The 143,186-nt window shown below is 35.7% G+C and overlaps 4 protein-coding genes and 6 long non-coding RNA genes across 17 annotated transcripts in view; 4 read left to right on the top strand and 6 right to left on the bottom strand.

The window, feature by feature from the left end:
* Positions 1–10,636: 10,636 nt before the first annotated feature.
* Positions 10,637–12,112, bottom strand: LOC127509373 (uncharacterized). The gene is made up of 3 exons (XR_007929213.1): positions 11,406–12,112; positions 11,107–11,313; positions 10,637–10,991 (listed from the first exon to the last, which is right to left on the bottom strand). It is a non-coding gene; the product is annotated as an uncharacterized LOC127509373 (long non-coding RNA).
* Positions 12,113–16,012: 3,900 nt separating this feature from the next.
* Positions 16,013–21,729, top strand: LOC127510110 (uncharacterized). Its single transcript, XR_007929493.1, has 3 exons — positions 16,013–16,146; positions 21,164–21,238; positions 21,392–21,729. It is a non-coding gene; the product is annotated as an uncharacterized LOC127510110 (long non-coding RNA).
* A 5,629-nt stretch (positions 21,730–27,358) lies between these two features.
* LOC127510109 (uncharacterized) lies at positions 27,359–36,500 on the top strand. The gene is made up of 4 exons (XR_007929492.1): positions 27,359–27,639; positions 34,847–34,921; positions 35,075–35,185; positions 35,285–36,500. It is a non-coding gene; the product is annotated as an uncharacterized LOC127510109 (long non-coding RNA).
* A 1,214-nt stretch (positions 36,501–37,714) lies between these two features.
* Positions 37,715–49,313, top strand: LOC127509511 (uncharacterized). Of its 2 annotated transcripts, none has more exons than XR_007929263.1 (4): positions 37,715–38,007; positions 39,335–39,415; positions 40,771–40,863; positions 46,616–49,313. It is a non-coding gene; the product is annotated as an uncharacterized LOC127509511 (long non-coding RNA). The 2 variants fall into 2 exon arrangements; XR_007929264.1 differs by lacking the exon at positions 37,715–38,007 and adding an exon at positions 38,248–38,943.
* Positions 49,314–49,757: 444 nt separating this feature from the next.
* On the bottom strand, positions 49,758–55,437 carry LOC127509509 (uncharacterized). Its single transcript, XR_007929261.1, has 3 exons — positions 55,150–55,437; positions 50,899–50,929; positions 49,758–50,194 (listed from the first exon to the last, which is right to left on the bottom strand). It is a non-coding gene; the product is annotated as an uncharacterized LOC127509509 (long non-coding RNA).
* Positions 55,438–56,787: 1,350 nt separating this feature from the next.
* LOC127509510 (uncharacterized) lies at positions 56,788–66,567 on the top strand. Its single transcript, XR_007929262.1, has 4 exons — positions 56,788–57,167; positions 57,570–57,650; positions 59,627–59,719; positions 63,749–66,567. It is a non-coding gene; the product is annotated as an uncharacterized LOC127509510 (long non-coding RNA).
* A 2,484-nt stretch (positions 66,568–69,051) lies between these two features.
* On the bottom strand, positions 69,052–84,048 carry tom1 (target of myb1 membrane trafficking protein). 2 transcript variants are annotated; one of them, XM_051887947.1, is made up of 17 exons: positions 84,030–84,048; positions 83,442–83,548; positions 81,542–81,626; positions 80,873–80,951; positions 80,595–80,744; positions 77,774–77,908; positions 77,481–77,585; positions 76,108–76,224; positions 75,817–75,950; positions 74,903–74,942; positions 74,687–74,810; positions 74,552–74,603; positions 73,025–73,091; positions 72,761–72,829; positions 71,150–71,209; positions 70,281–70,311; positions 69,052–69,739 (listed from the first exon to the last, which is right to left on the bottom strand). In XM_051887947.1, exons 2-17 carry the CDS (start codon positions 83,491–83,493, stop codon positions 69,645–69,647), a joined length of 1,395 nt encoding a protein of 464 aa, XP_051743907.1. In that variant the 5' UTR covers positions 83,494–83,548; positions 84,030–84,048; the 3' UTR covers positions 69,052–69,644. The 2 variants fall into 2 exon arrangements, with proteins under 2 accessions (XP_051743907.1, XP_051743908.1); XM_051887948.1 differs by lacking the exon at positions 72,761–72,829.
* A 3,769-nt stretch (positions 84,049–87,817) lies between these two features.
* On the bottom strand, positions 87,818–119,682 carry zgc:171844 (uncharacterized protein LOC100151763 homolog). Its single transcript, XM_051887949.1, has 6 exons — positions 119,431–119,682; positions 106,186–106,309; positions 105,034–105,107; positions 102,978–103,092; positions 100,108–100,178; positions 87,818–99,058 (listed from the first exon to the last, which is right to left on the bottom strand). Exons 1-6 carry the CDS (start codon positions 119,507–119,509, stop codon positions 98,940–98,942), a joined length of 582 nt encoding a protein of 193 aa, XP_051743909.1. The 5' UTR covers positions 119,510–119,682; the 3' UTR covers positions 87,818–98,939.
* Positions 119,683–122,799: 3,117 nt separating this feature from the next.
* On the bottom strand, positions 122,800–127,020 carry mfsd6l (major facilitator superfamily domain containing 6-like). Its single transcript, XM_051888648.1, has 2 exons — positions 126,843–127,020; positions 122,800–125,904 (listed from the first exon to the last, which is right to left on the bottom strand). The coding sequence occupies exon 2, from the start codon at positions 125,879–125,881 to the stop codon at positions 124,247–124,249; it is 1,635 nt and encodes a 544-aa protein (XP_051744608.1). The 5' UTR covers positions 125,882–125,904; positions 126,843–127,020; the 3' UTR covers positions 122,800–124,246.
* Positions 127,021–128,186: 1,166 nt separating this feature from the next.
* Positions 128,187–143,186, bottom strand: part of pik3r6b (phosphoinositide-3-kinase, regulatory subunit 6b) — a 19,440-nt gene continuing 4,440 nt past the window's right edge. For 4 of the 6 annotated variants that reach the window (XM_051888483.1, XM_051888484.1, XM_051888485.1 and 1 more), the window contains 19 exons: positions 143,129–143,186; positions 142,412–142,516; positions 141,385–141,476; positions 141,177–141,245; positions 140,828–140,960; positions 139,464–139,533; positions 138,872–139,055; positions 137,663–137,804; positions 137,486–137,572; positions 135,393–135,780; positions 135,211–135,304; positions 135,010–135,123; positions 132,741–132,851; positions 132,481–132,595; positions 132,299–132,369; positions 131,563–131,653; positions 129,546–129,601; positions 129,327–129,430; positions 128,187–129,199 (listed from right to left, as the gene is read on the bottom strand). The exon at positions 143,129–143,186 is cut by the window's right edge and continues 22 nt beyond it. In XM_051888483.1, coding sequence (XP_051744443.1) covers positions 129,046–129,199; positions 129,327–129,430; positions 129,546–129,601; positions 131,563–131,653; positions 132,299–132,369; positions 132,481–132,595; positions 132,741–132,851; positions 135,010–135,123; positions 135,211–135,304; positions 135,393–135,780; positions 137,486–137,572; positions 137,663–137,804; positions 138,872–139,055; positions 139,464–139,533; positions 140,828–140,960; positions 141,177–141,245; positions 141,385–141,476; positions 142,412–142,516; positions 143,129–143,141 — 2,193 coding nt within the window. In that variant the 5' untranslated portion in view covers positions 143,142–143,186 and the 3' untranslated portion in view covers positions 128,187–129,045. Of the gene's footprint in view, positions 129,200–129,326; positions 129,431–129,545; positions 129,602–131,562; positions 131,654–132,298; positions 132,370–132,480; positions 132,596–132,740; positions 132,852–135,009; positions 135,124–135,210; positions 135,305–135,392; positions 135,781–137,485; positions 137,573–137,662; positions 137,805–138,871; positions 139,056–139,463; positions 139,534–140,827; positions 140,961–141,176; positions 141,246–141,384; positions 141,477–142,411; positions 142,517–143,128 lie in introns of those variants that run through there. The other 2 variants (XM_051888486.1, XM_051888487.1) reach the window with 2 other exon arrangements.

The raw sequence follows: 143,186 nt of genomic DNA on the forward strand, positions 1-143,186 counted from the left end.
AAAACCCCTGTAAAAACAAAAGACCATCACAAATGGGCTGGGAGACCTTAGTTTTCATTGTCAAGACCTCATGTTTATGTTGTCATGTTGCACTCTAATGTCATCTTGTCACCATATTCTTAATACTCTATTATGTATTTTGTTGTTTTGCACACACATTTGAATAAACAGGTGCTTGAAAGTGAAAGTTTAAACTTTTGATAGTGTATGGCAATTCTTTTTAATAAAATGTTTGCTAATGTGCAGATCATACGTATTTAAATGTCTCCATTCACAAATCAGTCTTAAAGGGTTAGTTCACCCCCAAATGAAATTTCTGTCATTAATTACTCTCCCTCATGTCGTTCCACACCTGTAAGACCTTCATTCTTCTTCAGAACACAAATTAATACATTTTTGATCAAATCTGATGGCTCAGTGAGGCCTGTATCGCCAGCAGTAACACTCCCTTTTTCAATGCCCAGAAGAAAGCTACTAAAGACATATTTAAAACAGTTAATATGACTACAGTTCAACCTTAATATTACAAAGCAACTAGAATACTTTTTGTGCACCAAAAAACAAAACAAAATAAAGACTTTATTCAACAATATCTAGTGATGGGCAATTTCCAAACACTGCTTCATGAAGCTTCACAAATCTTTTGTTTTGAATCAGTGAATAACAAGGAACTGGCCCTGATTTAGAGTAATCTGTTATCAGAGGTGACTGTGTCCAAATTGTAATTTCAGAATGTACATACAAATCACGCAGTTAGCTAACAATCACTAACAATCACTGCTTTAAGGTGTAAATGGGTCATATTTACACCTTAAGGAACTAATATGTACAATTTTGGGGAAAATAAGGTACACATTTGTTTTCTATAGAATGGACTGTCAAAGGGTCCATGTTTGTATCATTTAATCAAACAAAGGTACAATAACTAATGCGTCTCTTTGAAGATCTGCCCCTTTAGGTGTGGATTACAGCCTCCAATTGACCCAAAATATGCAAAAATTGTCACAATTGGATCGGAGAACTACACTAATAATTTACAACACTGTCAAAAGTTACATTTCAGAGAAATAACTATTTTATTACTTACTTTTCCGATGTTCCTTCTGTCCTGTGCTTCTTCATCATAAATGATAACCAAAGGTTTCCAAAAACGAAGCCCATTGTGTAATTTCTGCTCTAATAACATCCACAATCTTAAATAGGCAAACCATATGGTTTTATTTATAAAGTCACGTATTTTTTGGTGGGAGGACACGACAAAGTTTAACAAGAATGACATACCTCTTAATTTCTGTGATTCTTCATCTTCGGTGAACTATATCCCAGCTTCTCATCTTTAGGAGAAGCTCTTCCGTCGTCAGTGTCTGATCTGAGAAACCACCGTCGTCTGTGCTGCTCGCGCGGGCTACATTTGAATTTGAGAGGCTGACTGACTGCATGTAATATTTTTAAAAAATCGCCCACGTTGTGTCTTGCTTAAAAAGTTGAGAATATATCATTTGTCTAGCTTGAAATGATGCTCAGGTGCACGAATTTAACGCACTTGTGTTGTACCCCTTGAAAAGGGGTAAAATATATAATAATAAATGAAGAGACACGGACTCGTGCTGCTGTCTGCATGCTGAGCTGTATTGGCTGTGACGCACAGCATAGTTCGTGTCAGCTACTCCCGGCAGCCTTTGAGTTCCCCCTCTGGACACTCCTTGAATTACATCTATTTTTATTTATTTATTTATTTTTTTTAAGTTAACCAACAGAATTAGAACAATAATAAACAACACCTTATGAATTAATCATTTTGACTTAGCACTCTTTATGTTGCAGTTAACTTAAACTGATAATAGTTATCAACTGTAATAGTTAGCCTAATCATATGGATCTTTTTTTTTTTTTTTTTTTTTAAACCACTACACTTGCATGGTTTGGCAGTCTTGAACCACCCCATCCCCTGTCAACCTTTCAGTCACACATATTGGTAACACTGCGATGTACAGAATCAAAAATTATTTGTTTCAGTTCATTTTCCTGGTCATTTTAGAAACTTTTAGGGAAAATCCAATAGCCTACATTTTTCTTTATTGTTCCGAAATTAATATCACATTAATTGCGGTTCAGAGAACGAAAAGTACATTAACCATTATCTTTCAGATTTCCACTGATTTTTAATGCCGTTCCTTTATTTAGAAATAAATAAATAAATTACCAAGCAATTTTGAAAACTAATGCCTAGTCTAAAAAAGTAACTAATAAAAAAAAAAAAAAGGTGTACAATAGCACACGTTTCTTGGGCCTGTTTCTAATGTAACTAATAAAAAGTAATAGGCTACGTCAAATGAAGTCACCGCATCGGAGTTTACAAGAGTTTATGAGCGCTGCACTTTACATTTAGACCATATGACGCTTTTCAAAGTAAAAGCACAAAGAACGTTATGTTTTAAGGAAAGAGGCCTGAAGATATCCTAAATGTACTCATGTGTGTGTGTGTGTGTGTGTGTGTATATATATATATATATATAGGCCTACATACAGTTAGAATTATTGGCACCCTTGATAAATGTGATCAAAGATGACCGTAAAAATAAATCTGCATTGTTTATCCTTTTGATGTTTAATTTATAAAATTAGCAAAAATCTAACCTTTCATTGAAGGAAAAGAATTGAAAGTGGGGGGAAATCACATTATGAAATAAATGTTTTTCTCCAAAACACGTTGGCCACAATTATTGGCACCCTTTTATTCAATACTTTTTGCAACCTCCTTTTGCCAAGATAACAGCTCTGAGTCGTCTTCTGTAATGCCTGATGAGTTTGGAGAACACCTGACAAGAGATCAGAGACCATTCCTTCATGCAGAATCTCTCCAGATCCTTCAGATTCCAGCTCCATGTTGGTGCTTCTTCTCTTCAGTTCACTCCACTCATTTTCTTTAGGGTTCAGGTCAGGGAACTGGGACGACCATGGCAGAAGCATCATTTTGTGCTCAGTGACACATTTTTGTGTTGGTTTTGATGTTTGTTTTGGATCATTGTCCAGATGGAAGATCCAACCACGGCCCATTATTGTATTTCTAGCAGAAGCGGTCAGGTTTTGATTTTTATCTGTTGGTATTTGATAGAATCCATGATACCATGTATCCAGAGGCGGAATGGGGCAAAAAAGTGGCCCTGGACTTTCTGGCACAAAGCGGCCCATCACACGGTCCGCAACACACCTCACCATAAAACCCACCAATTTTTTTTTACACCACTTACTAACATAAAAATATAAATGCTATAAATGCTTTTTTTTATTATTATTATTGAAATGCTTATCATTAACATTAATGAATGACTGGCATACTTCTTTACGTTATAATTTGTCTTTACTGGTGCACATGGCAAATAGTAAATAATTTTGAAAAAATTTAAAATCTCTTTTCCACACAGGGAAGTTTAATATCACTAAAGTTCAATACCTACCATTAAATCAGTCCATATAACAATGCTGTGGTATGGTCTTTAAGCTAGAATGTAGTGCGGAATGTGGACTGTTTTATGGTGCCTTTAGTATTTGTCCTTTCAGGAGCTTGACAACTGTCATTTTATGGAATAGAGGTCCAGTTGTGGAAAAGAGTGTAAAAATTCTTATGTTTATGAAAAATACAGCATATTAGAATGAAGGATCACATGACTGAGGACTGGAGTAATGATGCTGAAAATTCAGCTTTGAACACAGGAATAAATTACATTTTACAATAAATTCACACAGAAAACATCCATTTGAAAATGTTTTTTTTTTTCACTGTATTTTTTATCAAATAAATTCAGCTTTCCTCCTTCAAAAACATTAAGTCTTAATTCAAACTTTTGATCGCCAGTGTGTAAAATAATGCATGTGAACTAATTATCAAATTATATTTTTCTTTTAGACACTTTCCTAACACGGGACATAGGCTACTTGAATATGAAAGTTGCCGGTTTTGCATGTTTTAGTGTAAGTTTGAGAATGATATTGTGAGTTTTATGAATCATTTTCAAATGACTGTGAAATTACTGAAATCCTGACAACAGATAGGATACAAACATTCATATATCTGATATGCTGAAAACTGCTACGTTAATGTTTCTTTGTGCATTGTGTGACGAATAACGTAAAACACATTAAAACATGAAAAAATCAAAAAGGCCAGAAGTAGTTTGCATCCCTGAAAATTAATGTCCGTCGTTTAACAGTTTTTTATTTTGTTTTGTTTTTTTGTTTTTTGTTTTTTATCGTAAACAGTCGGCAAATATTGCTTTAGGCCTATGTTGTCTCGTCATGTTCAGCTGCTTATCTTATCTTGGCTCGCATTCTTCAAGCATTAAAAAGTGCTGCGCTGCTCGGTTTCTTTGGACAGTAAATCCCACCACTTTCGATTTAATTGGATATCTCAAACATTTTGACATTGACAAGCACATTTAGACAGACTGAGCACACTAAACGGATTAGAGTTTTTGCCTCAAGTGGGCCGCGCCCGCGCGAGCAATTCGTCTGGGCCGACGGAAGGATATAGACTACGTAAATTTACTATAATCCATTCTTCATCAATATTTACTTTGCAACGGGCTGGCCCACATTATCCAGCGGCACACCGGGAAAACTCCTGGTACTCCCAATGGCCAGTCCACCCCTGCATGTATCTGACCAAGATGTCCAGGACCTCCAGCAGAAAAATAGGCCCACAACATTAAAGATCCAGCAGTATATTTAACCGTGGGCATGGGGTACTTTTTATCCATGTGTGCACCAAACCCATCTGGTGGGTTTGCTGCCAAAAAGCTCTTTTTTTAGTTTCATCTGACCATAGAAGTTGGTCCCGTTTGAAGTTCCAGTCTTGTCTGACAACTGAATATGCTGGATATTGTTTCTAGATGAGAGCAGAGGATTTTTCTTGTAATCCTCCCGAACAACTTGTGGGGATGTAGGTGCTGTTTGATCATTTTTTTAGGCTTTCTGACACTTAAGACTCAACTAATCTCTGCAATTCTCCAGCTGTGATCCTTGGAGAGTCTTTGGCCACTCAAACTTTCCTCCTCACCATGCATAAGGACGATTTAGACACACGTCCTCTTCCAGGCAGATTTGTAGCATCTTTAGTTGAATGGAACGTCTTAATTATTGCCCTGATTGTGGAAATAAGGATTTTCAATGCTTTAGCTATTTTCTTCCATCTACTTTCTATTTTGTGAAGCTCAACAATCTTTTGCTGCACATCAGAACTATATTCTTTGGTTTTACTCATTGTGAAAAATGATTAAGGGAATTTGGCCTTTGTGTTTCCTCATGTTTATACTCATGTGGAACAGGAAGTCATGGCTGAACAATTTCATGTTCATGATCACCCCGGTGTGCTAAAAAAAAAAAAAATGTAAATATGAATATACTTCAGAGATATTTTACTCATAAAAAATTCTAGGGGTGCCAATAATTGTGGCCAACGTGTTTTGGAGAAAAACATTTATTTCATAATGTGATTTTCCCCCCACTTTAAATTATTTTCCTTCAATGAAAGGTTAGATTTTTGCTAATTTTATGAATTAAAGATCAAAAGGATAAACAATGCAGATTTATTTTTATAGTCATCTTTGATCATATTTACCAAGGGTGCCAATAATTCTGACCACAACTTTATGTATGTATATAGCCTATACATTTAAAAGTATGGATGACAAAACATGACAAAAATAGGCTACTGTAAGTTAAATTAATGTCTACAGAAAACAAGAAAAGTAAATGTAAAATATTGAACCACTATTTGTATTGTACCTTTTTTATTATTTTTTATTAATTGTAATTGTTGTTATTGTTACTTTATTTGGTTTGAGTTATTTTAATTATTTTATTGATGAATGTGGCTTTGTCAACTATTTGAAATTAAAAAAGTCAGCCTATTTATAATTTATTTTAATTTAGGTAACGTCTCTAGGCTATATGTAAAGTAACCAAAATGTGTTTTCAATTTTAGTTTGTTTAATTTGCAGTAGCCTATAATAACCCTTCTGCTATGTATTCGTCCCGAACCGTCACGGTTTGGTTCATGAAGTTACACGACGAAAACAGTCAGTTACAGGCGATCCACACTCTAATCCAGAAGGGGGCGCGCACAGTAACGCTTTTTAACCTAACCTATTTTAACCAGCATTAACCACCAATTTTCCTTGTTACTTTCGATAAGAAGAGTGCTGCCATCTTTCAAATTCTGTCCATTTTATCACGAAATTCAAACAATAAATGCTGTTTTGACGCTGATGTGGCGTGACAGATCGCTGGATAGGCGCCTTACTTCAAACTGCAGCGCGGAGCGCGAGAGAACGCGATCATCCCTTCCTCTTCACTACTACAGAATGAACATTAATGAACATGAAGGTATGTTGAAAGATACAGTACAACTTGTTGAAACGTATCATATCTTGTTTAATCGCTTAATAAGTGTTTCAACCCCGGAAAGATGTCAGTAAAACAGTTTGTAAACAATGTCACGTATAGTATTACATTTACCTCAGAAAAGCCATTCAATGTCAACAGCTTGTTAGTTCGCTAGAGAAATGAAAGAGAAAGAGAAATCTAGAGAAAAAGCTAGAGAAATCCGTCATGAAAATAAGTTATGACAGCCACTGTGTAAATGATTATATTTCAACAACGAATTGGAGAAACAGAAGTTAATGCAAAAACTGCCTTATGTGTAATTTACATGTTTACATGACATACATTTTTATTATTATTTGAGTGTTGATGATTATATCTAAAAATAAATAGCAACTGAATTTAGTTATTTGAGCTCTGTTGTTAATTGTAACCTTTATTATAGTAATGTGCAAGTAAGGGCTCCCTATTAGTTTACAGCATTGTTCAGTAAAACATTGTTTAAAAAAAAGAGAAATTTTTTGCTGTACCGAACCCGCATCGAACCGTGACTTCAAAACCGAGGTATGTACCGAACCGTCAATACAACATTTATCAGTTGTATTTAAAGTACTGTGACAATATGACCATACTATCCAGCTACCTTTTTCTTTTGTAGAAATGTCTTCAGACTATCTGGTGGCCTTCACGGTTGGACTGTCACATATCCTCTACAGTGGAAGCAGCAAGACTCTGTTAATTGTGGCATTTTCGTGTGCCCTGAGTTGCTTTTAAGCTGCTTCGCTTCCTCTTTAGTGCAAGTATGGTCAGTGGGTTCATCAAAGTCTATTATTTTGTTTCCAAATAGGCAGCTGAAAATTAAGTGTTAAATTGTCAAAAAAGTTGTCAGTTTGTCACATTAATATGAATACTGTATATTTCATAGGTTCTGATTTATTGGTTGCAAACCAATGTCAATATGTGCCGACATTTGGCTGAATCTGTACTTCTGAAGTGCACATCTTTCGAAGGAAAGAAAAGGTGCAGGATATTTTTTCATTGTGGGTGTTCATACTTACTCTTTGTACAACATCAATAAATACGTTCTTCCTGTCATGACATTAGTGGATTTCTATGTCAAGGTGATGCCATTGTAATTAGGTACCGATTCTTTTTTTCCCAGCGTTGCAGAGATCAGAACAGGTGATGACACAGAAAGCACCGAAGAGGTAAGACATTTTCAACAACAGCCTCCCACCCCCAAAAGATTAACCTCAGAAAACTTAATGTGATGTGTTAAACAAGTTTATGTATTGGATCCAAAGAGACATGACACATGCTGGTACATAGTTTTGCTAAGCTGTTGCTCTTTCAAGCACACTTGATTTATTCAATGGCAAAACCTAAATGGGGGAAGCCTATAACCCATTCACAAACATCAAAAAGGAATTAATCTTAAATAATGATCCTTGAGACTATGCTTTGTATGTTTTTGCTGATTATTTTACATGCATTTTACATAATTTTCATGTGTCATAAAAAGAATAAAAATGGAGAATAATATAAACATGGTACATGAATGAAGTAACATTTTTGTAATATAAAATATCTGGCAAATATATGTGGGATTCCTGATAAATGATACATAACAGTTAAATGAATTAATTCTGAAGGAATTTGTTTTGACATTAAGGTCTCAAATGACGCAAGAACTGACAGACAGCATTCATTATAAAAAAAATCATATATTTCACATATACACCATACAATTTCATACTGTCCTTTCAATGGAAAAGGAGCAACAAATTGCATCCCATTGCAAATTGCAGAGCTGGATGGGTGAATACGACAAAAGTTCTCCAGCCGAACTGTTCACATTTGTATTTGAGAAAAAAACATATTATGAGGTGTTTCACACAGAAATGGTTGATAAAATGAAGTACAGAATCTTCGCCAGAATTGAGTAAGAATGAGTCACTGATAACAATACATAAAAAAATCAATAAAAACTTAAGTGTTTCAATAAAAGTGTCTCATGATTATATTAAAGGGGGGTATCACACACAGTTTCTGCCAATCTCGTGTTAATTCTGAGTACATATAGAGTAATATTGCATCCTTCTAAGTCTTTAGTTTTATCATATTTATAAAAGATAGATACACTGTACCGAGTCTTTCCGAAAAAAGCTGAGCTCCTGGAAGCATGCCTGCCGTCAGTGCCATGGGCAGAGCTAAACGCAGTCACGAGCACGCGCAGCTTTTGCGTAGAGATCGTCTGCTAGCTGCGATATCATTATAAATAAAAAGAGAAACAAAACCGTTCGTGGTGTTTGCATTTTATGCACTTGCGTGCCGATTGCCAACAAAACACAGACATCTGATGCAGCTTTACTCACCACCCGCGATCTGCAAATCCAGCGCTGAACTGGGACTTGTTTACAAAGTATTCATCACCGAAATCCCGGGAACAAACAAACATACGTGCACAACTCCGCTGCTGCCCCGGAAAAACAAACTTCATCCACTGTTCCCTTAACGCTGGGTTCTTTGGGAAGCTGAAAGAGGTAATCTTTCCCTCACAAACAAAAATACACTCCTTCGTTGACAGGATCTGCGTCTCATTTCGGAGGCTGTGTCCTCCGGAGGTCGCATTTGAAGGCTGCATACGTCATCAAGGATGCCATATTTAAGAAAAGTAACTGTAATAAAATTGACTGATTTTCATTGTGAGGTGTAAAATACTGTAATTTCTTTCTTATGTTGCAATCTAACGGTTATTTTTCTTAAATGAGACTGCCTCGATAATGTATGCAGCCTTTAAAGGGTGCAGACCCTGAATTGGGACACAGCCATTGTTGAAAAATCTCTCGGCTTCCGTATCTCAAATGAAGCGGAGGGAGAAGTGCCTATACAAGAATTCCACCCTTTTATTACGTGATAAAGAATATACTCGAAAAAAATCCGGCGAAACATGTCCACAACCGGAAGTTGTATATTTAGCACAGAAATACTCTGTCATACGTCCAACTTGTGTTTTGAAACTTTGGCCATGTTTAGCATGAGAATGCTTAACTATAGAATCATGCTAAAGTATATATATACAGTTGCAAGAAAAAGTATGTGAACCACTTGCGGAATCTGTAAAAATGTTAATAATTTTAACAAAATAAGAGAGATCATACAAAATGCATGTTATTTTTATGTGGCCAAGTGGTATAAATATACAATGGCTGCGTCCGAAACCGCCTACTCAATGAGTAGGTACTTAATTTCAGTAAGTACTTACTTAACGAGCGCTAAAAGAGTAGGTACTTAATAGCCAAATCTCGTTGAGTATGAATGCGATCCGAAAATAATCCGCCATGTTGACGTTATCATGTGACCTACGACGTTATCACAAGCGCAACAACTTAAAAGATATGAGTGACAGGTTTAATTCATTTATCTGTAAATATCTTGATATTGATCAAACTTGCTTATTTTGTGGTCTTGTTGAAGAAACAGCTGCCAGTAATTTTGTAATTGTAGTACAACTAATATATTTTGGGTTAATTTAAAGTTCTTATATTTTTATAATGTGAGTTTATTTTTTGTTGAATACGTTGTTAATTTCTTTATTTTATATGCAAAAATGTTCATCCACAAGCAAAAGTGGCATACATTTAATTTGTTTTCCTTTTTTTCTTGTTGAATTAGCTCTAGTTTCATCCCTCAGGCTTATAAATAATAGATACTTTTATGCATTATGATGTATTCAAAATATTTAACCTTATCATCATGCTTTATGTCTGTGTATATAATCTCAAACTATGATGTATACAAACACATGTTTGTTTTTTGTCATTATTATTGTTTATTGTTACCTAGTTCTGTTTTCTTCAGTGTTAGCAATGTCTGAAGCCAAAGAAGATATCAGCAGCTGCTCGAAGATCTCGCCTTTGGAGAAGACTGATTTTATACTCAAAAAAAATGTAAGTATAACTACTAAAAATTAAGATTACCCCAAAATGAACTGCTTTGCTAGCCCACCCCAACACTTACACACAATGATATTGATAAATGCTGACCAGTACTTCATTATATTACTTTTCATTTTACTTCTTTAATAAAACAAGCAAAACGTAATGTTTTGTCATATGACATAGCTATGCCTGAATACACACTAGACAAACACAGCTGATGTGAATACGTCTCAATTTACAGTCAATTCATGCATTAATTCATTGCTTAATAAAATATATAAATTTACTGGTAATAGCATAATTAATAAAAAAAAAAGTAAAAGAATTAATGTAATAATGACAATAAATAAACGCATATACAAGTCAACAACACATGAAACAAAGCTTTATTCAAATGTATTGATCTAACAATCACGTATTTACAATCCTACTGCCATCTCACACAGCTGTGCCCATTCTGCAGCTTTATTCTGATGAAGCAGCTGATGAACACCTTCATCCATCATGTCCCTCACTGCTGCTCTTCTCAGTGGGGACATCGTTGATCCAGAGGATGAGGAAGATGATGATGATGGACCCCTGAACCCCACAACATTGAAGCAAGAGTGGGAGAAGATGTGCAGGACAATCTGGCTGCTGCAAAGATTCATGTTCTCTCCATTAGCATGACTAAATAAACAGATTAAAACATTTTACAATTCATTAATGTCAGCATTCTGTTTCTTGCCATATTTCATTTAATATTTTTACAATTACTTGCTAATCTTTGTCGTAGCTTCATTACTTTTGTGGTGTGGTGGGCTAAACCACTGAGCTGGTCAGCAGAAGGTTGCTGGTTCAACCTCTCCAGCATCACCTCCAGTGTGTCCTTGATCAAGTCACTTGGAAGGAGGAGTGATGGAGCGTCTCGTCCATGGCTCTACACCATTTCCAGGACCTGCTATGGCTCTCCATCCTCAGTGCTCACACCAGTCTGAGGACATTTCACATCCTACAACAATGCACAAATATAATACAAAAGCAGTCATCTTAACAGCACAGTGTCATTTGATTTCTGTATTAGAAGTAACAAAACGATCTTACTTTATATTTTTGTTTCAGGTTTTTCTTTTTTGCTGCAGTCACCTTGTCTTGTAGGTCCTGCTTCACCACAAAGCTCTGCAGCAAATGCACAGAAATCAAGATTCAGAAAAGTGCTGTAATAACTCTGTTTAAATTACAATAATTAAAATAAACTAGACTTTAGATTTAAATAGACTTATTCATTTCTGTAGTATCCTCATTCAGAGCCTTTGATGGCAGCATTCCTTCATCACCGGATAAACACACGTGTGATCATCTGTCCCTGTAACATCCAGACAAGATTCAAGTTTCCTCTGAGATTTATGTGCCTAAATCTACATTTACATGTTTATGATGTGTTAACTCTCTTTTTATCCAATACAAATGTTCCTTAATTTACCAACAGTACTAATGGACAAATAAAATAGATTAAACTTATGTTTATTTTATGTAGATTTATTTATTTACGTTATTTTCATTCATGTAATGTAAGCAGTGTTGACAACAGTGAATTCTACATAATAGCACACATACCTCACTCATACATAATCCATCACTCATAAGCCATAATACTTAAAGAAGATGTTCCTGTCAGATGTTAAATAAACATTTAATAAGCACCTTTAAGATGTGGTTTAGAATATGTAAATCCACTTTGGAGAATTAAGTTATGTGTGTTTACTAGAGCTCCCCTGTTATCATAATAAATCATGTTTTTTACTGTAAAATCACAACTATAGTGTCTAGCATCTTTACACATTCAGCGGTTTACTCTACAGTAGTTCAACAAATGCTATTTTATTACAAGGAACCGTGTTTTTAGTTTTCAATACTCACATTTGAAAGCATCTTTTCGCTTTTCACCCTTGATTTAATTATGACGTATCCTCTCCCGTGGCCTCCTGGGATAGAAAAGTATCGATCGAGGAACACTTCAGAATCTGGGCGGAAGCAGTAGGCCATCCGGGAACTTCTCGATTTATGATTACTGAGGTTTCTGACATACTTAATTGCTCGCCTACTGCTTTTTCCCTATTATATAGTAGAGAAGTAGGCGGTTTCGGACGCACTTTAAGTAGACGCATGTCCGCATCTCGCAAGAATTAGTACGTCACCCAGGTAATTTTCGCCTACTCTTTTTGCTTCGGACATACTTATTCGCTCGCCTACTGCTTTTCCCCTACTAAATAGTAGAGAAGTAGGCGGTTTCGGACGCAGCCAATGTTTCTATTTTGTATTAAAAATGTTGTGGCCCCTTTAAGAAATCTCCTCTCTCTTCTCGCGATACTATTTTGCGCGTTTTGGATGCGCGTGCGCGACCAGAGGAGCCATTCTCACTGTACAGGAGAGCTCCATGTGCTAGTGCTAAATATTACTCCAAAGTGTTTAATATGTACAAATATGTGTTGAAACGGAGTCCGAAAGTGTATTTGATGTTTACATTTCAGTCGATGCTTTTGGATCGAGTGTGTGACGAGTGAAACTCGTGGCAAATAGTAAAGGATTATTAACATTTGTTTTTGTTTTTTTTCAAGTAATTCGTTTATTTCCGGTTGACTCCAGTGCGTTTTTTTTTTTTTTGTTAGTCTTTTACCTTGCATTTTACTGTACTTCAGGGGTTGCATGTCGTCATCTGAATTACATCGTCAATTGGAAGTGACACTAATTATTGTCTTAAACTTATCTTTGCAAATTGATTGTAATTTCTCAGATTTTGATTGCTTAAACTGTGGATAAGAGTTTTTTTTTTTCTGTTTGTATAGTGTAATTAGTGAAATCTTCAACTATCCAAAATCTGCTTCTGTAAGCTTGCTTATTCAAGTTTTGCTCCCATCGACCGCTGTCATTTTTTGAACAGCAGTCAGATTAAACAAACCCCAATTTTGAAAAGCATAATTTTGCTTCTAGTGTGTGTGTCTTTTCTTCCACCTGGTTACATTTATTTAGTACTGTCCTAAGTAAGATATTTTACATAAAAGATGTTTATATAGTCGACAAGAAAAATAAATTGCTGAATTTATTAGAATGGCCCCATTCAAAAGTATGTGAACCCTTGATTCTTAATACTGTGTGTGGTTACCTGGATGATCCATGAATGTTTTTTTGTTTTGTGATGGTTGTTCATGAGTCCCTTATTTGTCCTGAACAGTTAAACTGTCCAATGTTCTTCAGAAAAATGCCCCAGGTCTTGCAAATTCTTCAGTTTTCAAGCATTTTTTGCAGGAAACATGTACATGCACATCTTCTGTTGCTTCCGAAGGGCAGTACAAAATGAAAAAAAAAAATTATATTTAAACAAAATAAGAAAAAATGGGAGATCTTCATCCTGTTCAAAAGTTTTCACCCCCTGGCTCTTTATGCATTGTGTTTCCTTCAGGAGCATCAGTGAATGTTTGAACCTTTTTTAATAGTTGTGTTTGAGTCCCTTAATTGTACTTGGTGTAAAAAGATGGATCACAAAATCATTCAGTCACTGTTGGAAAGGGTTCAAATATGCAAAAAATGCTTGAAAACTGAAGAATGCAGGACCTGAAGGATTTTTCAGACAAACAAGGGATTCATGAACAACCATCACAAAACAAAAAAACATTCATGGATCATCCAGGTAACCACACACAGTATTAAGAATCAGTGGTTCACATACATTTGAACGGGGTCATTTTAATAAATTCAGCAATTTTTGTTTTCTTGTCGACTATATATAAAAAATTTTAGCCTATGTAAAATATCTTACTCAGGACAGTATTCTAAGCAAAAAATAACATGCATTTTGTATGATCTCTCTTATTTTGTTAAAATTATTCACATTTTCACAGATTCTGCAAGTGGTTCACATACTTTTTCTTGCAACTGTATATATTATATACCAGCAAGCAGATGCGACCACAATATGAACCCAATAAGCTAAACTGCATAAGCATTTTCCCATAAAAGAACACACATAAGGACAGTGGCGCCTGCAGCCGTACGCACTGCGCGTACCATGAGAGGGCGCTAATTAATGCCGTTTTTATTTTTTACATAATTTTTAAATTGATTATTAAAATCTATCTGCGTACACTCATGACATATTAAGAGAGGAAGAGAGAATGAGAATAAAGGTTTGCGTTTGTGTGTTGTAAAGTCAAATGTGTGTATGTGCGTCCGTGGGTAGGCGTGGGAGATTTGGGTGAAAAGAAATCTGATTGGCTAGTTTAGTTTCATCGTTTTTTCCACACATGAAAAATTACGTTACAGATCATGTTTAAAAACAGGCTCAGAATGAGTAAACGCTCTCTAAAACAGCTAAATTCGATTGAAACATTGCAAAAAGGCCTACAATTATTGAGTAGGGATGGAGAAATGAAGCGTCTTAAATCTTTGAAGCTTTTCTGTAAATGTTTCGTGAAAGGTTTCAAAGCATCAAGAGTGTCGAAAACAGCGCCGTCTTGTGGCAGGAAAAATTTACAGCAGCCATAAACCTGAGTGCGCAATTCCGTTGTTTTATCCAGTATGCACAAAAAGCCTGACGACGCTAAATGTGTTTATTTCAATAATATAATTCACATATTAAAGTTTGGCAATAAATGAAATGGATCAACAAAAACAATAATTATAATAATACTATACTGAGTTGTTTGAGGCAAGTTTTGTGCTGTTATTTTACTGTAAATACTGTTTATATGACAGAGCATATGATGATGTAATATAGGCTACAGGCTTATATATTTAAAATGTAGTAAATGGACTTGAACTTCCATATAGTAGGCTAATGGTCTGGGTCCAAACATTCTGACACGCAAAGTGAAGCATTCAGGTGACTGGAAACAATGCGAGGCTTCGTTTTTCGTTAATCACATGTTTCTCTGAAAATAATTCGCACATTTCTGGACAAAGCTGCTTAGAGATAACGTAAAAAAAAAAAAAAAAATCACGAAGCATCAAGCACATCAGAGTGCAGTTACGTGCATCAGATTTTCTAAGTGGGGAACAGGAAAGAGACAGAAAGGGGGGGTTCTTTTATGGAAAAGCGCTTATGCAATTTAGCTTATTGGGTTCATATTGTGGTCGCATCTGCTTGCTGGTATATAATATGCCATATATTATATGCTATAATATCACCAATTTTTTTTATTAAAAAAACAAAACAAAAACAAAAAACTGTGTAGTTTACAGCCAGAAACGGCGACAGACGATCGTGACTGCTGGCACAAACTCCGGAAGCTGATACATAAAAATGTATAATAATAATCATAATAATACAATTAAAGACCATGGCAGCTGTCACGAACTCTGGCAGCTGCCGTGGCATCTGGGGATACCATCGGAAGTGGCGCAGCGACTTGCCGCTGCCAGAGAGAGCGCCAGCGCCTGCAGTTACGTAACGTGAAAAACAGGGAATCTCAAGCAGATCTCAAGTCTGCGTTCGCAGCTATATCTCCATGGTTCACTGATAGATAGTGAAAAAACACTGCGGTTAGAGAACGCGACGAAAAGAGTGAACCCCTACTGCCGGGAGTTCCCCTCTATGTCCAAAAGTACGTTCCCCTTGTCAACTGCAAGTCTTCATTGTTTCACATCAGCCTCACACCACTGACATATTTCATTCAGAACTAGCAGAACACGCCAGCTCCCCTTTTTCTGTGCAACTGTAATCAAGCTGCACACTTTAATTCTGCATGGCACTATACCGCGGGAAATTCGCCGCAGCTTGTCCCATTTAAAATTCGCAGGAATTACTTTAATCAAAGACCAGTGACTGACATGAAACTCAATAACGGAGGTGAGAATTTTGTACTTTTAACTGCAGCATCTTTTTAAACTCTTGTCATATGGGCACGATGGCATAATGGCACTTGATATTTTCTGTCATGCTTTTCATTCCCTATAACTTTATAAATATAGGCTAACTATTTTGGAGTTAATGCAAATACCAAATAGGCCTAGACATAGAAATAGACAATACCGGTGTAGTGACAAATTGGGTCCCCCTCGAAATCGGGTCTCCATTAGGACCCCAAGCGATCCCATTGGTTCAAATTCTACTCTCTTTAGCACCTGATTACAATTCCTACAAAACCATGCTGTTTGAACTACGTTATAATTACCATTTATGTCTGTATTAGTTCGCTTATACTAGCATAGTATACCCGATTAGCCTGATAGCTTAGTTTATACACGCATTTGCACTTATACCCTACATGTATTTACAATCATCTTTAATGTAATTGTGTTAAATTAAGTGTTAAATGTCCAAATATTTCAGTTAATAAAACAAATGAATTCAATTATTCACTTAAAGTGCTATTATTATTATTATTAATATTAATTAACAGTTAACCAAGTGTAAGAAATGTTCAATTGGTTTTATTATGCACTTTTTTAACGTATTACACAGTAAGCTATGCGTATTTTAAATTACTATCAATACCGACTGTAAAATACTTAGAAAAATCATTAACTGACAGTTTGTGGAGACCTGATTTCGAGGGAGGACCCGATTTGTCATGACACCGGTAACCGATTTGCGTTAATGTTTTCGAGATGGTTTTTTGATTAGAGCTAGTTTGCTTGATAAAAAAAAAATTGTAGCCTAAGTGTACTTTTTTAAGCTACAGTAGGCTATGCTACTTGTGAGGGCTGAATGTCCTCACTAATATAGGCTATATAAGACAGGTGAGGACATTTTACGTGTCCTCACTAGATAGAAAGTCTCATAAATTGCCTAAATCATGTTTCTATTTAAATCTAGTGACTTGCACAGGTTTCTGTGAGGGTTCGGTTTAGAGTAGGGGTCGGACTGGTTAGGAGATACTAGGAGATCCCTATACTGATTTACCTTTTATTGGAGCATGCTCGGTCTCCTCTGTCTGTCTCCGCACACACGCACAGACATTCACGTGCATAAAACTTGTCAGCGCTGCCCTGCTGTGAAAGAGTTAAACGACTGAAAATCTATGACATTTCTCATTTGTCTCGCTGTTTTACAAATCGTAAAAGGTACAGCTTTTGACGCTGCAGCCGAACATCGTTGAGAGCCGCATACACGCAGGCTAACTAAAATAGAATAAATAGTAATAATATAGAAATAACAACAAAAATCTCAGACTTCTCTTAGTCTATAAAACAGCATTAATTTCGTAATTTCCAAAAACTGTCTCCATAATGAATGTTTAATGATAAACACGTTGAAGAATAGCGGACAGGCTGTTTGATCACAAAGTTGCACTTAATAATCAGCTTAATTCAGGGGAGTAGGCTAAAGCGCTAAACTCCATCATATAATTAACAACACACGAAAAAACTCACAAGGCTGCCGACAGTTTATTTTCCACACATCATTGTATTATGTCCATGTAGGCCTATGTGGTTACAGTCAATCATCTAAACCACAACCACAGCAGCCGTCACTGAAGCTGGGTGTCAAACTCATTTTAGGCTGAGGGCCGGATTGAAAAAAAATGTAATGTGTGGGCCGAATTATTTTTAAACCTTGGTGCACTGTCCTTACATTAAATTAATTTTCAAGAAAACTAGAAAAAACACACTGCTCTTTTAAAATTGCATTTGTTTTTACAGCGAAAAGACTTTATTAGATTTTTTTTTTTTTTTTTTTTTTTTTTTTTAATATTTTATTTAGCTAATTTTTTTAATTAGTGCTGAACCGATTTTGATTTTTCATGGCCAATTCCATTTTATTTTACAAGCAAATCGGCCGATTCTATTACCGGTTGTCGTTTTTTTTTTTTTTTTTTTTTGTAGTTGTTTAAGCAAATTTATTTGTTGTTTGTTTGTACCGACTGTAAAAAAAAAAAAAAAAAAAAAAAAAAAAAAAAAAAGATGGATGACGCACCTTCACTTTCTTCCATTGTAGTAACTGAAGCCGCCAGTGTGGCAATATGGCGCTGACATCTTGAGTCTCGAGTCTGCGCATAGTGAACTTGGAGGGCTCAACCCTATGCCCTAATCCCTTCAAAGGGTTTACCCTCCGGAGTAAAAGCTTCGAAGAGATGAATGCTGTATAGGGTAAAAACTGTTTTTTTTTTTGGAACGCACTTCAGCGTCATCTTAACGAGACAATCAATGAGGCGCCTTAATTCCGAAGGGCCCTTTGAAGTGGCCAGTTTTGAGCACTTAGGTTTGGAACGACCCTTCAATATGGCGGCCATGATTGTTTTCACTCCGAAGTGCCCTTCGCAGGGCGATATATCCCGTTTGGAACGTACCGATAGTCTGTGCAGTAGTGAGCACTAAGTGGAGCCGCGATATCAAGGTCCCGCCCAAACTCAGAACAACTCATTATGTGGTGTGAAATAAACAGTTATGGAAATGTAGAAATTAAAGTTAAATCTCAGATCACCTTGCAAAGATCCAGAAAAAAGTCAGTTGGCACAAAAAATATATTTGAAGTGTAATTTCATTGTTTAGTTTGTGTCATGTCCCAATACATTTCATGGAGAGGGCGGGGTTTATGACCTATACTGCTTCCAGCCACCTGGGGGCGATCGAGACACTTTGGCTTCACTTTTCATGACTCATGTGGCATGCTTGATTTGTACTATAACAGGCTAAAATATGTGTAGTCATTTGATATTGGAGGCAACCACTTTTTTTTCCACAATCCAAACAAAGATGATACACACATGAGCAGTTGTACACTATTGATTTAAATTAGATTGTATAATTTCAAGATTTACAGCAAAAACTGCATGGTCTGACTTTAGCTTTGTGAAATTATGCTACATTAGACACCTGCACAAAACAAAAACACCAGATGGATTGAATTAAAAAGCAAATTCACTCTCTGCCAGTTGGTGGCGGTTATGGACCAGCAGCAATAAAGCGTTTCCTTGGTTACCGCTGTAAAAAAAAGCTGCACTGCACTTATAAATAGGCTACTACTTCATAGGGAGGTAATATGGAGCCCCGCACATGACATGCAAGAAAAAAAAAAATTAAATCGTGCGCACGATTTACTAATTCATTTCCTCGATTTACTAAAACGTGCTTACGATTTAAATCGAGGGAACGAATTAATAAATCGTACGCATGATTTAGCCTACTATTTTTTTTTCCTGCATGTCATGCCCGGGGCTCTGTAGAAATAAGAGGAAAAGAAAATGCCTTCGAAACTTTTCTGAAGACAGTCAGTTCCCTTCAAAGATACATTCATATAAACAGGGTTTGAAATTAACTTTTTTACTCACCAGCCAATTTGGCCAGGCCTACTAAATTTTTAAGTTACCGGCCATTCAAAACTTCTAGCCAAAACAGATATTGTATATAATGTAAACAGGATTATCATTTTATGATATAAACCATATAAAATATAAAACCCCAATTCAATATTTATATTTTTCTTCCTATAGACGATTTCACGAACAGTGAGCTTTTGCCTGGTTCAGTACTTTCAGTACTTTCAAAGCAGTTTGTTTGCAAGTCCGGAATGGAGATCGGCCAAAATAAAACTCGGATTTCGGATTTATGGCTAGTGGACCAGTGCATCTCTATTTTTTATTATTGCTCAAATCATCCCCCGGGCCGGATTGGACACCTTTGTGGGCTGTATGTTTGACACCCCTGCTGTAGCCTGTCTCACAATTTGCTGAGCAAAATAAAAAGTCTGTTGGATTCTGTGATTCCCATCCAAACACTTTATTAAAAAAATAAAAAATAAATAAAAAACATAGGAGATCACAGCAGAAATCACAGATTAACACAAATGCTATACCATAAACGAGAACTGACAGAGAACTGAAACCAGGGGTATAAATAGACAGGAGGTAACAAGAGAACTCAATTAGACACAGCTAGGTGATGATAACTAAGGGAACATACCATTATTTTTGTCACTGTCATTTAAAGTAGGGTAGGCAATTTCGGAGAGACTTGCAATAGCAAACTAGCTTTGAAAGCATGAGACCCCACCCTCCCTTCAGACTGCCCTCCAAAATACTGCCTCCTCCAAAACACATGAATGTGCGAAGCCCCAGCAGAGTCTGCAAAGCATTATGACAGATGGCATTAAATTACCTAATTTCTCACAGCACATAACATTACAATAATAATGAACGTAAACAACTTACAGAGCTCTGACTCGTACCACCTGACTGCTGCAGATTCATTTCAGCGTTGACAGTGTTGACAGAATTGCAAAAATTGGAGTCTGAGGATGTGAACAGCTCCGGGAATGTCACGGGTTGCCATCTTGTAATTATGGTTACGACATGGCATGAACACAGCATAAGCTCATTGTTTTGGTTCAGGAGGAATTGTAAAAGGCGGCTGCTGTTTGTTTGTGGCGCTCGGTGACTGTCTGTCCACAACTCTGTATATAACCTTATTGAACATGCTGATGACGTGTGATGTCTGCTCGAGCAGGGTGTGCAGCGGAGGTATGGGAATATATGTTGACAGGCCGGTAGGTCATCATATAGTATATACAAATATTTTTTTGGTCCTGAGACTTCCACAGAAGATATATGTGCAATTTTTATATTTAGACTACTTCTAATAATGCTTGCTATCAGAATGTGAAGAGAGTTTCAACCAGTATAACAAAAAGTGTTTATGAAAAACATTGCATCTTTAAATGGAAAACTATGTGAGTGGCACAGCAGGATTTTGAGCTGCACTCTAGTGTTGTCGAGTGGTGCTGCCCGTGTGCATTAACTCATAGAAAACATGTGTTTGAATTTTAAACACGTGGAGCTTCTCGTCCAGTGTATGACCCTCTTTATTCTTTGTTTTGCTAATTTTGGAGGCACATGGTTAAAGGATATAAAAAATTCTTACCACAGGTACCATACTTGAATGTCTCTGGAGGCCCCTAATAAAAGTCTGGAGACTCCTGTGCTGCCGTGAAACTGACTATGGTATGTATTTAAAGGGTTTCCAAAATATCAATATTACATTCTAACATATATAATGCTTTACAGATCATTAACTTGCAATGTTTGTTCATATTACTCTAAAGCTTTAATAAACACCATTGGCCAAAATAAATTCTGTATGTGATGTCTTACCAGAAATAAAACTATCAGAGGAAGAAACAGAACTAATTCCCATCATCACCGATGTCCCTAGCTCTGCCCGTCCATGGTTTTAAAAATGAGGAGAAGATGATGGAGTTTAGTAAGGTGGGGTGAATACACGATTATTGCTTCATAAGTTATTATGTTTCATTGGGTTGTTGCTCATGGGCTCGCCACCTCTGTCTCTACCTGTGCATGCATTAGGAGCTCCTGTTTTCACTTTCTGGAACAGCTCTCCTGGAAAAGACCTTCCCAAAAGACCCAAACCTCTGCTTCATTCGTTTCACTGGAAATGGAAAATTGAGTTAAGTACATTGCATTATGGAATACAATATTTTCTTTATATACAAGTTCCTTGAGCTCAATTAAAAAAGAAAAAAAGAAGCACTGTTATTCTGATAATACTCAGCTGTAACTTCATAAGTATTCAAACTTGATGAAATGAATGTCTAAACTGTTTTACAATTGCATGAGAAAAGAGATTGTCATTTTTTTTTTAGCCCTATACTGGATTTGTTAAAGGTCCCACCAATGTGCATTTTAAAAATCTGACCATTACCTTTGGTTAGAATAGCTTGCAAGATCATGATAAACCAACGTGATCTCATGAGAAAACGTGTGTATTTTTACGTAAATTGTGGTTCTACCACACGTACATTTACTTACGTTTTCATACACGCAAAAACGTACAACATTGACGTATTTAGAGGACTAAAACGTAAAAATACTTACGTATTAACAGCAATAAAAACGTAAATCATGTAACGTAAAGTGTGAATGTATATGAATTCCCATGTATTAATATTAAAATCGTGGCTTTAATGATTTAATGTTGTTTTTAGTCGAATTTATTGAAAGCAGTTTACTCATCTACATAATATGAAATAACATTTCTGTTCGTGACTTGTGCTGCTCGTTTCGGAGGATTGCATAATGTTAAACAAGACTACAATTTAAAACCTTATGAATAAATTTTCTGTAATTGTTTAACCATTTTGTAATATTTAGTTTGTTTGCTGTGAGACACAGAAGGCGTTTTCTCCTATGCAGTGACTGACAATACAACCATAAGATACACCGAAGCACAACATAAATTCACAAATCACATCCATTTTATTTGTTCGCGGTACTCCAAATCTTTAGAATCCATATGTTTGTAAGGAACAGATCCGAATTCAGCCCTTTATCCATCGATCTTCATTTTGATTCTCAGCAACAGCGACCATCACAGTCAAAGCTCGCGCTCGTTATGATTCAAATTTGAAAGTAGCGCCACCATCGAGAAGCGTTACGACATGGTTTACGGCACTGATATCGAACGCTCATTGGTTCTCACCTGCTTCGTCACAGATTGCGACATGCCGTGTTTCAGTGGATTGACATTTGAAATGAGTGCGCGCCTTCACGGAGAGAAACTGAATTGATCATATTTTCATGGATTAATAACTTACATTCTGCTCTGTACCCTATAAGAAACTATTACCGCCAGAGAGGACTGTGAGTGGAACTCATCATCATTTGAACTACTTTTGGTACCACTTTTGACATTTTCGCAAAAAAATAAATTATTCTGATTACGCTTGTTTGTCTGTCATTCTTTTATTTATAACAGTAGGTAGTTTAAAGAAATGGTTATGGGTAGGTTTAGGGGTAGGTGTAGGATTAGTGGCTCAAAATATCGTTTTAATGTTATATTTTTACTAAAATTGTAATTTTTCTACACATTTCTGCCCATTATGTTTTATTCTTTAAACATTCTGTATAAAATGGGTAGGTTTAGGTTCTGGATGGGGTTTAGGGATCTTACATTTATCTACAAAACGATAAAAGGGAAATTATACATATATCTTTAAGACATGATAAGATTCGTAAATATTTTACGTTTTTTCGCTGTAAAAACGTAAGTATTTTTACGTTTTAGTGCCATAATTACGTCAATATTGTACGTTTTAGCACCTTTCTAAACGTACAAAAATGTACGTTTTGTGTCTTTGAAAGTTACGTATTAATACCTACGTATTAACAATGAGACCAGGCTGGATAAACACAATGAGGCTGTAAAAGTGGACGAGTGAGTAAATGAGTTTACATGTTCAGCTGATGACGTTTTACATTTAATGTTAAAAACTTGCCTAGACATATATTTGTATTGGTTTACTTTTGTTTTATGTCTAAGTTTATGTCTATGTAATGTTTATGTGCACAAATTTTGTAAGCACTTTTTTCCATTTTTTTGCATGTTAAAATTTTATGAAATGAGATTTCCAAAAATGTATACTTCCAAAAATCAATGTATATTAGAGCCAGTTACAGATAGATGGATAATCATGGGGATTTGTGGTTTGATTTGCTGCTCAAATGTGGTTAATGCAACACCCACACTGTAACAACGTAGTTGCCAACAAGGACAGACTGGATGTAGATGCAGCAGTAACAGGTATTTAATAAACAGAACTCCGGATTACAGGATAAACGGAACAGAACAACAATGTATACGTAACAAATAAAAGACCACTGAACAGGACAAAACTCAGGGATAAATATACAGTTAACTGATCAGGGAAATGAGACACATCTGACAAGACTAACAAGGTAAGAACAACAGGTGACAGGAATACAACAGTCAGACACACTGGGAAACTGGGTCAAATTAAAGGGATCACAGGGAAATATGAGCTGAAACCAATGAAATCTAATAACAAGACGCAAACAAGACATGAACACAATGAAAACTAGACTAGAAACACAGCAGAGCTAAACCATGACACGAAGGCCTGGTTTCACAGACAGGGCTTAGCCTAAACCAGGATTAGGCCTTAGTTCAATTAGGGCATTTAAGTACCTTTTTTAAACGTTTACTAAAAAAACATTACTGCTGTGCATCTTGAGACAAAACAATGGCACTGACATAATTTAGGATCTGTCAGTACAAGTTACTTTCAGTTAAAACAGCTCAAACATGCATTTTAGTCTAAGACTAGCCTATGAAACTGGGGGACAGTGTTTTAGTTAGGTCAGCAGCTTATTTGTTGAATGGTTGTTGAAACTGCAGAGAACTTATTTTCTTTCCAAACTGAATAAAATGAAATGAAAGTGAAATTTGTAATAAGTTTCTTTTTTTCTTCTCATAACAGCACCACTAATTTAAAGGGTTAGTTCACCCAAAAATGAAATTTCTGTCATTAATTACTCACCCTCATGTTGTTCCACACCCGTAAGACCTTTGTTCATCTTCAGAACACAAATTAAGATATTTTATGATAAAATCCAAGTTTTTTTTATTTTTTTATCCCCAATAGAAAATGTAATTACCTTCATTCAAGGTCCAGAAAAGTAGTAAAACATTGTTAAAATAGTCAATGTGACTACAGTGCTTCAACCAAAAGCAAATATGTTGTTGCGTTATTGAAATAATAACTTGATTAAGTTAGATAAACAGTGTTGAGGGGAAAAAAGCATACCTCCAAATGATTTTTTTTATTTTTATTTTTTTTTATAGATTTGACGTGTAATCCTTTGCAGTAGATAGGAAATGTTGAGTTTATACTGCACAGTAATGTTTTGCCATATGTCTCCTTAAAAGTGCAATGATTTCTGTAAGTCCAGTGGTCAAATGTTGTGTGTCTCCTCCATTTTCTGTACAGGAGTCTTACAGGCTGGAGTGTGTGCAGTTACACAAAATGTAAGCAGAATGATTTTTTTGAGAGGAAATTTTTAAAGAGAAAAAATATGAATATAGCGAATCAATAAATTATGAATAATTACTATAGTGTTAGTAATAATAATCATGTAATGCATAATCTGATTACGAGCATTTTAAAAGGACTTAATTTTTTGAATTTGATTACATAATCCAGATTGTAATCAGTCACTTCCCAGCACTGCTTATAGGAATGAATTATTCTTTTGAGCCAATCCTTTTCAATGAACATGTTGATTTGATTCACAAATCACACCGAACAATTCATTTGTGAAGTAGAGTGATCCAGTTGTCATCAGGTCAGAGCTGGTCTGTAATTAACAACTCACCAAATGTTCGACTCAAAATGGACAAGTGACCCTGAACTTAAGCTTGTGGAGGATTTGACTGAAGGTGCAAAAAGTTACGAATGCCAAATGTTAGTATTGTTTTTGTACATAAAAATCATATTTATGTAATGCATATGTTTTTGAGCTAAATCTTTCTAATGAAGTGCTTGAATGTGTTCATACATTATGTAAATTAGGTAAATTATTGAAAGCCATGTTAAAATAAACCAGTGCCTAATGCATCTTTCCTGCTTGAAGATTATATATTATATAATTAAAAATACTGTGTTTACTTTGAGTTCTTAAAACATTGTTGCATCTGAGATCATTCTGCTATAAAAAAACTGCAAAACCAGATGGTTTCTGGCTGTCGCTGGTTTAAGACGGTCTCTCAGCATGGCAAAGCTATTGTTTAGCTGAGAGTCCATCTTATCTAAAAACACTCTAAAAAAATGCTGGATTAAAAACAAACCAAGTTGGGTTGAAAATGGACAAATCCAGCGGATGGGTTAAATGTTTGCCAAACGTGCTGCAGTTTTATTTATAACTATTGTTTACAAATTACTATATGGCTGTCTTAAAATGAACTCAAAATAGGTTGGAAATTAAAAATCAGACACTTAATTACTGTAATAATCAAAAAGAACTCAGTGCAGGCTTTGTTTATGTCCGAACACAGACTCATTTTTGGCCGACTCCTGCGTCAGCATCACATACATTCATCGTGGTGCTCACGTGTTCCACTTCGGCCAATACTGAGTCGGTGTTCTGATGTAAACAAAAAAGCCTGCACTGAGTTCACTACGTATGACAACGGTTCAAATTGTTGAATAAAATAGTTATTTTTGTTTTGTTTTTGCACAGAAAAAGTATTCTCGTCGCTTCATAACATTAAGGTTGGACCACTGTAGTCACGTCGACTATTTTAACTATGTTTTTACTACCTTTCTGGACCTCAAAAGGTGCAATGTCGTTGCTGCCTATGTGTGCTTCAGAAACTCTCAGATTTCATCAAAAATATCTTCATTTGTGTTCCGAAGATGAATGAAGGTCTTAAGGGTTTAGAATGACATGAGGGTGAGTAATTAATGACAAAAATGTCATTTTTGGGTGAACTAACCCTTTAAGTACACACGACACACATGTCTTAATGTAGTAGCCTATTTATTGCCTCCATATTTTGTTTCATATGAATAAAGGAATTATACTTCCATTACTTTGATACGATAGGCTACTCCACAAGAATGGACATTAATAACCAGTGTTGGGTATAAGTTACTCTAAAAAGTAATTACTAGCTACTAATTACATCTTCAACAGTTAATTACGCTCTCTAAAAAGTATTGCATTGCTTAATAATAAGTAGCCTACTTATTTTTAAATCCCATATAGTCTTTGAAAAGTTAAACAATACAAGAGTGGACATGAAACTGCTCTTTTAGTTCTGTCAAGTAAATAATATAAAATTGCATAAATTCTTAAACTGACCAAAGCATTCAAAGGGAGAAAGTTACATTAAAAATACATTTTAACACTAGACGTTAAATTTTGATAGACTAGTATAGCCTATACAGTATTTAATGCAATTACATCAGAAGTAACTGAATACAATTACAGAATATTCTGTAATACAATTATAGAAAAATTAGGAGTAATCCATCACTTTACTTTTTAAAGGGAAAAGTAATTAAATTACAGTAATTAATTACTTAGTGATGCATTACACCTAGCATTGTGACTAACCTAATAAATATAGATGAAGCTGAGGTCTTGGTCTGGAGCGAGGTTTACGTAACGTGAAAACAAACGGGGCATCTCAAATAAGCGCGCGCATACAGCTATCATTCTTTCATCACAATCTGCTGGAATGACGTCGAGCTGTCACTGCAAAAAGCAGCAGGAAACGAGTCATCGTAGACCCTGCAGTGAGTAGCCTGGAGGAAACCTGAGTTCCCCATTATGTAGCTACGAAAAAACAGAAGCCTCCTCTTGTTTTGACAGGAGGAGGTTGGTTCACACCATTGACATAGCCTATTTCATTCCACCAACAGCAGACCTTTTCACGCGCCAGCTGTGCAGCTGTAATCAAGCTGCACATTTTAATTCTGCATGGCACTATACCGCGGGAAATTCGCCGCTGCTTGTCCCATTTAAAATTCGCAGGAATTACTTTAATCAAAGACCAGTGACTGACATGAAACTCAATAACGGAGGTAAGAATTTTGTACTTTTAACTGCAGCATCTTTTTAAACTCTTGTCATATGGGCACGATGGCATAATGGCACTTGATATTTTCTGTCCTGCTTTTCATTCCCTATAACTTTATAAATATAGGCTAACTATTTTGGAGTTAATGGTTAATACAAATGCCGAATAATACTGCAACTGAAATGTTACAGTGACAATGTTATCGGTAACCGATTTGCATTGATGATGTGTTCGAGATGACTTGCACAGGTTTCTGTGAGGGTTCGGTTTAGGGTAGGGGTCGGACTGGTTAGGAGATACTAGGAGATCCCTATACTGATTTACCTTTTATTGGAGCATGCTCGGTCTTTTCTCTCTGTCTCCGCACACACGCACAGACATTCACGTGCAAAAACTTGTCAGCGCTGCCCTGCTGTGAAAGAGTTAAACGACTGAAAGGCTACATGACATTTCTCTTTTTTTTTTTTTTTTTTAACATTGAATCAATTTTTGTAGTGAATGAACATACATGTACATACATACATAAAAAGTAAGTAGAATAATCAATCAACATTTTAGAATTCTATGAACAATTTAGAATTCTCTCTCTCTCTCTCTCTCTCTCTCTCTCTCTCTCTCTCTGTGTGTGTGTGAGCGCACTACTAATTAGTCGAATCCCTCTTTTTGTGACCTGCATCTTAGTGCTAGGAAACGATCAGTTTTTTCACCTAATAACCCACACAGGGCGGATCCGCATTCAAGTCGCCAACCCGCGTGACTGTCACATTCGTTTTGGCGCCGCCCAGAGGATCAGCTCCGCCTCCGGGCGGCGCCGTAAATTCTGCTGTCAATCAGCGGATCCTGAACGGACCCATGTCGGATCCGCGGACGCGCACGCACCTTTACTGTAACGGTTGTATCAATTTGCGGATCCCAAACGGACCCGCCGCGGAGGTAAAGTTTTAATCGCGGATGCGGAGCGGATGCAGCGCGGAGCCACGGCGGGTCCGCGATCCGCCTTCGTTGCAGATCCGTCACTGCGCGCAAGTTGGACGCCGATACGGGTCCGTTCGCGGATACATTCAGGAAGTTGCTGTGTGGGAAATGTTGTGTTTTATTGTTTAATTTTATGAAGTTAGGGCAAAGTATTTCAAACTGTGTATAAAATATCTTTCTGATTTCCTCATAGTTAGGGCAGCTGGTGAGGAAGTGTTGCTCTATCTCCACTTCTTCCTGGCACAGTACGGGCAGATGCATCTCGATCGGTCAGCGTGTGATTGATCTCCCTTTCTCTCTCTCTCTCTCTCTCTCTATCTCTCATAGGCCTACATTATTAATGGCCATTCAGAACTTCTACTAGCCGAAATAAAATTATCAGCAATAAATAAACCAGATTATCGACATCACAGCTTAAATTTGCCTATTTAAATCGGATTCACTGATGGCTTTAAAGGTAGGCTATAGTTAACCCAAAAATGAAAATTCTGTCATCATTTACTCATCCTCAGGTTGTTCCAGACCTGTATGAATTTCTTTCTTCAGTTGAACAGAAAAGAATATATTTTGAAGAATGTTGGTAACCAAACAGTTGATGGACCCCACTGACTTTCATATTGTGGAGGAAAAAAAATACTATGGAAGTCAATGGTGTCCCATCGACTGTCTGGTTACCCATATTCAGGTTTGGAACAACTTGAGGGTGAGTAAATGATGACAGAATTTTCATTTTTGGGTGAACTATCCCTTTAAGTTTTACGCAAATCATTAACAAAAAATAAAATAGAAACAAAAATCTCAGTGACTTCTTTTAGCTACAAAACAGCATTAATTTTGTAATATCCAAAAACTGTCTCCACATGAATGTTTGATGACTTTGAAGATTAGTTGACATACTGTTTGATAAAGTTTTTCCTCACAAAGTCTGCTTACTGAGTGATTCATACTCCACACTCAAGTAGCCTACTCCAGTCCAGTCACACACCAGAGAGAAGCGATATTGCGAAATTGCGATATTGCCTAATGAGTTACAGTCAAAGAGTTGGGGGAGATGATTAGGATAAGTAGACACAAAACAGAAATTACAAAACATGACATCTTCACTGTAAAAATGTTTGTAATTTTAACGGGAAATGCATATGGAAAAAAATCTGAACTGTTTAACGGCATGTTCTCATAATAAACTGTAATCACTGATTCTTGAAATAAGGGTCAAAACATGTTTTATAAGTTAAGCTTTTATTATTTTATAATACATTATTTTTAAACTGATATATTTGTAGACAAAGGTGTCAGCTAATGAACCATGTAAGTAAACAGGTTTTTCTAATGTTTTTTTTTTTCTAAAAATGTACATTTATTCACTTCAGAACTTAATTTGTGTCAACTCCGTCAGACGCATTAAAAACATGCTATTTTTATTTGATTCATCCAACAACAGTGTAAAGTAATGGTGTTCAGTAAAGCAGCTAAGCGAAAAATAAATTCTCTAAATTTTTTTATGAGCAATCCAGTTCCTAAATTCCTTAATTCTCTACTCTCCTTTTTAATATTAAACATATATAACTAATGTTCTCAGGTAAATCAGACATGATATCATGTAGTTTAGTTGAAGTTTTAATATTTCAACAATAAATGGAAAAAAAATAATAAATTATTTCTTTCAAAATTAACAGAAATCTTCATCTGACGGTGTTAAATACTGACGGAGTTGACAAAAACTGATGGAGATGACAAAGGTCTACCTGAGGTTACAACAAGTGATTGACAACACAACAATTAAGACAACTAACTATTTTTTAAACTAATATTTAATTTAATACAACAATCCTTCCAGTGGTTTGTTGTTCTTCTTTTAGTGGTACAGTACGTCTCATTCTGGGTCTTCAGTATAGCTCACAGAATACGAGAAGCATGTGTTAGCAGGTTGTAAAAGAAAAAAGATGTGTGCAAATTATTTAATTTATAATAATATTCCATAAATAGCCTAAATAAGAATCATCAATTCTGATTTCAAGGTGACAGTAGATGCTATAAGGCATGTAAATCAGGCCAGATGTAAATAAAATCATGAAACAACATTATAATTCCCCATACGCAAAAAAAAAAAAAAAAAAAAAAAAATATATATATATATATATATATATATATATATCACTAAATAAAGAGTTTTTGTGAGCATTTGTCAACACCATCAGCTTACAAGTCAACTACGTCAGACATAAAACCTGACGGAGTTGACAAAACTGAATATTTCTTCCACCTTAACCACATATTGTACAGCGGAGCAATTTTGTTTTCTTTCTCAGCTGTAGCTGCCTTAATAAACATATCAAAAATGCCAAGATTTATCCCACAACTATTTACAGAAACTATTACACCAGGATGACGGAGTTGACATATTAAAGCTGTGGCCGCAGAGACTTCAACATTGTTTGTATAAAATATAAAAAACATATAAAATGTGTCCACAATGAGCAGGAAATAGGAAAGGGATCCTCAGAGTTAAAAGTGATTTATTCAGAATTATAAAAAAAAAAATTCTGACGAAGTTGACGCAAAGTGAAGACACTTTGATAGCCATTTTTTTATGGAAAATATAATTGAAGACTTTTTTTTTTTGTATTGTTTGATATATTACATATCTCTGCCTTTCAATTTAAATGTATATTTTTGAAATTGTCGCATTTTTAAACACTTAATGTTTGAAAACATTTAAAAACACCTCCCTCAAAACACATTATTTTTTAGCTTTTTAGGGACCCTGTTACTATTGTCTATTTTCAGAAAAGAATAATAAACTATTTTGAAATGTAAATAACAGTGAAATATCAGAAAAGGGTCTACTGTTATTATATTTGATGTGCATTTATATTTTTGCATTCTCATTTCGCTGATATATCAGTGTTATTTGCATTTTAAAATAGTTTATTTTCCTTTAATTATGGAAATAGACGCAAAAAGCAACACAATCCCTTAAAAAAGCGTGAAAATGAGAAAAACCGCACGGTCCCTAATTTGAGAGTGAATAAGAAGCTAAAAACGCGGAAGCGTCGCGTCTTTTAAAGTGAACCTGATAGCGTCAATAAGAAGCTGCGAATAAGAAGCTGGATTCAGCCTCGTTGAACACGTACTAACAGAGTCACCAAAGCGTCACGAGAGACTGCGTTAAATTACCTCATGTCTCAAAGCACATAACATTACAATAATAATGAACATATATATCTGCTGTGATGAACAACATTGCGAATACAAAAAACTGAATGTCTATTTGAAGCATTTTAAATAATGTTCAGTAGGGCAGCTGCTTTGTTTACGGGTTTCCGAGGTAAACTGCTGCATTTTTGCTGTTCCATCAGCACCATCTACTGTCAGAGAGTTAACGTGCACTTTCATTCAGCGCAGCACCATGTGCTTCTCATGCACGTTCAACGGGGCGGAGCCGGCCACCCCGCTCACAACTGCTGTTTCTGTCTCCTTTTTAATTAAGACAAGAATTGCGTTTATTTAAACGCAGAACCGTCTCTTTAAGACCACAAAAAACGGGAGACTTTTCAGACGCGCACTCCAACTTCGCCTTAGCGCCAGGCGCAGGTCAAACGCGCGCGGAAAGGATACAGTGCTGAATGAGCTTCAGTAGAACAACAGTGAACGGCGAACATTATAGCTTACGTCAGTGTTTCTGAACTGGGGGGTTGCAAGACCGTTTTGAGTGGGTCGCAATGTGTGCAGTCAAAGAAACAACAACATCAAACGTAAAATCCTTTTTTTTTTTATGATGCCACTTTTATTTTGAAAGACGTGTGTGAAAGCCGGTGACACTCTTGTCAGATGCTGAGAGAAACGCGATGTCCTTATTAGGTATCTGCGGTCAGTCAGTAAAACTCAGAAAAAAACGTAGCCTACTTTCCTGTCGTGTCAGCCGGTATACTGTGCTCACGGCGCGCACTTTTCAATCATGCGCAAATACGGCGCACTGTGTATTAGGCTTACTTCACTATAAATAAAGCGCAAAAGAAATTACGAGCATGCAGCGTCGTAGTTCTGTCGTCTATTAAGTCATGGAATAACCAAAAAGGCGAATAAAGCTGCGTTAGAACTATGCATGCATGTATTTGTTATATATAGCCATGCGTCACATGTCTCTGGACTAAAATATTCTGCTATGTGAGATCACAATATAAGGCGCAATGCTGATATGTAATTTTTTAATGCATAAATAAATGTGAGAACTGTGCATTTGTACTAGAAGATGCTCATTTTATATATAAAATAATTAATTTTACATTCTGGCATTTATGTGCTGTTGACTTCCGCCCTTATTCACATTCTTGCAAATGGGAATTCAAAAGAGAACACATTTTTTTTTCTTTGTACTGAGTTTAATTTAGATATGATAGAGCTGTTGCAATTATTTATTTTGACAAAATAAAGTTAAACATTTAGTGTTTACTTTTTCGGTTCGTTTTTGAAACAGACAAACTCAGAATTGTTGAAGAGTTCATTGATTATACATAAAATTCAATGAAGGTTGAATAATCTTTGAACTACACTACAGTATGTAGTTATCTGGATGTCTCATCCATGAAGATGCAACAATGGAGAACAAGCTATTAGGGGTTTTGAGAACCAGAACAAGCTGAATGAACAAGTTGAAATTTGTGAGCCACTTTATTAATATGCCTACAGGTGAGGAATAATTTTTTTAAAATGGTCATATTCACTCAGCATTCCATGATCTAATTCACTATCTCAATTACAATTAAGTACAAATGAACTGTATTCAGTTGTGTTGTAGGCACAGTCCAATAAATTATAGTCAGACTCATTTTTATGTTGAAATAATGAAGATTTCTGTGCCACCCCAGACTGATTGTTGGCCCCTGCCTGGCCACCCCTATGAAAAAATCCTGGCCCCGCTCGTGCCACATTGTGCTTGTTAACATATGAGTGCGCGTCCCTTTGATGCAGAATACAGCGGAGTTGTGCATTTTATACGGTTGATGGGGAAAGTATTCTTAAAATGTATTATAAAAACTGGAATAATTCGTAATAAATAAATATGAACGGTATTTTGAAGTGCCCGCGATAACGATATTCATTATCGTGATATATCGTATTACCGAATATTGGCAAATGTCTAGTTGACAGGCAGGTAGGACATCATATCATTGCATTCAGGCTGAATGCAATGATTGGACTAACATTTTTTTGGCCCTGAGACTTCCACAGAAGATATATGTACATTTGTTTTAGTATTTAGACCACTTCTAATATTGATTGCTATCAGTAGGTTACGTAACTTGAGTTACATAATCAGATTACTTTTTCCAAGTAATTAAGTAACACATTACTTTTAAAATTGCAACAATCTGAGTTACTTTTACAAATAAGTAATGCAACTTTGTTTTCCCATGTAATGACTGACAGCTCTTCTTTCCCATGCAGAGGCGTTGTGTGTAAACATGACAGTTATTGACTAAATGTGAGCATTTACTCATCTCACTTGCACAAAAACAGATTCAGAATTCCTCAAAATGAATAAAAACAGTGAAATGCAAACTCAGAATAATTACATATATTAAATTAAACATACTTTATGTATTTAATCTCACTTTATTAACCAGTGTCTTTGCTGCTGACCTTCGATGATCCAATTCAACCATACTAATAAGCAAAAATTACTTTAGAAAAACATCACATTTGTGATCAGCCTGAAGCTTATTCATTTCTCTTTTGGTGTGAAAGGGTCTTTACATTTGCCAAAAATAGAACTTTTTTGTTGTTATTAAAAAACAAACAAGCAAGCTCAGCCCAGGTGAGAAAAAGTTACTTTTTATGAAAAGTAATGCATTACATTACTTTTGCAATACTAAGTATTAGTATTAGTTACTTTTTTTTAGGTAGTAATGCAATATTGTAATGCATTACTTTCAAAATTAACCACTGATTTCTATCAGGATGTGAAGAGAGTTTCAACCAGTACAACAAAAAGTGTTTATAAAAAACATTGCATACCCTACCTTTAAATGGAAAACTGTGTGAGTGGCGCAGCAGGATTTTGAGCAGCCTCTAGTGTTGTCGAGTGGTGCCGCCCGTGTGCGTTAACTCATAGAAAACATGTGTTTGAATTTTAAACACGTGGAACTTCTTGTCCAGTTGTCCTTCTTGTTTATGCTCTGTTTTGCTAATTTTGGAGGCACATGGTTAAAGGATATAAAAAATTCTTACCACAGGTACCATACTTGAATGTCTCTGGAGGCCCCTAATAAAAGTCTGGAGACTCCTGTGCTGCCGTGAAACTGACTATGGTATGTATTTAAAGGGTTTCCAAAATATCAATATTACATTCTAACATATATAATGCTTTACAGATCATTAACTTGCAATGTTTGTTCATATTACTCTAAAGCTTTAATAAACACCATTGGCCAAAAAAAATTCTGTATGTGATGTCTTACCAGAAATAAAACTATCAGAGGAAGAAACAGAACTAATTCCCATCATCACCGATGTCCCTAGCTCTGCCCGTCCATGGTTTTAAAACTGAGGAGAAGATGATGGAGTTTAGTAAGGTGGGGTGAATACACGATTATTGCTTCATAAGTTATTATGTTTCATTGGGTTGTTGCTCATGGGCTCGCCACCTCTGTCTCTACCTGTGCATGCATTAGGAGCTCCTGTTTTCACTTTCTGGAACAGCTCTCCTGGAAAAGACCTTCCCAAAACACCCAGACCTCCGGTCCATTTGTTTCACTGGAAATGGAAAACCGAGTCCAGTATCGCATTATAGAAAACAATATTTTCTTCATATACAAGTAAAAAAAAAAGCACGGCACTGTTATTCTGATAATGCTCAGCTGTAACTTCAGGAGTATTCAAACTTGATGAAATTAATGTCTAAACTGTTTTACAATTGCATGAGAAAACAGATTGTCATTTTTTTTAGCCCTATACTGGATTTGTTAAAGGTCCCACCAAGGTTACCTTTGGTTCAGACAAGCAGATTAATGCTGTTGTGAAAAGTAACTTCTTCCAGCTTTGGGCTGTTAGCACACCGAAATCTCAGGTACTTTTATGTGTTTTGTTTGTTTGTTTTATTTACTCTGACAATTTATGCCTGGTACTATTAAGAGGGACCATATTTCATCTACACTGGCCCCTCTTTACTGGTTACCAGTCCAGTTTAGAATTAAGGTATTGTGCTGCAGGGATGACATATTTTTGTAGGCCAACCTGGAAAATGAAGAAAAAAGCTCTGAAGAAAAGTGTATTATTCGGAAGCATAAATACAATGGACAGAAGTAAAAAAGTAAATGTAGGCTATAAATTAACAACAGCACGGTCACATGACTTCAACGTCACCACCATTAGGCTTCTGACAACTCTATCAGTCTTTATTTCAAAAACATTTCCCCTGAAAATTTGAGTTAGAATAGCTTGCAAGATCGTGATAATGAACACAATGAGGCTGTAAAAGTGGACGAGTGAGTAAATGAGTTTACATGTTCGACTGATGACGTTTTACATTTAATGTTAAAAACTTGCCTTAAGACATATATTTGTATTGGTTTTCTTTTGTTTTATGTCTAAGTATATGTCTATCTATGTTATTGTGCACAAATTTTGTAAGCACTTTTTTTCCATTTTTTTGTATGTTAAAATTGTATGAAATGAGATTTGCAAAAATGTATACTTCCAAAACTGAATGCATAATGTATATTAGCCAGTGACAGATAATCAGGGAGAATTTTGGTGTGATTTGTTAACCTAACAAACCCAGTGTTTTAGTTAGGTTAGCAGCTTATTTCTGCCTCTGTGGAATTGTAGTTGAAATGGCAGAGAACTTATTTTTTTTCCAAACTAAATAAAAATGAAAGTGAAAGTGTTTTCTTCTCAGCAACACTAATTTAACTCTACAAAGTCATCACAACTCTTGGCAGCAAATCTGAAATATTGTGGAAGCCATAATAGCTTACATTGGAATCTGATGGTCAAAGGACATTATATTGATAATTCAAGGGAAATTCCAAATATCCTGTGTTGTCATTGGATTTTATTTTGCATGTACATGCAGCACTTCCCAGAAACTTCCCATTTTTTTTCTCACAGCATTGACATTTAGAGTAAGCCAAACAGTTCTTAAAATTTAAAAGGCATGAAATGTAATGACATTTACTCAGGAGCTCTCGGAAAGAAAGCCAAAAGGAAGTACAGTTTAATCAGTCTTTGTGGTTTTGTTGTTAATGTCAGTGCAGTCCGCAATAGTCATATCAGAAAGTCATCCTCTGACACATATTGGTCCATTTTAAGCTCATGAAACAGATTGGAACGCTAATGACTGAATTTGTTTAAATCACAGCAGTGGAATGGCATTTGGGGCATGTTAGAGACAAAGACTTTGTCACAGGTATTGCACATTTAAATATGAATATATGAAAACATATCAAAGCTTATGGCATTTCTAAAGTACTTTTTATGGTATATGTAACATTATATGATGCAATGATTTTTATTTGTTATTAATTAAAATATTATAAATTATTACTTACTTGACAACACAAGCAGTTGTGTGGGAAGCTTGTGTAACAGTTGTTCATTAATATATTATTTAATGTCTGCTCAGGAAAAGATTACTTCTTTGATATAAGCTATGCCCCCTGTTTCACCGACAAGGGTTAAGCCTATAGTCCCAGACTAAAACGCATGTTTGCGTTTTATATATCATAAATATGTCACTGCCACTGCCAAGATCCACAGCAGTAATGTTTTTTTCGAAGGCATGTTTATAAAAGCCACTAAAATGCCTTAACTGAAAGCCTAATGGTGGCTTAACCTAAGTCCTGTCTGTGAAACCGGGCCATGAAGCTCTTAAAAACCTTTGCAAATGACAGATTATTAGGTGCATTTGTATTCACATGCTGTTTCCCTACAGATTAATGTATTCATTTAAAGTCGGATAGTTTGTTTTATACTGATGTGAAATTTTCATTCTGAGCAATTGCTTCTACATGCATTGTAGCTGTTCATTAAACTGTGTGGAGTGGTTTAACTAGCATAGACAGAGATCAACAGGGGGCGCTATGCTCCATTTTCACTTTCAACCAAAAAGAAACCAAAGAGCGCCGCCCAAACATGCGCGGGAACAACAACCGTTTCTCGGCAACAGGCAACGTGCTCACAGCTATCTTCAGGACTCTTTAAAACAACGAGATTTAGCTGTTATAATGGTGCTGTTGGTAAAAACACCGAAGAAAAGAAAATGCCGATTAAGGCCATTTAATTCTGGGGATATTTTAACGAAAAAGAGAAGAAAATTAGTGGAGTTCATTCATTTCCTTCTTGCAACAGCTGGCAAAATTTTTATAAGGGAAGGAATTTTTAAGGAGTTTAAAAGGTAAGCATTTCTTCCATTATTGTGTTTATGAAATTAAAAAAACATACAGACCTTATGAGCACTTGTTGAACTTGAAGTTTAGCAGAAATGTAGGATATCACTTGTTTGTGATATATTTACCATTATCAATGTCTTCTTAATGATGTAAATATTTTTACAAATCATAGTGTTTCTCAATGGGACTTGTAGAGGCACTTTTTGGACATTGATTGATGTTGAGTGATATATAAATTTTGAATAAATGTTGCGGAAGTGCATTCGTCAGATCTCGGAAGAGAAACAAGCAACATGAAGAAAGAAGCGCAAAATAAGCCTCTTCCCTCACGAACATAAGAGAACCGATGTTTTTTAAATAAAAATATAAATACAGATAAGCTCTAAACGGCAGTTTATGCTTTTACAAAAGAAACCTAAATATTTGCCGTGGTAACGATTATTGGTGCCTCTTAATGTTGGCTAGTGAAAATATTCCTGCATAAAATGAAAAGAATTTAGTCATTTTAGAGTTTTGACGAGGTATAAGTTAAATGACTTTTGATTGGTTGTATGTAAGTAAAGTCGTCTCTGATTGGTCAATGGAAAACATGTGTTTTCAGTAAACATTATGCTATTAAGAATAAAACCTTTATCTTTCGCGGTGTGTGTGTAGGGGTCGAGGCTGGTAAAGACAGAAACACAAACCGCAATGTCGTATAATAATTACATTATGCAGAGTGTAACATGGCAACCTTCGTCGTGTGCGTTGCCCCTCCTTCCCTTTCATTCAGTCAGAAGGACAATTTCGCCCTCGAATTTAAAGCGCGCAGCTTACGCGCACACTGCCGTTGCTGCGAGAAGTTTGCTTGTATTTGTCGCCTTTGTAAATTAAGTTTATAAAGGACATTAACACGATAATGGCCACACCAAATACTCATGGTATGGAAACCAACAGCAGAGGTGAGAAATACGTGGTTTTACTGAAGTGGTCTTAAAACCTTCTGATGAAACACCGGCGCGCTCTTCATCTGTTTCGCACTCAAGAAGATTATCCGATATTGCTTAGATCAAATTATCATCCACTATTTCGGAGTTGAAGGAGCGCTTTTTACACTATTAAATGCATCATAAACATCGTAATAGAAGTGATTTGTTGACATTAGCGAACAATCGTCCTGAGTTATGTGTGTCTCGTGCAAATACACGACGACATTTTCGTGATGGATTCCGTTAAATAGAAGTGATTATAACCAATTTGAAGACAAGTTTATGGTTTAAGCTACTTTTCAGAGATGTTCATTAACAAACAGTGGTCGCTAAGATAGAATTATCTTATCTTGTCTTATCGCAGGTGGCATTTTTGAGTGTATCTGGAGGCCATTGCTTAGAGTCTGGAGACGTCTGTGCTGCCATGTTGGACCTGATGAGCCTGGTGTGTATCTGAAAAATTTCTACATTATCATTAGGAAGCACTTCATAATAACTTTATTAAGTCATTAACTAATATTATATAGCCTAATGCTGAATAGATCAGCAGTTCATGAATGAGAATAACAAAAAGGAATGTATATGAGAATGTAAGTAATCATTTTTGAATATTACATTAATACTTAATGTGTGGTATAGTATAAAGTTTTTCTTATTAAGGTCCCACTTTATATTAAGTGTCTTTATCTACTATGTACTAACATTTAAATTAGTCATTTGTTACATATTTTGTAACTACATGTTTTATATTGTACTTATAAAAAATACCTGCATGTAATTACAGCTGTAATTAATCTCTGTAATTACATCTATAATTATTTACACTGTTGACCCTTCTCTTGCCCCTTAACCCACTCTTAAACCTAACTTAAACCTAAAACATTTTTGTACATCCTAGATTGTCTTCATTTGTAAAACTAAGTCAATCAATCAAAAGTCACAGCCAATCAGAACACAGCGTGGGCGGGTTCTCGCGGCAAGTGCACGCCACGGCACCAGAGATTAAACTTGATGGCACTCGCAAGGAAGTGGATAAGTACATAATCAAATTCACAAATATTACCCTATTTAAACATTAATAAAAATACATACCGAGTTACTAAAACAACCAATGTCATAGAATACATTTGTACCATCGTAGCTGGTTAGGACAACCGGTAACTTGAACACCTCTGATTGGTCATTATTTTCAACAGAAATCCCTGTGATTGGCTACAGTACTCAACGCTGCAAAATCACGTTGTGACATTGGCAGCACCGTTGATCTTTCATGACACGAATATAACATCCAGATCACTTTAATATACTTACTTTTCTGTTTTATTTAAAAATACAAATTTGATGTTACACATAGTAATATAACTCCATTAATCATGCATGCAATGAATACAATTATATAAGTTAGATTGACTTGACCAGGCAGCCAAGGTATGGCAGTCGCCATACCCTGCCATACCCAATTGATGCCCCTGTGGCCTTCTTTCTCTGATGACGTCATTTTTATGGCTTGGGTAGAGCATCCCCTCCAACTGTCAGTCGGCTGCAAGCTTTGACAGTGGACTGAACAGAGCGCCCAGTTTTCTAGATCCAATTAATTCCTAGCGGGAAAAACCAACCACGCCCTCTTTTTTTCTCACTCAAGATTCTGTTTCACTTGGAAAATACATCACAATACTGAAGCTGGTCGCGACTTCTGGTTCACACTGACTTTAAAGACACCTAATATAAAGTGTGACCCTTACTCATTCTAAACAGCATAAACACTGTGGAAAAATAAACAGATCTTTAATGTTTTACCAGAAATAAAACTTTCAGTGGAAGAAACGTCACCACTCAATGGCCAAAGCTCTGTCCGTCCATGGTGAAGATCCTGATGTTGTTTTCTTCACACAGGTGAGACAAATTAATTGTGACCTACCCTGGCTTTCATTCGAATGCACAGTTTTGGTGATGTAAATGTATGAGTCACTCCACACCTCACAGTGCTTCTCAAACCTGTCCTGGGAACCCCCTATCACTGCATTTTTTTAGATGTCTTCCTCATTTAACACACCTGATTCAAGTCACCAACCCTATAGCAGAGGCTGCAGGACTTGAACTGGGTGTGTCTGATGGGGGAGACAGGAAAAAGAGCAATGGGAGAGGGTTGCCAGGTCAGATTTGAGAAGCACTGTAGTAGGGATGGGGGACATGGCCAAAAAAAAAAAAATCATATCTAGATTTTTTTTTTTTTTTTTTGGCTGAATGGCAATGTACGGTATATATCTCGGTTTTTGCTAAATTTTTCTATTTGGATTTAGAAAAAAGAAATCTATTTATTTATTTAGAAAAAATCTTATTTCATATCCTGCCCAGTGTTGTCCTACAAACAATGTTCATGTTAAAGTCTATGAAAACAAGTGAATAGTGAATGTATCCATGTAGTCTATGCAATAGATGTGCAAACAATGGTCAAATCACATTATATTCTAACATTGTAACATTACAATCTAAAAATAAAAATAATGCTTTTTAAAGCAGAAGTTAAATTCACTAGACTAAAAATGAAAATAAATAAAAACAAAAGCTCAGACTTATTATATTAGGCAATTTTGATTTCCCCATTACAATAGTCACTTTACACTTACTGCTACCACAAAAATACACCACCTCGTAGGTTTAAAATTCTACATTCAACATATATTTTAGCAAAACGTATATTTTAGTCAGAATTATGGCGCTCCTATTCGATTGCGCTCCGTCGGTTTCATGACGGTGCTCGTTCACTGAAGTTTGAAGTTTACTGGAAATTAACTCACTTGCATAAGGCTCGTCCACTCCTGACAGCAAAATAGAAATATTTGCATGACTTTCTAACATTTCAGATGGAGAATATACCTAGACAAGTAGTTGTCCAGTGTGGTTCCTTTAATTCAGCGCAGGTTTGTGGAGAATGCGGTTGTGAGTCCTGAAAATGTGCAGTTGTCAGTTCGGTTATAGAACGGGGTTGTCACGCTCATAAAAACCAAAAGACTGTATGAACGCCACTGTATTAAGCGGCACTGCCATACTAGCCATTAGCATCTGCGCAAGAGTTTGTGTGAAACATGACGGGATTTGGGATGAATGTAAACACTGTGACTCGTCGACACGTCATTCCATGCAAATAAACATTTTCGTAATCGATTACATTGATGCATCATTCCAGCCCTAAAGCACTGCGCTAGAATGATATGCTTTTTATTTTACTGATCATCTTTTAAGGAAAACATCCTTTAAATGTATTTTTTTGTTGTTGTTGTTACTTTTGCTCTGGCTTAAATGCCTTTTTCCTTGATTAAAATTGTATGCCATCAACTATAATGTTAAGATTGTGTGTCAAACTTGAACCATTTTTTTTACATTTTAATATAAACAATCTACACGTCAACATCAAATACAAATGAAACAGTCCTTTTGAAAATGCCAACTGGTACACAATAAAGGAAAATATTCAAAAAAAGAAAATTAACCATATTTTTTTGGTACAAAATAATCACATGGACAACTAACAAAAAATTTCACCAGTATTGTTTTCAGTTCACACACAATAACTCTTCAGTACTGCACAAGTTCAATGAACAGACAAAAATCAACAAAAAAGATGATTAAAGAAATCAAGAAAGCAAATTCCCAAAACAAACAATAAGAGAGGGATATATATATATATATATATATATATATGCAACAAAATAGATAATAACAAGGGTTCACCAAACTAAATGTATTAAATGACTGTAAAAAGCAAAATCAGTTGAAGAAAATTAAAGTCAGTTCAAACCAGATAATGTTATTTTCACTGTACCATCACAATAGAGATCAAACAAAAAAATAAAATAAAAATAAGAATGTGTACCTGCTGTAAGGATGTTGTGGTTAGCCTCATTGATGCGTCATTGATGCCTCATTGATGTGTCATTCCAGCCCTAAAGCACTGCAAACTTTCTTTGCAAACACACAAAATCACCTTCTCAATAGAGATATATGAACGAACAATGGACATTTCTAGGTTAAATGAACTATAGCACTGTAAAGGTCTATAGAGGTATCTAAGGAGACCATAGCAAATATAATTTTAGCATTACCATTTGCCCCAGTGATGAAAGAAAAAAAAAGTCCACTATTGCCTTTCTATGGCTTTCCAATAGATGGAAAAAAAAAAAAAATAGAGAGAGAGACATATATATAGATATATAGATCATGACAGTCAGGGAGACTGGTAATTTAATGCCAGGGTACTATAACACAATGTATAGTGTTATAAGTGTACATTGTTATATAAAAATATTTTGTAACATTACTGTACTAAAAATATATAATAAAACAATAATAATAAAAAGTAATGGTTTTATTTGGGGATAGAAATAGTAATATAACAAAAGTGATCTATTTCTACCTTGGATTTTATGCGTTAGACCAGGGTTTTTCAAAGACAGTGGGCCAATAAGGCAGTGTTTTTCAGGCAAGTCTAGCTTAGTATTCAAGTAAAAAATACAAAAATTGAATAGTCTTAACTGTATGAATTAAATATGGTACAAAAGCTTTTCGGTCAAAGGAGTGGGTGATTCTCTCGCAAATATAAATAAATGCATTGAATTTGGGGGACATTTTTGCTCCAAACAGCGGTTAAAGGATTAAGGCCCCAATATACTTTAAACAAAATCGAAGAACGAACTGATGTGACGTCATTTCGAACAAAATCAGGCCGAAAGCAAACTTTCTGGAAAAGTTTGCTTCGGCTGGTAAACACCTTCGTACCACCATTGGTCCGTGGCCATTACGTAAGGTAGGTGTGCGCAGAGGCTACTCCTTCTTTCACTCAGAAAATCTGTTCCAGTTCATTTCTCCTCTCGAGTCCGTAGAAGTCAGATGTCTGCGAGTGAAAACATGAACACTAGAAAGCTGCTTTATAGTAGAAAAAAGACTGACACTGTTTTTTGGTGTTTAATATGAGAAAGCTGTTTGATTTTAAGCAATCTACAGAGCTCGTGCAAACAAACATATCCATGTTGCCATGATCAGATGCTTTTCTTATGCTTTATTAAAAAGTCCTTGCTAATTTCTAAATTTTGTTGTTTAATTTGTTACTGAGAGGACATTTTTACATATTCTAACCGTCGCTTTCAGCAGTGTGGGTGGCGTCAGATGTTCAATTACAGTATATCGCTGCTCACGTATTTCGAACTTCATTTTACACCTAAACGAAGAACAAAAAAGAACTTTGCTTGAAGTATATCGGGGCCTTTAGTTCACTTTAAAATTACCCCAAGATTTTCTTACCCTCAAGCCATGCTAGGTGTATATGACTTTCTTCTTTCTGATGAACACAATCAGAGAAATATTAATAATTGTCCTGACACATCTAAACTTTATAATGGAAGTGAACGATACCAAGTATGAGCTGAAGAAAGTGCATCTATCCAAAACAAAATGTGTACTCCACACGGCTCTAGGGTGTTAATAAAGGCCTTCTGAAGCGAAGTGATGCGTTATGGTAAGAAAAAAAAAAAATCCATATTTAACAAGTTATGAAGTAAAATATCTAGCTTCTGCCAGACCGCCTTCCGTATTCAACTTGCAAAGAAAGTGTAAAACTCTAGCAGCAAATAAGGAAGGCGGTCTGACGGAAGCTAGATATTTTACTTTAACTTTTTTTAAATGGATATTTTTCAGACACAAAAGCATCGCTTTGCTTCAGAAGGCCTTTATTAACCCCCCGGATCCGTGTGGAGTACACGTTTTACTTTGGATAGATGCACTTTCTTCAGCTCATACTCGTTGGTCTCATTCATTGCCATTATAAAGCTTGGATGCGTCAGGATATTTATTAATATATCTCCCGATTGTACTCATCAGAAAGAAGAAAGTCATATACACCTAGGATGGCTTGAGGGTGAGTAAAGCTTGGGGTAATATTCATTTGAAAGTGAACTAATCCTTTAATTTCTGACCTTGGTTAAGGCTATAGAAGATGAATCTGTGATTAACATCCTACTTGAGATTACTAATTAAAGTAAAAACATTTTTAGTGTATGATTAATGTTGTTTTTTTGTCTTCATATTTTCATCAACAGTGTTTGAATTCAGATATTTTAGTTATTGTCATCATGTGTCACTATTTTTGTCTTTTATTATATTGTAAAAAAATCAAAAAACCTTCAATTAACATTTTTACTAATTTTGTTGGAAAGTTTAATTTGCTGTTATTCAGTGCAAATACAACAGGCCAAATTTCCAAACAAATACAGTAGTGTAGTAATTAATAAATAATGAATAAATAAACAATTAATAATGTAATTAAAGGCCTGTTCACACTAAGGATGATAAATATAACAATAAAGATATAGTTTTAAAAATTATTCTAAATTAAAAAGAATAGCATCCACACCACAATAACAAAAAAAGGAACAATATCATTGGAATCGCTTTCAGAACTTTTTTGTTTTCCAGCTGATGAACAATAAAAACATTGACAGCCATTCAGAATCCATCCTGATTTAAAGAGCTTGAGCATTTAAAGCGGCAGACCGTGCACTTATAATAAACAGAACATTATTGTTTGTTGGCGTGGACACTTTTATAGTTATCTTGGTAACACATTACAATAACATGTCATTTGTTAACATGAACAATGCGTCTATAGCATGTATTAATCTTCATTAATGTTAATCTCAACATTTACTAATACATTAAGATCAAAATTTGTATCCGTTTATAGTAGTTAATGCACTGTTAAAATAATGATGTACAAATATATTGTTCATGTCAGTTAAAGGGTTAGTTCACCCAAAAATGCAAATTATGTCATTAATTACTCACCCTCATGTCGTTCCACACCTGTAAGACCTTCATTAATCTTCAGAACACAAATTAAGATATTTTTGTTGAAATCCGATGGCTCAGTGAGGCCTGCATAGCCAGCAATGACATTTCCTCTCTCAAGATCCATTAATGTACTAAAAACATATTTAAATCAGTTCATGTGAGTACAGTGGTTCAATATTAATATTATAAAGCGACGAGAATATTTTTGGTGCACCAAAAAAAACAAAACGACTTATATAGTGATGGCCGATTTCAAAACACTGCTTCAGGAAGCTTCAGAGCATTATGAATCAGCGTATCGAATCATGATTCGGATCGCGTGTCAAACCGCCAAATTACTGAAATCACGTGACTTTGGCGCTCCAAACCACTGATTCATAACGCTCCGAAGCTTCCTGAAGCAGTGTTTTGAAATCAGCCATCACTATATAAGTCGTTATTTTTATTTTTTTGGTGCACCAAAAATATTCTCGTCGCTTTATAATATTAATATTGAACCACTGTACTCACATGAACTGATTTAAATATGTTTTTAGTACATTAATGGATCTTGAGAGAGGAAATGTCATTGCTGGCTATGGAGGCCTCACTGAGCCATCGGATTTCAACAAAAATATCTTAATTTGTGTTCTGAAGATTAATGAAGGTCTTACGGGTGTGGAACACCATGAGGGTGAGTAATAAATGACATTATTTTCATTTTTGGGTGAACTAACCCTTTAATGCATTAATATTAACAAATGAGACCTTATGAGGCACACATGTAATTGCTCATGATCTCTTCACCTCTTTTTTTATATAGATGATCATTTTTGATGAATTGATGACCAGCAGAATTGTTGGACCTACATTTGGAGCCAAGTTTAAAGACTGAGAAGATTGATGTACTTCCCCTCAAATCTGCCTGACGTGTCCGTCCCACCGACATACTGACAGAATGTGATGTGTTCTGGACAAGGTACTTTATTACTACTGTGCACTCAGGAGAACAAACCATGCAGAAGCTTTTCAGGGACCGACCTTTGGCTTCAAACCTCTGGACAGCATGATCTTCCTTTTTGCCAAAGTGACAAAGACAGTGTTCCCTTTTGGATCACCTTGAATGTCCAGAACATTTGTATGAGCCAAGAGGGGTTTGATCTAGTGCACCAAACAGTTGGTTTAGGTCAGTGGAAGCAGGCATTGGATCATCAGCCCCTCAACTTGAAGATAATGAAGCACTGTACCAGTGAAGTGTCCTTAAGATTTAGACAGGTACTGTTGTTTTAAGTGTTAAGTTTTAATGAGCTTATGCACACATCGATGTGTGAATGCTTTCACACAGAAATCATGATTTATCCATAAGTTCATACTAGTATTTTTAGTCAAATTAGAAAGCATTTACACCACCTGAGATCACTCAGATATTTGGTTTGTGTGCTCTCATGTGAGAATGCACCTCTAGAGATCGAGGAAATGTTATGTAAATTATTCCCTGCAGACACACATTCTCCCATTCAGAATAATCCACATTAATCATCATAAGGGCTGCAAAACATCCATGACAGCTGTTAACCTGTCCATGTTGGCAAATGATCATGGCTATGTGGAATATATAAATCATTTTAATAGCACGGCCATTCGAAACTCGAGGGTCTACCATGTGCGTAGTAAAGGGATCACCGACAATCATTTTGGGCGGCCACGGGAATTAATGTAAACACAGATATCGGATACGATTTGTGTCTAAAGTAAATGCAAACAGGCGGGCCAAAAAATCGGATATGGTCAAAAGATAGGATCTATGCATTAAAGGATTAGTTCACTTTGAAATGAAAATTAGCCCAAGCTTTACTCACCCTAAAGCCATCCTGGGTGTATATTACTTTCTTCTGTCTGATGAACATAATTGGAGAAATATTAATAAATATCCTGACGCATCCGAGCTTTATAATGGCAGTGAACAGGACCAATGAGTATGAGCTGAAGAAAGTGCCCCCATCCAAATCCATCCATCCAACTAATCCTTTAAAACTTGCAGTGTAAATGCAGCCAAAGACAAATACTGTTGTGATACATTGCTCATGCTTCTCTACTTGAATCTCTTAAAGGGATAATTCACCCAAAAATGAAAATTCTGTCATTTATCTTTTGTGTGTTGTGTGTGTAGAACATACATAAACTTTATATATTTAACCATTTTGGTTATCATTGACTCACTGTATGGACCAAAAAAACATTTACATTTCTCAAAATATACAGAAGAAAGTCATACAGGTTTGTAATGACATTAGGGTGAGAATGTGACAGAATTTTGGCTGAACTGTCCCTTTAAGCAGAGGGTCGTCACATGAGCATGACCGTTTACATTCTGTCTCAGGATTGGAAATGTAATTTATAATATGTAGAGATAAAATCATGTAGATGATATGAAGACGTCTTGATATATTTTATTGTTGAGTATGAAGATGTTTTTCTTGCTCTGAACCTTAATATCTAAAAGAATGCCTCCAGTGGGATTTTATGGGACACCTGAAGTTCCAAGAGGTATGTGTTTTCCTCAGGGATGTTGCAACAATCACTTGCTCACATTACACGAGTATTTAAAGAAGGCATGCGGGTTAGTGTCTGTCCTGACAAGACAAGGTGTTTTGACTTCTCACAAAGTGCCTACACTGGAAGTTAATGCCAAACTACAGTAGTCAACATTTGAAGTGGATCAAAAAAGTTAATCAAAGTTGTCCTAAGAACTAAGTTGTCCTAAGAAGGTTTTAAGACAACTTTGATGAAAGGTTTTGATCCACTTCAAATGTTGACTACTATAAATCGCTTCCATTAAAACCAACAAAGCTGTCTGCAGTGCAGATAAGCAACACTGAATGCCTAGTCGCTTGCAGTGATGACAGCGCCACAGTGGACAATGTTGTTGTGAAACTTACCTTTACAGTAGGAATAGTGGCTGATTAAAATCTAGCCTCTCTCTGTGTCATCTGGCAGAAGCCTATTTAACAAAATTTCACCCATAGCTTGTCCAGGATGCAGTCTATCCTAAAGCAGGGTTTCTCAACTCTCAGCTGATCAAATTCATTAGTTCCAGATGGGTTTGATCAGGATCAGTTGAGAAACCCTGTTTTAATGGTTCTTGACTGGTGTAATGGAGGACTGTAGAATTCTTGGTTTTAGGTCAATATATTGTTAGCACTTATCCTTTGCTTGCACTTAAACTTGGTTGTGCCTTCTTTTGCTAATATTTATTTAGACAAACTAACAAGCGCTAGTTAAAGGACTGTTTTACATTAAGTCTTATTTTATGAAGTTGCTTAATATTTAAGTATATTATTTATCCAAAAATATGTGCATAAATGAAAATACTGTGATATCTATTAAGAAGTTGGTTTGTATTGTATGCAGTATAGTGTTGATGTTGTTGGTTTTTTTGGGGCGGTCCTTGACAACATGGATGATATACAGCCTCAATGTGTTACATGTTTTGAACAATAAAGTTAAATGATCCAAATCCATTTCGTGGCTTTTATTTATATTGCACTAGATGGCAAGCAGCACATGTAAATCTTTTCTAATAGGCTTTCCTCAGGTTATATATGCAAAATGTGGTCAGTTGGAGTTATTGTGCACTGCATTAGTGTACAAATATACAGATTGTAGGTACTGTGCCAACTTTAAAGACTGTCTTCGGGCAAAGGCAAGTTATAAACATTCAAAGGTTTCAAAATAACCTTAATTTTATTGAACAACCCCTAAAATGAACTGTATAAGATTGTACATAGATTACAAACATTAATAGCTCATATACTAGAGACGTAAAGCAGCCTGCAGATGTAAATCACATTCACTGTAAGAAAGAAACTTAACCTACAAACTTCTGTAAAATCCACTTCCTTCAAAACAGACTAATATATTTAGTGTATATACATACATACAACGGCTTTAACCTCAACAATCAAGATCTTTAATAAAGATCAATAAAGTTCTTCATGGATACTTTTCTCCATTAAAAGATTAAACAAACATACCTCTACAACAGAAATGACTGTACTGAAGAAATTAGTGTCTAGTTATAAAAATTTCATAAGGTGGCATCTGCAAAATCAAAATTAGTGTAATACGAAACAGCGACATAACCCACACCTAAAGTTTAGTTTTACAAAGTTTGATCAAGATATAACATGGTTAGAAAAATACTATAAACAAACTGAACAGTGAGCACATGGTTAATAACTGAAATACAAATGTTGGAAAATATGAATGTTTATGTAGATATGTTAAATCCAATCCAGAACTACAGCTGTGAATGGCCCGGGGTCTTTGTGTAACACTTTTACCGAAGGAAGACGTTCAGCTGCTTTCACTCTTTCCACTAGGAACTATCAATTATCAAACTCTGAGGATGAGAAAGAGATGAGACACTGAAATTAGTTTTTCACATGTCTGTTGTAAGAAATGCTGCTTGCCTAGATATAAACATGAAAATATTGCAGAATACTTGAGACAATAGGAAATGCCATATATAGACATACAGTAGGAAGTACCATATGAAGAAATGCTTTTAAGAAGCCTAATAGCTGGGTTTGGAAAGTACCTGTAAGTGAGAAAAAGCTGAATTACTGAGCTAAGCATTTGCAGATTATGACAAAAAGAAGAGGGCAGAGGAAGGGTACAGAGAATGTGATAAAACCACAAGCAGACTGCGACAAACTACTGATCACGAGTTGATGTCAGAGGCGTAGGTGTATGACTAAATAAGGACATCCGGCAGATCGGAAATGAGCTTCATAGACTGAACCTCTTACAAGAGGAAGACTGGATTATACAAAACAGAATGGGATTTAGGGAAAAAAAAAAAAAAAAAAAGCTTTAAAAGTTGGCAACTGATATAACCAAGTATGCAGAAGTTAATATCTTAGCATAGTTTTTTTTTTTCCCCCCCACATTTTCGCTGTTAACTTAAATCTGCTTCAATTTTAATATGGTAAAATGTGTTACATGATGCTGATAGTACTACAGTCTTATTTGTAGCTGAAAGCATTATCATATTAGCCATATTATTTCATAAGGATGCAAAAAAAAAAAAAAAAACCGTACCACCTTCACTAGTTACTCCCTCGGAATCATCTTCCTGGAACACAAAAATACACGTATGAAATACAAACTTAAAAACAGTACACAATAATCAGTGTTTTAAGAGGACATGAAATCCAAATGTACCCACTTAACTTTCTTCATAAATGTCCCTGGTTTTATTGTGCGTTTCAGTGCAACATTGTGACATTAACATTTTTTTTTTTTTAAAATAACAACAAAATGTAAACAGGATATGTAAATAAGAGATGAATTGAATCAGTTGGAGCAGTTCTTGATTTACTGAACTGCTAATCATTACGTTTGTCATGTTCAATTTAAAATAAACTGAATTGTTTTATCGTCTGTTTTTAACACTATTTTGTGGTAAGGTTGAGTAATTACTGACAAAGCATAGTTATACAAATTCATATACACTCATAACCAAGGAAATGCTCACAAAGGAAGCATTTATTTGATCAAAAATACAGTAAAAACAGTAATATTCTGAAATATTACAGTTTAAAATAACTTTTCTATTTTAACATATTGTAAAATGTTAAAAATCATAGCTTTCTTTTCAGCATCATTACTCCAGTTTTCCGTGTCACATGATCCTTCAGAAATCATTCTAATATGATTATTAATTATCAGCAGAGGTGGGAGTAAGTCACACATGTGCAAGTCACAAGTAAGTCTCAAGCAAGTCCAAGTCAATTTTTGTGAGAATCAAGCAAGTCAAGTCACTGCTTTATGTCAAGCAATTCAAGTCAAGTCGTAGCTTGGGTCAAACAAGTCACTGGCAAGTCATACAAATGTTTGATGATTTAACCGAATTTATATTAAAATAAGTTAAAACTACAGTAGTTATGGACTATGGGAGTTTTATTTGCAAAAAAAATAAAATAAAAAAAATGCAATATGCATTTCTACTCAAAAGGTGTCCACATACAGCTGAGCTGTCAATACAATAAAAATCTAAAAAAAAAAAAAAAAAAAAAAAAAAAAAAGTGAAAAGTGTATTGTTTGCGTGGTTGGGTTCGCAAGCCTGTACGATTTTTTTTTTTCTGTGTGTGTGTGTCTGTGTGTGTGTGTGTGTGTGTGTGTGTGTGTGTGTGTGTGTGTGTGTGTGTGTGTGTGTGTGTGTGTGTGTAATATTTATGTGCATCCCCATAAACTATCCATAGGCTTTTCACTCAAAGTCTAACACTGAAGACCAATTATTAGACACTGTACACATACAGGTGCTGGTCATATAATTAGAATATCATGAAAAAGTTTTTTTTTTATTGTAATTTATTTAAAAAAAAAAAAAAAAAAAAAAAAGAAAAAGAAACTTTCATATATTCTAGATTCCCTACATGTAAAGTAAAACATTTCAAAAGTTTTTTTTTTTTTTTTTTTTAAATTTGTTGATTAGAGCGTACAGCTAATGAAAGTCCAAAATCCAGTATCTCAAAATATTAGAATATTTACATTTGAGTTTCATTAAATGACCATCCCTACAGTATAAATTCCGGGTACGTCTTGTTCTTTGAAACCACACTAATGGGGAAGACTGCTGACTTGGCAATGGTCCAGGAGACAATCATTGACACCCTCCACAAAGAGAATAAGTCACAGAAGGTCATTACTGAATGGGGTGGCTGTTTACAGAGTGAAATATCAAAGTATATTAAATGCAAAGTTGACTGGAAGGAAGAAATTGGGTAGGCAAAGGTGCACAAGCAACAGGGATGACCGCAAGCTTGAGAATACTGTCAAGTAAAGCCGATTCAAACACTTGGGAGAGCTTCACAATGAGTAGAATGAAGCCGGAGTCAGCGCATCAAGAGTCACCACACTCAGACATCTTCAGGAAAAGGACTACCAAGCCACTTCTGAAACAGAAACAATGTCAGAAGCATCTTACCTGGGCTAAGGAGAAAAAGAACTGGACAGTGAACAGTGGTCGAAAGTCCTCTTTTCAGATAGAAGTAAATTTTGCATTTCATGTTGAAATCATGGTCCCCGAGTCTGAAGGAAGACTGGAGAGGCACAGAATCCAAGCTGCTTGAAGTCTAGTGTGAAGTTTCTGAAGTCAGTAATGATTTGGGGGGGCCGTGACGTCTGCTGGTGTTGGTCCATTGTGTTTTATCAAGTGCAAAGTCAATGCAGCCATCTTCCAGGAGATTCTGGAGCACTTTATGCTTCCATCTGCTGACAAGCTTTATGGAGATGCTGATTTCCTTTTCCAGCAGGACTTTAGCACCTGCCCACAGTGCAAAAACCACTTCCAAGTGGTTTGCTGACCATGATATTACTGTGCCTTATTGGCCAGCCAACATGCCTGACCTGAATCTATGGGATATTTTCAAGAGAAAGATGAGAAACAGTCGATCCAACAATATACAGATGATCTGAAGGCTCAATAGTGCCTCAGCAGTGCCACAGGCTGATCACTTCCAGGCCACACTTCACTGATGCAGTAATTTGTGCTAGGAGCAAGTCATTTGCTGTAATATGTGCTGCCGACCAAGTATTGAGTGCACAAATGAACATACTTTAAAGAACTTGAACTTTTCTGTTTAGCAAATCCATTTTTTGATTGATCTTAGGAAATATTCTAATATTTTGAGATACTGGATTTTGGACTTTCATGAGCTGTACGCTCTAATCATCAAAATTAAAAAAAAAAAAAACTTTTTCATGATATTCTAATTATATGACCAGCACCTGTATTAGTGCTATTGCAAAAAAAAAAAAATAAAAAAAAAAAAAAAAGCTGACATTTCCTTATGAACAGTGAATAACCATTTACAATGCATTGCACTTGCAAAAAATTAAATGTGATAATTTTCCCTGTTACCTTAGTTATTCAATGACAGACAGCATTGGTTGCCGTCACTTTAAGATCTGCCGCATTTGACGCGGATCTCACGCGCGCCTCACTTTCTCACAACTATTTACTTTCGTTTAATACTTTTTTTTTTTATTTTTTATATATAAACTCATTCAAGGCTTTGTGTGTTATTGTTCGTTCAAGCGTGACATTCAGGCGCGCGTCTTTCTGTGCGTCATGTGTGTGACAGGACATTCACAGACAGCGCGTTCTCTTTTTCTCTTTCGGCGCGCTTAAATGGTTTAAAAGCATTTGCATGAATAAGAGCGTGATCATATTTGTAATGCTAGCCAAAGGATGACAGAAAATACGGATGCTGCGTTTGCGTTAAATATTTTTGACGTTAAACTGGAAAACGTTGGTATATAAAACAATTCGTTTTCGGTCTATAAATGTAACCAATAAGTTGTTCCCTTGTCTATTAAAAGGTGTATTATTAAAGTATCTTTGGTGTTTCTACAAAATAAAACCAGAAACCGAGGCAGACCGAGGGTTAAAGCGGGTATGACGCAATTGACACGCGACTCCTCACACGTCTTTTTTTTAATGCTTTATTAAGTAACAAAAAAAAAATAAAAATAAATAAATAAATAAATAAATAAATAAATAAAAATAATAATACTACAAAATAAATAATAATAAATATTATTATTATTAACAATAATAAACAACAGCAGCAAGAAAATCAGTAAAAAAACAAAAACAAAAAAAACATACACAATTACAAAACAAAAACAATAGTATCAAAAAAAATAATATAAATAAAATGATAATAAATTAAAGACAGGTAATACAAGGATAAATAACTATATACACAGGGGTATTAAAATCAAATCCATATCTCTAATTACAAAATAAATACAAAGATTGACTCCTCACACGTCCCGGAGCCTTGGTTAAAATTGCAATTTTCTCACGATTTACAAATAGTTGGAAACATTTGGGATATTGTAAGTACTCAAGTGAACAAAATATATAACACTGGCCTAGTGGTTTTTGGATATTTTACTGCAAAAATATTACATATTGCACCTTTAACTGACAAGATCAATATCCCAGGAGTTTGACTTGATGCTATTCTCTAATTAAAAAGTCTAATTATTTTTTTTTTTTGAGCAGTGTATATTAGAGCCAGTGACAGACAGATAGATAATCAGGGGGAATTGTGGTTTGATTTGCTGCTCAGATGTGGTTAACAACACCCACACAGTGTTTCAGTTAGGTCAGCAACTTATATTTGCTTTTGTTGAATAGCAGTTGAAACTGCAGAGAGTAAACTGAATAAAATGAAATTAAAGTGAAAGTTTTTACAAATTTATTTTTTCTTTGCATAACAGCAACACTAATTTAAAGGGTTAGTTCACCCAAAACTGAAATTTCTGTCATTTATTACTCACCCTCATGTCGCTCCAGACCTTCGTTCATCTTCAGAACACAAATTAAGATATTTTTGATGAAATCCAAGGTTATTTTATCCCCCATCTTAAATTAGTCCATACCAGGCAGAGGGTCAAGCACATTTAATCAGTCCGTACATACATCCACTCCACAAAGGGCAAACATGAACAAGGAATCCATGACTTAAAAACAAAGAAACAAACATAAGAAACACCAGAACTACTCAAAATGCCAACAGAAAATATCAACCAAAACAAACAAGACTTCATAAAGAATACAAGGCAAAAGGCATTTAAATAGACAGGGAAATAAACAAACATGACACAGCTGAAACAAGTTAACTAATAATGAGCAGAGGATACTGGGAAATGAAGTCCGGGAATAACAGAGTCTATGGAAACAATGAAGGATGAGGCTGCCATCTGCTGGTACTTAAGGGTACCGCAGCTGACGCATGTCACAACAGACAAGGCTTAAGCCTAGTCCCAGACTAAAATGCATGTTTGAGCTTTTTAACTGAGAGCAACTTGCACTGATATCTTAAAATATGCAACTGCCATTGTTTTGTCTCAAGATCCACAGCAATAATGTGTTTTTTTCTTAAGGCATGTTTATAAAAGCCACTTAAATGCACTAATTGAAGGCCTAATGGATAAATCTAAGCCCTGTCTGTGAAACCAGGCCATGAAGCTCTCAAAAACCTTTGCAAATGATGGATTATTAGGTGTATTTGTATTCACATGCTGTTTCCCTACAGATTAATGTATTCATTTAAGGTCGTTTAACATTTATTTTAGACTTATGTCAGAAGTTTAAAAGGAGTTTAAAAGGTAAGCATTTCTTCCATTATTGTGTTTATGAAATAAAAAAAAAACATACAGACCTTATGAGCACTTGTTGAACTTGAAGTTTAGCAGAAATGTAGGATATCACTTGTTTGTGATATATTTACCATTAACAATGTCTTCTTAATGATGTAAATATTTTTACAAATCATAGTGTTTCTCAATGGGACTTGTAGAGGCACTTTTTGGACATTGATTGATGTTGAGTGATATAGAAATTTTGAATAAATGTTGCGGAAGTGCATTCGTCAGATCTCGGAAGAGAAACAAGCAACATGAAGAAAGAAGCGCAAAATAAGCCTCTTCCCTCACGAACATAAGAGAACCGATGTTTTTTAAATAAAAATATAAATACAGATAAGCTCTAAACGGCAGTTTATGCTTTTACAAAAGAAACCTAAATATTTGCCGTGGTAACGATTATTGGTGCCTCTTAATGTTGGCTAGTGAAAATATTCCTGCATAAAATGAAAAGAATTTAGTCATTTTAGAGTTTTGACGAGGTATAAGTTAAATGACTTTTGATTGGTTGTATGTAAAGTCGTCTCTGATTGGTCAGTGGAAAACGTGTGTTTGGCTTGATTCGGAATAGAGATCTCTTTCTATTTCTTTTATATCTCTGTTAGAAATAGTAAATATTATGCTATTGAGAATAAAGCCTTTATCTTTCGCGGTGTGTGTGTGCCACTAACACACGTGCAAGAGTTTTTTTTTTTGCTGTTAATAAGCTGGGAACTCACGGTTGCCATGTACAGTAAAATTCCCTAAACAGCGCGCGCACCAGGAAATGGAAAACAGTGCACAGTAGCGTATTAGTGGAGTAGGGGTCGAGCCTGGTAAAGACAGAAACACAGGGGAAAAAAGACAAACGGCAGTGTCGAATAATAATAACATTATGTAGAGTGTAACTCGACTTAATAAAAAGAGCGGACATGGCAACCTAGGTGTCATGTGTCCTGTTACGTTTATGTCGTTTATAATTTGCCCTCCCATTCGAATTTGACGCGCTTTCACAGTACAGTAGGGGTTTAGGTTTAGGGGTTTAGGTTTTGCGCACGCTGACGCGAGAAGTTTGCTTGTACCTGTCGCCTATGTAAATACGGTTTATAAAGGATATATTAACACACTGATGGCGACACCAAATACTAATAGTATGGAAACCAGCACCAGAGGTGAGAAATGCGTTGTTTTACTGTAGTGTTCCAATGAAACACTGGCGCGGGCTGTTTCATCCTCATCCATCTTTTATCCTTTCATTTTCAACCTGTTTGGTACTCAAGATTCTCCGATATTCCTTAGATCAAATGATCATCCTCTATAACTACTTCGGAGTTGATGGAGCGTTTTCACACTATTAAATGCATCATAAACATCGAGAAATAAAAGCGATTTGTTGTCATTAGCGAGCAAACGTCTCGTGCAAATACACGACGACGTTTTCGTGATGGATTCCGTTAAATAGAAGTGATTATAACCTATTTGAAGACAAGTTTATGGTTTAATCTATTTTCAGAGATGTTCATTAACAAACAGTGGTCGCTCCGATAGAATTATCTTATCTTGTCTTATCGCAGGTAGCATTTTTGAGTGTATCTGGAGGCCATTGCTTAGAGTCTGGAGACGTCTGTGCTGCCATGTTGGACCTGATGAGCCTGGTGTGTATCTGAAGGATTTCTACATTATCATTAGGAAGCACTTCAAAACTTTATTAAGTCATTAACTAATATTATATAGCCTAATGTTGAATAGATCAGCAGTTCATGAATGAGAATAAAAAAGGAATGTATATGAGAATGTAAGTAATAATTTTTGAATATTACATTAATACTTAATGTGTGGTATAGTATAAAGTTTTTCTTATTCAGGTCCCACTTTATATTAAGTGTCTTTATCTACATATTAACATTTAAATTAGTCATTTGATACAATGCACTTATTTTGTAACTACATGTTTTATATTGTACTTATGAAAAATACCTCCATGTAATTACAGCTGTAATTAATCTCTGTATTTACACTACCAGTCAAAAGTTTGGAAACATTACTATTTTTAATGTTTTTGAACGAAATCTCTTATGCTCATTAAGGCTGCATTTATTTCATAACAAGTACAGAAAAAACAATAATATTGTGAAATATTATTACAATTTAAAATTAAGGTTTTCTATTTTAATATACTTTAAAATGTAATGTATTTCTGTGATGCAAAGCTGAATTTTCAGCATCATTACTCCAGTCTTCAGTGTCACATGATCCTACAGAAATCATTGTAATATGCTGATTTGATACTCGGTTATTATCAATGTTGAAAACAGTTGTGTTGCTTAATATTTTTTTGGAACCTGTGATACTTTTTTCAGGATTCATTGATGAATAAAAGGTTAAAAAGAACAGGCATTTATTCAAAATATAAATCTTTTCTAACAATATAAATCTTTACTATCACTTTTTATCAATTTAACACATCCGTGCTGAATAAAAGTATTAATTTCTTTAAAAAAAAAAAAAAGAAAGAAAAAAAATTACTGACCCCAAACTTTTGAACGGTACTGTATATTGTTACAAAAGATTTCTATTTTAAATAAATGCTGATATTTTTTAACTTTTTATTCATCACAAAATCCTGAAAAAGTATCACAGGTTATAAAATAATATTAAGCAGCACAACTGTTTCCAACATTGATAATAAATCAGCATATTACAATGATTGCTGAAGGATCATGTGACACTGAAGACTGGAGTAATGATGCTGAAAATTCAGCTTTGCATCACAGAAATAAATTATATTTTAAAGTATATTAAAATAGAAAACCATAATTTTAAATTGTAATAATATTTCACAATATTATTGTTTTTTCTGTATTTATTATGAAATAAATGCAGCCTTAATGAGCGTAAGAGACTTCGTTCAAAAACATTAAAAATAGTAATGTTTCCAAACTTTTGACTGGTAGTGTACATCTATAATTACACTGTTGACCCTTCTCTTGCCCCTTAACCCACTCTTAAACCTAACTAGACCACCAGTCCTGTCCCTAACCTTACCTGTATCCCACCTCAATAGCAGCGTTTTGCAAAACTACATGAACACAATAAATAGCTACATTGTACCTAACATTTTATTATGCAAGTGCATACATAGTAGTTGAAGTCATCATGATATTAAACTTGACCCTATTTACTTTGTTAGCGCACATAACTAGTCTTGTGGTGAACAGTTTATCTGTGCAAGTTAATACACACACAAAGAAATTGGCTTTGTAATCTTTAATCAAAATCTGAAAATGTATTTCCCTCTGGAATGGCCTTCCTTCTCTGATGACATAAATTTTATGGCTTGGGTAGAGCATCCCCTCCAGCCGTCAGTCGGCTGCAAGCTTTGACAGTGGACTGAACAGAGCGCCCAACTTTTCTAGATCCAATAAATTCCCAGCGGGAAAAACCAACCACACCTTCTGTTTTTCTCACTCAAGATTCTGTTTCACTTGGAAAATACATCACAATACTGAAGCTGGTCGTGACTTCTGGTTCACGCTGACTTTAAAGACACCTAATATAAAGTGTGACCCTTACTCATTCTAAACACCATGAAAACTGTAGAAAAATAAACAGATCTTTAATGTTTTACCAGCAATAAAACTTTCAGCGGAAGAAACGTCACCACTCAATGGCCAAAGCTCTGTCCGTCCATGGTGAAGATCCTGAAGTTGTTTTCTTCACACAGGTGAGACAAATGAATTGTGACCTACCCTGGCTTTCATTCGAATGCACAGTTTTGGTGATGTGAATGTATGAGTCACTCCACACCTCACAGTGCTTCTCAAACCTGTCCTGGGAACCCCCTATCACTGCATTTTTTTTAGATGTCTTCCTCATTTAACACACCTGATTCAAGTCACCAACCCTATAGCAGAGGCTGCAGGACTTGAACTGGGTGTGTCTGATGGGGGAGACAGGAAAAAGAGCAATGGGAGAGGGTTGCCAGGTCAGATTTGAGAAGCACTGTAGTAGGGATGGGGGACATGGCCAAAAAAAAAAATCATATCTAGATTTTTTATTTTTTTTTGGCTGAATGGCGATGCACGGTATATATCTCGGTTTTTGCTAAATTTCATATCCTGCCCAGTGTTGTCCTACAAACAATGTTCATATTAAAGACTGTGAAAACAAGTGAATAGTGAATGTATCCACGTAGTCTATGCAATAGATGTGCAAACAATGGTCAAATCACATTATATTCTAACATTGTAACATTACAATCTAAAAATAAAAATAATGCTTTTTAAAGCAGAAGTTAAATTCTCTAAACTAAAAAATGAAAATAAATAAAAACAAAAGCTCTGACTAATTATATTAGGCAATTTTGATTTCTCTATTACAATAGTCACTTTACACTTACTGCTACCACAAAAATACACCACCTCGTAAGTTTAAAATTCTACATTCAACAACAAATATTTTAGCAAAATGTATATTTTAGTCAGAATTATGGTGCTCCTATTCGATTGTGCTCCATCTGTTTTAGAGTTGTCAAAAGTACCAACTTTGGTATCTAGTTGGTACTGAAATTTTAAAAATGTGATGCTTTGAGCACTGTTGAGCGGATTCGTAAACACCTCTGATTGGCCATTGTGTTCACGGTTCATCAGATATGTCTGTGATTGGCTTCAATGATCAACACTGTAAAAACGTTGTGAATAATCATCAGTGACACTCTTCACCGGGCGCTTACACAGATACACATGGGAGCGTTTAAAAGCAGGCGTCTATCGCGGACCAGTCCACTGATAGACTCTTACTTTCAAATGCTCCTGCTTTCAAAATGCTTTCAAATTCAAACACTCCTGTGCGTTGATCATTGTAGCCAATCACAGACATATCCGATGAGTGCGTCAACACAATGGCCAATCAGAGTTGTTTACGAATCCTCTCAACCTTTAAAATCCTTTAAAATTTTAGTACCGATAGGTACCGAAGTTGGTACTTTTGTCGGTACTCTAGTCTGTTTCACGATGGTGCTTGTTCATTGAAGTTTGAAGTTTAGTGGAAATTAACTCGCTTGCATAAGGCTTGTCCACTCCTGACAGCAAAGTGGAAATATTTGCATGACTAACATTTCACTTAACATTACACTTTCTAACGTTCCTTTAATTCAGCGCAGGTTTGTGGAGAATGCGGTTGTGAGTCCTGAAAATGTGCAGGTGTCAGTTCGGTTATAGAACGGGGTTGTCATGCTCATAAAAACCAAAAGACTGTATGAACGCCACTGTATTAAACGGCACTGCCATACTAGCCATTAGCATCTGTGCAAGAGTTTGTGTGAAACATGACGGGATTCGGGATGAATGTAAACACTGTGACTCGTCGACACGTCATTCCATGCAAATTAACATTTTCATAATCAATTACATTGATGCGTCATTCCAGCCCTAAAGCACTGCGCTAGAATGATATGCTTTTTATTGGTTAGTTTTAGTCATTTAAGGTAACTGCAGAAAAATAAAGCGCAGTTGATGAACGAATGACAAGGAAGCACAAAAAATGAACGTACAGTACACAAAAGTAAATACAAAGTGTTCGTTGTTAGTCGCAAACAGCACAGCAGCTCCAGACAATCAAAACCCAGAGTACTCACAAAACAGTTTTAAGGCCTTCCCTCTTAGCTCTCTCCAGCACTGGAAAGCTTTTCTAATATAACCAGGTCCTAAAGCGTTTTGCCCAGTCATAAACCTTTATTCCAGTGATATTCTTTTGAGCTCTTTTGTATTGTGTCCCATTTCTCGTTCTGCAATTTTTTTTATTTTCAAATCTCCCTTTTGCTCGTTCTCCCTCCTCAACCATCATAGACGTTTGTTATTGGACTCAGCCTGACTAACTTCCAAACAGTAGGTTTGAAAGTCCCCCTTTAAATGTATTTTATTGTCCATTTTGCTCTGGCTAAAATGCCTTTTTCCTTCATTAAAATTGTATGCCATCAACAATAATGTTAAGATTGTGTGTCAAACTTGAACCTTTTTTTTTATTTTTTTTTTATATATATTTTAATATAAACAATCTACACGTCAAAAATATACAATATTTTTTTAAAAGTTAACATATATTTTATGATTTATCAACAAAATACAAATGAAACAGTCCTTTTGGAAATGCTAACTGGTACACAATAAAGGAAAATGTTCAAAAAAAGAAAATTAACCATCTTTTTTTGGTACAAAATAATCACATGGACAACTAACAAAAAAATTCACCAGTATATATTGTTTTAGTTCACACACAACAATAACTCTTCAGTACTGCACACGTTAAGTGAACAGACAGACAAAAATCAACAAAAAAATAAATCATCTTTAAATACATCAAGAAAACAAATTCCCAAAACAAACAATAAGAGAGGGATGGAGATATATATACAGGTGCTGGTCATATAATTAGAATATCATCAAAAAGTTGATTTATTTCACTAATTCCATTCAGAAAGTGAAACTTGTATATTATATTCATTCATTACACACAGACTGATATATTTCAAATGTTTATTTCTTTTAATTTTGATGATTATAACTGACAACTAAGTTTAAGTCACTTAATATCAACTTGTTTATTGGACTTCAATAAGATCAGTAAGTACCACATTTGCAACCATGCCAATACTCGGAGAAACCGCTGCGATAGATGGTGTTACTGGTGTTCAGTAGCAACACAGGTTATATCACTTGCCCACTGTGACCGTGTCACCACCCCCAACGTCGTTTTGATTTTTTTTTTTTTTTATAGTAATAATCATTTAGTTCAGACCGCCTTCCGTATTCTTCAAAAAGCTTACTCTGCACGTCCTACGTCTTCCCTATTCAACTTAAGCTGGGTGCACACTGTGCGATTTATAATAGTCCTTTACGATTGTTGCTTGTCAGACTGTACGAACATGATCCTCATGTCATACTGTGGGATCTCAGCTGTCATTTATGTCAGACAGTACGACAGTAAAGACGCGTTAAAAACGGACACGCGCTTGAAAACGTGAAAAAAGTTTTACATCATCAACCCACACACATTCGGTGACAGTGAGCTGCATTACACGCGGGACTGAAATGGTGGCTAACAAAGACATCTCTAGTGTTAAATTTGATCACGGCTTGTCTTGAAAAACGAAGACAATTTGACATTTGTTGTAGGAGAAGTCACACTGCAGGAATGTGCGATAAATCTTCTGACACTGCCAGAAATTCATCTGAGGTAAAATTTGATCGCAACAGTCATTAATCGGCTGTCGGTGAACATGTCAAACTAGTGATCAAAGACTACAGATTTTAGCCTAGGATTATAGGAATCTATTAGGATTCTCAAAATTTGTCTCAGACGACCAAATCATGGCCAAAATCGCACAGTGTGCACCCGCCTTTACGGACCTGACGCGACGCCAGTTCCGTTTTTTCCGTAATTTGAATACTGAAGGCGGTCTGGACACTTTTATAGTTATCTTGGTAACATGTTCCAATAACGTGTCATTTGTTAACATGAACAATATGTCTGTAGCATTTCTTAATCTTCGTTAATGTTAATCTCAACATTTACTAGTACATTTTTAAGATCAAAATTTGTATGTTTATAGTAGTTAATGCACTGTTAAAATAATGATGTACAAATATATTGTTCATGTCAGTTAATGCATTAACTAATATTAACAAATGAGACCTTATGAGGCACACATGCAATTGCTCATGATCTCTTCACCTCTTTTTTTTTTTTTATATAGATCATTTTTGATGAATTGATGACCAGCAGAATTTTTGGACCTACATTTGGAGCCAAGTTTAAAGACTGAGAAGATTGATGTACTTCCCCTCAAATCTGCCTGACGTGTCCGTCCCACCGACATACTGACAAAATGTGATGTGTTCTGGACAAGGTACTTTATTACTACTGTGCACTCAGGAGAACCATGCAGAAGCTTTTCAGGGACCGACCTTTGGCTTCAAACCTCTGGACAGCATGATCTTCCTTTTTGCCAAAGTGACAAAGACAGTGTTCCCTTTTGGATCACCTTGAATGTCCAGAACATTGTATGAGCCAAGAGGGGTTTGATCTAGTGCACCAAACAGTTGGTTTAGGTCAATGGAAGCTGGCATTGGATCATCAGTCCCTCAACTTGAAGATAATGAAGCACTGTACCAGTGAAGTGTCCTTAAGATTTAGACAGGTACTGTTGTTTTAAGTGTTAACAGTTTTAATGAGCTTATGCACACATCGATGTGTGAATGCTTTCATACAGAAATCATGATTTATCCATGAGTTCATATTAACATGGTCACGTACACACTGTAAGTTTCAGGAGTGACAACCGCATTTAAATGCGGGAGTGAATCACCTAAATTATCATTACATGTGTGTACGAAACACAACTCACTCTCGAAACTTCGATGATTGACAGCTCGGAAACCATAGCGACTTTCTGGCGTCTCGTTTGGTATCCGTTACTGTGACCAAAGTAATATTACAGTGACAAAACACCCGTTATTTCCAGCAATTTAACTAAACAGTTGTGTCGTCGTGTTTTGTTTATGCTTGTACAGCCTGTTTCACACAGAGCGCACTCCTTCTTTGTTGCCATGGTCACTCATTTTAAGCGTTTTTGGGCTTGTTGTTTAAGCTCGTCTCATAGAACGGATAGGTGTACGGGTAGCGAACGGGTTTATGGAGTTATTAAAGTAAGCAGACACGAGTCGCAGTATTTTGTTCTTATTTTCAGCATAAAGCATTTGGATTTATTTCGTTTTATTATGGGCTTATTCTTGTTCGCTGATTTTTCTAGCAAAATCTGGCAACACGAATGAGTCAAGGCTCGTGCTTTCCCTGTGATTCACCGTGCATAGAGAGACACATCTCCGATGCACGTTAAAAAAACGTCATTAACAACTAGTTGTTCAGTTTGGTTCCGTACACACACAGCGTGGAGTTTCTGTAAATGCGGTTGTAGATGCGGAGTTAATACAGTTGTAGAATGCGGTTGTCACTCCCATATTTTACTGAACTGTGTGTGTACAGAACACGATTAAGCACTAAAAGGTGAACTGACAACCGAATTTAGCTGCAGTGTGTACGTGGCCTATTTTTAGTCGAATTAGAAAACATTTACATCACCTGAGATCACTCAGATATTTGGTTTGTGTGCTCATGTGAGAATGCACCTCTAGAGATCGAGGAAATGTTATGTAAATTATTCCCTGCAGACACACATTCTCCCATTCAGAATAATCCACATTAATCATCATAAGAACAAATACTGTTGGGCTACATTGCTCATCTCTTAAAGGGATAATTCACCCAAAAATGAAAATTCTGTCATTTACCTTTTGTGTGTTGTGTGTGTGGAACATGCATAAAAAAACTATATTTTACCATTTTGGTTATCACTGACTCACTGTATGGACCAAAAAACATTTACATTTCTCAAAATATACAGAAGAAAGTCATACAGGTTTGTAATGACATGAGGGTGAGAATGTGACAGAATTTTGGCTGAACTGTCCCTTTAAGCAGAGGGTCGTCACATGAGCATGACCGTTTACATTCTGTCTCAGGATTGGAAATGTAATTTATAATACGTGGAGATAAAATCATGTAGATGATATGAAGAGCTCTTGACATTTTGTGCCTTTTTGATTATGAAGATATCAGTCTTGCTCTGAATCCTGCCTTCAGCGGGATTTTAAGGGAATCCCCAAACACCCCAAGTTCCAAGAGGCATGTGATTTCCTCAGTGTTGCAACAATCACTAGCACATTACGCAAGTATTGAAAGAAGGCATGCGGGTTGGACACGACTAGGTGTTTTGATTTCTCAAGGAGTGCCTACACTGGAAGTTTGTGACTGACTAAATTGCTTCCATTAAAACCAACAAAGCTGTCTGCACTCACTACAAATGAGCAATACTGCATGCTCAGTTGCTCACAGTGTCACAGTGGACAACTCGTTCAGCTTTTATTTATTTTGGTTTTTATTCATTCATTGTGTTTTTTTTTTATTTATTTATTTTTTTTAATAAAACACTTTTGCACTTTTGCAGTAGGAATAGTGGCTGACTGAAATCTGGCCTCTGTCTGACATCTGTCATCTATTTAACACAGTTTCACCTACAGCTTGTCCAGGATGCTGTCTATCCTAAAGCAGGGTTTCTTAACTGATCAAATTCATAACTAGTTCAGGTGGGATTGAGAGAACCCTATTCTAAAGGTTCTTGCTGGTGTAATGGAGGACCTTGTGTTGGATTCATGGCTTTAGATCTATATTGTTAGCACTTATCCTTTGCTTAAACTTAAGCTTGATTGTGCCTTCTTTTGCTTGTTTAACTTGTGCTTAACATAAGTTTTAGATTAAGGTAATGTCTTAAATATATTTAGCAACTTCATAATATAAGTAAACATAAGTATATTATTTATCCAAAAAAATGCATAAATACTGTGATTTTTATTTTTTTATTTTTTTTATTTTTGTATTGTATGTGGTATAGTGATATCACACACAGCCTCAATGTGTTGTTTATTTTGAACAATAAAGTTAAATTATCAAAATCCATTTTGCGGTTTTTATTTATATTGCACTAGAGGGTAAGCAGCACATGCAAATCTTTTCTAACAGGCTTGCCTCAGGTTATGAATGCAAAACACGTGTTCATTTGGAGTTATTCTGCACTACGTTAGTGTACTCATACAAATATACAGTTTGCATAATTAGTAGGCAAGTCGATATTCTGATTATATATATTTTTTTCCAAGCACATTTTCCCAATTCCAAAACACATCAATCTTAATAACTACTATTCATTTTGTATTTAATCAAATTTTCCGTATTCACAAAACATTTTATCTTACTACTGAGTTCTCATAAATAGCAGTAAAAGTTCTTAGAGTTTTCTCTAACTATTCACAAAGCTGCTGAGACCAACTTTTACTAAGGAATAGACAGAAATCTTAAGCTAAGAGTAAGGGCGGGGTTGACATTTTTGCTATGTTATTCCAACTAGGGCCACAGTGATTGGCTGATGGGGGAGGAGTCTCTGTCAGAGATTTAGACATTTTAGAATGAGGTATCATGTTGCCATATTCAAATAAAGGTTTTAAAATGTAGGCAAAATGTCACTAATTAAATGTTTAGCTAATTGTCAGCCTCTTACATGTCTGCGTCTCGAGAGAATGCAGAATTCAAGTGACATGATGTTTTATAAACAAAGTTTGGGAAGAACGCGTTCAAACGGTCTATCTAATCAGCTGGAGAGAGCCGACTCACCTATAGTTACCTTGACAGTTTTCTGCATGAGCTAAATTCCAAGCTTGGAGCCCTCGATCCCCTTGGACAGCACGCCAAATACGCTTATATTTTTTTTATTGTATTCTATTGTAAGTGTGAACTTGTGAAAACAACCACCACAGGTATTGGGACATTATGTATTTATTTATTAAAGATTGATTTTTGCCGTTTTATCGTAGATTCAAATCTATAAATCAAAATATGTATTGCATTTATGAAGAAAAGTTTCAGCACCCAAGGCTCTATCACTATTGGCTCAATGGTGTTCAGTGTCTTTGGGAGGATTGCTGAGGCAGATTGGCAGCAAAGGCCATTAGGATTGTTTGTGATTTGGTCTTATAGTGATTTAGGAGTCCTCTTGACTACTCCTAACTTTTCACAGATTTAGGAGCTAGTTTTAGCACTAAAATACTTTGTGAAGTACTCTTAGAGCAAAAATTTAGGAGTCATAAAATAAGGACTGACATGCCCATTAATTTTATGAGTTTCTCCTAAATCGGCAAGTTACGAGCTACTTTTAGCCTTAAAGGGTTAGTTCACCCAAAAATGAAAATAATGTCATTAATTACTCACCCTCATGTTGTTCTACACCCGTAAGACCTTCGTTCATCTTCAGAACACAAATTAAGATATTTTTGATTAAATCCAATGGCTCAGTGAGGCCTGCATAATGAGAATACTTTTTGTGCGCCAAAAAAACAAAATAACGACTTTTCAACAAAATAATGATGGGCAATTTCAAAACACTGCTTCTGAGCTTTACAAATCGAATCAGTGACTCGGAGCGCCAAAGTCACGTGATTTCAGCAGTTTAGCTGTTTGATAGGAGATCCGAATCACTGATTCGATTCGTAAAGCTCCAAAGCAGTGTTTTGAAATCGACCCACTATATTGTTGAAAAGTCGTTTTGTTTTTTTTGGCGCACAAAAAGTATTCTTGTCGCTTTATAATATTAAGGTAGAACCACTGAACTCACATGAACTGTTTTAAATATGTTTTTAGTACCTTTATGGATCTTGACAGAGGAAATGTCATTGCTGTGAATGCAGGCCTCACTGAGCCATCGGATTTCATCAAAAATATCTTAATTTGCGTTCTGAAGATGAACGAAGGTCTTATGGGTGTGGAACCACATGAGGGTGAGTAATAAATGACATTATTTTCATTTTTGGGTGAACTAACCCTTGAAGATTTTTTGTGAATATGACCCCTGGAGTCTCCAGATGTACAAGGTATCAGGTTCTCAGAGACGGCCAAAGTAAAAAATCCTGAAACATGACCCACATAGTAAGAATCTCTTTTTTTGGCTCATTTTACCTGTAAAAGAAAACTTGCTTAATAATTATGCACATCAGAATGTATGATGTTCTAGCCCCCATTAACAATTATATATTACTTATAAATGATTATATACAAAAAAAATAATAGTAGTTATTAAGATTGATGTGGTTTGGAATGTGCTTAGAAAAAAATATGATCAGAATATCGACTTCTGCACGCACTGTGCAGGTAGTAGGTACTGTGCAAACTTTAAAGACTGTCATTAGGTAGTTGCTGAAGAGACAGAATATCACTGCTGCATTACTTCACTAATAGGAGATTAGAAGTCATTAACAGGACATTGTTGACAATTATTCAAGTATTTATATTTCTCAAAATAACTACACAAAATATAAAGGTGACTTATATGTGCCAGAAGACTCCATATACAGAAAACCTGTGTATTTAGAGAGAGTTATAAACATTCAAAGATTTCAAAATAACCTTAATTTTATTGAATATATTTTAACATAACCCCTAAAATGAACTGTATAAGATTGTACATAGATTACAAACACTAATAGCTCATATACTAGAGACATACAGCAGCCTGCAGACGTAAATCACATTCACTGTAAGAAAGAAACTTAACCTACGAACTTCTGTAAAATCCACTTCCTTCAAAACAGACTAATAATATATTTAGTGTATATACATACAACGGCTTTAACCTCAACAATTAAGATCTTTAATAAAGATCAATAAAGTCCTTCATGGATACTTTTCTCCATTAAAAGATAAAAGAAACTTGCCTCTACAACAGACTGTACTGAAAAAAGGAGTGTCTAGTCATAAAAATATTTCATAAGGTGGCATCTGCAAAATCAAAATTAGTGTAATATGGAACAGCGACATAACCCACACCTAAAATTTAGTTTTACAAAGTTTGATCAAGAGAACATGGTTAGAAAAATACTATAAACAAACTGAACAGTGAGCACATGGTTATTAACTGAAATACAAATGTTGGAAAATATGAACAGGTTTATGTAGATATGTTAAATCCAATCCAGAACTACAGCCGTTTACAGCTGTGAATGCCCGGGGTCTTTGTGTGACGCTTTTACCGAAGGAAGACGTTCGGCTGCTTTTGCCCTTTCCGCTAGGAACTTATCAAACTCTGAGGATGAGAAAGAGATGAGACAACATGAAAATATTACGGAATACTTCAGACACAATAGAAAATGCTTTTATGAAGCCTTAAAGTCTATTTGCTGGGTTTGGAAAGTACCTGCAAGTGTGAAAAAGATGAATTACTGAGCTAAGCATTTACCAGATTACTACAAAACGTTAAGAAAAGGGCAGATGAAGCAGAAACAACATTGCCACAGACTTACACAGACGTATTAAAATAGGGAAGATAACGAGTAGAATTCAAAAGTATAGGTGACTATGACTAAATAAGGACATAAACAAGGCAGGTCAGCAATGAGTTACATAGACTGAAACTCAAAGAAGAGGAAGACCTAACGGGAAAGAAAACAAGATATAAGCATGCGTAAGTGGCCCAAATGGATTTAAGTTTTTTTTTTTTTTGTACATATTTTCACTGTTAATTTAAATCTGCATCCATTTAAATATGGCAAAAGGCATTACATGGTGCCGATAGCATTATCATATTAGCCATATTATTTCACAAGCATGCAAAAATATAGAAGCACCTTCACTGGTCACTCCCTCAGAGTCATCTTCCTGGAACACAAAAATACACAGTACACAATAATCAGTGTTGTAAGATGACATGAAATCCAAATGTACCCAATCTTCATAAATGTCACTGGTTTTATTGCACAAGTTTTAGTGCAACATTTTGTGGCATTCACAATATTTTTTAAAGTATAAATAACCAACAGGATGTGATTCATTGTTGAATCAGTTGGAGCAGTTCTTGATTTACTGAATTGCTAATCATTACTTTTCTCATGTTCAATTTTAAAAGAACTGATAACTGTTTTATCTATTATCTGTTTTTCCACACTATGTTGTGTTAAGGCTTGTGAGTAATTACTGACAAAGCATAGTTGCTGTATACATATTCATATACACTACTAACCAAGTAAATGGTGACCGAGGATGCATTTATTTGATCCAAAATACAGTAAAATAGTAATATTGTGAAATATTGTTACAATTTAAAATAACTGTTTTTTATGTTAATAAACTAATTTATTCCTGTGATGGTAAAGCTGAATTTTCAGCATCATTACTCCAGTCTTCAGTGTCACATGATCCTGCAGAAATCATTCTGATATGAAGATTTGATGCTCAAGAAACATTTCCTATTATTATCAATGTTGAAAACAGTTGTGCTGCTTTATATTTAGTGGAAACAATGATACATTTATTTTCAGGAGTCTTTGATTAATAGCATGTTCAACAGAACAGCATTTATTTGAAATATCTTTTGTAACTTTACTGTCATTTTTGATCAATTTAATGCATATTAAATATAATGCATAATGCAAAGCATTAATTTCTTTCTTACTGACTTTTTAAAAACCGGTTTGAGGCTTAAAAACGTGTTACTCACATCGTCCATGTCAAGCCACTGTTCAATGTCATCCATCACTTCACTCTGATTGACAGGGATCTGATAACAGAAGAAAAATGTGAATTTAAATTAGCATAATAAAGTACAACTATCAGTTCTAAACCACACCCATCTCAACCAAGCTTCACACTACTTTAAGGGTGTGTTCACTTGTAGTTCGGTTCTTTTTGGTCTGGGCCAAAAAAAGAAAAATTTAGTCCTGGTTCGCTTAGCGTTCAAACTGCTTTTATGATGTATATTCGGCGATGGGACTTGTCGAACATCTAAAACAATGCTGTGTGCTGGGCTAAATGTGCTCACTGTATGTACATACATATGATGATATATGATGGAGCTGACAACTCATCGTGAACAGCTTATAAAATGTGTAAAAGAGTCAAAACAGTGGCAGGAAGCCCTCCGTCACACACACAAATGAAGATCTCCTGCAGGAAGTTGTGGTTCTGATGCCTGTACCGAACTGTGATGGGCAACATCATGACTATGACAAGAAAAAACAGGTATGCTTAAGCATTCTGTAGTTTTAAGGGTCGCATTTTGTGTTGTCTGTGTTCATATTTCATTCGGACCGCATTTGGAAGCGGACCAAGACCCATCTTTTCAGTGGTCTTGCTCGCTTGTTTGGTGCGCACCAGGGTTTGGATGGCAGCATTCACACTTATTCAAATGAACTGCACTAACAGAGCAATCGCAACAAGGTTCGTTTTAATTGAACCAAACATGCCAAGTGTGAACACACCCTCGAGTATAAAAGGAAGAATCGGTATGTTTCAGTCCTGAGAATGGGAAATAAGTTGGTTTGAAATGGGAACACTATAAAATAAGGCACTAAGCAGTTATGGAACGGTCAGGATCCAGGCCTTAAAGGGTTAGTTCACCCTAAAATGCAAATTCTGTCATTAATTACTCAACCTCATGTCGTTCCACACCTGTAAGACCTTCGTTCATCTTCAGAACACAAATTAAGATATTTTTGATGAAAGATGTCTGTTCCTACATTGACTGCCTTTGCAACTGACGCTTCAAAAAGTTCATAAAGAGATCGGAAAAGTAATCCATATGAATCGAGCAGTTTAGTCCAAATTTTCTGAAGAAACTCGATCGCTTTATATGATGAACAGAACAGCTGAACAGTTTTCCAATGTCTTTATATACTTTTTCAAGCGTCAAAGTTTCAGTTGCAAAGGCAGTCAATGGAGAGACAGACATCTCTCAGATTTCATCAAAAAGATCTTCATTTGTGTTCTGAAGAAAAACAAAAGTCTTACGAGTTTGGAACGACATGAGGGTGAGTAATTAATGACAGAATTTGCATTTTGGGGTGAACTAACTCTTTAAGGACAGAATGAACTAAACACCAAAAAAAGTCCCACAGAACCTTCAGCAAATAAAGATAATGAAGCTCCTCCAAACATGCAGGCGACACAAAAGCAAGACAGCCGACACTCATCGTTTACCGAAGGAGAAAAAAAACTGACATGCTGAAAGGAAAAATAAATAAAAACGAGCCCAGAGCAGCAGATACATAAGCTCGACCAACAGCACATCAAACACTGCAGGCTGACTGTCTCATCAGCCAATCAGACCCACCATTCCCTTTTCAATCATCCAATGAAACTGAGGCGAGCTGCTGAGGGAGGTGGAGTCTAGGCTTTCATCCTTAACATAGACAGACACCGTTTTAAATGATGGACACATATCGTGGCATCCAATGGCAGGTGAAAACAACCACAGGAATATCCTGACTGCTCTCACATACATTAATGATTGCTGCTCTCTCATAATACGAAGAGATGGTATTTGAACACCATTTCAAACATGATATCCTTTCTTAAATAATTGAAAGACACTTACCGCTCCAGTGTCCTGTCGCTCGCTTTGTGTGGCTGCCAGTCCCTCAAGAGCTGCACAGCTTTCTGGACTATCAATAAATCACAACTTTTAAGTGGTGTTTGCTAAGACAAGCATTAATATTGCTCATACACTTAAGTGTGTAAATATTGCTCTGGACATAACCAAAACCAATACCTCAAATTATGCTAAATGAGCTACATAAACTTTCCATACAACTCACACTTTGTTTAAAGTGCCCCTATTATGCTTTTTTCAGATTTTACCCTTCATGTAGTGTGTAATATAGCCGTTTGTGAATGTAAAAGGTTTCAAAGATGAAAGTGCTCGAAAAATGGAGTTATTGGAACTCAATTTGGAACTGCCTGAAACGAGTCGTCAGTAATTCCAGTCTCACTTCCTGCATGAACGTATGTTTGTAACAAATCTGCATAATGCCCACAAATGGTTTTCACTGGCTGCCCTTGAACAACATCTACTTTGACCCTCAAACACTTTCGTTGTAGCTGAGGCCTGGCAAAGTTTGGTTTGTCAAGAAGATGCTGTTTTCTCCGCAGCAAAAGCAAATCCACTTTGCATGCATTTCCATAGAATGAGGACTTGCGCTAGAATTAATGTGGTAATACAGATGCTATCGTTACCTTTCATATCGTGTTGAAGAAAGTCTTCTCTTATTAAAAAAATAAAAAAATAAAAAATCCCTCAAGTCAAGGAGTTCCAGATGCCAAAACTTGGTCAAGACAATAAAGCTGAGATCCCTGCAGAACATCTAACAATCCCAGTCGCAGCTTCCACTTTTAAAGAGTTCATAACCAATGATCTCATTCACAGGTGTTCTCCTCCCTTTCTTTTTGGCTCATCTTCAAACTCTTGCTACAATTATTTATCTTCCCACTTTCTTTTTAATGTTGATGCACTACCAACTAGTTTATTTTTAATAACATTTGTCAGACAAGATATACAACTTGTGTTTCACAGAGCCTAAGGCCTAATAATATTGTACATGCGCTCCTCCTCACTGGATATCTAGGGAGGGGGAGCTAACGTAAGCTCCACCCATTTGCAGTGAGCACCTTCTCGTTCGGTTTCTGACATGCGCTGTAAGTGATAGAACAATCACAACAGACTGGGTCATCTGACCAATCAGAGCAGAGTAGACCAATCACAACAGACTAGGCCATCTGACCAGTGAGAGCAGTGTAGGCTCTCGGAAAGGAGGGGTTTAGAGAGACCGAATCCTTTATCGAAAAAAGGTAATTCTGTAAGGTATATTATGAGAAAATTAAAGTGTTTTTGACCTTGGATGCATGTAAAGCTGTTGTACGAGACCACTAAAACAAAATTAGAAACCTTTAAATAGAGCATAATAGGGGCACTTAAAAAAAAAAGATTTAAACAAATCAAGTTCACTTCATTGCCCATGACTTCACTTCCTGAAATTATCACAAACATTTGCTTACAGCTCTAGTTTTTCATGCTGTTTTCTAAAATGATAATTATATTATACATATAAACTGCTTTAATTCCTACCTTTTTTGTAATGAGCTGCTTTTATTTACTTTTAGGTCATCTCCTTTTGTGCCTGTAGCAAATCATGCAACAAAATTACGCATTAATAGCTGAAGAATAAAATGTGAGAAAAATATAAGCAAAATTGGCACTTACTCAATCCTGCCATCTGATTGGATAGTGTGGTGACTGTTGATTGGCTGATTGCACTGTGAGCACCATTTGCTGCCTTTGATTGGTTGGTAGTACCCAAGTCAATGAGGTTTGCATTAGCTGGATTCTGAAATAAAACAATGAATTAAGAATGAATCAAATAAAGTTAATCTATAGATTAAACCAGCAGTATTTAATATCAAATTTATATATTCTTACAGACTGTGTACTGCTCTGTCTGTTGAGATGCCTTTCAAATCTGAAAAAGAGAAGTTGGGCAACACTGAAACAAGTTATTAAAGTAATTTAATGTGGGTTACACACAAACCTCTCAGCAAATGAATTTATGACTTCTCTAGTCACTCATGCTTAGTTTATGAGGATTTTTAAACAGCATTTTAAAAATATATTTACGGAAATGTTTATTTACTATTAAAATGTATATGAACGTTTAAGATTTTAATAATTAATTCTTAAAAAAAACCCAATTTTCAAATTCTGTGTTTTCCATGATCGAGGGAACCCTGTCATTATAAAAGAGCGCTCCTCTATATGACGTTTCATAATTCCCACAATTGCCAATATTAATTAGGATAATCCAGGACAATGGGAACATTTATTAATATTTTGAATTAACTAACAAATGAGACCAAGTTACTGCAAAGTCTTACCATTTTAATTAGCATAATAACCCTGGCCAAGGCATTTTTTGTATGTTTATCATGCAATGATTTTGTTGTCCACTGGGTGGCAGTAAATGTGAAGGTCAGGTGTCTTCTTACCGATTATGGATGCGAACACACAGTTTTTGGTTTGATATAGCATACTGTTCTTTCTATTTCTGCCATATGAAGATAAAGAAGTAAATAAAGTGCTATTTGTGTTTATAGTGTGTGAGAGGAAAAAAACAGTGAACTTTATGATGGAACTGTTAACCTGAACAACTGATGTGTATTTTAACTATTTTTAATATAATAAAGAAGGACCTTTTAAAAGGATTGTTTAGTAATCTATCATGGGTCAGATACGTATTATTTTACAACACATTTACACTTTGCAGGTCTCCATGTGCACGAAGTGAAAGTTGACATATGAATTATTCATGAAACGTGGTCAAACATCATGCCTCTAACCTGTGATATTGTGCAAATGTGGTGTTAATGTCATCATTGGCAGTGAGTAACTGCTCTATGAGCTTCTCCTCTGTCAGTCGGGGTATGAGCTCCACCATCCGGCCCTGCATGTCCTTGCTCATGGAGTACAGCTGCTACTGACCGGCACAGAGAAGAAGGGAGGGTAGAGAAACATCAACAACCCTTAATTTATAGGTCTAAAATCACGCCTGGAGGATGAGTGCATACATGCTGGAGAAAGAAAAGTTGGAAAAGTAAGGATGTGTATTTGTGTCCGTGTCTAATTCTAACCTGTAGCACCTCTGTGTCCGACGGCTCAAGACTTCCAGGCTCCATCTGACTCATCATGTCGGACATCACAGATATATTATTACGCACCACCTCCAGTTCGGCCTTCAAAGTCTTCATCTGAAACACAAACACACATGAAACAAGTAGTATTCAATAATACAGTAATAAAAACTTACAACATTTACTTATGGTTAACAGTAATTTCTACATGTACTAATAGATTTTTTAATTGGTATATTATATATACACACACACACACATTATATATATATATATATATATATATATATATATATATGAACATTAACTCAGCTTGATAAATGCTAAAAAGTTGTTAGTTCATGATATCTAATACATTAAGTACATTAGTAATACAATTAGTAATACATTAAAATGGTAAAATGAATCTTAATTTAATATATAAACAGTAACAGTAACCTTAATTTAATAATTTAATATATTAACAGTGCGCATATATATATATATATATATATAGCACTCACACTTATTAAAAAAATGTAATAAGTTAACTTAATAATAATAAATAATATTTAAAAATATTTAGATATGAAAAAAATACTATTTAAATATGAATTACTAAATAATATTGATATTAACCAGAATATTTAATTTCAAACATAAACTGAGGCCCTCTGGCTGGTTACTTTTGTAGTCAGTTTAGTCAATCTATAACATTTTGTTCATTCCTAAAATCAGGGGTTTTTCAGGTTTTATGAAGATAAATTTAAGACTTTTTCAAGACCTCTTTATGAGGAAATAAAGAAAATTTAGTAACTCAAAAATAAAGGAACTCAATACATTAATATGTTCTCTAAATGTAAATGTCTAGGGAGAAACACAATGAGTTGTATTAGCAAAAAAAAAAAAAAAAAAAGAAGTTCTTCCTCAGTATTTTTGTCTTGTTTTCCAGTGCAATTGTCTGAAGATTCTTAAATCAAGATGCATTTAATGAATTGAGTTTATGCTTAAAACAAGAACAAATATCTGAGAAAAATCTACTTAATTCAAAGGGGAGTTTTCATATCTAACTGACAGATATTTGCATAAACTCACTTCATTTTGTTCAATTTTTCAAGACTTCATTTAACATTTGCATCTCAAGCAGATGTACCAAAGATGTTTAGATATTTGTACTGGAAAACAGGACAAAAATACTGAGGAAGGTATACTGCCACAACTGTATGAATTTAAGACTTTCTGCTCTGATTTAAGACCTTTTTAAGGCCTTAATTTGTTTAAGGACGAATTCAAACTTTTTAAGACCTGCAGAAACTCTGTGAAATGTTCAAGCCACACCCACCCTTTATCTTAAATATGACATGCTAGTCAGCATTGCTGTGTGTGTGTGTTACCTGTTGAGGTGACAGCGTGACGGGCGTCTCTGTATTCTGTGGCTGTGAGGATGTGACGGAGTGACTTTCTGTACCAGCTGTTACCGGAGACACGGATCCCACGGTCTGTTGGCATCAAGCATTAATTAATAAATCAAGAAATAAGCAAAAGCAGTACACATATTGTATGCTAGCACTCTAGAGAGGGTCTACTGTGTGCAGCTTTTTAAAACAGTTATGTATTCTTTGTGTATTTATAATTGTTTATAAGAAGCTGCTTTATAAACAAGTTTTTAAATATGCAGCAGTTATACCCTGTTGGGAGTGTGAATAGGGGAATAACCATTCAGTTCAGTCATGGGAAACTCCAGGCCTTTTCTCCTGAGATCCTCATACACGGTTACAACCCCTGTCAAATCTGGAGAACTACGGAAGGCATCGGACCACGCCTAGTGAGAGAGAAAGACGGACACACCCAAGATCTGTTTGAATACTTCACACTGCTGTACACAAGGAAATAGCCACATACTGAGCCAAATATTTCCAATGATAGTGTAAGATTTTCCTTTGAAAGAAATTAATACTTTTATTTAGCAAGAGTGCATTAAATTGATCAAAAGTGACCGTAAAGTCATTTGTAATGTTACAAAAGAATTCTATTGCAAATAAATGCTGTTCTGTCATGACAACTCTCAGAGTGGTAATGGATATGACAATGTTGATACGTTTGGTCTTAGTGGAATAAATCTGCTACGCTGCTGCTGCAGAGCAAGAACGCGACTTTCTACTGCCAATACATACACACTGCTGTGAGCAAGAAAGACACAAATTACCCACAGCAGATCAATACAGGTGGAGCTGGGGATGGTGGAGGGTTTCTTAAAGTGCGCTGCAAACTTCTACAGCAAACACTAACCAAGTATTTGAAGGTTGAGCAGCGAGCTCATTGGCTATTGATACAGCAGGAACAAATCAGCTGCAGTGTTGGGAATAACACATTACAAGTAACTTGAGTTACGTAATCAGATTACTTTTTCAAGTAACTAGTAAAGCAGTGTTAATTTTTTCAAGGGCGAAAACGAGACGATGACTAAATAAAAATGCATTTTGAATGACTAAAACTGTGACTAAAATCTACTCTAATTTTCGTCAACAAATAAAAACGAGACGAAAACGATAGAGAGGGACGATTTGGGAAGATATCCTGTCAGGAATGCTGTCCTGTGTAGAAGATAAGCACATTTTGATCTAACCGCGGGAAAAGCGGCGCTCTTGCGCGCTCTACAGGCTCGTCCAGCAGCACTTCAGACTGCTTCACAATTAATGAATAGCGCATATTTATGCCAAGCGATTGCTTATGAGCTAATGTGGATGAATTATGACAATGTTTACTATACAATGTTTATACGGTAATGTTTTAGACGGTAGTAAGAACACATATTTTATTATCCCTCACCTGAACTTAAATGAGCAGTCTGCAACTACAGTACACACCGCAGACATTTCAGAACAAGAGTCACGGTGTATTTCAGGATGGTTTATTATTATTTTTTCCCCTGGTCATTATTGTTATTTTGTTTACACAATAAACTGTATTTAACTTAATTTAATTTCAATTTAATTCATAGTAAACTACTGTATCTTCTGTCAAAGGAAGGAAAGACTAAGAACATTATTTGACACATTATTCAATATATTTTACAAGTATAAGGGTTATTATAGTTAACTAAACCTAAAACCATAAAAAAAAAATCTTCATTACTTGAAATAAACGTTAACTGAAATAAAAAATAAATATATAAAAAATGTAAACTTATTTTATTTCATCTAGTTTCCAAGCTTTAGCTTAACCTGATGTACTAAAATAACTAAAACAGAAATAAAAAAACTATATAGACATTTAAAAGCAAAAACTGAATTGAAATGACAAGTACTGAATTGAGCTCTCTTTTGTGTCTTTTTGCACTTGAACGGTCAAAAACTGTCTGCTTTGGCGAGTAAATTACAGTTGGTTGTCTTAAGTGAACATAAACAGTTTGGAGAATATCAGATGTATATCAGTGTATTGGATCTGTGCATTGTTAGACAAATGCTTACTTAATGCATTACAATTTAACTAAATTAGATTTTAAAACTAGACTAAAACTAAAACAATTTCTGATGACTAAAATATGACTAAAACTAAATGCCATTTTAGTCAAAAGACTATGACAAAAACAAAATCAAAATTTGCTGTCAAAACACTGTAGTAAAGTAACGCATTACTTTTAAATTTACAAAAAAATATCTAAGTTACTTTTTCACATTTACTGACTGACAGCTCTCCTGTCACCATGTTGAGAAATAAAGTTCAGAGGCATTACACAAATTACACAAATATAGAGGCATTACACAGATATACTTTATGTATTTAATCTCACTTTATTAAGCAATGTCTTTGCTGCTGACCTTCAATGATCTAATTCAACCATACTAATAAGCAAAAATTACTTTAGATTTAGAAATGCGAGTGTTGAACTTCCTTCTCCTGTATCCAATTCTTCTTTAATCAGCACAGCTGAGCTGCACCCTCTACTGTACAGGTGTAAATATGCATTTCCTTCAGCCTGAGGCTTATTCATTTCACTTTTGGTGTAAAAGAGCCTTTACATTTGTTATTGTACAGTTGTTATTAAAAACAAACAAGCAAGCCCAGCCCAGGTGAGAAAAAGTAACGCAAAAGTAATGTAACGCATTACTTTTCATACAAAGTAACTAATACAAATGAGTTGCTTTTTTAGGGAGTAACACAATATTGTAATGCATTACTTTTAAAAGTAACTTTCCCCAACACTGATCAGCTGTGCCCTATAGAGAATGATGTGATTGCAAGCATATTGAGTTAAGGACTAATCAGCCTGCGACATCTAGAGTTTCATAACAGAACTTTGTATTTGTTTTTTGTTTTTTTACTTTTTTATTGATAAAAGAATCCTGAAAAAAATGATCAAAGTTTCCACAAAAAGATTAAGCCGCTGTTTTCAACAATAATAATGATCAGAAATGTTTCTTGAGCAGCAAATTAGCATATTAGAGTGGTTTCTGAAGGATCGTGTGACACTGTTTACTCTGAGTTGGCAAAGGGTTCATTTGTACCTGTATCATGCTCAAGACTCTGTCCTGAAGAACCACCGGTGCGTTGTTTTTAGGCAGGATCGTTTGGACTAAAACATTCTCCACAAAGTCTCTTGTGGACACGTAGATGTGGAATTTGTGCCCGCAGTTCTTCACACAGGCCTCCAACACCTGCAGCAAAACCAAAGGGATCACTGAAAAATGCACATGGAGAATAATTCAAAACATAATGCGAATTATTAATGTGTAAACATGACTTTGAGTTAATTGATGGTATTGACAATATGTTTGACACTTACACTCAATGCCAGCATGACCTCTTTGAAATTCTTATTTCCCAGAATCCTCTTCTTTATTGCCCTGACTGCATCTTTAGGTCTGCAAACAGAGCAGCATCACAACAGTTATGTCAGACAATGTATGTTATACAATTTAGAAACTCAAAGCACCATACAGTTGAATGAACTATTCAGATTTGGACACTTAAGCAGTTTATTATTATTTTAAGCAAAGAATGACAGCACAAGCAAAATTAGTTAGGTTTTAAATGTTAAAACCATACAGCTCAAAATGAAGACTGTATTACAACATTATGACACTTTGTGGTTGTGAAACAGCTTGTTGTGTAGCCACTGATTTATAATAGATCAGAGTACAGTATGCTGCTAGTTCAATCAAATAAAACACTTTCTAAAATGAAATATTTGTTTACCTGCCTGTCATGTGAGCATTAACAGAACCGTGAATATGTGCGTGTGTTGTTAAATTATTGAAATATCAATGTAAAATCTCAGGAGGGCGTAAAGTAAACATTGTAAGGTAAAGGGATTTGGCTAACAGAAAACTTTGGTCAAATACAATGACTTTCAAAAGTTTTAAATGTAGTTTAGGTGTCCAAATACATTGGGTAAGACTTCATTGTCATGACCATATAAACAGAAATCGGTCATCTCTAACAACATACACACCCTTCAACTGTTTCATTGACAATGTCACAGATCTCCATGTTGAGGCCCCAGTCTTCTGACGGGAGAGAAGAACATGTGGCATGTTCTGAGAAAGAGATCAAGAAACAGTCAAACAAACATAAAGGGTTCACCCTAAAATAACAGGATACACGTTGTGGTTTAAAATAATGGCGTACTTTGATCTTACGCTTATCATACCTCTTTTTTTTTTTTAAGCACAACTGAACAAAATGCAGTAAACAGATGAACTCAAAGTGATTATGTAGATGTTTGCAAGCTAACTAGTACTGTTTCTTATCAACAGAATCAAGAGCATGAAATAAACTTCACTTTATCACTGAACTGTCTGTCTGATGCATGCCCTGCTATTATTGTTATCTTACTCATCAGCAAAGTATTTTATGATTCACAACAACACTGTCACTGAACTTATGTTGACATAATAGCTTCTCATTGTCATGAAGAACGCAGACTAACTTTAAAAAGAGGTCTCATATTTACACTCCACTCATTCTGGATTAGTGAAATCCCAGCCATATGCTGAAAAAAGAAAATGCTAACTAGCAAACTGAGTTGAACATGACTTGTCCTATTGTTTACAATGCGTAAGGTTCAGCATCTGGGCAGGGAAAACAGGCTTTTCAACAGTTTGAAAGGGCAAGTTACATCAAAAGCTCTCTCCTTACACTGCTCGTGTCATTACACAAGGTGACTACCCATCTTTAAAGTCACTATGAAATCAAAATTGAGTTTTTTTTTTTTTTTTTAATGGAATATTGCAGTATTTATTATAAACGATTTATCCGTGCACATCTTTTTTTTTTCTTTTTTTTTTTTTAATTCATGTCTTAATAATTTTGAATCAAATTTTAATCTTTAATCAAAATAACTTCGCCTCTCTTTTGTAAGGACAGCTCTTATCTTCTCTGATGCAGTTGTTCTGACGATTTTTGCTACATCCCACTCAAATAGTAGGGAGCATAATTCGACAACTAAAAATGCTATCAGAATATGTTTCCAGCATGATATTAATGTGGAAGTATGAGGCTTTATTAACATCTACATCTACTCCAACCCTAAACATACCCTTACTACAATACAAATACAGCGTTGGTAGCAAAATTTGATAGGTAGCATTATTTGTTAGACCGTGTTTACTGGAGCAAAGGCGTTCTGACAATTCTATTAATCTAAAGATATATCTGGGATGAGCAGAACATTGCAAAGATGCTTTCGCTGCTAATGCATAATTACGGTGTTCGGCTGGAACAGACAGTTCCTCCCCAACTAATTGCTCTGTGCTGAGATGACACTAGTCTAGCTGCAACGTCACGATCAGGAGAACAGCAGAAAAAGAGGGCACCCCTTAAAATGAATGAAAAGTATCCCCATTATTGTATTTCTTGCGAAAACAGCAGTAAAGTCTGGATTGGGTTACATAATCGTTTTAATTCTCAGATGTAAACAGTTCTTTTCTAAATAAGTGCGGCTAAGAAATGGGTCAAAACGTTATTAGGATACAACTTCCAACAGACATCCACGTCCCGCCTTTCTTTATTGCCATTTGCAGATAGCGTTTGATTGACACGCAGCTCCGCCAATCACGAATACGCTGATGGGGCGACTGCGACGCTGGTTTGCACAAATGAGGTGTCAATCTTAATTTAATCGTATCCTTTGCTGTCATCCTTAATTTAACGATGTATACGTGTTCATGGGCGTCTTGCAAGAAAACCAGGCACGAACATGCAAGATATATTTGTTAAATTTGATGTAAATAACAAGCAGTCGTATTGGATAGGCTACATCAAGTTAAAGTACACTTACTGATCTGTGCTAAACTGACGCTCGCTTAAACATATTGCGTGTGATTTGCGATCTCATCCAGCGTGTTACTCACCTATAAGTTGACCCACGGGTGTAGAAAAAGGATTTCCTATAAAAAACTCCATCCTCCGAGTGTCTCTGCTGCTCAGTGTTTCGGCTTCGGGCTGATCAGCTGGAGAGCTAAAACAAACTTAACCGATTACATCATCTCTTAAAGTGACAGTAGCACTGTGAGAATACGGGGCTTTCCTAGGTATTCGCTGTATGCTGCTTATTATTTCCATTCATTAGTATGTAAAACAATGCATTATGAAACATTATAAACGTTTAAACAGCCTTAAAACAAGCATCATTTTACATTTTTAGTTCAACAAGTAAGCAAGTTTTATTTTTCTTAAAGACATAGTTCATCCAAAAAATAAAAAATCTGCAGTCAGTGTGGCCCATCATCTGTTTGGTTTTCACATTCTTCAAAATATCTTTTAATCGAAATTCATACAGGTTTGGAACAACTTGAGGGTGAGTAAACGATGACAACATTTACATTTTGGGTGAACTATCCCTTTAAATTGGATTTTAACTCAGTTTTGTGTTGTTTTAGTCTAATTTAAAAGTAAAACAAATTAAATTAAAAAATAAAATGGCCACTGATATTACTCACCCATCAAACTGGAAGTGGAAGGATGTGCAAGTAAAGCACATTGCATTGTGGGATGCAGTGTACTAAGCATTAAAGGGATAGTTCATCCAAAAATGAAAATTCTGTCATAATTTACTCAGATTCAGGTTGTTCCAAACCTGTATAAATTTCTTTGTTCCATTGAACACAAAAGAAGATATTTCGAAGAATGTGGGAATCTGAACAGTTCTGGGACACCATTGACTTCCATAGTATTTTTTTTTCCTACTATGGAAGTCAATGGTGCCCCAAAATGGCCTGGTTACAAACTTTCTTCAAAATATCTTCCTTTGTTTTCAGCAGAACAAAGACATTTATACAGAACTGGAACAACTTGAGGGTGAGTAAATGATGACAGATTTGGGTGAACTATCCCTTTAAGCTCTATATATGTTGTCATTCAGATATTCAGTGCATACAAAAAAACACAGTATACATACTGCATATTGCATACTGTAGTATGATTAGCAGGGTTGGATACTTTTCTGAACATAGCCATGGACAAACACAAGCAGGATTCTTATCATTTGGAACTGCATAAAATGAAAAGGTGTGGTGCTCTTAAACTGAAATGCAGGCCCTGCCCTGTAGTGTGTTGCCCACATGATTTGATTTGAGAATGCATAAACAAGCAGACTGGTGACCTGTCAGGGTGTGTGTGCTCTACACCACAGAAAACATCCGATTCCTTACGACATGCATTTTTTTTTTCTTGTAATCAAATGATTTATAGGATCTATTGTAAAAATAGTCACAGGAGGTCAAGCTAATTTTGATGCATGTCAGACTTTATCACATCTGAAGCACTGCCTCCAGTAATATTAGTCTTTTTGTCTCTAAAGGTCAACCGCTTTCTGTTATAAACACTACAGCTCATGACACAGGCCATGGCAGACCTTTAGAGATTTAAGGGGTTTTTTTATATAAGAGTTTTGGGAATTGTGCTACTAAATGTTTGTAAGGGTTCTTCGATATTTAGAAGAGTGTGTTATGAAGTCTCTTCAGCTCACCAAGGCTGCATTTATTGATTAAAAAATACAGTAAAACATAATATTGTGAAATATTATTACAATTTAAAATAACTGTTCTCTGTTTGAAAATATTTTGAGTGAGTTGAATTTTCAGCATCATTACTCCAGTCTTCAGTGTCACATGATCCTTCAGAAATCATTCTGATAGGTGTTTAATATAACATTTCTTATCATTATCAGTGTTTAAAACTGTTGTGCTGCTTAATATTTTGTGGAAACCAACTACCATTTGGTGTAAGTAAAAAAAAAAAAAAAAAAAAAAAAAAAAAAAATATATATATATATATATATATATATATATTTGTGACAGTAAAGACATGTTACAAAAGATTTTTGAACTTTCTATTACAGTTCTTTCAAACCCATGTGGAAAAAAAGTACACTTCTATAATGTACTTAAATTGCTCTATTTTTGTGCACTAATTTTGTACTTAATATACTAAAAATTCTTCTTTAGTACTTCTTAAGATAATCCTAATGACATCTAAGTGTGCTCAAAAAATTTATTTAGTTACCACTTGTAGTACACTATGGGTTCAAGTGTACTATAAGTGGTAACTAAATACATTTTTTAAATACAGAGTATATTAAAAGCACATTTTAGTTCATATTTCATGGTGTCTCAAAATAGCACAGTTGAGTACATTTAGATGTTCTTAAGATTATCTTAAGAAGTACTAAAGAAGAATTTTTAGTATATTAAGTACAAAATTAGTGCACGAAAATAGAGCACTGTATAGTAATGTACTTTTTTTTTAACCTGGGAATTGAAATATTTCACAATATTACTGTTTTTACTGTATTTTTGATCAAATAAATACAGCCTTGGTGAGCAAAATATATAAACTTTTCAAACCTTTGACCGGTGGTAGTTTACATCTCTTTTACAATGGTTATAGTGCTACGGTATTTTAGACACTCCCTATTGACTTTCATGATCAACCACATGGTGGCGTACGTCTCTGTGTGGTTGTCCACTGAACTTCAATAAGGCAAAGCATGCAAACCAACACCTGTGGTACTGACGTGAAATACTGCAGTTGTAAAGGTCAGAAATTCACATCACACAACAGAGATAATGTATTAAAATGACGAATTCCTCATTATACTGTAATTTTTTCATTTTATGGTCTTATTTTTTCCTAGAATACGTCGCGTTGCATGTTATTACAGCGGCAAGAAAATGACATCTGAACAGCAATGTAGTTTTTTGGCATGTATCCGACTGGTGATTAACATACCTGGGAAAATTTCAGCTTTTCGCAGTTCTTTATTAGAGGCAGAACTCACAAGAACATCCTCCTGTAATTAACTCGGTCACGAATGAGTCAGTTATGACTCACGGCTCATTTCTCTGTGAGAGATGCAGATCAACAGAGGAAAAGGTGGAAAACCAAAATAAAAAAAAGAAAGCGAAACCACATTTCAGATATCAGTGTATATTTTAGATAACAGTGTATTTATCAAAGAATCCTGAAAAGTATAATTAGTTTCCTCAAAAATATGAAGCAGCACAACTGTTTTCGACACTGATAATAATAAATTTTTCTTGAGCATAATCACCATATCATTATGATTTCTGAAGAATCATGTGACACTGAAGACTGGAGTAATGATGCTGAAAATAAAGTACATTTTAAAATATATTAACATAGAAAACAGTTATTTTAAATTGTAATAATATTTAACAATATTTATTCTGTTTTTACTGTATTTTTGCTCAAATGCAGCCTTGGTGAGCAGAAGAGACTTCTTTCAAAAACATTTAAATAATTGTTCGGACCCCAAACTTTTGAATAGTAGTGTATCTTCAAACAGACAGTTTTAGAAGCTCTAAAGAAAATAAAAGTCAAAGAAAAGAAAATCCTTTATGAATCCTCAGTCAATAACCTGTTCAGATAATGGACATAAAACACACTGACACAACTTTGTCTTGTCAGCAGCCCACAAGCTTCCCAGTCCTCACACAAAGCAAAAGAAAATGCTGTTGTAAGAATAAAGAGAGAGAAGAGAGCATTTTATAGAGTGGATAATGCATTTAAATGATGATTTACCTTTTACATTTTTCAGCCGAATGCCAATAATCAACTTCATTTGACATTACTGTCAAGGCAAATCAAGAGATTTATTATGGGTATCATCATTTTCATACATTTTAAGGGCAATCAGCATCATCCAAACACATCACTGCTGACACACACACACACACACACACACACACACACCACCAGCAGTGACATGGGAAATGAGCTGTATTTCCCTACAGCTGTGGACAGTCTTCAGCCAATCAACACAAATGTCACAGACGCTGGATCCTCTGTCAGAGCTTGATGAAGAAGAATCGGCCATCTAAACAGAATCCTAATTATACTGTCCAGAGCGAGAGTCTGGTTATTTTAAAATACCAGCAAATTTGACATCAGCAGCCATTTATTTATTGCCTGTAATTTCTCAGTTCCTTCCTGCCTACTGTAATAAGGAACCTGTCAATAAAGCCACACACTCACTGACCTTGGCTTAATAAAGCTGGTGCACAAGATAAGATTTGTTGGGACTTTTCTTGGGCGAGGGAGACTTCACTAATGTGAAATCAGCATAAAATCACAAGAAGTGTATTTTAGGACCAAAAACTTCTTTCAACAAATGGTCAATGAATGTTCATATTCAAACTTGAAAGGTCAGACTATTATACAAGATGTTTTATTTTTTATTCATTTTCTTTATATTAAGTTTGCGACCTTGGTTTTCATGATTTTATTTATATAGCAATAAAAGATGATTTTATGAGTCTGTATAATCTAAAAGGCAACAAAGCATTGGTTCATTCATCAGAATTCCTTTATATTTATCAGTGGAAAAATATCATTTAGAGGCATGAAAATAACAATAGAAGCATCAGCACACATACAATCCTGCACAACCAAGCAGCATAACATGTCAAGTGTCCATGAGCACTATATTTCAATACTTTTTTTGTTGCATATTAATAGACATTTCTCAGTTTCACAATTTGATTTCTTTTGTAAAGATAAAATACTTTAATTTTTTTTTTTTTTTTTGCATAAACACTATGATGCATCACAAATACTCTACTGTTTAAAAGTTTGGGGTCTGACAAATTTGTTTTTTAAAAAGTTGTTCATCTTCATACATTTATGCAAAAATACAGTGAAAGCAGCAGTATTGTGAAATATTATTACAATTTAAAATAACCATTTTGTAATATATTTTAAAATGTAATTTATTTCCCCTGATCAAATTTGTATTTTCAGCATCATTACTCCAGTCTTAAGTGTCACATGATCCTTCAGAAATCATTCTGATATGATGATTTGATGTTCAAAAAACATTTATGATTATAATCAAAAATAGTTAAAATCAGTTGTGCTGCTTAATATTTTTGTGGAAAGGCTATACATTTTTTCCCAGGATTCTTTGATGAACATAACGTTCAAATAACAGCATTTATTTTTGAAATAGAAATCTTTTTTTGTAATATTATAAAAGCCTATACTGTTACTTTTGATCAATTTAATGTATCTTGATGAATAAAAGTTTTAATTCCTGAAAAAATCTTACAGACCCCAAACATTAGAACAGAAGTGTACATGATTGTACATATAAATAAAATGCTATTAATGGGTTACTTAAGCACATTACAGTTGGTGAAGATAAAGGGTTCATACATTTGAAAGCAAACTACAACTGGGTCAGATATAAATATATCTGTTTTACTTTTAAACTGCATTATATTATGTCAAGCTGGGCACCACAAAAATACAGTTTTCATCAACATTGTAGTTAAAAATGCAGATGTAAAATGTGATAGAAGTCAGAAGCAATGGTGCACATTCACCTAATTAGTACGCAGATCTTCTGTTGTTCAGTTATATGGCATGATTTGAAAACTTGCTAATATTCCTCAATACAGCTAAATTTATGAAACATTTGTGAAGATTTATTACTGTGCCTCCAGTCACTTGCTGCACTATTTCAGAAGATGAGTAACAGTGCCTACCGTATAACAGTGAAAACTGGGATTGCCAGTTGGGATTACTATATAGTAAGCAAAAAACAGTATGTGCCAAAAGAAGTATGTCTGAATTCACATTACTCATCAAGCGGCAACCTCCCCCAGTTTCTCTTGAAGCCAATACAGAAGTAACTTGAACTGCAATTCATCGACTGGCCACTAGAGACAGGCTCCAAAAGAGAGCAGAATCTCATTAAGTCCCATGTTAAAATGGCCAACTTTACAGCAGAATAAAACATGTTTACAGCCTGGATCAAATTGTGGTTTTGGTCTATACGGCTAATTTTGCCCTTCATGACAACTCTGAGGGGGGTGAATTTTTTTATAACTCATCCGTTTAAATGATATTAAGTCTTAAAGTTCTGCATAATTAAGGGCATGACAGGTGAATTGCGCTGCTGTCTGTGAGCCGTCACTCTACCTCAGATAATTCTCTGCCGTGTTTGTGCTTTTTTCTGGATTATTTTATACACTTATAAAATAATATGGGCGGCTTGCTGCATTAATGGTCGAGACTCGAGACAAATGTGTGTCTGTGTAGATGTGCACACATGCGGAAGATAAACAGAACACACGTTGTTGGATCACCTTGGCATTGGCTAAAAGTTTTGTTCGTGAGATTTACTACAATGACAATGGTGGGAGGATATAAAACTCCAACAGCACTGCTTGGATATTATAAATAAAACTGCTGCATTTTGAAAAATTATACTTTGGATGCGGACTCATCTTGTGAGAGTCTAATGTATACGATCCTACAGTTTTACAACATAAATGCTGCTCAGATTGCATAATTTTTTGAAGAACGATGATGGAGAGCAGATCATTCAGAAGAAATGTGATGCAAACAATGGATAATATATCAATATTTCATGGATTTAACGCTTTTGTGGACAAAAAGTACTGTTTTTTTGTTTTTTAATGGACACTCATGGCTATTTTACCCACGTGCCACGGATTGGATTCATCTCGCGATCGCTATTTCATTCACAAGGTATGAAGTCCCGTTTGATTTTTCATGTTGTTATTTGCACACGACACAAATTACAATTAATTAAAAGAGTAGGCAAAAAGTCCCCGGATGACCTACTACTTCTGGTGAGATTTTGAAATGTGCGTTCCATGGACACTTTACTATTCCATGAGGCCACGGTAGAGGATTTGTGAATGAAACAACAGATGCTGGTAGGTCACGTGATAAGGGCAACATGGCGAATGTAGTACGTCCAGATTACATTCACACTAAACAAACTTTTTTAGTGGTCAGAAGCAATTACTTTTTTAAAACAGTACCTACTAAAGAGAGTTTTCGATTTCGAATGCTACTACTGTCATAATTGACCCTTCGCCAGGAGTTTGATTGACAGGCGATCTAACCAATCATAACGCCGAATCCGCCATTTTGTCCAACAAAGCAGTCAGGAGTTAGAAGATTAACCTCGGTGGACTTGAACTTTGAAAAATGGTGTGTACTGACGTCTTTCCGCGGTTGAAACAACATTCCTTCTGATGTTCATTCATGTTTATTTGATGCAATAAATTAACTAGTAGGAAGAGATGATCGGTTCACGAACCGCTTGATCTGAGGCGCTACAACAATCTGTCACGACACATTAAAGAGCCACAAAACGTTTTTTATTGTTCGAATTTCTTAAAAAAAATTACACAATTTAAAAGCTGGGACTTTGTTTAATATCATAAGTAACCTGCTCTGTCTTGTCTGTCGACGTGTTGACAGTGTCCTCTTTGCTCTGCGATGTATTTTTCACTCTGTGTGGGGTGACAGCGCCATGGCTTGTCGGACAAAGCAACAGTAACTAAGGGGGGCGGGTCGTTGCGAAGGGTCAATTGATGGAAAATCTCATAAATAGTTAATATTTTGAATTAGTTTTTATATTTTCCATTTTCATTTTAATCTTACTTAAAGTATTAGTCATTTAATTGTATGTGTTTGGTCTAGTCTAGTATAGGTCTAGTTTTTATGATTTTTTTTATTTGATTATTTTAATTAATTAATTGTTTTAATTATTTTAGTACATCAAGATAAACTAAATGAAAATGAGAAATGTCACCTTGGTTTAAATACATAATATTAAATAACTTAAGTTTAGGTTTTTTATAGTTTATTTCAGTTTTATTTTATTTTATTTCAAGTAATGAAAATTTTTTGTTTATGGTTTTTGTTTTCATTTTAGTCAACTATTATAACCCTGCTGTGCACTGCATTCATAAATCAAAAATTCTCAATGCAGAACTTTTAGGTCAAAGAATTTTTCTAGCTTAACTGGTGATTTATACCTTGTCCAAGATCTGTGTATCACCCTCCTTATCAACAAACACTGACAGAATTTTTAGGTGAACTATTCCTTAAAATCCCAAGGACAATGTCAGTGTTTTTGGTGACATACATTGTGTCTGGCAGGTGAAGCAACTCCACAACAGATAATTTGCTCTTTTGCAAGAAGTAAGGGAGAAAATAATGTGCTAGCAAGAGAAAGAGTTACAATTTAACAACTGTTAATGGGAATCCAGCACTTGAGCCTGACTTTAGTCTTGAGCCTGACAGCTCAGTGTTAATTGTGAAAATGAACACACCATATCATCTAATCACACACACCTCAAATCTCCTCCATTAGGTGGTTAATGCAATAATGCTGCATAATATGCACATCAGTCGGGTGCCCATATACTGCCGTCTGTTATGAAATGTGAAACAGAGTGCTTGAAAATATTGTGCTGAATCACGGGTCTGAGGGCTTGTTTACTTGTCATTCACATGATCCTTCAGAAATCATTCTGATATGATGATTTGATGTTCAAAAAACATTTATGATTATAATCAAAAATAGTTAAAATCAGTTGTGCTGCTTAATATTTTTGTGGAAAGGCTATACATTTTTTCCCAGGATTCTTTGATGAACATAACGTTCAAATAACAGCATTTATTTTTGAAATAGAAATCTTTTTTTGTAATATTATAAAAGCCTATACTGTTACTTTTGATCAATTTAATGTATCTTGATGAATAAAAGTTTTAATTCCTGAAAAAATCTTACAGACCCCAAACATTAGAACAGAAGTGTACATGATTGTACATATAAATAAAATGCTATTAATGGGTTACTTAAGCACATTACAGTTGGTGAAGATAAAGGGTTCATACATTTGAAAGCAAACTACAACTGGGTCAGATATAAATATATCTGTTTTACTTTTAAACTGCATTATATTATGTCAAGCTGGGCACCACAAAAATACAGTTTTCATCAACATTGTAGTTAAAAATGCAGATGTAAAATGTGATAGAAGTCAGAAGCAATGGTGCACATTCACCTAATTAGTACGCAGATCTTCTGTTGTTCAGTTATATGGCATGATTTGAAAACTTGCTAATATTCCTCAATACAGCTAAATTTATGAAACATTTGTGAAGATTTATTACTGTGCCTCCAGTCACTTGCTGCACTATTTCAGAAGATGAGTAACAGTGCCTACCGTATAACAGTGAAAACTGGGATTGCCAGTTGGGATTACTATATAGTAAGCAAAAAACAGTATGTGCCAAAAGAAGTATGTCTGAATTCACATTACTCATCAAGCGGCAACCTCCCCCAGTTTCTCTTGAAGCCAATACAGAAGTAACTTGAACTGCAATTCATCGACTGGCCACTAGAGACAGGCTCCAAAAGAGAGCAGAATCTCATTAAGTCCCATGTTAAAATGGCCAACTTTACAGCAGAATAAAACATGTTTACAGCCTGGATCAAATTGTGGTTTTGGTCTATACGGCTAATTTTGCCCTTCATGACAACTCTGAGGGGGGTGAATTTTTTTATAACTCATCCGTTTAAATGATATTAAGTCTTAAAGTTCTGCATAATTAAGGGCATGACAGGTGAATTGCGCTGCTGTCTGTGAGCCGTCACTCTACCTCAGATAATTCTCTGCCGTGTTTGTGCTTTTTTCTGGATTATTTTATACACTTATAAAATAATATGGGCGGCTTGCTGCATTAATGGTCGAGACTCGAGACAAATGTGTGTCTGTGTAGATGTGCACACATGCGGAAGATAAACAGAACACACGTTGTTGGATCACCTTGGCATTGGCTAAAAGTTTTGTTCGTGAGATTTACTACAATGACAATGGTGGGAGGATATAAAACTCCAACAGCACTGCTTGGATATTATAAATAAAACTGCTGCATTTTGAAAAATTATACTTTGGATGCGGACTCATCTTGTGAGAGTCTAATGTATACGATCCTACAGTTTTACAACATAAATGCTGCTCAGATTGCATAATTTTTTGAAGAACGATGATGGAGAGCAGATCATTCAGAAGAAATGTGATGCAAACAATGGATAATATATCAATATTTCATGGATTTAACGCTTTTGTGGACAAAAAGTACTGTTTTTTTGTTTTTTAATGGACATTCATGGCTATTTTACCCACGTGCCACGGATTGGATTCATCTCGCGATCGCTATTTCATTCACAAGGTATGAAGTCCCGTTTGATTTTTCATGTTGTTATTTGCACACGACACAAATTACAATTAATTAAAAGAGTAGGCAAAAAGTCCCCGGATGACCTACTACTTCTGGTGAGATTTTGAAATGTGCGTTCCATGGACACTTTACTATTCCATGAGGCCACGGTAGAGGATTTGTGAATGAAACAACAGATGCTGGTAGGTCACGTGATAAGGGCAACATGGCGAATGTAGTACGTCCAGATTACATTCACACTAAACAAACTTTTTTAGTGGTCAGAAGCAATTACTTTTTTAAAACAGTACCTACTAAAGAGAGTTTTCGATTTCGAATGCTACTACTGTCATAATTGACCCTTCGCCAGGAGTTTGATTGACAGGCGATCTAACCAATCATAACGCCGAATCCGCCATTTTGTCCAACAAAGCAGTCAGGAGTTAGAAGATTAACCTCGGTGGACTTGAACTTTGAAAAATGGTGTGTACTGACGTCTTTCCGCGGTTGAAACAACATTCCTTCTGATGTTCATTCATGTTTATTTGATGCAATAAATTAACTAGTAGGAAGAGATGATCGGTTCACGAACCGCTTGATCTGAGGCGCTACAACAATCTGTCACGACACATTAAAGAGCCACAAAACGTTTTTTATTGTTCGAATTTCTTAAAAAAAATTACACAATTTAAAAGCTGGGACTTTGTTTAATATCATAAGTAACCTGCTCTGTCTTGTCTGTCGACGTGTTGACAGTGTCCTCTTTGCTCTGCGATGTATTTTTCACTCTGTGTGGGGTGACAGCGCCATGGCTTGTCGGACAAAGCAACAGTAACTAAGGGGGGCGGGTCGTTGCGAAGGGTCAATTGATGGAAAATCTCATAAATAGTTAATATTTTGAATTAGTTTTTATATTTTCCATTTTCATTTTAATCTTACTTAAAGTATTAGTCATTTAATTGTATGTGTTTGGTCTAGTCTAGTATAGGTCTAGTTTTTATGATTTTTTTTATTTGATTATTTTAATTAATTAATTGTTTTAATTATTTTAGTACATCAAGATAAACTAAATGAAAATGAGAAATGTCACCTTGGTTTAAATACATAATATTAAATAACTTAAGTTTAGGTTTTTTATAGTTTATTTCAGTTTTATTTTATTTTATTTCAAGTAATGAAAATTTTTTGTTTATGGTTTTTGTTTTCATTTTAGTCAACTATTATAACCCTGCTGTGCACTGCATTCATAAATCAAAAATTCTCAATGCAGAACTTTTAGGTCAAAGAATTTTTCTAGCTTAACTGGTGATTTATACCTTGTCCAAGATCTGTGTATCACCCTCCTTATCAACAAACACTGACAGAATTTTTAGGTGAACTATTCCTTAAAATCCCAAGGACAATGTCAGTGTTTTTGGTGACATACATTGTGTCTGGCAGGTGAAGCAACTCCACAACAGATAATTTGCTCTTTTGCAAGAAGTAAGGGAGAAAATAATGTGCTAGCAAGAGAAAGAGTTACAATTTAACAACTGTTAATGGGAATCCAGCACTTGAGCCTGACTTTAGTCTTGAGCCTGACAGCTCAGTGTTAATTGTGAAAATGAACACACCATATCATCTAATCACACACACCTCAAATCTCCTCCATTAGGTGGTTAATGCAATAATGCTGCATAATATGCACATCAGTCGGGTGCCCATATACTGCCGTCTGTTATGAAATGTGAAACAGAGTGCTTGAAAATATTGTGCTGAATCACGGGTCTGAGGGCTTGTTTACTTGTCATTCACATGATCCTTCAGAAATCATTCTGATATGATGATTTGATGTTCAAAAAACATTTATGATTATAATCAAAAATAGTTAAAATCAGTTGTGCTGCTTAATATTTTTGTGGAAAGGCTATACATTTTTTCCCAGGATTCTTTGATGAACATAACGTTCAAATAACAGCATTTATTTTTGAAATAGAAATCTTTTTTTGTAATATTATAAAAGCCTATACTGTTACTTTTGATCAATTTAATGTATCTTGATGAATAAAAGTTTTAATTCCTGAAAAAATCTTACAGACCCCAAACATTAGAACAGAAGTGTACATGATTGTACATATAAATAAAATGCTATTAATGGGTTACTTAAGCACATTACAGTTGGTGAAGATAAAGGGTTCATACATTTGAAAGCAAACTACAACTGGGTCAGATATAAATATATCTGTTTTACTTTTAAACTGCATTATATTATGTCAAGCTGGGCACCACAAAAATACAGTTTTCATCAACATTGTAGTTAAAAATGCAGATGTAAAATGTGATAGAAGTCAGAAGCAATGGTGCACATTCACCTAATTAGTACGCAGATCTTCTGTTGTTCAGTTATATGGCATGATTTGAAAACTTGCTAATATTCCTCAATACAGCTAAATTTATGAAACATTTGTGAAGATTTATTACTGTGCCTCCAGTCACTTGCTGCACTATTTCAGAAGATGAGTAACAGTGCCTACCGTATAACAGTGAAAACTGGGATTGCCAGTTGGGATTACTATATAGTAAGCAAAAAACAGTATGTGCCAAAAGAAGTATGTCTGAATTCACATTACTCATCAAGCGGCAACCTCCCCCAGTTTCTCTTGAAGCCAATACAGAAGTAACTTGAACTGCAATTCATCGACTGGCCACTAGAGACAGGCTCCAAAAGAGAGCAGAATCTCATTAAGTCCCATGTTAAAATGGCCAACTTTACAGCAGAATAAAACATGTTTACAGCCTGGATCAAATTGTGGTTTTGGTCTATACGGCTAATTTTGCCCTTCATGACAACTCTGAGGGGGGTGAATTTTTTTATAACTCATCCGTTTAAATGATATTAAGTCTTAAAGTTCTGCATAATTAAGGGCATGACAGGTGAATTGCGCTGCTGTCTGTGAGCCGTCACTCTACCTCAGATAATTCTCTGCCGTGTTTGTGCTTTTTTCTGGATTATTTTATACACTTATAAAATAATATGGGCGGCTTGCTGCATTAATGGTCGAGACTCGAGACAAATGTGTGTCTGTGTAGATGTGCACACATGCGGAAGATAAACAGAACACACGTTGTTGGATCACCTTGGCATTGGCTAAAAGTTTTGTTCGTGAGATTTACTACAATGACAATGGTGGGAGGATATAAAACTCCAACAGCACTGCTTGGATATTATAAATAAAACTGCTGCATTTTGAAAAATTATACTTTGGATGCGGACTCATCTTGTGAGAGTCTAATGTATACGATCCTACAGTTTTACAACATAAATGCTGCTCAGATTGCATAATTTTTTGAAGAACGATGATGGAGAGCAGATCATTCAGAAGAAATGTGATGCAAACAATGGATAATATATCAATATTTCATGGATTTAACGCTTTTGTGGACAAAAAGTACTGTTTTTTTGTTTTTTAATGGACACTCATGGCTATTTTACCCACGTGCCACGGATTGGATTCATCTCGCGATCGCTATTTCATTCACAAGGTATGAAGTCCCGTTTGATTTTTCATGTTGTTATTTGCACACGACACAAATTACAATTAATTAAAAGAGTAGGCAAAAAGTCCCCGGATGACCTACTACTTCTGGTGAGATTTTGAAATGTGCGTTCCATGGACACTTTACTATTCCATGAGGCCACGGTAGAGGATTTGTGAATGAAACAACAGATGCTGGTAGGTCACGTGATAAGGGCAACATGGCGAATGTAGTACGTCCAGATTACATTCACACTAAACAAACTTTTTTAGTGGTCAGAAGCAATTACTTTTTTAAAACAGTACCTACTAAAGAGAGTTTTCGATTTCGAATGCTACTACTGTCATAATTGACCCTTCGCCAGGAGTTTGATTGACAGGCGATCTAACCAATCATAACGCCGAATCCGCCATTTTGTCCAACAAAGCAGTCAGGAGTTAGAAGATTAACCTCGGTGGACTTGAACTTGAAAAATGGTGTGTACTGACGTCTTTCCGCGGTTGAAACAACATTCCTTCTGATGTTCATTCATGTTTATTTGATGCAATAAATTAACTAGTAGGAAGAGATGATCGGTTCACGAACCGCTTGATCTGAGGCGCTACAACAATCTGTCACGACACATTAAAGAGCCACAAAACGTTTTTTATTGTTCGAATTTCTTAAAAAAAATTACACAATTTAAAAGCTGGGACTTTGTTTAATATCATAAGTAACCTGCTCTGTCTTGTCTGTCGACGTGTTGACAGTGTCCTCTTTGCTCTGCGATGTATTTTTCACTCTGTGTGGGGTGACAGCGCCATGGCTTGTCGGACAAAGCAACAGTAACTAAGGGGGGCGGGTCTTTGCGAAGGGTCAATTGATGGAAAATCTCATAAATAGTTAATATTTTGAATTAGTTTTTATATTTTCCATTTTCATTTTAATCTTACTTAAAGTATTAGTCATTTAATTGTATGTGTTTGGTCTAGTCTAGTATAGGTCTAGTTTTTATGATTTTTTTTATTTGATTATTTTAATTAATTAATTGTTTTAATTATTTTAGTACATCAAGATAAACTAAATGAAAATGAGAAATGTCACCTTGGTTTAAATACATAATATTAAATAACTTAAGTTTAGGTTTTTTATAGTTTATTTCAGTTTTATTTTATTTTATTTCAAGTAATGAAAATTTTTTGTTTATGGTTTTTGTTTTCATTTTAGTCAACTATTATAACCCTGCTGTGCACTGCATTCATAAATCAAAAATTCTCAATGCAGAACTTTTAGGTCAAAGAATTTTTCTAGCTTAACTGGTGATTTATACCTTGTCCAAGATCTGTGTATCACCCTCCTTATCAACAAACACTGACAGAATTTTTAGGTGAACTATTCCTTAAAATCCCAAGGACAATGTCAGTGTTTTTGGTGACATACATTGTGTCTGGCAGGTGAAGCAACTCCACAACAGATAATTTGCTCTTTTGCAAGAAGTAAGGGAGAAAATAATGTGCTAGCAAGAGAAAGAGTTACAATTTAACAACTGTTAATGGGAATCCAGCACTTGAGCCTGACTTTAGTCTTGAGCCTGACAGCTCAGTGTTAATTGTGAAAATGAACACACCATATCATCTAATCACACACACCTCAAATCTCCTCCATTAGGTGGTTAATGCAATAATGCTGCATAATATGCACATCAGTCGGGTGCCCATATACTGCCGTCTGTTATGAAATGTGAAACAGAGTGCTTGAAAATATTGTGCTGAATCACGGGTCTGAGGGCTTGTTTACTTGTCATTCTGTGCTACACTCTCTCCTGTTTTACATTGACGTATCTACATGACGGAGCAGGTGAAGCCACAGCACTCCTTCAGCAGGGTGACACCCGTCTTGGTCATGTAAGGAGATGAGGTCTGCTGGGCTCTGGACGTCATTCTCTTATCCTTGGTGTGATCTGAACGACAGAGAGAGAGAGCGAGAGAAATGCAGTGACCTTCTCTGAATCATTCTCAACATCTCTGAATACTGACGAGCACAAGGGCTGAGGTGTATTCATACCAGAACATTTGTAAAATATACCGTATTGTGCTTAAATCCATTTCAAGAGTTTTCTGATGTTAATTCAAGAAATGATTAGCTGTGTTCCAATCATCTGTGTATTGTGAAAAGCACTACACAAATACAACTGAATTTCATTGAGGAACGGAGTTGAGTTTAGTTGAGTCAAGTTCAACAAACAAAAGGGTAATATTAAGTCATTTACATTTTAAAACACAGTCCTGTAAGTATTGTTTGCTCTATTTTGCTAGATTTTTCAAATCTGCGGCTTTATTATTATAGCTTGTCAAATTTGCTCCTATGTGGGTGTGAGCAAAATAACACTGTTTTTGTGTGTGTTTTTGTCTGTTTTTAAATGCAAATGAGCTGCTGCTCCTGACCAGCTTTCCAGAAGATGGCGGAGCTTTAACAGCTTGTGCTTCGGTTGATCAACAACAACAAATAACTTGTGCTAAGTTTATTTGGGTGGAAAGCTCAGTTTATAAAGCAGCTGCAGCACTAAATATTATGGAAGATTTTTGTGAGACGTTTCAAATTCTCACCACAACACTGATTAGCATTTGTTTGTGTTCTTCCTAATTTACAGTTAAACATTCTCACTTCTATTGACATTCATGTACTGTTGCACTATTTATTCCAGTTTTGAATTAGCTGATTAGTTATGAACTAAAAAAAACAAAACAAATGAAGGCGGTTTATTAACACCCTGAAAACAGGATTAACATTCACACTTCTGAAAACACCACAACATAAGCAGATTCCTTATTAAGTTCTCTAGTTTCCATTTTCATTAAACTTGAACAGGCACTGAGTAAAACAATTATGGAGATGCTCAAAGAATGTGTTATGTATTATATTAATTCGTGCAGAGGTTTAAGAGCTTGGTCTTGCGCTTACAGCGCCACAGTAACACACACACACAGACACACACACACTTATACATACTTTTCATGCGGCACCTGTTGGGAAATTTGGTCTGTAGGAAGTCAGCCATCTCTTTGTCTTCTTCTCGCTCTCTGAGTGAAGAATAGCAGGTATTAGGGAGGTAAATGCACAAACACCTCCATAAATCTGGATTCAATGTCATGTGTACATAAAAGTTAATACAATAAAGTTGTACAACAAATGTTTTTGGAAAAAAAATTCTAAAGCTCACCAAGGCTATATTTATTTAATAAAAAAACAGTAATATTGTGAAATATTACTATAAGAGCAGTTTTCTGTTTTAATATATTTTAAAAAGTAATTTATTCCTGTGATCAAAGCTGAATTTTCAGCATCATTCAGTGTCACATGATCCTTCAGAAATCATTCTGATATGATGATTTGCTGCTCAATTATTATTGGTGCTAAATTATTAATTCATTTTTTCAAATAAAAAAATGAGCATTTAAATACTCAGTTAAAGTAATCCCCATAAAAGGTAGGCTATATATGCGCTCTTATCATTTTGAGGACAAAACCCACCAAACCGATCAGGAGCTGTATGTGGGATATGAACACCCATCTGTTTTCAGTGTAGCTAACTTCCAGCAGCTTCATGTCATCTACGCACTCATTAAACTTTGACGGGTGAGACACTGACAAAAGACGGTCATTGTGACATTGTAAAGTGATGGTACTATGGAGCCATTTGCTCTTTTAACATTTAACGTTACATTATCAGAGCGGAAAATACGCTAATTTGACTAGAAACACCAGAAATGTAAAGAATAGTTCCGCTATGAGTCGGGCAAGACTTCCGCATTTAGGAAAAAGGTAGGTGTCAACTCTGTGCCATTACAATATTATAAAAACACCATTATAATATAGCATTTTTGAATAAAACAGAATCTTATCACTGAATCTCTTCTTATTTTATTATATTGCTAAGATTTAAAATAACAAAATAACACCGATCAGGCATAACATTATGACCACCTTCCTAATATTGTGTTGGTCCCCCTTTTGCTGCCAAAACAGCCCTGACCCGTCGAGGCATGGACTCCTCTAGACCCCTGAAGGTGTGCTGTGGTATCTGGCACCAAGATGTTAGCAGCAGATCCTTTAAGTCCTGTAAGTTACGAGGTGAAGCCTTCATGGATCGGACTTGTTGTTCAGCACATCCCACAGATGATTGATTGGATTGAGATCTGGGGAATTTGGAGGCCAAGTCAACACCTCAAACTCGTTGTTGTGCTCCTTAAACCATTCCTGAACCATTTTTGCTTTGTGGCAGGGCGTATTATCCTGCTGAAAGCCTCCAGGGAATACCGTTTCCATGAAAGGGTGTACATGGTCTGCAGCAATGCTTAGGTAGGTGGTACGTGTCAAAGTAACATCCACATGGATGGCAGGACCCAAGGTTTCCCAGCAGAACATTGCCCAAAGTATCACACTGTCTCCGCCGGCTTGCCTTCTTCCCATAGTGCATCCTGGTGCCATGTGTTCCCCAGGTAAGTGAAGCACACGCACCTGGCCATCCACGTGATGTAAAAGAAAACGTGATTCATCAGACCAGGCCACCTTCTTCCATTGCTCTGTGGTCCAGCTCTGATGCTCACGTGCCCACTGTTGGTGCTTTCGGCAGTGGACAGGGGTCAGCATGGGCACCCTGACTGGTCTGTGGCTATGCAGCCCCATACGCAACAAACTGCGATGCAACTGTGTATTCTGACACCTTTCTATCAGAACCAGCATTAACTTCTTGAGCAATTTGAGCTACAGTAGCTCATCTGTTGGATCGGACCACACGGGCCAGGCTTCGCTCCCCACGTGCATCAATGAGCCTTGGCCGCCCATCAGTGTTATTCACTTCACCTGTCAGTGGTCATAATGTTATGCCTGATTGGTGTATTCTTGAAGCTATAGATACAAAATCATTGCAAATGATCATACATGACATGCAGTTATTGTATCGACACAACTACTACAGTAAAATGGATGTGCCAATACAAGTACAGCGAAACATACTACTAGTCACTTAACACACTTAAACACATCTAGATCACACACATATCCCTATCCCTAATTTTAAACCTAACCATAACAATAAACTTTCTGCATTTTATAATTTCATTAAGATAATATTTAGTATGTTTATTAAGCCATTTTTCTTGTTCAGTTGTAGTTTGCTCCCCAAAATCAGCAAGATTTACTATTTTTTCAGCCCCTGCAATGTAAAACCAGTCCCACACACAAACAACTGTGAAGTGAGACACTGAACATTCACCAAACATTCACACTCAAACTCCAAACAATCAATTATTCTCTAAGCACATCAGTTTAGTGCACAAACTAAGAGTGTTTGACTGTTTTTCGCTGTCTATCTCTCTCTGCCACCATCCATCCGTGTAATAGCTGCTTGTCATGTGGGTGACAGCGGCTCATTTATCCCATGAATAAACTGTGAGGACTTCATTTGTGTTGAGTTCTGATGCGTGCGTCACTCACGATTACTCATACACACACGTATATATTCGTGAGGTCTTGGCAGATGGCAATCAGCCCAACCCACTGAAAAAAAAAAAAAAAAAAAAAAAATCTCTCTTTCCATTTCTTTCTTGCCTGCAAATCAATCTCTCTCGTTTCTCAGAGCCACTGGGACTGTCTGTGAGCGTGATGTGAGGTGTGTGTGATGGCCGTGGTGAGGTAAGGGTGGATTATTGGCTTCAAGTGGAGTGTAATTGGATTGCAGTGTCTTCACAGATGAGAGAACAGACACAAGAGGCACAAAACACATTCTTGAGGCTGATAGTCACGCATGCTAGCCGGCAATTTAAAGGGTTGCGGCCCATGTTCCTGTCCCTGAAGGCCGGCAGCTCTTAAAAACTGACCTGAGCCTCTCAAACTCCATGTCATCCACTAGAAAGTCCCGCGTCTCCACCAGCTTCTGGATCTGTTGAAGCAGTTCCTCCTCACGCTGTCTGTCCTCATTTGACTTGTCTTTGTCTGCCAATAGGAGACACATGTGGAACAGTCAATCCAACATCAAAATCATCATTCCATCGCTGTATGATGCTCTTTCTTCCATGCAACACAAAAGAAGATATTTCATAGAATGTCCTGACCTCAAACCTGGTATGACACGTATTAGAACATACATATTTAAATATATATGCAACCATTCAAAAGTTTTGGGTCAGCTGGACGTAGAACCTGGGAACGCTGAACGTAAACAGCGTTAGAGAATGACACATAAGAGAAGAAATTGTTGAATAAAGTCGTTATTTTGTTTTTTTTGGTGCACAAAAAGCATTCTCGTCACTTCAGAACATTAGGGTTGAACCACTGCAAATGTTTTAACAATGTCTTTAGTACCTTTCTGGACCTTGAAAGTTAAATTGGTGTCTATGGACGGGTCATATACCTCTTAGATTTCATCAAAAATATCTTAATTTGTGTTCTGAAGATGAACGAAGGTCTTACGGGTGTGGAACAACATGAGGGTGAGTAATAAATGACAAATTTCATTTTTGGGTGAACTAACTCTTTAAATTGATCAATAGTGACAGTAAAGACATTTATAATGTTACAAAAGATTTCTATATCAAACTTTCTATTTGTCAAAGAATATTGAATAAAAATGTATCACGGTTTCTAAAAAATATTACGCAGCACAACTGTTTTCAACATTAGCAGCAAATCATCATATTAGATTGATTTCTGAAGGATCATGTGACACTGGAGACTGCTTTAATAACAGGAATAAATTATATTTTAAAACATAGTAAAATAAAAAATAAACTATTTTTAATTGCAATAATATTTCACAATATTGCAGTTTTTACTGTATTTTTGATTAAATAAATGCAGCCTTGGTGAGAGTCTTCTTTCAAAAAATGACCACAAATATCAGAGAAAAACGATTTTTTTGTGCTTTTTTGTCTTTTGTGGAGATTTTCAATATCAATATCTGCTATTGCTATATTGCAAAATATGAGTTTTTGTTGTTACACTGAAGAAAGAAAATCATTCTGGTTTGTATCAACACGAGTAAATGATGACAGATATGATCAAATACCACAATATATCAAAATCCTGACTCCACAGATGAGCCAGAAAGAACATGAAGGTCTCAGAATAAATGGACATCCCTAGTCCTGGAATGTGATTCGTTTCCCACTGGGATGGTACAGTATAAGACATTATTATCTGCCAGTTTGGATAAATAACCTCTTCTGTGAGCGAAAGCTTTGTATGCATTTGTGAAATGAGGTTTCCGCAGTAAACAATCCGTGGTGTACGCTTCATTCGTGCATCTCCTTGGAAACAGGAGGAGAGTTATAGTGAAGTATGTCACAACCATGATGTGCTGAAAAGAAGCTGACGTGAAAGAAGGAACTATAAATGATGCTATTAAAGAGAACCAGAAGAACATGCAGAAATTAAAAAGCAGTCGTGTAATACTAGGGGAGCCAATTCATTTTTTGGTTTGTCAGCTTGTAGATGTTAATTATACACTAACTGTTCAAAAGTTTGAAGTTGGTAAAACATTAATAGTGTGAAATATTACAATTTAAAATAACTGTTTTCTATGTTCATATATTTTAACATGTAATTAATTCCTGTAATGGCAAAGCTTTATTTTCAGCATCATTACTCCAGTCTTCAGTGTCACATGATCCTTCAGAAATCATTCTGATATGATGATTTGATGCTCATGGATCACAGAGGGCTTTGCTTTGGATGTACTTGAGGAAAAACAAAAACAATATTGAGTATCTAACAGACATGATGTTGGGTTTAAAGCCGTTTAAAGCATCAGGGAGCTGCTCATTGTCTCTGCTCTGTATGATAGGAAATAAAAACAGATGAGAATGGGATCTATATCATCTTCCAGTAATATATTAATGATTAAAATATTGGTACAGCGCCTTTTTGAGAACATACCTGGAATGGAAACCAATTTCTGGAGTTCTTTTTTGAGCCTTGTGATCTCCTTACACAACTGGATGTCATCCATCCTGAGAATTGAGGAACAAAATGAAGAAAAACTTTTGAGATTTTACTTTAAACCACCAGTCAAAATGTCTTTCTGTAGAAAACAAATGTAAAAAAGCCCTTAAAACCTCCTCAGCCTGTCCTTCATGTTCTTATATCCACAGTATTGCATGTCGCAAAACACGTCAAGTCAGAAGTCAAGGTAAGCGTGAATACCATATTTTATCAAAACAAATTTCACTGGTTGATGCTAAAGTAGTCTCTGTTCAGCAATGAAATAACAGATAATATGTTTTGCTATTCACATTGCAATCATACATACGCACACAAATAACAACACAGACATACATTTGCCGTTGATGTCTAACTCCAGCAGACACATATTACTGCCATAACAGACAAATCTCACTTGCAGGGCTTGTGACAGACTCCCATCAGACGCTATTGTTGTAAATAAGTGCAGCGAATCCCTTTATCAATAAAGGTCCTCAACAATTTCCCCTGCTTTTATCTCATTTATGCCTGTACCTCTGTGCACAGATGCTTGCTACATTTATTTTTGTTCAAATTGTTATTGAACAAAACACACATATTGTGTAATGACAGTCGTAGCTCACTCTAAAAACGAACATTTTGCAGAATTTTCTTTTCTTTTCCATATAATGAATGTGAATGGTAACCACAGCTGTTCCACTTCCACTGTATAGTTAGTTTTGTACAATTAATGTGCATTGTGGGTAAATGTGCCATAATGTACTTCCTGCTCCATGGTCTCCATCTGATAATAATGATAATGGAAATACCTTTCAATGGCAGGAATATTGTTTTACTGTTTCATAAATATCCTTTTAGTTCTGTATCTAAGAAAATACCTCATTATTATGTAGCCTTCGCTGTGTTGCACTGAATTATGGAACATTTACTTATCTTTTCTGTTGATGTCTAATGTATTCAACAGAAGAGATAAATGCAATAATACAATGCAAAACCATGAAGGATACATAATATCACACAATGCAGTGCATTTGACCTCCTATGTCAAGGAGTCACCTCACAATCTACAAAGTGCACAATCAACCTCATTCAAGAAACTTCACTCACATATATCTGAGCTCCGACTCTTTCCGGACCAGCGCATCCTTTATCCTCTCGATTTTGAACAGCTCCCCCTCTATGTCCTCCACAGTGATGGTGGAGTCAGCCATGGACACCACATCCTCTTCAGCTGTGATGAACAACACATGAATTATGAGCATGTCTCATGTCAAGCACAGTGCATTACACTCATCTGAAGAAGCAACTTCAGAAAAATGCCAATAATCGCTGTTACTATCCACTAGATAAATCTTTCTCATTTAAATCCCATTTTTTGTTGTAAAACAAAAGCTTTTAAAGTCCCCTTGCAGTCAATAATTGTCTCCCTTATAGAGTTGTCAAAAGTACTGACTTTGTTACCAATCGGTACTAAAATTTTAAAAATGTGACACTTTGAGCGCTGTTGAGTGGATTCGTAAACACCTTTTATTGGCTATTGTGTTCACACACTCAACAGATATGTCTGTGATTGGCTTCAATGATCAACGCATGGGAGCGTTTGAAAGCACACAGAAGTGTTTGAATTTGAAAGCGGGAGTCTATCAGTGGACTGGTCCTGCTTTCAAACGCTCCTGTGTGTATCTGTGTAAGCGCTCAATGAAGCGTCATTGATGCATTTTTACAACATTTTTTTGAAGCGTTGATCATTGAAGCCAATCACAGACATTTCTGATGAGCCATGAACACAATGGCCAATCAGATATGTTTACCAACCTGCTCAACAGCGTTCAAAGCGTCACATTTTTTAAATTTCAGTACCGACGTGGTACCGAAGTCGGTACTTTTGACAACACTACTCCCTTAAAACTCATCTTTGATCATCAAAATGACATATTTAAACATGAAAATTTCTTCATGTCTTAAAATAGCTTGAACGTAGTTCTACACCTTGCTTCATTTAGTATATGTGGACCCATAAATATGCAAATTAGTCTCCGCTTCTACTCAATCACACCAGCTCAGAATACCCGATCCACTCGGTCAACTTTACTGCAGTAAATGCTGCACAATGGCAGGTGGAAACACTGGTTTAATCCAGCCATATATGTTTGAAACAGAAACTGATTCAGAAGAAGAAGCGGATGGGTGAATTAAACTCATCTACAAGTCGACGCATTAGCATGGTAATGCGCTTTATGTATCATCGTCGGACACATAATGGTAATTGATATGATTAGGTTTTTGCTTGATGTTATCAAACAGCTAAGAATGTGTTGCTATGTTCTCGTTCACCATCTCAGAGTCAGACAGCTGCCTTCTACAAATCAGCATCCTTAGAAATAATGACAGGAAAAGCCCAGCTCCACTCATTGACGGGATTGGTTACATGTTTATGAAGGTAGGAGAGGGGGCCGGTTTCAAAGTGCATTTTTTGAGACTGTCTTTGGTTCACTGCAGTTTTAAATAGAAAATAATCAGCAATGGTGTTGACTGATGAATTTGCACATGGTTTGTCTTAAAGCATGTTAAAAACACCACATAGATGTATAAACAATATTAAAAACTAAAAACCACAGGGGGTCTTAAATAGGATTGCAAAGGGGCAGAAAGTTTCCAGAAACGTTCCATGGGAAGTTAAGATGGGAATTTTGGAAATATTCCAAGTTGGAAACTTAACGAGAATTTATGGGAATTAAAGGGAATTAATTGGCAATTTGGGTAATTTATAAAAACTGTTTCATATACAAACATAAATATAAACATTTTGCTTGGTCATAAACAGACATGCAACTGATACAAATTTTTTAAAAATGACATTTTTGACTTTGATTTATTTGTGAGTAGAACTTTAATCGATTCTTTCATTGAACAAAAAAGCATGAATGTTGAATAAAATAAACATATTCCATTTGAAAACATCCCACAAGTAGTGTGCATGCGATTGAGGAATGCGCAGGGTACAAATTCAACTGAATTTGCAATAAATCTGTTTGTTTTTACCAAGATTATGCTGCAAGATGTCTTTTTTTTCAACTACATTTAAGTTCCTTGTTATAGGCTAACCTGCAATTTTGCAAATTTAAATTCACACGTTCCTGTTAATTCCCACGGAAAGTTTCCAACTTTAAAAATTCCCGGAATTTTGCAACCCTAGTCTTAATATGTCTTCATATAATATATCTTTATTCCCTAAAAATCCCCCAAATGGGAGAAATAGGTAAGGTTTGAATTAATACATAATTAAACTGAAATCATGAACTTACTACCATTAAAAATGTATGTGAATTTTTTATTTGCAACAACAAGAAATTTAACGATGAAGTTTGTCATTTTGTGAAATAAAAAGTGCATGTAAAAACAAATAAATAAAAAAATATATAATATAATATAATATGAAAATGATTATATTATATTTAAAAAGCATTTTAGGAAATGCATGATGGTATTCCAAAGAAACTGAAGGTCAAACTTTGCATTAGATGCTGTATATTGTTATAGTGTTTTTCCAATTTGTTGTCTTGCCCTTGAAGATGAAAAATAAAAACATCACACATTTCTTCAAAAGCAGGGCTTCTCTTATCTGGAATCAACTAACAAGCACCCTGGTGTTGACCAGCCACATTTCAAACCAGGCTGAAAGCAGTGAGTTGTGAGATGTCGTGCAGCATGTGTTGTGTGTGATGCTCGTCACTGTGCTAATTGGGCTCGTGTTATTATTACTGAACTCTGCATGAATCCGAGGGAGGGTGAGAATGTTCTGGTCACTCAGCCTATGACAGATTAACATCTTCGTTTTATCACATGTAGCATTTAATCAGAGGATCAGTGCTCTCTCTATATAGTATGTCTGTATTATTTGTGACTTAATTGTGATTATAAAGTACAGGCATCAGATGAATCAGACACTAAAAAACAAATTGAGCAGAAGTGCTGAGTAAATTCTGACCTCGAATTTCATATTATACATTAAAAACTGTAAATTTAGAAACTGCTTTAATCAGTTTGTCTCAGTTGATGAAAGAACAAGGTTACCTCCCTCAATATTTAATTTGTATTCTATGTGCACAGGCATTGCTCATTTATTTTTTTTACATTTCCACTTCTCAATTTGATGTCTGCATTGACAAAGACTTGTAGCCTTGAGAAGAACAGCAGAAACGGCAATCAGTTTTTTGCACCCTAAAAAACAAGGCGGTCCGTATCCTCCGATGACTCATTTGGCTTATCCTATGATGCATTCAACAACTGCAATGCCTCATAAACTAAGTTCTGTCTCTATGGCAACAACCCAGGCCTTCAGTTTTACACAGTTATTGGATTTCAAAACAATGGGATTGACCCCCAAACCCAGTAGATTTCTGGTTAAGGCCACCGTGATCCCTGGTGCAGATCGACAAAGCAAACACACACCATGCCAACAACACACCACAACCTTTTCCTTTATTTTACACCTATGCATGCAAACAAAACTAAAATGAATATGAACTACATATATAGTAAGCACGTTTTCAAACATATTTACTAGAATATATTATATACTGCATATGTTGTCGGTATTGTTCAATATTTTTCATTACTGTCGTTTCCTAAAATACAATAGAACAAAATGAGTTAAAGGAACATTACTGTTATTATGATTTCTTGCACATGTAAGCTTAAAAAAGCATGTGTAGGCATCCGAGTAATTTCATTTGGGTAACATATTGCATCTTAATTAAGGGAGTCTGCTGTTAAAATACTCTATACTTATCAGGTTATCATGATTTAACTGACTCAACGAGAGCCAAAGGTGATTTAGATCAGGGATATTCAAACTAGGGTCTTGGGGGGCCACAAGGGGTGCTAGGGTGTCCATAAAAAATACGAAATGTATTCTAACAGTAACAAACTAGATAAAAAAGTTTGTTAAGACAAACTTTGATGTTGGCCTGAAAAAGCCTGACCAGAATGGTTGGAGTAGTTTTAAAAACTGGAAGTTTGAAGCTTTTCAGTTTGAAGAGAGAGAGAGACAGAGAGATAGATAGAAATAAATATTTGAATGGCAGCTTAAATGAGTCTAACACTAGTGCGTTTTCATTTTAAAACACATACGTTTTGCTACGGTTACGCCTGTCGTTTACACTATGCCGCCGTTTTCGAACCTCAAAAACAGAGACTTTTGAAAATGCTGCAGAGCTCGTTTTAGTTTGAATAAGGCAGGGTTGCGTTTCAGTATAAATGGACCAAAACAGAGACTTTTGAAAACGATGGCGTGGCATCGAATCCTTGACGACCATGTAAACAATAACATTGAGTCTGAACTGCAATCTTTGCTGGCTTTGTTGTCATTTTTAGCAGCCATTGTGCAGTTAAACTCTGCATTTTTAATAGAGGGTATGCACGTGAAGTCACCGTCGACCGTTATGACTGCGGTTACGCCCATGAGTGGCAAAAAGACTGAGTGGCAGCATTGGTTTTCAGCGTGAATGCCGCGAAAAACACAAAACGCATCCAAAATGGGAAAAACCTTTGCGACTGACTGTACAAATAGCTTTGACACAAAATCTGAGGTATATTTTTACAGACTGCCAAAAGCTACAGAAAAAAGAAGCAAATGGATCGCTGCAATTCACAGAAAACACTGGACTCCAGGCAGAGAAACATGGATTTGCAGTTATCATTTTGTGTCGAAATGATGGATTTTGGGGTAAAATCATACCCTATATGTTGTATTGTTATATATTGTGTTGACAACTCATCAATTAAATATTTACCATCTTATATTTTGCATAATTGGGTGTTTTTAAATAAACACTGACAAAAACTATACAAGTTTTAGGGCTGGACGATATGACGAAATATATAACATTGAAATAAGTGATCACTCCACTTTAGACCTACCTATATTGTATTTATATAAAGCGTTCACAGGCAGATTTGCTTTATGTATTTCCCCGGTGTCGAAATCAGGCACATATAAATGTCAAGAAACAATTCCTGGCTGCATGTCAATATCCATGGATTAAGTTTCTTTGACATGTTATAAGGAACGCTTTCGAGCCCAACTTGTGTAATCGTTTGTTTTACTCGCGTTTTCGCAGTTTCCCCTATTAAATCCAGGCATGCAGCAGGTTCTTTTGCCACTCAGTCCAGCTGAGGGAGCGTGTTCCGGCGGGAAAGTGATGTTAATGCATACCTTCTATACTGCAGCTGCCTACATGCGCAAGAAGCAACTGTTTACACTTGTACGCGCATGCCCAGTGTGCATGAGCTGTCATGTGACATGCCTTTTCGGCCGCGTAGTGTAGACGGAGATCGTTTCTGAAACACTGTGGAAATGCCAGTGTAGACGAGGATCGTTTTCGTTTAAAAACGCTGTTTTAAAACAAAAACGCACTAGTGTAAATGGGGCCTTAGTCTAAAGAGCTTCTAGGTGTTTAAAGTGTTAGTTCACCCAAAAATGAAAATTCTATCATTAATTACTCACCCTCATGCTGTTCCACACCCGTAAAACATATTTAAATCAGTTCATGTGAGTACAGCGGTTCAATATTAATATTATAAAGCGACGAGAATATTTTTGGTGCACATGAACTGATTTAAATATGTTTTTAGTACATTAATGGATCTTGAGAGAGGAAATGTCACTTCTGGCTATGGAGGCCAAATATAAATATTTTAATTTGTGTTCTGAAGATGAACAAAGGTCTTACGGGTGTGGAACGACATGAAGGTGAGTAATTAATGACATTATTTTCATTTTTGGGTGAACTAACCCTTTAAATTTGAATTTTTACAGTTGGAGTTTGAACAATCTTGGCTTATTTAAGCATTCCATCAATGTAAGTCTATGGGATTTTTCAGAGGTTTGATCGAAAGTTTTAGGAAAACCCTAAGTCCGATCTGTTCATAAAGATATAGCACACTATATAGCACCAGTCTGAAGGTCTGAGCCGAGTTTGGTTGTTGTAGCTTAAAGGCTAACCTATATTCTAATTAACAATATTCTAGAAAAAAATATTAACTTTATAGCAAATAATTTCCAGATAATATTTTAATTTGTTTTGGTTTAAATAACATAAAAGCCAGCACGATGTCTTTATAATATTGTTCACACAGAATAAATGGGTTTGTATACATGTATACACTACCTTTCAAACATTAGGGGTCTGTAAGATTTTTTTAAATGTTTTTGAAAGAAGTCTCTTTTGCTCACCAAGGCTGCATTTATTTGATCAAATATACAGTAAAAACAGTAATTATTTGATGAATAGAAAGTTGAAAAGAATGGCATTTATTTGAAATAGAAATCTTTTGTATCATTATAAATGTTTTTACTGTCACTTTTGATCAATTTAATGTGTCCTTGCTGAATAAAAATATGAATAAAACAAATATGTAGTGAATCTGAGTCTGAAAAAAAAAAAAAAAAATCCACAGGAAAACTAGAAATCCCACAGATTTACCCATTTAAAGATAAAGTGTATAATTTATGTCAGCAATCAGCATCTTTAAGGGGTTAAACATGATATCGAGTGTTTAAAAGAAAAGCCAGGTGAGTTCATGGCTGACAGAAGGTGCTATCAGTGTTTTACCCGTGGCTGACACTGACACCTTCCTAAGGCTGTAAAGAGCGAACACACTGCTCCGATATAAGGTACATCTTTTATCCCCCCATCTCTCCACTTCACTGCTTATTCTCTCTCTGCCCTCGGAAACACTATAAGATATGACTCACCTCAGCGCTGAGCAGATATTGGCTTTTAATTGCCTGACAGTCAGTGAGAAAAGACATTTAAACAAACCACATCCTCATCCACCATGGGAAAACAACAGGGATGAGAAACAGAGGCAATACATCAAGAGAATGATTATGGGATATCCTGATGTGGTCTGGTCAGTGCGCTGAGACGTATATGTGTGCGAGTCATCGCCGCCCACCCAAATGTTTCAAATCAGTCCTGACAGTTTTATTCTCATGTGTCAGAGAATTCGTATCTCACTCATGGCAAACTCTGTAGGACAGGCATGAATTCACAGATTCATGGATCAAAACAACAGTGACACTCTGACAGGGAACAGGTAAGGTGTCAGAAAGGATTCAGATGGAGATGGAAGAAATGCTGCATCCCCACGAGGCTATTGTGCAAGACTGTGAACTTGTACTTGATAAATAAACTTTAAATAAGTTAATTTTTTTGCACCGTGAGATTATTTTCATGACAATTAGCACTTTTAAATCCCCTTTCTCCTTTCAATTTTGAGTTATATATATACACTGCCCGACCAAAATGCTGTTTGGATTTTAATAGGCAAATACTTGAGAATCTATGAATGGATCATTATTACAGTGATTATTATGTTTTATTATGTTACAGTGATTAATATGATTATTATGTATGGCAACAGTTCTTCTAACCTTAATTGATATATGTGTAGCTTTTCATTTCTTAAACAACCATGTAGGAAGACACATGACCATATTCCAGTATGAAAATGTCAAGATCAGGTTCAAATTGTGAAAGAACAGTTGGGAGGGAGCATGAAGGATCAATTTTTTTTGAGTCCAGACCTTAATTTCATTAAAAGTATTTGGGATGTGCTGGAGGAGACTTTACAGAGTGCTCACCTCTTGCACTGTCAATACAAGATCTTGACCAAAAATTGATGCACCTCTTGATGGAAATAAATGCTGTGGTGTTATTTACATTAAGAGGCACATCAGATGGGGCTTATAAGTGACTTTTTTTGGCCGGGCAGTGTATGTATATATATATCGTGAGATTGTTTTAACGACAATAAGGCCTAAACACTGTTAAATCCCCTTCTCCTTTCAATTCTCCTTTCAATTATACGTATATCCACAAACATTTTTTTTTTTTTAGGAACAATTGTGCTTAATTGTACTGGAAATAATATATTGATGAACAACATTTGCCCCAAGATAACAAAAGTATTATTTCTTAAAAATTTCTAAACAAGATTCAGCTGCTAACCAACAAGGAAATTCATTCTGGTTTAAAGGATTAGTTCACTTTCAAATGAAAATCACTTTCTTCTTTCTGATGAACACAGTCTGAGAAATATTAATAAATATCCTGACGCATCTGAGCTTTATAATGGCAGTGAGCGTTATTAAACAAGTATCAGCTGAAGAAAGTGCCTCCATCCACATCCATCCATCATAAACATACTCCACACAACACCAGGGGGTTAATAAAGGCCTTCTGAAGTGAAGCGATGCATTTGTGTAAAAAAAAAAATCCATATTTAACAAGTTATGAGGTTAAATATTTAGCTTCCGTACAAGCCGTCTTCCGTATTCAGAAGAGCCGTGTGGAGTAAGTTTGTGATGGATGGATGTGGATTGAGGCACTTTCTTCAGCTCATACTCATTTAATAACGCTTACTGCCATTATAAATCTCGGATGCGTCAGGATATTTATTAATATTTCTCCGATTGTGTTCATCAGAAAGAAGAAAGTCATATACACCTAGAATGGCTTGAGGGTGAGTAAAGCTTGGGGTAATTTTCATTTTAAAGTGAACTAATCCTTTAAGCTGGTCTTATCAGCAGTGTCTGAGCTATAGCAAATAAAAACTGTTCTTGAATACACAAAAATTATATTATAAATAATGAGAGTAGGTGGATCAACAGCCTTTAAAACATTAATGCGACAACAACAGATCAGGTTGGCACTTCTCCTACACTCGAAAATCTCTTAAACCTGGAGACTGTAAATCTACGTCACTCCCGTTTGAACAGTGGAGGCGCTGGGATCTCACATTAACTCACAGTGTCAATCAATCTTCACAGTTTCAGTCACAATGCCTGGAGACACTCCTACACCAGCTCATGCGGTATGACAACACACACACAAAGCACTTTATCACAAGAACTAAGGAATCAAACGTCAAAAGTTTCTGTATAACACTATAAATATGCTTGTCCAAACAATGGTGAAAGGAGGGGAGTAATCAGGAAACCTGTTTGTCATTATTTATGCAGTTACAATTGGTGCATTAAAAGATGCAGGAAAGATACTAAGGCATAATTTACTTCTCCATCTCGCAGTTTCCCTGTCATTCTTGTTTAATCCTCCTCATGAGTAAAGCTGGTCACTGGGTCACTGTAACAACCCCTCAGCGTTTAGATATAATTAAAAACCACGTCTTTTTACACCTGCTGCTCGAGCAGCATCAAAGTACAACGAAGCATGAACTCCAGCCTTGTTATCCACCTAAACCCAAGAGATGAGAGGAAAACATCACTTTCTATGTCTTACTTGTATTTATGTCTACTGAAAGGTGAACCCAAAAACGTTAATGTCACTGCACTCATAGAAATTATTCTAGTCAGATTTAAAGTATCATCGTGGCCAAGCATTGAAGGAGCTTCTTACACTTTTCTATGCAGATTCTGTCAAGATCTGTCAGATTTAACAAGAAGTGCCTATGAACAGCAGTCTTCGGTCTTACCACAGATTACTGATATGGGTTACAGTTCATGCTTTGATCTGAACCCCTCAGAGGCTTGTCTAGAAACCACATTTCAAATTTTATCTGAGGTTTTTCAGCAGTATTTTGCTGAAAGTCAGAGCTTTTTCATAGCTGACACATACCATAGTATTGGAGTGGAAGTGGATTTGCATGATTCTGCCTGGAGCAAAGAGTGTTTGTTTTTGGAGCAAAGTCAGCGCTGGTGTTTTCTCTCACTCTAAGATCGCAACGATACAGCTCCATTACGAGAATAACACGCTACACTCTTAAAAATAAAGGTGCTTTATTGGCATTGATGGTTCCATGAAGAAACTTCCATGAAATCTTTCCATTGCACAAAAGGTTCTTTATAGTGGAAAAAGTTCTTTAGATTATCAAAATGTTCTTCACACTAAGAAAAAAATGGTTCTTTTAAAACTGTTCACTGAAAGGTTCTTTGGGCAACCAAAAATATTCTCCTACAAAACCTCCTTTTGAAATTTTTGGGGTCATGAATTGAGAAATGTATTTTTTCTTGATCTTTTGATATATAAGAGGTCATTTTACTACAAAAATATATCCTGCAATTCTCAGAACTCAAAACTTCCTTGTTAATCCAAAAAGTTTTTACTGAAAACCAAGCTCCCAAAACGACTCGTTTCGGATTTTGTCTCAGTATGATGTCACAGTGTGACGAAAGACCGCCTCTGCAGAAGCAAAACAACACCTTCTTCCACATTATTGCCTCTTTAGCCCCGCCCACTGATTCACACGTCATGCAGCGCTAAATACGAGACAGACACAAACACAGGATAACTCAAGTAACAAAAGGACAGAGGTGCCACTGAGGATTACAAGAGTTTTGCTGTGAAAAGCTGTGGAAAAACAGTTTTTGCATTACCTTCATTGTGATCCTAACCAAAGACTATAATAACACAAGATGCGTCACTCATATTGTTTTGAATGGGAGAAAGTGCAACGCGCAATATGGCGGAATAAGTCCTGCCTTCTAAATAAGAGCCAATCGCCGATTGGTAAAGTCATCATATCACTGCAGCTGCCATTAGAAGCTCTGGTTCTTATAAAAACAGTCAGACGCACGCCTCTGAAATGAGACAAGAGAAGTGCATTTAGGACTGCGCATGAGCTTGATCCATCCGGAAAAATACAGTTTTTTGTCATGATTCGAGCGTTCAGAAACAAAATTTATGAGACAGTTGTTGTCAGATTTCATTGGTGATTTCAAATATGAAATTTAATTGAAAGCTTGGCAAACAGCTTTGGAGAATTTGATGTTTCCCCATTCAAAGAGATAGGAGCTGCACTTGAATGCCCGAGAGGCGTTTCAAAGATGGCCGCCGAGTGAAATGACTTGTCTTAAAGGGACTTTGTCTTAACATTAAGAAAACATGGATGAACTTTATTTTTAACAAAGTTCCAGATCGCTGAAAATAAAAGATGATGCAGTGAAGACTATATTGTGTCACTATTGCTTTGTCTGTTCCAGATCATTTGATTTGTAAGCACTTTACTTTAAAGTCAATTTACTTTTATTTTACTGAAAATGATGAATGATGAATATAAGAACGTTAGTGAGACAAACGATTCATTCATAATTCGTTTACACGAAAAACATTGTAAGTTGTCATTTGTCAGCTATAACTGTGGTAACTCCAAGTAATTTATTTGCCAGAACCAACATTTATAAAACGTAATACGTCTTCTGATTCGGGATCAGACTCTGGCTCAAACATGTATGGCTGAATTTCACCGGTTGCCATTTGAATTGTTCAAAACAATTCCACACATGTAATGGTGGAGTTGTTGAAAATTATTTTAATATGCAAAACTGTTACCCAATCATAGCAGTGGACGTTTACTTCAAGTCTTGAATGCAGCATGCCTATCAAAACAGAGTGTTCAAAAGAGAGGGTCAAAAACAAGAAATAGCCTATTACTTCTAAATTATGATGTTTTTTTGATGTAAAAATCTTGATAACATTATAAGTGGACCTCAGAAAACATAATTCTTTTTTTCCCAAAAAATGCTGTTCATGACCCCTTTAAATAAAAAAAGACAAAAAATAAAAAAAATAAAGAGGACTCATAACTTAAACTAGTGCAGATGTGTTAATCCATGCGATTTGTGTTTGTTTTTTGTTAGAATCATAGAGCGACTTACATAAGCTTTGCACAATGCTTTGGTAACAGTTGAGACTCCCCAGACCACATTAAATTAAACTGAAGGCCTTTAACAGACTCATACATCTGCGATGAACCTCCTCTGACTTCTCTTATTCAATTTACTCAGATATTCAGTTATGTCACGCAGAAAAGCCGAATCACAAAGACAGTTTTCAATTTGCTCAGTCGCTTTGCATAAAAATCTTGAGCGGCACACTCTGATTTAACTATTCACACGGTTGTTTGCTGCGGCACATTGTAATGTGGAGAAATAAATTCTTTCAGTTAATGAAGTTGAACATTTCTGCAACAGTTTAAGAGCATGATCCAAATTTAACATCTTGCCATATTGTGCCTCATGATTAAAAATAACATTATACTAAAGGGACCCCTTCTGTTAAAGACTTTCTCGTGATACACAATCAGTATCTCAAATCTTTCCAATGAATCATGTAGTTGATCTAGTTCACAAATCACACTGTTCAGCTCTAAAGTTCAACTCACTGACTTGATCTGGTTACAGAGGTTAACATGGAGAAGATTATCAGTAGGCCTAAATAATGGCATAAATTTTGGTTTATTCAAAGCCACTGAATTGCATGTACCACTTTTATAATGTGTTTGTGTCTGTTTTGACATTTCCTCAGTCTGAAAAAGAGAATTTGTAATGTGGAATGTACAATTCCTTTAATCTTCCATCACTAATTATCACTTAAAATCTAATGGACTTCAGTTAAATAAACTGAACACACCCCAAGTAAACACATTACACTTGACTATAATCAACCAGTAATCCTTTAAAGTACTAAAAGATCATGGAATAAGTCTGTTGTCTCCATTACAACTACAGTCAGAAGGAACGTATTTTAAGGAATAACTGCCAAACGGGGATAACAAACAAGTATTTATTGATTATTAATCATTGGTGAACATTCAGTTCCCTCAAGATCCATTTGTTGGGATTTCTTTAGTCAGGATTAGTCACTGAAGCCGAAAGAAACCAGAGTCTCACTATTTTCACCCTGCTGTCACTATCTGTATAAAGATGAAAACATGATTGCATTTCCTTTGTTGGATCATTAAAAGAAAGCAGGGATGAGCAAATAGCGTTCCCTGGGGTGAAAGTGATACTGGGACCTGACAGGACAAATACATTTAAAATGTAGCCTGCTGTTAAATGAGGGACAAATCATACCCATTACTGGTCCTAAGAAATGTTAGTACACTTCAGGTTAAAGCAAAAAGTAATTGAGCAGTCTTTCTAACATTAAGACCCAATTAATATTCACTAAAGATATTGTAAGTAAGGAAACTAGTTACTCTCTTTCATAATTCATAATAAAAAACAGTTACTTATAAAATTGCATCCTGTTTTCTATTTGTATTAATAGAAATGCGCCAATTGCACTCTGGAAAGATTTAATTCAAATGATGCCTTTGCATACGTTGCATGTAGCTTTCTGTAACTATGGACTGAATTAGTGGCACTATAAATAAATTCATTTCTAAGCGAGTTGACAATGTAAAAGAGAACTGCATCAATGTAAAAGTAACGCCTTTCGTGCATACAGTATGAACTTGAAGTCAAGTAACCTATGCAATGAGAAAGCACTCAAACACCTTCATAAACGCAGATACGGATGAATTTAACCATAAAATTCTTCTCACCTTGTTTTCCTGTTTCTCCGCAGAGCTCTGTTTGATCCAGAGATCCGTACTGTTTCGGGGTGCTTCGCCCTTTCTCCATGCTGTGAAGATCCACAACACACTTTAAGTTTCAGCTGGATCAGAATGTCGCTGATTTGCTCTTCGGCCGGTGAATCAAAGCGCAGTTTGACCGATGGAGGTTTTTAACTCCATGTCCTCGGTGATGCACAGAGTGATGCGCGCGCTCGCACCTGCTGCCGATGCTGTGCGTGTGACACATTGTAGAGATGCTCAACAAGTATTCTTCCATTAGCCTACCTGAAAGCGCCACCCTGTGAATAACGAGAAAATGACATTAAGTTAAATATTACTTTTCCTTCTGAAGTTACATTTTTAATTAAGATGAAATATACCTTGCTTTTAAAATTAAACATTGCAATATCACAAAACATTTCTGTATTGTGACTTCACCCGTTTAAGTTTTAAAAAATATGCTAATTAGACAGCATCATATTGATCATACGAACGTTTACATATTATAAAAAAAAAACTAAAATAGGCCTACGGCCCCTCTGAAAATGTTTCCTTTTTTCATGTAGCTAATGCTGCCTTCACGTACTATCGGAAATTTGATTATTCCCACTTCTGAAGTCGGGATTACGAGCCAAAGACTATAGAATAACTCAAGACGTGTCACTCGTATCGTTTTGAATGGGAGAAAGTGCAACGCGCAATATGGCGGAACAAGTCCCGCCTTTTAAATAAGAACCAATCGCCGATTGGTAAAGTCATCGCGTCACTGCAGCGGCCTTTAGAAGCTCCGGTTCCTATAGAAACAGTCAGACGCGCGCTTCCTACAGAGACGCGCAGTTAGGACTGCGCATGCGCATTAGTTTGATCTCGCCTGATAAAAATGCCTTTTTTGGTCATGATTGAAGCGTTCAGAAACAAAATTTATGAGACAGTTGTTGTCAGATTTCATTGGTGATTTCAAATATTAAATTTAATCGAAAGCTTGGCAAACAGCTTTGGAGAATTTGATGTTTCCCCATTCAAAGAGATAGGAGCTGCACTTGCATGCACGAGAGGCGTTTCAAAGATGGCCGCCGAGTGAAATCGCATTCAAGTTTCGAAATGGGAGGGCATTTATGTGCGATTTTTACCTAGGAAACTTGTATTTACGATAATTCCAAGAGCACGTGAAGGCAGCATTAAAGGTGCGTTCACGTCACCTCGTAATTCCTGTAGTTACGAGATTCTAGCTTGTAAAAAGCTTTCACGTCCTCGTAGAGCTCGTAATTACAGCTTGTAAGCTGGGAGTTTTCTGAAAGCTCCCAGGTGTACCACGTAGCTGCTGTACCACCTGACCGCTGTAGATTCATTTAGGCATTGATAGTGGTGCCATAGAAATGCATAATTCCCAGTCCAAGGAAGTGAACAGCTCCGAATATAACGTCACGTGTTATCATCTCAAGATTCCGGTAAATACGAGGTGGCGTGAACGCAGCATAACGCTAGGGTAGGCAATTTCGGAGAGGCTAGCAATACAAAGCTAGCTTTGGCAGCAAAGATCCTTCCCTTCAGACCGCTCTACAAAGCTACGCCTCCTCCAAAACACATGAACGCAAAAAAGCGTTATGAGAGACTGTGTTAAATTACCTCATACCTCAAAGCACATAACATTACAATAATGAATCATAAACAACTTAAATAGCGCTTACTTAATTGTACCACCTGACTGCTGCTGATTCATTTCAGCATTAAAAGTGTTGCCATAGAAACTTATAAATCCTAGTCTGAGGTTGCCGTCTCTTAATAACGGGAATTAGGACATGGCGTGAACGCAGCATAAGCTCGTTATTTTGGTTCAGGAGGAACTGTAAAAGACTGCTGTTTGTTTGTGGCGCTCAGTGACTGTCTGTCTACAACTCTCTGCAACGCATGAAACGCACTGATGCATGAGGTCTGCGCGAGCAGGTGCGAGGAGTTATGAAAATACATATGTTGACAGGCAGGTAGGACGATGGTATCACATTTATTTAAATATTTAGACCACTTCTATTCCCTGATTGCACACATACATCTCTGAAACATCTATTTGATGTGCGTGTTTACATCTGGAAGCCATATTTTTTTTTAGAATGTTTGCTCATCTGCTATACATCTATTCCTGTCAGATGTCAAATAGATGTTTAGAAAATGTCTTTAAGATGTTTATGATTTAGAATGTATGTAAAACTGACATCTTAAAGACGTCCATCAGATGTTTGTAAACAGCAGATGCTTTCTAGATGAAGTGATCTTTAACAGACATCTTGCAGATGTACGTGTGCTGTCTGGGGGATTAGGCTATAACAAAAAGTGTTTATGAAAAACAATGCCATGTATAGGCTAAATGGTGCATGGCTTAAAACGCTAATTAAAATATATTTTTTAAAATCCCTATAATTACCAATTAGCAATACCCAACAATATCACTTGATATCATAAAATCATTTAAATATTTACCAATTGTGTTGTTTTCTGTTAGTTCAAGTTGACAAATATTTATGGAAAGTCAAAATTCGCACATCGAAAATTAGTACATACCTTTAAAATGTGAATTGCTCTCAGACCATGGGTCATTCATCTTGATGCCTTTGTCATGCTCATATTCATAAAAATAAAAACCAGACAAGTACTGCAACATTAACTCATCAACAGTTTCATTTAACCCCTTAGCATTCCTATGGTCTCTTTTGAATGGAATTTGTAAAAAGGGTGGTACAGTGGAATGCAAACAGGTTAAGACTGGCTATACAATTTTAACACAGTCCCTGTCTGTAAAAGAATGATCCACATCACAAATTCTTAGAAAGTTTTATCAGAGCAAACTAATGTAAATCTGTCATCCACGTGTTACAGACTTTCCTCTATGATAATATGAGCATGTGCGTAAATTCATTTGAACTGCAAAACAAGTAGTTTAACAGTCAGGACATAAAAGTCAAACACATAACACTTTTGCACAGTGAATGAGGCCTATGGCAAATGCTTGTGATGGCTGGGATTCAGCTAAAGAATGTGTTACGATGTGAAGGAATCTATTGAAGCATTAACAGCCTGGCTGCACTGACAGATTATACTTTTAAAGCAACAATTGAGGAGAAAGCACATGGTCTGACCCTAGTCTCAGTTGCTGTTATATGTAAGCATCACTTCTGATCCAGGATCATGCTATGCCATGGAATGTCAACATGGCAAATTCATGTTCATTGATTCCATTACATAAAAATGTCATAAATGATTAATGCTGGACAAACAGGATCAAAGTACACCACTTTTTATGATGCAGGGCTTATCAAGACATTTTAGAAAAAAAAAAAAAAAAAAAAACACGACTTAATGCAATTGTTGAAAGCAGAAATAATCATTTAATAGATGTTCTTGATTTCAAACATATTAAATGTAAAGAATATTTATTCCAATCATTCCATGCATTTTTTAAAAAGAGTTGTCGGTCACAAATAGACCGCTCTGCAATCAGACTAGCTGTACAGGAAAATTTACTCAAGAACAAGTTTGGAAAGCTTTACCCCCACCCCCTCCCCCACCAATACAGGTTTGGCAAACTTCACATCTAAGCCAAGCATCTTATTCTCAATCCCTTGAGAATCCCATAACTGTAAATATGATACTTTTATTATGATTCTCTTCAACAAACCCCTCCCTCTTCTAGTGACACCTAATAGTGCAAAACGTGAGTGCCTCATGCACAATAAATACAAAAGGTCTCTGCATAACAGGTAACTGAGGCTTACCTTCAGATCACAAATCTTTTCAAAACATAAGAATGAGTGGTAAAGAAAGGGTGTGAAGATGTAAACAATAGGCACTATTTGCTCACGTGATTATTGCCATTTGGCAGAGACGACGTGCTTACTGTAAGCAAATAAACCAGAGCAGCTCATCTCCAGTCACAGTCCATCAGTTTACGAAAGAGCTGGCCTATGAAATAATACATCTTCACAAAAGAAAGATGATGTACATTTTAGGATATTCAAGTATTGTACTGGTATTGGAGCTATAATGCTTCTCTCAAAGCCTTAAATGATCCTAAACAGAGATTCAGCTGGCTTGAAAGAGTAACTTCATCCTTGATGAACATTATGAGGAAGATGAATGAAAACATGCCCTCGTGGAGTAAGATTTTTCTTACTTGGTGTTTTTTGTCTTGTTTTCCATTACAAATATTTACACATTCTTAAATATAGATACATTTCCTTGAAGGAAAATGACTTGAGATATTACTGTAAGTGTTGTGGTAAGAAAAATTAAGAAGTGTTAAAAAGAATTGAACACAAAAGAAGTGTTTCCCTTTCAATTAAGTTTATATTTCTTACCACACTGACAGATATTTTTTCTTGTTTTAAGCAAAAACTTGATAATTTTTCAGAAAACAAGTCTCAATATCTTAAGTAATTTTCCTTCTCAAGTAAATGTATCTTGATTTGAGAATATTTAGTTATTTGTAATGAGAAAACAAGAGTTAAGGTGATGATACATGGTGCAACTTTTTGAGCAATGTTGCTTGGGCCCTTTCCCATTGAGAATGGGCAACAAATTTCTATCTGGATACTTTAGATCGAAATTTGTTGCCCTTTCTCAATGGGAAAGGGCCCAAGCAACATCGCTCGGCAACACTGCCCTGCAACATTGCTCAAAAAGTTGCTCCATGTATCATCACCTTAAAAATACTGAGCAAGATTTTTTTTTTTTTTTTTTACAGTTTAATGTCATTTTGCTCTTAGTTCATTTAAATTGTTCTCTGTAGATGTTAACAAGTCATTCTTTACTTCTATTGATTCAGTCTTTTCCATTGTCCACTTGTTTCTCCTCTGTCATCTTCCATTGCCGTCTCCAGCCAGTCTTTCTCCTGGTCCGTGTCGGACTCACTCATCTCGGTGTCGGCGGCGAGCAGCCGTGAGTAGTTTATCCGCCGCTGCCGAGGAATCTTCCACTTGAGTACGGCAAGAGCGCTACTCCACAAAGCCAACAGAACCGCCGCGCCTTGGAAGAGCACCATGACCCCAAACTTTTGCACTACGAACCCTGCCGTCAGACTGCCAAATGCAGCTCCCAGCTCCAGAGAAAGTGCCTCAAACAGCCTAAAAATGGTCTTTTCGGTGCCTGGAGTGGCGATGTCTTCGCTTTGCGATGTTATGGACCACCAGAGGGCGCCTGTGCTGAAGCCCGCCAGCAGTTGAGCGGGTATTACGGACCACGGGCTCCACAAGAAGGAATAATAAAGGCATTGCATGGCTAAACTGACGACGGCGAGTACTAGTAACCAACCGTGGTACTTAAGAAACCGGGAGAGATGCCCAGAAAGTGGCGCTAAGCCAGTCTGGCTTATGTGCACCAGGGCTAAAGAGATTCCCATGTGGATTTCTGTTGCACCGCAATCCTGCATCTGCCAGAAGAGGAAATCCGACACAGCAGAGCTCACCATGCCCATCAAAACGACAGTGATGGCACAAAGTATCGCCTGTGAGTTCCCATGCACCAACTGCAGCGCCTTAAAGCCACCACTAGTGAGGCGCTCACGCTTTCGAAGGTAGATTGGTAGTAGGGCGGCAGTAGGTATGGTTAGGATCATGAGTATGGCGTAGGAATAAAACTCCACTGAAGCTCCTGTAAGACAAAACAGGCTGGTTACAAGAACACCAACTGCACAGTTGCCAAAAGCGGCCCCAAGTTGCTTCCAGACCTTCACGCCTTTATGGCGGTCGGTGGCATCTACGAAATCCAAGTATTCGTACAGTCCATCATCGGCTGTCCATTCCAAAGGGGCGGCCATGCACTCCCACAAAGCCATCACTATGAGAACCAGAAAGAACATCTGATGTTGGGCATCCATAGCTTTCAGGCTCCCCAGGAACTCAGTATGAAGATCATCCTCCTTTTTCAAGGATTTCAATCCTCTTGCTGACCAGTTTAGGCTTACAGTTGTGTTAACATCGACAGGTTGTTCGGTACTTAGAGAAATTTGGTTTACTGAGTAAACAGTAGCATTTGATTGCGATGAAACAGTCGTCTGCTCTAGTGTGGCTAGAAGCGCGGTAGGATCGGCATCGGGTTGACTAGCATTACACCGTCCACTTTCAATTTGTATTCCTGTGGACGGGAAGAGCAGAAGAATCAAAACCACCAATGCCGAGCTGAGCAATGAGCCCACTATGACTGTCCGCCGTTTGTCGTACTGCCTAGCGAGGACGCTGGAGAACGGCCGCCACACCAGGGCGAGCAGGTGCTTGGATGCCATGATGATTCCGATCATGCTGGCGTTGAGGCCCAGGTGTCGGAAGTAGAGGGTCAGGAAGGGAAGGAGGCAACCGGAGCCACAGGAATGGAGGAAGTTAAAGACGCCCGCCATCCGCAAGGCTCCCTTCACGTTCCACTGCTTGCTCTTCTGCATTGATCCTTTCTTCATGTTTGTTGACTTGAGTTAGCGTTCTGTGTGGTTTACAGGAAAAGAAAACTGAAATTAAAAAAAATATCGGCAACTTTACAGGCCAACTGAATGATTGCCACACTCGTGTTCCACTGAATTCACATAGTACTCGCAGGTATTTCAGAAAATAACAGAGTATGTTATTATGGTAATACATTGATACTTTTTGTGGAATGTGTAGAATTATTGCTACAGATGTTATGTAACTTTATATATATAACATTAATATAAATATGAACATAATATTTATAATATAATATCAATAAATGTAAAAAAAAAAAAGTGTATGTATCATATAAATAAATATAAAATATTAAATAAATGTCCGAAAACATGGTACTATAAAAGTTATTATAATATCATGGTACTTTTTTGTCGAGTTTAAATTATTGTTTCATTTTATATTTTCTCTTTCGAATGGGTCACAAAAGATAACAATAGGCTTCGACAGTAATTAAATATTACTTCGAGTAGCTTCACAGAATTCCATAATATTATATCTTCATTGTACACTGCAAAGCTTAACATATCATAATGGGTTAATAAACTCCATATGGAACAAAACTGATTTCCTTAGTCCGGTAAACTGCATTTTGGTCATATGTACACATCCTGCCATCATGATTTCTCTGGAAAATGAAACATAACATGAGAGCAAAATAAATAAAAAGTAGGCTATCTATTTAAAAATACGGAAGAGAACGTGCAGTCAGAATCGCAATTTCACAAAATGAAACCTATGTAAAGACTTACAGTCTACCTAACAGAGTTTGCAGATGTTTGCTTAAAGTCTGTAAAATCGCCTGAGTTGGTTTAAGGAAAAAAAAACCTTTTCAGCCGTTTTAATATCTCAGTATGTACAAGTACACGACACACTCTCAGTAACAGGTACACCTGTTGTACACGTCACGATGTTGCTGTGCGTTTAGCTACTATTTACCTGAGATCTGTCGTCTCCGTAAAATCATGGTTTGCTTGACAAAATATTGTTGATTAAAGTTTTCTTTGACTTTTCATGTCCATACCGTATCCAGTTGAGGAGGTGTAACACGTTTTCCTTGTCTTTGACAAACAACCAATGGCCGACCTCTAAGGCTCTGCTCTGCAGCGTACTGAGCAAGTTTTTGGGTTTGCGGCGCCATCTTTTGGTGAGAGGATGAACTTACAGTTTAAAATGAAGTACTGGAATACTAGCACGGTCACGTGGGCTTTTTACGTTTAATTCAGCGAGTTATAAAATAGGCTTCTTTTTTTAAACCTTTTGCCGAAAATCTCATTTAAAGATTACGGAGCCCCGGACATGAAATGCAGGAAAAAAAATAGTAGGCTAAATCGTGCGCACGATGTATTAATTCGTTCCCTCGATTTATAAATCACGCGCATGATTAATAATCGAGGGAACGAAATAGTAAATTATTTTTCTTGCATGTCATGTGCGAGGCTCCGTAAAAGATAACACTGCATGTGAAAGAAAATATTACGAGCATGAAGATAAAAGTATTGACAATTTTGTAAACTGTATAATTCCCTTCACGAAAAAGTATACTTTATACAAGTTCATTTTATGAAGTATACTTAAGTAATGTTCAAGTATATATTTTTAAGTATACTTTATGTAGTAAGTATACTAATATCAATGTGTACTATTTCAATACGGCTTGGGACTAAATTGGCCCACTTTTAGTATATAAAAGTATACATTTAAGTAGCCTACTATACCTGTAAGTGTAAAAGTTGTAAACTTTAAGTGTACAACTAGTTCACAACTACGTTTCTCATTTGTACTGCATCAGTACTACAAGGGAACTTATAAGTATACTAGTAGTTTACTATTTTAATAGTAGTAGTACATTTTTTTTTTTTTTTTTGTTAAGCACACTTTGAAGTGTACTTTCAGTAAACTACAAGTTTGGTAGTTTTATACTGCAAGTATACTTGTAAGTTTTCTTTAAGTGAACATATACTTTTAGTTTACTATTTATATTTTATTTTTGTACTTTTAGTATACTACTAATGTTCTAATTTAGGTATTAATTTTTTTATGCTTGAAATATACCTTTAAATGTACTTTTACTTTAAATTTACTTTAAATGTAATTTAATAAACATTGTATTATAGCTCCATGCATCCTTTTTTTATCAACAATTGAATGTGGCTAAGTTTCATAAAGAAAGGCAACATTTTAAACAAAAAGTCGAGAAAATTGCATTTTTGTCAAAAACTACGCCTGGATCAGATTCAGAACGATGATACAGATTTCAAAACACAGATGGAGTAGATCGAGTCCATTAACATCACTACTTTATTCACAAATGCCCAATGTCCAAAACCCTTTCTTTGTATAAGGATTTACGTAACGAACTTGCTCTTGAAGCCACTTAATGCTGTGAAAAATGTAAACGGCACATATAGACTATTGTAAAATATTATGAATCTGTATGTTGCCTGTTTTATAATATTGTTTTCTTTAGTTCTATGTTGCTTTACAGTTGTTGACGGTGTGATCAAAACATGAGTCAAGATGAAAATGTTTAAAAATCACAGTTGATATCAGGTTAATTTGTCACACAGTAAATAAAAATAGAGCGCATTGTGAAAAAATACAATATCCCACATATTGTTCTTGAGGTTATACTGCACATTTCGGCAAACGTAACAGGTTTCCACACAGTGTATATACTGCATACTGCAGAAAAATATGTTAGCTAGCATGCCATTCTGATCCAAAATGCCTGCAACAAAATCTTCCAAGCGTTTTTTTCTGTTATGCTAATTATTGGCAAGTGTTAAATGAAAGTCTAAGTGCTTCCAAAGTGTTAAATTACATATCCAAGTAACAGACAAACACATTATTGTAGTGTAAACATGACATTGAAATGTGCAGACTGCAGGACGTTTTGCAAAAATTGTGCAATCAAGTTGACACTATTTCAGCATAACTCCAGCCCACATTCACAGTCTATGCACAGCATGTCGGTTCATAGTTCAGCAGGAAGACATGGCCTCTTGAGGTTACATGTATTTTAGACAACAGAGAAGTGGCAAAAAGAGGAAATGTACAAACAATAAAAGCCTCAGAGAGGTATAAGGTTTTAGTTTGTATCATGACTCAAGCACCTATATCATGAATTTGAGTCATTATGTCATTGTTCATTGCCACAGAAGGTGTTGATTGGTAGAGTGAGAGTCTTGTTCAGGTATTTGTTCAGTGATTCAACTCCCTCTCCAAAACTGTACTTGGACTTGGTACTCGGCTGATGGCAGTATCCCGGGTCCAAGCATGGAGAAACTTCAATGCTGTGGGCAGAAGATCACACATGTACTCTATAATGGCTCTGGAACATATATGTTTTACCTAATAGGTGATATTGGACATTAAGGTAAAAAATGTTAATGTATAGAAAGCCATAATCTGACTGTTCACCTCTGGACATTCTTGAATGTTTTACGTGAGTCTTTATCCAAACACACCGTGAACGTCCGCTCCTCCAGGACTCTGATATTGACACTAACAGCTCTGAATGAAGGCTAGAGAGAAAATATGGGTTTTACCTTATTATTTAATTCAAGATTACTCAATATAACACTTAGAATTTAACAGAGAAATCACTATTTTATAAGCACTGTTCAAACGTTGTCTTACCGTGCTGGGCCTTGTGGGAATCGTATCTTGGAAACTTACGCTGACACTATGTAAACCTGTAGAACCAAAGCGCCACATTACAAACATGGAAACTAACATCATTATTTCTTTTCCACATCTAAAATATGTATCGGTAAGTTCTTGATGGTGAAAGCCTATTATAGCAATGCGAACGTGACAGAGCTTGTAATAAAACAAGAATCAACATTGGCTTGGCTTTTCGGAGATGTGGAGAACTGAGTTATTTGAAATGTTGTAAAAAGTGATGACGTTTTTATGACTCAACAGGCAGAGCTGGGTAGATTACTTACAAATTGCAATCAGTTACTGATTCCAAATTACATGATAAAAATTGTAGTTAGTAACATAATCCATTACATTACATATTTAAGATAATATAATCTGATGACATTTTGATTACTTTTGACTAAACTCATTTATCGCATTGATTTGAATAGGATCATCTTGTACCATATTGATATAAAAATACAAAGAAAAAGAAAATATATTCCATTCTTTATGAACAATATGAAGTCTATTAAATATTACTACTATTATATTAAGTCAGGGTTTCCCAGACTGGGGTTCGTGAAGGAACTGCAGGGAGTTCATGAGTTTAATGAAAACCTATTATGTAATTAAATCATAAAAATGTAACATTTAAAATAAATAATTTTAAAATAAAAAGCAATCAAAATAAAACACTTACTAAAAAAAAAAGATATTTTATTTGTTTACCTGCATATCATGTGACCATTAACTGACATCAGAGAACCGTGAACTTAATTTTATTATTATTTAAATTTTATCATTGGCCTAACTTATTAGCTTAAAATCTAAGGAGGTTTAGCTGACAAAAAAGTTTTGTACATTTTAATGTGTTTGAAAGACAAAAGCCTTCCAAAGACACTAATACATGGTTAAATGTGATAATTCAAATAATTAATGTGTTTGTCAGGAGCTGATTAGATATGCAATGTTGAGAAAACTCTTGTTAAAAGTGAAATGACTTCTGTAAATCCAGTGATCAAATGCTGTGGCTCAGTTTTCAGTGATAGTCACATGACTAGTGGCGTGTCTGTGTGTGTAAAAAGGAAGTAGTGGGGAGAACCAAACAATTATGAATAATTTACTGCCATTATGAGAATAATATGTAATCATATAATCACTAAAAAAAGTAACTAGTCTGATTACGAGTATTTTAAAATGTAATATAATCTAATTACAAGTACTTAATTTTTGGAATCTGATTACGTAATCCAGATTATATGTAATCAGTTACTACCCAGCTCTCACCAACAGCTGAGTAAGATATTTTATTGAACAGATAAACTTACTCTAACATTGTTAGAGTTGATTGTAAAGCATTATCTATTGTGAAGGGTCATTTCATTATGGTTGTTGTAGCGCTGTGCTTTATTTTTATTTTCAAGGAAGTCCCGCGTCTATTAATGGGTGTAGCTACAGTAACGTCTTCAGCTAGTCAGCTTGAGATCCTTTCCATCTAAACGGGTTATATCTCTTAAGCCTAGTAATGAATGTTTTACAAGCAGTGAGATAATATTAATCCGCACAGTCACACAGAGCCAAAGCACAACCAAAACAATGTTCTTCTGCGAAATGCATGCAGTTTTGTTTTTTAACTGCTAGAGGTCCAAACGTTATAAAGTGTACCTTTAAAATATACATTAAAAAAAAATGTAAACTTATTTTATTTCAGCTAGTTGCCAAGGCAGCATTTCTAAACTTCATTTAATTAAAGTACTAAAATCACGAGAACTAAAACTGAAATAAAAAAACAACAACAGAATTACTAAAACTTTAACTGAAATGAAACAGAAAACAGAAAAATATTAATATACAATATAATACAAAAGTACATTAATGATACTAAAATAAAATCTAACAGACACCATGTTAATTCTAAGAGTTTGACCATGAATAAACTGATCCTGGCAAAAGAGCAATGCTGCCATTATGGCAAAGAAGAATGTAGTATTTTAAATATGTGACGTACTTTTGACTCTGCAGGAAGGTGAGACCCTGATCAACATGCCACCTGTCGACAAAGACATTCCCCTCTCAACTTCTCTGTCGCTTATTGAGGCCTAAGAGAAATGTTAACAACAAATCTTTTATGACATAGACTTCTATTCAAAAGTTTGGGGTCAGTAAGATGATTTAATGTTTTTGAAAGAAGTCTCTTATGCTCACCAGTGCTACATTTATTGAATCAAAAATAGGGTAAAATTGGTAATATCATAAAATATTGTTATATTTGAATATATTTAAAAATGTAATTTTTTCCTGTGATGGTAAAGCTGAATTTTCAGCATCATTACTCCAGTCTTCACTGTCACATGATCCTTCAGAAATCATTCTGATATGATGATTTGATGATCAAGAAACATTTATTATTATTATCAATGTTGAAAACAGTTGTGCTGCTTCATATTTTTGTGGAAACTGTTATACATTTTTTTTCAGGATTCTTTGAGGAATAGAAAATTAAAAATAACAGAATTTATTTAAAATTTAAAGACTTCTTTTAAAATTTACTCTCACTTTTGATCAATTTAATGCATCCTTTCTTAAAAAAAATTATATTGACCCCAAACTTTTGATTGATAGTGTATATAACACTAAAACATAGCATTAAATCTTTACATTCTTTTATTTATTGTATTTATTTTCCAAAATAATGTTAGTAAGCTTCGCCTTATTACGAGTCAATAGTTTGAGAAGAAACTCACCTTTCTATAATTAACTGACACGACTGCACCATGAAATTCTTGCAGGTTGTATTTTTTGTAACGCACTGAACCTTCAAGGCAAAATTTAATGACAAACATTTAGTACAAGCAGATTAAACAGCACCTTAGTAAGAAATAGTATGTAGTAAAAGTAAAGATGTTTAAAACATTACAATGAGCACCTTTAATTGTGTCTTTAAATGTGGCTCTGTAGCGTTTGACCTCGGGGAAGTCCATCGCGAGCTGAGCCACAAACACTTCCTCCACTGTGTGGGTGCTGAGGCCAGAGAAGCAGATCTAGACGTGAGATCATACAGACATTCAGTTTTTCTCATAGAAGACAGCCCACAATTTCTAAAATCATGACAAACTTTTGGTAAGAACAAGGACAATGTCCCTTTCGGTCATTCGTTTAGACAATCAATGCATGATTAACTCTAACCTTGACAGAGTAGATAGGAAGGTGCACCGGATGTTGGCTGACACGTGTGTAGTACGAGATAATATCTAGCAGGAAGGTGTTGGGGTCTGAAGATTCGCTCTGACTTGTCTGCTACAATGACACCAATAAAAAGGAAGGTTAAAAAACTCCCTAAATGAATATGTCATATTTATACATATACATCAAAACACTTTCAGGCAAGCAAGTGAAAAAATGTGTTCTGAGTTTCAGCTCGATACATTAATATAGTAATCAGCACTCAGGGCCAGCAAAGCCTATCTGCTGTAGTAACAGGACTCAAAATAAATATTTTTTTCTCCTTTCATTCTCATTTATCTTTAGTTGCATATTTATTTTCATTCCAAATGTTGTCAATGTAAAAGAAATTCAATTTGGCACAGATAATAAATGTAGACATACTGAAACTCAAAAGACTAGAGTTGAAAATAGCAAAACATCCATTTTTACTTCATTCTTCAAGCACCAAGACGTATAGTAAGCCTTCATTCTCTGAATTGCAGCACAGACGCTTTAGAGCTGTCAATCATTTTCTTGCTCTTAAAAACACAGTTATGCTCTCTTAACACTAAGTTATATAACTACAGAAAAGACAACGGATGATTTTTGACCGCGGGTTGGAGGGTTGGAACCGAAAACCAGTTTGATTACAGAACAAATGACTCTTATGAACCAGTTCTTTTACGTGAATCAAAAACATACAAGTTGTGTTCGACTTAAAGCGGCACTGTGCAGACCGATCGGTGTATGACATTGAAGTATTGCAAAAGTGATTCAAAAGCCTACGGAGCCGTCTGCTCTCTAATTGCTCTGATGGTACCTTGATGTCATACACCGAAGCGCCGCTTCAAGACGAACACACCTAAGGTGTCCCCAGTGTAGCCGACAGCTGGTTCTTTTTACTACTGATTTTCGAGTGCGAACGAATGACTCTTATGAGCCGAATCTTTTTAGTGAATCAAATACAGCACAACTAGTGAAGCTTAACTTCTGAATGAGTAGCTACATCTGAAATCACATACTCACTTGAGTAGGTACTTATTTTGAGTAAGTAATTACTTTGCGACCACTAAAAAGTGTGTTCTATATAGCATGAATCCACAAATCCTCTCCCATGGCCTCATGGGATAGTAAAGTGTCCATCGCATGAACACTTCATAATCTCACTGGAAGTAGTTGGTCATCCAGGTACCTTTTCCCTTCTCTTTTATGAGTACTGTAAATTCAGACATAGTTCTTTTGTCACGCACTGTTTTTCGCTTACTATATAGTAGGGAAGTATGCGATTTCAGATGCAGCCAATTACTTTTATGAGACGATTCCTTTTAGTGAATCAAACACATACGGCGCTCCCAGTTCAACTCTTTTAAGCTGGTTCTTTTTGTGAATCAAAAAATTAAATAATAAAATTGCAGCACAACTAGTGAATTTCGATTGCCACATGAATGACCGATTATTACCGAATATTACTACAACTAGTGAAGTTTAACTTATGAATGAATTACTCTTATGAGGTGGTTCTTTTTAGTGACTCAAACACATACAGCGCTCCCAAGCTGCATCTGAAATTGAATACTTCTCTACTATATAGTACACGAAAAACAGTATGCGAACAGAGTAGTATGTCCGAATTCATAGTATTCGAAAAACAGTAGGCGAAAAGTACCCGGATGACTTACTACTTCCGGTGAGATTCTGAAGTGCGCATACGATGGACACTTTACCATCCCATGAGGCCACGGGAAAGGATTTGTGAATGGAGTTGAAGAGACTTAACTGACGCTGGTAGGTCATGTGACAGTAACAACACGGCGGATGTAGTACATCCGAATTCATTCAGACTACACGCATTTGTACTATATAGAACGTGCTCTTATGAACAAAATCTTTTTAATGAATCACATGTATATGTAGAAAAACAAAATAATCTAATTTTTTTCTTAGTATTGTTGCTGAATATATAGTTAAGTCCAAAAATTAGATATACTTTTGATGTATCTTTAACAGGGTTTTTAACAGTCAATATATAAACATACCTTTTGCAATGATTGTTTTAAATGTTTTTATTATTGAAATGATATCATCATTTACCTGTGGAATTACATTTATTTCTCCATATATTTATCCTATAAAAGCATTTAAAATGCTGTTATTGGAACCGCTAAGAAACTGGAATAGATAAGAAGAATTGGAACTGGAATTCTGTATTCTAAACAATTCCATTCCTGACTCTTCAGAATGTAATAATTACCATTTGGGCCAGTTTTAGAATCATGGCTCCCAAACCGGCAATGTTACAGTCATACCACAAATCCACGCTTCCCAAGTACCCTGCCAGTGTCAGCATGTCTTCAGGAAAATCCTCCTGGAAAAGACATGATTTACATTGAAACACTGTTGAGATGTAATTTCTAGTGTAAACCGAAGCATCTGAAAACACAAAATCTATTACCTGAATGGAAGGCGGAGACTGGTCAGTCACTGGAATGTAATAAATCTCCAGATTCACTCTCTTTGTCAGCAGCAGATGTCGTGCCTCCCTTTTCCTGAGCACAAACACAGCAAGACAAAAACATTAAACTAGACCTTTACTTTTTCAAATGCAAATAAAAAGAATGCATTCAGACATCTCACCGAATAGTGTAGAGAGTCTTGGCTAGCCGTCCTAGAGTTCTGTCATCACCCATAACAACAATACGAGCCGTGAGGTTCCTTTCCTCTTTAGCGAGGACGTATCCACCATTTCCCTTAATGGCCTCCATCATGAGCGTCATTCTGTTCCCAGCTTTGGGCAGTCGCACACACGGCCTCCTGTAGAAGGACTGAGAGCTGCTCTGGTCCTCTGGGCAGCCCTGAGAATCTATCATTATAGCGGAGAACTCACTGATGGGCATGTCTCCCTCGATGCCACTGTCCGTGGACATGGTGGACATAACAGAGTCACGCTTCAGGTCATCCTCGTCCAGATAAGCAGAGTTTCGGTCTGCAGGAACCATCAGTGCAAAGTTAACCAGCTCATTCCCTGTTTAAAAGAAAACGTAAAACATTGAAACTTGGTACAATGTCAGATTTGTTTTAAGTTAAGTGACTCTGGTTCTCTCTCTATACTTCTGCTACTTAGCTCCGCCTTTGATACTGTTTCCCATGATTTACTTATTTCCCGCCTCTCAGATGTGGGTATTTCTGGTGCTGCTCTTTCCTAGTTTTCTTCTGATCTCTCTGACAGACAGTTCTACATTTCAGTGCAGTATTTTCGATCCCCTACTGCCCATTTGAAGTGAGGTGTCCCCCAGGGATCCGTTCTTGGCCCACTACTATTCATCATTTACATGCTATCCCTGCATCAAATCTTGTACAGACATGGCTTTAATTACCATTTATATGCTGATGACATTCAAATATATCTGTAGGCCTGCTCTATCCACTCAAAATCTCTGCTTGTGTACATGAAATAACATCTAATTGTTTTAAACTAAATATGGACAAAACCGAGATCATTATTGTTGGAACCCCGTCACTCGCTAGCAGCATTCCTAATGACTTTTTCTGTGAGATAGCTGGTACTCTTATTAAATCATCTTCTACTGTTAAAATCTAGGTGTTATTTTTGATTCAACTCCTTTCAGGCTCATATTAACTCTGTCACTAAATCACCATTCTTTCAAACATATCGCATTTCCCAGCTCTGTCAGTTCTTTAGTGTCAAAGACGTCGAACCCATTATCCATGCTTTTGTCTCATCCCACCTTGATTACTGCTTAGCCTAAGCCAGGATTAGGCCTTATTTCAATTAGGATATTTACATAGGCGTAATTTGCGGGTGGGACATGTCCCCACCACTTTTTAAAACATCTCGCGGCACGGATGTATACTAATACAAAAGAAACATCTCTAGTTTATTAACAATTCGTTCATTTGTGTTAAATAATAGGCGATCTGGCGCTGGGATGTGTCGTTTTTGAAATCACGTTGAGTGCTCGTTGCCGCTGTTATCAGTGACGCAACGGTTTTCTCTTTGCGCTCGTGCACAGTGCGCAGTCTTCACACGGACGAGCGCTTCAATCTATCGCTGTTGCGGCCGCAGACTCTATTCGTTCCGGTGAAATCACAAACAACATGCACATAAACGTGTCTCTGCTCTTGATAAACAATCACTGATGAACATCTTTGGTTTTAATGAGAAAAAAATAAAATAAATAACACGAGGGCGGATTATAACCCAGAACCTCTGGCATGCTGAACAAAAGCTCTACCTCTAGTCCATTAGGACAATCTAATGTTAGACGCGGATTTACGTATTTACTGACTAATGTAAATACTTTCAACATTAACTATATATAATGTATTATAGTAGATGTAAGGATGAAACTATCATATTAAACATGAGGTCTGTGTCAATAAATTTTGTGCATTTATTATTGTAATGATACACACATATTCCCGACACACACATTCCTGTCCCACCCACTTTTTAAAACAAAGTTACGCCACTGGATATTTAAGTAGCTTTTATAAATGTACACAAGAAAAAACATTACTGGTGTGCATCTTGAGACAAAACAATGGCAGTGACGTATTTTAAGATATGTCAGTACAAGTTGCTTTCAGTTAAAACTGCTCAAACATGCATTTGGGACTAGCTTAAGCCTTCCCTGTGAAACTGGTGGATAATTATTATCATTTTTAAGAATACAGGCATTTATTGAAGTAACAGCAGTTGAGCTCACATATCTCATCCTCTTTGGTCCAGACATGGAAGCTGACCTCTGGACTGGGCAGCTGAGTTTCCGCTTGTGAGGCTGGACACGATGGATCTGAACAGACCAAAAGTGTGAAAAGACTACATATTTGAGTTTGTTTGGATTAAATAGCGTCTTATTGGATTATGGTGAGGATATTTCTACCTTTTGCAGCAGTCAGGATGGCTTGGTAGATCTTTTGTAATCTCATTTTGTATTGGTTATCGTCAGAAGCTCCATCTTCTGTTCTCTGCTCTAGGATGGTGACAACCTCCTGGAAGTGCAGCTCCAGGTCTTCACCTAAATGCTGAAATAAACCAAATACTTAGTGTTCTTTTGAACAGGTTTATTCAATCTTTAAGATGCCATGGGCCCTAAAATATGCCCTCATCCTAAAAGGTATCTATCTTTTATAAACACCCAATTTATACACTGAAAAATGTATATTATAAATCTAAAATTAGACTTAAGTTACATTTATTATATACTCACTATATAGATAGTTATATACTATTAAATGTCAAACTTTGATAAAATTATTCATTTATATTAATCATACGTTTTTTAATTTATTTTAATCTAATTTAATTATAATTTAATAGATTCATAATTTTTTTATTTTAATCACATTATTTATTTATATTTATTTATTTATTTTAATCTAATTTGAATATTTACGTATTTTTTTCAATTGTGTTATTTATTTTATTTTTTTTTTTTTACAGTTTTTTCTCTATTTTTACAGACTTTTTTCACGGAACTGTCAAGTACACTAAAAAACCCTGCTTTAGATTATTATTATTTTTTTTTTTTTAGCAAAGACTTTATGTAAGACTTAATGCATGTGATATTGTGTTTCAAGCATTTTCTCATAGTTTTTCCTAACACATCAATTTGCAATTTAATATATTTATATGCTACCGTTCAAGAGTTTGGAATCAGTGAGGTTTTTTTAAAGAAATGTTTATTCTACAAGCATTTAATTTATCAAAAGTGACAATAAAGACTTTTACATCGTTACAAAAATCTATTTAAAATAAATGCTGTTATTTTGAACTTTATATTCATCAAAGAATCCTGTAAAAATGTATCATGATTTCTACAACTTTTTTTTTTTTTTAAATTGATAATATTAATAAATGTTTCTTGAGCATCAAATCATCATATAAGAATGATTTCTGAAGGATCATGTGACTCTGAAGACTGGAGTAATGATGCTTAAAAATAGTTTTTACTGTATTTTTTGATCAAATAAATGCTTAAGAGACTTCTTTCATAAAATATTAAATATCTTACAGACTCCAAAGTTTTATATAAATGTAATCCCATGGGATGGGTTGTGAATATAGTGATGCTCTTTAATCGCGCACTAACCTCTAGAGCATGTGTGAGCTGGTTAACACGGCACTGCTTTCCTAATCCAGCTATCACTGTGTGCAGTAAAACCCTGCGTTTGTAGATCAGTGAGTCTCCACCAGGGTCCGCACACTCCACGTCAGCCTTGAGCGCATTCACCAGAGACAGAGGAAACACAGCGGGATCTATGAACACAAACACCCTGATGAAAGAAACACAGAGAGTTAAAGACAATAAAGACAATAAATTGCAAACGCTTATGCATTTACAAATAAAAACAATCTTGCACAGGTACTAAAACTTCCCTCTTGTAAAAAGGCATGGTATGCATACTACAAATGAGGTGATATTTCTGAGAATGAGTCACTATGGTTTGACTTACTGACCAATGTAGGCAGATCACATGGGTAGAGTTTAAATATGTACTGTAGCTATTCATCAGGGTTAAATTCAAAGAAGAAAAGTCTTCACTGTCACTTTTGATCAATTAAATACATCCTTGCTGAATAAAGGTATTAATTCATTTAAAAATAATCTTACAGACCCCAAACTTTTGAATGGTAGTGTATAAAAAAGTACAGGAATATTAATAGATTGGCATTACACTTACTTCTCATGAAGTGGATAAAGATCATTACGTAGGCTGTGTTCAGCAATAACTCTCCTTTGATAAAGTATTCCTGGAACAGATTGAGAACAGCACCTTGAACACAGCTGTGTGATGGGATTTCCACAGAATAAAATAGGCATATGAAGTAGTTAGTATCGAAAAGGAAGTATCGGAGTCCGTATTATCTTTGGCACATGTTTTGAATGCCGTAGATATGATTTAGAATAAATTTACTATATCCAAACCAGTCATCTCTTCACATGAGTTACAGGTGCACCATTGGTGGTTAGTTAGAAATACTCATGCAAACCAAATGGGCTAAAATGAGTGTAGGTTAGTGAAAATGTTACCAGAAATGAAACTGAAAAATACTCCGAAACTCCAGTTTAACAATTAGTTCGATACATGGACCGCATCACAGTTTAATTCTGAGAAAATGCACAACACATAAAGATTAACTTTTAGTGCTTTTATAACTTTAAAGTCACAGAAATGTGTCATCCAAGATGTTTATGTCTTTCTTTCTTTAGTCGAAAAGAAATTACGGTTTTTGATGACAACATTCCAGGATTTTTTTCCATATAGTGAACTTCAACGGCTACCAACAGATTGAAAGTCCAAACTGCAGTGTCAGTGCAGCTTCAAAGGGCTCTACATGATCCCAGATGAGGAATAAGGGTCTTATCTAGCGAAAAAATCTGTCATTTTCTAAAAAATTAAGAATTTATACACTTTTTAACCACAAATGCTCGTCTTGCACTGCTCTGCGTTGCGCCACGCATTACGTAATCATGTTGAAAGGTCACGCGTGACGTAGACAGAAGTACCGCGGTAGGGCGAAAAACTCCATCTCATTTTCTCCTCCAACTTCAAAATTGTCTGACATCGTTGTTTTACCTTTTTTTTTAAAGGCCGTTTGACTTATTCTTTGTATGTTCGCTTTGATCGGTACTTCCGCCTACATCACGCGTGACCTTTCAACGCAATGCGTGGCGCATCTCAGAGCAGTGCAAGACGAGCATTTGTGATTAACAAGTATATAATTAAGTGTATAAGTATATAATTATATATAATAAAGACCCTTATTCCTCATCTGGGATCGAGTAGAGCCCTTTGAAGCTGCATTGAAACTGCAATTTGGACCTTCAACCCGTTGTACTCCAGTGAAGTCCACTATAAGGAGAAAAATCCTGGAATGTTTTCCTCAAAATCCTTAATTTCCATTCAAATGAAGAAAGAAAGACATAAACATCTTGGATGACATGGGGGTGAGTAAATTATCAGGAAATTTGAATTCTGAAGTGAACTAATCCTTTAAAGTGTATTTATATATATATATATATATATATATATATATATATTACCTGGTGCAATTTGTTCCATTTTCATCTGTCTTGCATAGTTGAGTGCAATCGTACAGTAAGGTACAGGTAATGTAACTAAACTTTTCAGGCAAATGTACATCCTTTGATAGAGGTCTTCTGGAATAAATACAGACTGAAATAAAGCAGAGAACCTGATGAGCAACATGCATCACACATGGCTGAAAAACAAACCAATCATGTTGATTTCCCGTTAAGCAACAAGGAACCGTTCCTACAATAACAAATCTTCCAGGAACCTGCTAGCAGATGCATTCCGTATCACTGACTAGAAACAATAACATAAACAAAGCATTCACAGACACTGCTGTAAAAAAGCTAGAAATCTGACCTGTAGGACTGCGTAGGAAAGTGTGTGAAGTAAAGGAATGATGCGGACCTTAGAATCAATTCTCTCCGCCTGGAAAGGAGAGAAATAATCAGCTCATCATTTACAGTGGAAATTGCACGACTACAGCTCAGCTTTGATTGTGAAATCGTTTCATGTTCCGCACAAACCTTTGACGTCTATAACTTTAAAAAGGGGTTGAGGAACTAACCTTTTCAAGCTCTTTTATCAGAACCCTCACCAGAGGGACACTGATAGATGGATTTCTGTCAACCCTGTTATGCAGAGTCCATCTCAACATGCCTAAACAAAAACAAATAAGATCACTTTTAAATATACGTAACAACATCACATATAAAGTTAAAGGGTTAGTTCACCCAAAAATGAAATTCTGTCATTAAGTACTCACCCTCCTGTTGTTCCACACTGTAAGACTTTCGTTCATCTTCGAAACACACATTAAGATATTTTTCATGAAATCCGAGAGCTCTCTGACCCTCCATAGACAGCAACGCAAGTACCACATTACTGTTTATTACGTCAACAGCATTAGTATTCTCGTTGCTTCATAATATTAAGGTTGAACCACTGTAGTCATGTGGACTATTTAAATGATGTCTTTACTACCTTTCTGGCCCTTGAAATTTGTTATAATGCTGTTGCGTATACGGAGATCAGAAAGCTCTCGGATTTCATCAAAAATATCTTAATTTGTGTTTCGAAGATGAACGAAGGTCTTACAGGTGTGGAACAACATGAGGGTGAGTATTTATGACAGAAATTTCATTTTTGGGTGAACTAACCCTTTAAATTGTATATTTTTGATCCTTTTTGGCCTTTTCAGATGTGATTAGCAACTATATCATTGAACTGCAATAAGAGCTTCAAGAAAAGTCTTCAAAAATCCTTAGTTTTTGGTTATAAAAAAATGTTATAAAAACGTTCCACAAATGTAATGATTTGGTTCCCAAAGGAATTACCAAAACCAAAACTCAGAACACTATTTTGATAAAATATAAACATTAGAAATAATTTTATATTATTGTTTAGAAGTAAAAAGATTAATTTTGCATGTGTCAGAGGGTTAATCTTTACATCTTGGACAAGTGAATAGCATATTTTGGGTAATTGAGGGTGAAACACATGATATCTCAAGGCTATATGATGCATTTTTAGAGATATAACATGTATAGATTTGTATTACCTTTTAGTTTAGACTGTTAAAACAAAGTAGGTACCTTTATTGCAGGCTGATCCAGCTTGAGGTTCACAGTCCAGTTCTCTGAGGATGGAATGGACATTGTGGTAGAGACTAGACTCCACGACTGAGGACACGCCACCGACTGCAAAACAGTTCACACAACGCCTTTAACCCTCATGAAACATGAACAATTCAGATGTTTGAAAACGTCAGTCTTCAATTAGCAGATTATACATGTAAGAAGCAAAAAGTGTAGATGTATATAAACTACCATTCAAAAGTTTGTGGCCGGTAAGATTTTTGGATGTTTTTGAAGTCTCTTATTCTCATCAAGGCTGCATTTATTTGTTAAAAAATATAGTAAAACAGTAATATTGTGAGATATTATTACAATTTAAAATAACTGTTTTCTATTTGAATTTATTTTAAAATGTAATTTATTCCTGTGATGTAAAAGCTGTATTTTTAGCATCATTACTCCAGTCTTCAGTGTCACATGATCCTTCAGAAATCAATCTAATATGAGGATTGGATGCTCAAGAAACATTTCTGATTATTATCAATGTTGAAAACAGTTGTGCTGCTTAATATTTTTATGGAAATAGCATACACTACTAAATAAATATTATACTATGGTAAATCAACTGAAATATCAATATGCAGGAAATTTAGACTATGAAATACAACTGATATAAATGTAAAGTGTTAGGTCCCAGTCACTATAGCAAGGGTTAGGAAAGAGTATTTTTAGTACATGTTTCTTCCATGGTGGGGTTCACAGCGCAGATAATATCCACATGACATTGATGAGT

Source organism: Ctenopharyngodon idella, chromosome 3 (assembly GCF_019924925.1).
Source record: "Ctenopharyngodon idella isolate HZGC_01 chromosome 3, HZGC01, whole genome shotgun sequence".
In the NCBI taxonomy this organism is placed as follows: Eukaryota; Metazoa; Chordata; class Actinopteri; order Cypriniformes; family Xenocyprididae; genus Ctenopharyngodon; species Ctenopharyngodon idella.

Excerpts from the sequence above, each read along its gene's own strand:
- mfsd6l (XM_051888648.1), bottom strand. The coding sequence starts at position 125,881 with ATGAAGAAAGGATCAATGCAGAAGAGCAAGCAGTGGAACGTGAAGGGA.
- tom1 (XM_051887947.1), bottom strand. The coding sequence starts at position 83,493 with ATGGAGTTTTTTATAGGAAATCCTTTTTCTACACCCGTGGGTCAACTT. Across the intron at positions 81,627-83,441 it reads ACCCGTGGGTCAACTTATAG|AACATGCCACATGTTCTTCT; the intron begins GTGAGTAACACG and ends TCTCTTTCTCAG. Across the intron at positions 75,951-76,107 it reads CGGACACAGAGGTGCTACAG|CAGCTGTACTCCATGAGCAA; the intron begins GTTAGAATTAGA and ends GCCGGTCAGTAG.
- zgc:171844 (XM_051887949.1), bottom strand. The coding sequence starts at position 119,509 with ATGGAGAAAGGGCGAAGCACCCCGAAACAGTACGGATCTCTGGATCAA. Across the intron at positions 103,093-105,033 it reads GAAATTGGTTTCCATTCCAG|ACAAAGACAAGTCAAATGAG; the intron begins GTATGTTCTCAA and ends TCCTATTGGCAG. Across the intron at positions 100,179-102,977 it reads ATGGAGTTTGAGAGGCTCAG|AGAGCGAGAAGAAGACAAAG; the intron begins GTCAGTTTTTAA and ends TTCTTCACTCAG.